At 43.9% G+C, this 144,179-nt stretch overlaps 1 protein-coding gene and 1 long non-coding RNA gene across 2 annotated transcripts; one reads left to right on the top strand and one right to left on the bottom strand.

Annotated features, from left to right (window-relative positions):
• The first annotated feature begins 49,710 nt into the window (after nt 1-49,710).
• On the top strand, nt 49,711-117,464 carry LOC143930304 (neurotrypsin-like). The gene is made up of 16 exons (XM_077454539.1): nt 49,711-50,013; nt 73,439-73,484; nt 79,334-79,576; nt 81,246-81,384; nt 85,094-85,266; nt 85,409-85,556; nt 90,784-90,962; nt 95,774-95,915; nt 96,154-96,359; nt 96,744-96,885; nt 100,267-100,466; nt 104,186-104,264; nt 107,571-107,693; nt 110,528-110,805; nt 113,056-113,318; nt 117,329-117,464. The coding sequence occupies exons 1-16, from the start codon at nt 49,942-49,944 to the stop codon at nt 117,392-117,394; spliced, it is 2,499 nt and encodes an 832-aa protein (XP_077310665.1). The 5' UTR covers nt 49,711-49,941; the 3' UTR covers nt 117,395-117,464.
• Nucleotides 117,465-138,106: 20,642 nt separating this feature from the next.
• LOC143929880 (uncharacterized) lies at nt 138,107-138,583 on the bottom strand. Its single transcript, XR_013262620.1, has 2 exons — nt 138,497-138,583; nt 138,107-138,399 (listed from the first exon to the last, which is right to left on the bottom strand). It is a non-coding gene; the product is annotated as an uncharacterized LOC143929880 (long non-coding RNA).
• Nucleotides 138,584-144,179: the final 5,596 nt, after the last annotated feature.

Here is a 144,179-nt window from a genome sequence, read left to right as displayed (position 1 = left end):
ACAAGACTCCCCCTGCTGGCCAGAAGAGAGGTCGCAAAGGTAACAAGGGAAAAAGGTTGAGAAGGGAAGATTCTCCCTCTTCCCCTGTGAGAGAACAGGTGAAACAGGCAAGGTCACTCTCATCTAACAGAGCCATGATGGAATCACCTCAGCTAGCTTCTGCGGGCATATCAAATGAGGTACCAGCATCTGGGCAGCCTGTTAGCGTGGACCATAACTCTGGTGAGAGAAATGATTTGAATTTATTAGAACTGGGTAAAGTAGTTGGTTCTTTAGCCAATGTACTTGCAAAAATGGGTGAGCCTATTAATATTGGGAATGTATGGAGTGGCGGTGGGGGAAGTGGTTTGAATGTACCATTTAATGATGTTTTTTCACAGAATAACCCCGCCACTGCAGTGAGTATTAACCCTTTGTGTAAGAATGTTTCTATTGATGAGTTACCTGTTAAGAATATTGTTAATTCATCTATACCTGTTTCTGTCTCTGATACTACTATACCTTTACCTATTAAAACTATGGTTTCTGAATCCTGTCTTAAAGAAGCCCTACCTTGTGAATTATCTCCCCTGGGATATCATTTATCCACAGCAGTTAAAGAAAAAATTTGGCGGGGAGAATTCATAGACATTTTGTCATTGCTCCCGTCATCTAAAGAATTTTTGTTTAAATCTGAAAAAAGAATGGATGACAGGTCTGAAGAAGATAGGAGGAGGGCAATTCCCCGGACTTTTCAGAACTGGCTTCAGGCTTTTTGTATTTTTGCTTCTGTCATGGGTGAACATTTTCCTGATAAATGCTCAGGTTTGTTTCAACACCTTGATATAGTTGCGGAAGCTTACCGCCACTTTGGTGCCATTGCATGGTTTAGTTATGATGAGAGCTTCAGACAGAAGCTTTCAGTTCACCCATCTCTCCGCTGGGGGGTTAAGGATGTGGGTCTGTGGCTGAATTTGATGCTGCCGCAAAGACCTCAATATACACAGAGGCCCCCAATTCCAAATGTTCAGTCAACTTTTCGTAAAGGAGTGTGCTTTGGATACAACGATTCACAATGCAGGTTCTTATCAAACTGCAGATATAAACATGAGTGTTCGTTTTGCGCAGGTACCCATCCAGCAGCCCGCTGTTTCAAAAAATCAGCTAATGCATCTCAATCGAGGGACAATATTTCAAAAGGCATCGACGCCAGTGAAGTTGTCAAAAATGCAGTTCTGACTAGATCATTATCCAGACCACAATATGGCGGACCTTCTTTATGAAGGTTTTAAGTTTGGTTTTTTAGTCCCTGCTTTTATTGGTGAAGGTTGTATTACAATTAAGAATTTAAGCTCAGTTATTGCACGCCCAGATATAGTCAAAGAAAACATTTAGAAAGAACTGCAAGAAGGCAGAATTGCTGGACCTTTTCCTTATCCCCCCTTTTTAAACTTTCGCTTATCTCCTTTGGGCTTAGTCCCAAAGAAGGAACCAGGCTCCTTTCGGTTGATCCATCATTTATCTTTTCCGCATGGGAATTCTTTAAATGATGAGATAGCGGAATTTGAGTCTACAGTGTCTTATGCTTCTTTTGATGATGCTCTTTGTCTTCTAAGACAGTTTGGCAAAGCAGCGTATATGGCAAAATCGGATATAAAATCTGCATTTCGACTTTTGCCAGTCAATCCTATAGGCTTTAATTCATTGGGTTTCCACTTTGAAGATCAATTTTACTTTGATAAGTGCTTACCAATGGGTTTTTCTAAGTCCTGCAGTTATTTTGAGGCATTTTCTACCTTTTTGAAGTGGGTATTGTCACAAAATGCCCCTCAGGGTGGAGTTATTCATTATTTAGATGATTTTTTATTTATAGGCCCTGCAGAGGTTCCAGTTTGTTATGATATGTTGAATTGTTTTTTCAACATGTGCGAGTCGTTTGGAATTCCCTTAGCACATGAGAAAACAGTGGGTCCGGTGACGGTGATTGAATTCTTGGGCATCACAATTGATTCAGTTGCAATGGAATTTCGACTGCCAAAGGAAAAAATTATCAAAATGAGATTAATGATTAAAAATTTTTTGTCGAAAAGAAAAGTCTTGTTACGGGAGGTTCAGTCTTTGTTGGGTCTTTTTGCTTTTGCATCTAGAGTAATCCCAGTAGCCAGAGTTTTTTCTCGTAGATTTGCTCTGGCTACTCGGGGTCTTAAAAACCCCTTTTCTCATGTTAATATTACTCGACCCATTAAGGAGGATTTGAAAGTATGGGACCAATTTTTGATCAATTTTAATGGATGCGCAGTGTGGCAGAGCGAATTCATTGAAGATTTTGATATTCGCCTGTTTACCGATGCATCCGGTTCTGTCGGTTTTGGTGCCTTCTTGAATGGCCATTGGTGTGCTAAGGAATGGCCTAATTCTTGGAGGTCTCCAGATATTATCCGGAATTTAGTATTATTAGAATTGTTTCCAGTAGTGGTGGCTATTTCTATTTGGAAAGAATTCTTCAGAAATAAAAGAGTCATACTGCATAAGGATAATAAAGGAGTATTATTTGCAGTAAATTGTTTGTTGTCAAAGTCAGAATTTGTGATAAAATTGCTCCGTTTCTTGGTTTTGCAATGCATGACGTTTAACATTTGGCTGAAAGCAAAGCATGTTCCAGGTATTACGAATGAGATCGCTGATTCATTATCTCGTTCGCAGTTCCAAAGGTTTCGGGAACTCGCTCCAGAGGCGGATCAAGAAGGTTTCCCTTGCCCAGATTTTCTCTGGGGCCTGATTTGGAATTAATTGAAGAAAATATAAGGAATTCCATCGCTCCCAAAACTTGGGAAGAATACTCACAAGCCTGGTTTAAGTGGTGTCATTTCTGTGCAGAGTATCATTTTTCGGCTGATACAGTTAGTGTGAATATGGCTTTATGTTTTGTTTCTTCCCTGATTCGAGCTAAGCTTAGCCCTGCTTCAGTTAGCAAAATCTTAGCAGGGGCCTCATTCTTTTTAAAATTATCGGGACAGCCCGCTCTCAATTCCTTTTTTCCAGTTAAGCAAATGCTGAAAGGATTTAGAAGATCCTCTCCAGCTGTTGACAGTAGACGTCCTATTTCCTCAGATTTACTGATAAAATTGATGTCTTCCCTGGAATCAGTTTGTTTTTCCCATTTCGAGACTTCGCTGTTTAGAGCAGCGTTTGTCATTGCATTTTTTGGGGCTCTTAGGTTGGGGGAATTCACGGCACCTAATAAATTTTCTTCTTCCTTTTTGGTTTTCTCAGACATCTCTGTTTCAGAAGATTCGATTAGGATTTTTCTCAGAAGATCTAAGATGGATCAATTAGGCAAGGGTCGCTGTTTAACTCTTTATAGAGCCCCTTTTCAGATAATATGTCCTATCTTTAGAGTTTCTCAATATCTTTCTGTTCGACCCCAATTTTTAGGCTCATTTATTATTCATGATAATCTATCTCCATTAACAAGATTTCAGTTCTCGTCTGTCCTGTCTTCTTGCCTTAAGCAGCTTAATCTATCTGGTTTCCAATTTTCCTCACATTCTTTTAGAATTGGGGCTGCTACAGAGGCAAGCTTGCTTGGATTTTCTAAGGATGGTTTAAAGCAATTGGGGCATTGGGATAGTGATAGATTTAAACTGTATGTTCGTCCTGATCTTATCAATGTTTAATCTTTCCTTAGGTCCTTCCAAGCGTGTAATTTGTATAATAGGACATTCCTTTATATTTTGGGCCAAAAGGAGAGCTTCCATCAAGAATGGCAGAACCAATTTGGGTTTGGATGAGAGACGTTTTCAGGTTTTGTGGTGGGGAATAAGGGGGCTGAGATGGACGAATTTAAAAGATCAATTAATTCATCTGTTAGGTCAGTGGCCTTCTCCTGATGTGATTATAGTTCATGCCGGGGGTAATGACCTAGGCAAAATAAAAACTTGGGATCTTATTTGTGAGATGAAGAGAGATTTATCTGCCTTTAAGTTACTATTTCCTTCCACAGTTATAATTTTTTATGAAATGGTCCCAAGACTGATTTGGTCAGATGTAAGCAATCTTCACTATTTAGACAAAATTAGGAAACGGGTGAATAGAACTATACGCAATTTGGTTCTTTCACAGGGCGGTTTTTCCTATCTTAGACCTTGAGGGTTTCCTGCCTGGTCTATATGGATTTGATTTGGTGCATCTTTCTGAAGTTGGTCTAGATATATTTCTTTTAGGTTTACAGAATATGGTTGAGCAGGCCACGGCATTTTGGGGGCTTCAGCCACTCAGTTTGTGAGTGGCTTTCAGCGGTTGTGGTTTGTCATCCAGTTTAGTTCTGGATGGACTACGTGAGATTAATAAATTAAATTATTTATGGTTATGAATTTTAAGTTTAAGATTTTGTTATGAGTGATTATTGTTATGTTGGGTAACCCCTTAATAAATGCCGTGGCCATTTTATGCCAAAAATGAAGATTGTTTGTGTCTCTTTATTTTATGTTTTATGTATAGCTATTTTAGTCCTTTGTGCTGTCCCATGAATGAGCCTCTAGCGCTTATGCGGGGCTCCATGGGACAGTACATAGGGCGATAGACAGAATGTTCCCCCCCTCTCTCCCTCACCTTTTAGGTTGCCCCAGGTGAAGTGAAATGTGTAGCAGCATAGCAACAGGTCCTGATTGGCTAAATTGGGCGGGATTGAGCCGGGCTGTGTCTATATAAGCCAGCAGCTTTCCCGCTCGTTTCACAGCCTGAGGAGACCCTGCTGAGGACAGACCCTGCGCTGCTCCCACCCTCCCTCCCTGAAATGTACACAGTAGTTTGAATTTGTCATGGCATTTTTTAGTGGGGTTTGTCATCCAGTTTAGTTCTGGATGGACTACGTGAGATTAATAAATTAAATTATTTATGGTTATGAATTTTAAGTTTAAGATTTTGTTATGAGTGATTATTGTTATGTTGGGTAACCCCTTAATAAATGCCGTGGCCATTTTATGCCAAAAATGAAGATTGCTTGTGTCTCTTTATTTTATGTTTTATGTATAGCTATTTTAGTCCTTTGTGCTGTCCCATGAATTGTCGGCTCCCGTAACAGAGAACACTCATTGAAAGTCATTGATAAAAAAATAAATAAATAAAAAAGCGTGGGTTTCCCCCAAATTCAATTACCAGGCCCTTCAGGTCTGGTATGGATATTAAGAGGAACCTAGCGTCAAATTAAAAAAAATTGATGTGGGGGCCCCCCTAAAAATCCATACCAGACCCTTTATCCGAGCACGCAACCTGGCAGGCCGCAGGAAAAGGACAAGGGAGCGCCCCCCCTCCTCAACCGTACCAGGCCACATGCCCTCAACATTGGGAGGATGCTTTGGGGTCCCCCCCAAAGCACCATGTCCCCATGTTTATGGGGACAAGGGCCTCATCCCCACAACCCTGGCCGGTGCTTATGGGGGTCTGCGGGCAGGGGGGCTTATCAGAATCTGGAAGACCCCTTTAACAAGGGGACCCCCAGATTCCGCCCCCCCCCATTTGAAATGGTAAGGTGGTACAAAAGTACCCCTACCATTTCCCATAGAAAGTGTAAAAAATTGTTAAATAAGACAAACACACTTTTGAAAAAGTCCTTTATTAAAAAATTTAAAAAGATTCCAGCGGTGGTAATCCACTCTTGCTATCCAGCGACAGATGATCATCTCTCCGGGGTCCAGCGATGGCTGATCTGATCCAGCGCAGCGAATCCATCCATCTTCTGTCTTCTGAAGAGACACTGCGAGATCCCGGCAACCTGACGTTTGATATATGCAGAGAGCAGGGCCACCTGACCCCGCCCCCCTCTGACGCGATTGGGGAAGCCGGGCTTCCCCAAATGATGTATTTAATTATTATTAAAATAACTGCTCCCGAAAAAACGACTGTTTTTAAAACTTTTTTTGCATTGATTCATGTCCCCTGGGGCAGGACCCAGGTCCCCAGACACTTTTTAGGACAGTAACTTGCATATTAGCCTTTAAAATTAGCACTTTAGAATCTTTTCTCTCTGTCAAATCTTTTCTCTCTGTCGAATACTTTCTCTATATAATCTTGGACTAATAGAGGTAAGGTTAGGCACATTGGACCACAGGTTCAATAGACACAGATTGTTATTGTCAGAGTCACGTCGAATCTCTTATTCTATATCGAACTGTTGTAGTGAAGAAAACGAAAATAAAGCATTTATTTATGTCGGATCTTTAGTTTTTCAGATTCTGCACTTTCGTTATCGTTTGTCAAAACAAAAACAAAAATACCTGAAATTCGGACAAAAATGCATTCGGACGAAAATGAATGCACATGTCTATTATCTAATGTTTTACAGGGTCTCACGAAGGCACTGTTCGAACCCTTGGATGAGGCTTCATTGAAAAGTTTAGTTCTCAAAACAATCTTCTTAGTAGCCATTACGTCGGCAAGAAGAGTCAGCGAACTGCAGGCCTTAGCAGTTTCGGAACCTTTTCTCAAAGTTTTTCCCAATAGAGTGGTTCTTCACACAGACCCAGGTTTCCTACCCAAAGTCTCCTCGAACTTCCACCGTTCTCAGGAAATTGTGCTGCCTACGTTTTCTTCGACTCTGGCCAATGAGGGTGAAGAAGCATTCCATACCCTGGATGTGAGGAGGTGTCTGCTTCAATATCTCTCCGTCATCAGGGAATTTAGAAAGTCCAATGCCCTGTTTGTGATCTTTACGGGTTCTCGTAAAGGTGAGAAAGCTTCTAAGAGCACTCTGGGCAGGTGGCTCAGATGGGCAATCTCGGAAGCCTATGAAGCCAAGGGAGAAATGCCACCTTCAGGGGTTGTCGCCCACTCTACTATATCGACAGCAGTTTCCTGGGCCGAAAGGGCCGGTGCTATGCCTGATAAAATCTGCAAGGCGGCCACCTGGTCAAGCTACTCAACTTTTCTTCAGCACTACAGGCTGGACTTGCTGTCAGCTGCAGATCAAGCCTTCGGTAGGAAGGTGCTGCAGGCAGTAGTCCCACCCTAGGGTAAGTTTCTCGGCTATCCTCTCCAGGGTTGTCCTGAAAGGCGATTTGAGAAAAACTTAGTTAGACTTACCAGTGACGGTATTTCTAAGAGCCTTTCAGGACAACCGCTATTTACCTCCCTTTATAACTTAGAAGTGTTTAAGTGTCTATCATGGTTGTGTGTGGTTCCTGTGCTCTTGTTTTCCAGAATGTCGGAGGCCACAATAACTGAAGCCATGGTAGAAGAGGAGGGATTTAAAGATCAGCAGGTGTTTCCTGAAGAAAGGGGCGGAGCTGCGCTGTCTCCAAGGTTGTCCTGAAAGGCTCTTAGAAATACCGTCACCGGTAAGTCTAACTAAGTTTTTTGGTGTGAGAATTAGGGAAAATAGGGTTACCTATTTTTCAAACTAAAAGTAAATCTTCGTGCATAATTGTTAGAAATCATTGTCAGAAATCATCAGTGGGAGCAAACAATAAAAGGAAATTAATTCATCTACCATTGACCATGCCATGCATTGCTAACTGGCTCACTAGCACACATAATTACTTCTATGTATTTTTTTTTTTTTTTTTTACATTTCTTGCTTGTGATTTAACTTTTGAATTGTCTCAATAATCCATTAGCAACTGTATTAAATGAAAAGCAACTGTGCAAAAATAGATGCATGATATTACAAATTGAAGTGGAAAACCATTTCCACAATAGAGTCACAGCCACATTTTTCTCTGTTAAAATGACCTTTATTGTCCAAAGAATGAACAGAAATTTGTTATTTTGAATTTTACTCTAGGTTAAAGAATTTGCCTGAAATATAGCCATTCTGCAAAGGTTAAATGTCATCAGCTTCATAAGTATGAGTCATTCTTAGTCGTCTGCTGCAGAAAGAAAATCTGAAATCCTTTGCTTAACACTTAATTCAATCCCCTAAAAATCACAAAAGAGGGCTACTGTTTTAGTAATTCAGATTCCAAGAGGTTTAAACAGATGCCTGTTTTGATTGCAATTTTTAATATTTTAATCAAGTTAAAATCATTTCAATGACTCATCAATTAAGTATGTTAGGAGAAGTGGCTGTAGGTCCAGACAGTTCATTTGTCTTCACTTTATAGAACAGAGCTTTTTTCATTGAAGTTGCAGCTGTTGCAGTTTTCTTGCGTTATTAAGTGGTCTTGCAAAGCAAGACCACTTAATGTTATCTCACATATATATTATTAAGCATAGCAAGAGCACTTACTGTTATCTCACATATATATTATTATTATTATTATTATTATTAAGTGTTCTTGCATAGCAAGACCACTTAATGTTATCTCACATATATATTATTATTATTATTATTATTATTATTAAGTGTTCTTGCATAGCAAGACCACTTAATGTTACCTCACATATATATTATTATAGCCAAATTTACCACCCTAACTCCTCCCACAGCTTTTACACTACATACACAGTAGGGATGAGCTTCGTGTTCGAGTCGAACATACGTTCGACTCGAACATCGGCTGTTCGCCCGTTCAGCGAATTCCAAACGTTATGGGCCGTTCGCGCCAAATTCGTGTGGTGCTCACGGCCCACAATGCACTGCGCCATCGCAGTGCATTGATGGCTTATGATTGGCCAAGCATGCACTGTGACCCCCCATGCTTGGCCAATCACAGCGCCGGCAGCGAGGACAGCCATGATTGGCCACAGGCAGGATGCCTGTGGCCAATCATAGCTCAGGCTGTGTAGTACACACCCCGCACTATATAAGGCCGCCAGCGCGGCGGCCTTGTGTAGTGTGTTGACGTCTGTAGGAGTTAGTGGGTGTTCTGTGTACCTTCAACACAGTATACACCGATCGGCCGGTTTTGCGTTCTTGCTCTTCTGTAGTGGTTGTTGTCTGCGTGCCCTGACCACAGTATACACCGCTATATCCACCTATATAGCTAGCTATATTTCTCTTTTTTAATAGAGTTTGCAGTCAGTTGTAGGAGATTGTGCGTGCTGTCTGCGTGCTCTGAACCCAGTATACACCGCTATATCCATCTATATAGCTAGCTATCTTGCTCGTTTTAAATAGAGCTTGCAGTCAGTTGTAGGAGATTGTGCGTACTGTCTGCGTGCTCTGAACCCAGTATACACCGCTATATCCACCTATATAGCTAACTATCTTGCTCTTTTTAAATAGAGCTTGCAGTCAGTTGTAGGAGATTGTGTGTGCTGTCTGCGTGCTCTGAACCCAGTATAAACCGCTATATCCATCTATATAGCTAGCTATCTTGCTCATTTTAAATAGAGCTTGCAGTCAGTTGTAGGAGATTGTGCGTGCTGTCTGCGTGTTCTGAACCCAGTATACACCGCTATATCCATCTATATAGCTAGCTATCTTGCTCGTTTTAAATAGAGCTTGCAGTCAGTGGTAGGAGATTGTGCGTGCTGTCTGCGTGCTCTGAACCCAGTATACACCGCTATATCCATCTATATAGCTAGCTATCTTGCTCATTTTAAATAGAGCTTGCAGTCAGTTGTAGGAGATTGTGCGTGCTGTCTGCGTGCTCTGAACCCAGTATACACCGTTATATCCACCTACATAGCTCTTAAGCCAGAAATGGTGGTTTGCGACAATGGCACCAACCTCCTCTCCGCCCTCCGACAGGGACAACTGACCCATGTGCCCTGTGTGGCTCACGACCTTAACCTGGTGGTGCAGCGGTTCTTGGGTAGGTACCCGGGCTTACAGGATGTCCAGAAACAGGCCAGGAAAGTCTGTGTGCATTTCCGCCGATCATTTAATGCCTGTGCTCAGCTGGCTGAGCTCCAAAAGGAGTTGAACCTGCCCAAAAACCGCCTTATATGTGACATGCCCACCAGGTGGAACTCAACGTTGGCCATGCTGCAGCGGCTGCACACGCAGCAGAGGGCCATCAATGAGTACCTGTGCGACTACGGCACCAGGACAGGGTCAGGGGAGCTCGGTTTTTTCTCACCACGCCAGTGGGGCATGATCAGGGATGCATGCACTGTCCTGTCACCATTTGAGGAGGCCACAAGGATGGTGAGCAGTGACAGTGCATGCATCAGTGACACTGTACCTCTTGTCCACCTCTTGGAGCATACGCTGCATGGAATAATGGACAGGGCACTTGAGGCAGAACAGAGGCAGGAAGAGGAGGACTTCCTTGCCTCTCAAGGCCCCCTTTATCCAGACAGTGTTCCTGCTGTGCCACCCATCACACAGGAAGAGGATGAGGAGGAGGAGGAGGATGATTGTGTCAGCATGGAGTTGGAGGCTGGCACTCAGCATCAGCAGCAGCAGCAGTCTTGTAGGGATGATTTACAGTCCCAAGAAACCCGTGGACTTGTACGTGGCTGGGAGGAGGTAGCTGTGGATCATGTTGTCCTTAGTGACCCAGAGGACTCCGGACCGAATGCCTCAGCTAACCTACGCTACATGGCCTCCCTGATCCTGCAAAGCCTGCGGAAGGATCCTCGTATTCTTCGGATCAAGGAGAGGGACCATTACTGGCTGGCCACTCTCCTTGATCCACAGTACAATGGTAAGGTTGCCGACCTTATCTTGCCGTCGCAGAGGAAGCAGAGGATGAGACATCTCTGGGAGGCCTTGCAGAAAGGTCTGTGCGGTGGAGAAGGTGGCCATCTGACCGATGCTTTCAGACAATTTTTTAGTCCGCTGCCCCAAGGTATGATCGGTTCCAGCAACCATCGCCAGCGTCTGATTTACATGGTGCAGGAATACCTAGGGTCAAGGTCAGACTTGGACACCTTTCCCACCGAAAATCCTCTGGCTTACTGGGTCTTGAGGATGGATCACTGGCCAGAGCTTGCACAGTATGCAATTGAGCTACTGGCCTGTCCTGCATCCAGCGTTCTTTCGGAACGCACCTTCAGTGCTGCTGGTGGCTTTGTTACCGATCACAGGGTGCGCCTGTCCACTTACTCAGTTGATCGACTGACCTTCATCAAGATAAATCAGTCTTGGATCACCCACTGCTACCAAGCACCTGAAGCTGATGTAACCAAATAATTTTTTTAGAAATATCACATCCCTTCAAGACTGCCTATGCTGATGCTGAGTGACTGTCCTGTTATGTTGATTGTCTATCCTCTTCCTCCTCCGCTGATATGTTGGAAGAACATTTTTGGTTCTGGGTGATGCCACCAGCCCAATTTTTCTGCCCCTGTTTAACAGGGACGTTTAATTAAAATTTTTGATGCAATGCTTTGCAGCAGGGCTCATTCCTGCACTACAACTAGAGTATATGGGAGAGGTTGCAGTGTCGTGGCACCAGCACCAGTGCCTAAGGCCCAATTTTTCTGCCCCTGTTTAACAGGGGCGTTTAATTACAATTTTTGATGCAGTGCTTTGCAGCAGGGCTCATTCCTGCACTACAACTAGAGTATATGGGAGAGGTTGCAGTGTCGTGGCACCAGCACCAGTGCCTAAGGCCCAATTTTTCTGCCCCTGTTTAACAGGGGCATTTAATTACAATTTTTGATGCAATGCTTTGCAGCAGGGCTCATTCCTACACTACAACTAGAGTATATGGGAGAGGTTGCAGTGTCGTGGCACCAGCACCAGTGCCTAAGGCCCAATTTTTCTGCCCCTGTTTAACGGGCGTTTAATTACAATTTTTGATGCAATGCTTTGCAGCAGGGCTCATTCCTGCACTACAACTAGAGTATATGGGAGAGGTTGCAGTGTCATGGCACCAGCACCAGTGCCTAAGGCCCAATTTTTCTGCCCCTGTTTAACAGGGGCGTTTAATTACAATTTTTGATGCAATGCTTTGCAATAGGGCTCATTCCTGCACTACAACTAGAGTATATGGGAGAGGTTGCAGTGTCGTGGCACCAGTGCCAGCAGCCCAATTTTTCAGCCCCTGTTTAACAGGGGCATGTAATTACAATTCTTGATATAATATTTCACAGGAGGGCCCGTTCCTGTGCCCACCCAGAGTAACTGCGTTGTGGCACCAGCAGCACAACCACCAAAGGTCAATTTTTCTACCACTGTTCAACAATGGCATGTAATTACAATTTTTGATATAATCGTTCACAGCAGGGCGCTCCAGCGCCCACCAAGAGTCACTTTGAGGGCTTACAATGTTGTGGCAAAACCAACACCCTGTTCCGCCATTTCTGCAGAGCATATAGGGCAGGCCCCTACTTTCAAACATCCAACTTACAAACATCTCCTACTTGCAAACGGAAGGAGACAACAGCAAGTGAGATGAAAAAAGACGGACGGCAAAACAAATTATACAGGGGTGATAACCCTTCCCTATGTTTTCCAAAAAGCTTAAAAATAGATTTTTTGACTGGAACTACACTTTAAAAATGTACCAGCTGAAAATTACAAACAGATTCTACTTAACACAACAAACCTACACAGTCCCTGTCTTGTTTGCACCGCCTGTATACTGCTGTTCTGAGTATATAGGGCCTGGGGGCCACACGTATTTTCTTTTTTTAATATGGGTACGGGGGTTCCCCTTAATATCCGTACAAGACCCAAAGGGGCTGGTAATGGGCAGGGAGGGCTACCCATGCCATTTTTCTCAATGATTTTCAACCATATTGCAGGAACCAGATATAACATTAAAACCACAAGCAGTTTTAAATGACGTTATTTCCGTTAAATGGCATTTTGTGCAGGGACTGTTCTAAACACGGGAAACACATGGCACTTCACAGGCATACTATAGACACCCCCCAGGCACGATATTTAACCACTTTCAGACCGGACCATTTTGCTGGTAAATGACCAGAGGTCTTTTTACACTTTGGCACTGCGCTGCTTTAACTGGTAATTGCGCGGTCATGCAATGTTGTACCCAAACAAAATTTGCGTCCTTTTCTTCCCACAAATAGAGCTTTCTTTTGATGGTATTTGATTGCCTCTGCGATTTTTATTTTTTGCGATATAAACGTAAAAAGACCGCAAATTTTGAAAAAAAATGATATTTTCTACTTTTTGTTATTAGAAAAATCCAATAAACTCAATTTTAGTCATACATTTAGGCCAAAATGTATTCAGCCACATGTCTTTGGTAAAAAAAAAGTCAATAATTGTATATTTATTGGTTTGCGCAAAAGTTGTCACATCTACAAACTAAGGTACGTTTTCTGGAATTTACGCAGCTTTTAGTTTACGACTGCCTATCTCATTTCTTGAGGTGCTAAAATGGCAGGGCAGTACAAAACCCCCCCAAATGACCCCATTTTGGAAAGTAGACCCCCTAAGGAAATTGATAAGAGGCATGTTGAGCCCATTGAATATTTTATTTTTTTGCCTCAAGCGATTGAATAATGACAAAAAAAAAATTTTTTTTTTTTTTTTTACACAAAGTTGTCACTAAATGATATATTGCTCACACATACTATGGGCGTATGTGAAATGACACCCCAAAATAAATTCTGCTGCTTCTCCTGAGTATGGGGATACCACATATGTGGGACTTTTTGGGAGCCTAGCCGCGTACGGGGCCCCGAAAACCAAGCACCGCCTTCAGGCTTTCTAAGGGCGTAAATTTTTGAGTTCACTTCTCACTACCTATTACAGTTTTGAAGGCCATAAAATGCCAAGATGGCACAAAACCCCCACAAATGACCCCATTTTAGAAAGTAGACACCCCAAGCTATTTGCTGAGAGGCATGTTGAGTTCATGGAATATTTTATATTTTGCCACAAGTTGCGGGAAAATTACAAACTTTTTTTTTTTTTTTTTTTTTTAACAAAGTTGTCACTTAATGATATATTGCTCATGCATGCCATGGGCGTATGTGAAATGACACCCCAAAATAAATTCTGCTGCTTCTCCTGAGTATGGGGATACCACATATGTGGGACTTTTTGGGAGCCTAGCCGCGTACGGGGCCCCGAAAACCAAGCACCGCCTTCAGGCTTTCTAAGGGCGTAAATTTTTGAGTTCACTTCTCACTACCTATTACAGTTTTGAAGGCCATAAAATGCCAAGATGGCACAAAACCCCCACAAATGACCCCATTTTAGAAAGTAGACACCCCAAGCTATTTGCTGAGAGGCATGTTGAGTTCATGGAATATTTTATATTTTGCCACAAGTTGCGGGAAAATTACAAACTTTTTTTTTTTTTTTTTTTTTTAACAAAGTTGTCACTTAATGATATATTGCTCATGCATGCCATGGGCATATGTGAAATGACACCCCAAAATAAATTCTGCTGCTTCTCCTGAGTACGGGGATACCACATATGTGGGACTTTTTGGGAGCCTAGCCGCGTACGGGGCCCCGAAAACCAAGCACCGCCTTCAGGCTTTCTAAGGGCGTAAATTTTTGAGTTCACTTCTCACTACCTATTACAGTTTTGAAGGCCATAAAATGCCAAGATGGCACAAAACCCCCACAAATGACCCCATTTTAGAAAGTAGACACCCCAAGCTATTTGCTGAGAGGCATGTTGAGTCCATGGAATATTTTATATTTTGCCACAAGTTGCGGGAAAATTACAAACTTTTTTTTTTTTTTTCACAAAGTTGTCACTAAATGATATATTGCTCACGCATGCCATGGGCATATGTGAAATGACACCCCAAAATAAATTCTGCTGCTTCTCCTGAGTACGGGGATACCACATATGTGGGACTTTTTGGGAGCCAAGCCGCGTACGGGGCCCCGAAAACCAAGCACCGCCTTCAGGCTTTCTAAGGGCGTTACAGTTTTGAAGGCCATAAAATGCCAAGATGGCACAAACCCCCCCCAAATGACCCCATTTTGGAAAGTAGACACCCCTAAATTTAGGGGTACACTAGTGAGACTAGGTAATAAATGAAGGGTGCCCTGAAACTATAAAAAAATAACTAACCAACCAGCGTCACCTGTAACAGTTATATGGTGATCACTGGTGAAAGGGTTAACTAGGGGGCAATTAGGGGGCTTTATGCGGTAGTATATGGGGGTCCCTGGCGCTATAAAAAGCTGCAGCGAACCTAAATACCTACCTGCCTAACTAGCGTCACCTGTGACACTAATACAGCGATCAGAAAAACGATCGCTTATTAGGCTGGGTTCACACTGGAGCGATGCGGGAACGCCACGAATGCGCGGCGGGTTCCCGCATCGCATGCCTCCCGGCGGCAGTTCACACTGCCCTATGCGAACTGCTGGGAGTGTCAGTGAAATGTTACTGACACCCCCAGATCAGTTCGCATATCGCAGTGCGATCTGCAAACTCGGATCGCATGGTGTGAACACCCATGCGATCCGATTCTGCTGCGGGCCAAAAAAAGGGTCCCGTGCGAATTTGCGGCGGGTGCGGCGAATGGCTGAACTCGAATCGCACAGAGATCGGATGTGATTTGCACTGCAGTGCGGTGCGAATCACATCCGTTCTCATAAACCGCTGCAATGTGAACCCAGCCTTAGTGACACTGGCGACGGGGGGTGATCACGGGGTTAAACCTTTATTGGGGGGGTTAGGGGGGTACCTTAGAACTAAAGGGGGCTAACCCTAACTGCCCTAACAGTTATTAGTCACAAATGACACCCGCCGGATGATCAGGGGGTTAAACCTTTATTAGGTAATAAATGGTGGGTGCCCTGAAACTATAAAAAAATAACTAACCAACCAGCGTCACCTGTAACAGTTATATGGTGATCACTGGTGAAAGGGTTAACTAGGGGGCAATCAGGGGGCTTTATGCGGTAGTATATGGGGGTCCCTGGCGCTATAAAAAGCTGCGGCGAACCTAAATACCTACCTGCCTAACTAGCGTCACCTGTGACACTAATACGGCGATCAGAAAAATGATCGCTTATTAGGCTGGGTTCACACTGGAGCAATGCGGAAACGCCCCGAATCCGCGGCGGGTTCCCGCATCGCATGCCTCCCGGCGGCAGTTCACACTGCCCTATGCGAACTGCTGGGAGTGTCAGTGAAATGTTACTGACACCCCCAGATCAGTTCGGATATCGCAGTGCGATCTGCAAACTCGGATCGCATGGTGTGAACACCCATGTGATCCGATTCTGCTGCGGGCCAAAAAAAGGGTCCCGTGCGAATTTGCGGCGGGTGCGGCGGGTGCGGCGAATGGCTGAACTCGAATCGCACAGAGATCGGATGTGATTTGCACTGCAGTGCGGTGCGAATCACATTCGTTCTCATAAACCGCTGCAATGTGAACCCAGCCTTAGTGACACTGGCGACGGGGGGTGATCACGGGGTTAAACCTTTATTGGGGGGGTTAGGGGGGTACATTAGAACTAAAGGGGGCTAACTCTAACTGCCCTAACAGTTATTACAGTCACAAATGACACCAATGCAAAAAAAAAAAAATGACATTGGTGTCACTGTGACTGGGGGGCAGGGGTAATTGGGGGGGTGATCGGGGGGTAAAGGGGGGGTGTGAGTGTGCCTGGCATTTTCTACTGTGTGTGTAGAGTGTTGGTGCAACTCACCGATCCGCTCTCCTCCGTGTCGGAACGAAAAATACCGACACGGAGGAGAGAATACATCACTTCCTCTCCTGTGTTTACATTACAGGAGAGGAAGTGATGTCACCGGGGATTTCTATTCGTCGGGAGCGATCGCGAGGGGGTGGCCATGAATGAATGGCCGCCCCCTCGTCCCGGATCGCTCCCGGATGAAAACCGACCGCCGCAGGCACCGGGCGGGGGCCCGATCGGGCCCCCGACCCGCGGGAGGCAAGGGACGTACATGTATGTCCTTATGCCTGCCCGTGCCATTCTACCGACGTACATCGGCGTGCGGCGGTCGGCAACTGGTTAAAGGAATATTTCACTTTTTTTTTCACTTTAATCGTCATTAAAATCAGTGCTCCCGCCAAAAACGGCCATTTTTAAAAACATTTTAGGCATTGACCCATGTCCCCTGGGGCAGGAGCCAGTTCCCAAACCCTTTTTAGGACAGTATCTTGCATATTAGCCGTTATCCCTAATAACGCTCATCCCTAATACACAGTAATATACCAAAATGTGTGGACATGATCAGCCAAAACAGTATGTCCACAACGTGTTCAGCCAAATAATTTATGACCACCCCATCAGCCAAAACTTTATGACCACCCCATGACAAAAAAAAATTAAAAAAATGTCTTGCTATTGCTATTACTTTGTGGAACGTTTCGCCAAATGGTTCATGAAATATCGTAATTTTTGCGGCAAAATTTGTCCCATAGGAATGAATGGCGAAATGTTTAAAACTAGAAAGATGACAAAAGTGGACAACCCCATGATCAGCCAAAACGTTATATCCACCCCATGATCAGCCAAATAATTTATGACCACCCCATGATCAGCCAAAACATTATGACAACCCATGATCAGCCAAAACATTATGACCACCCCACGATCAGCCAAAACATTATGACCACAACATGATCAGCCAAAATATGACCACCGCATGAAAAAAAATGTATAATAAAAAAAATGTTGGAAAAATGTTTTTTGAAAAAAAAGAAAAAAAATCATTTTTGAAAAAAAAAATCATTTTTGAAAAAAAAAATTTTTAAAAATATATTTTTTGAAAAAAAAATACATTTTTGAAAAAAAAAATACATTTTTGAAAAAAAAAAATACATTTTTGAAAAAAAATAAAAACATTTTTGAAAAAAAAAAAATTTGAAGAAAAAAACATTTTTGAAAAAAAAATCTTTTGGGAAAAAAAATTGTTAAAAAAAATCAATTTTGAAAAAAAAAAAAAATAATTTTTGAAAAAAAAAAAATTATTTTTGAAAAAAACATCATAAAAAAAATATATATAAAAAAAAAACGTTCAGCTCTTTCAGCTAATGAAGGGGCTACTACAACTTTTTTACTACTATTTATACTTTTGAAAATATTAAGCTTTTTAACACTTTTCACGGTTACTCCAGCCACTCCAACCACACAACAGTTACTCAAGCCACTCTACCCAGTTACTCCGCCCACTCCAGTATGTGGCGGCAAGAACACTCCTCACATAAATTTCCCCAGAAATTGTAGCTTTTCTAGTTTTGTACAGTATTATCTTAGTTATTAATCGTTTATATTGCAGTATTAAAGTTGTGCTTTGGATGGAAAATACAGCTAAATGCGCAGCTGAAATACTATTATATACAGTATCTCACAAAAGTGAGTACACCCCTCACATCTTTGTAAATATTTTATTATATCTTTTCAAGTGACAACACTGAAGAAATTGCACTTTGCTACAATGTAAAGTAGTGAGTGTACAGCTTGTATAACAGTGTAAATTTGCTGACCCCGGGGGGCGTGTCCAAGATGGCCACTTGATCGATCGGTCGCATATATGGGAGCTCTGCTGGCACTGTTTTAAAATTCTGCTTCTCCTGGGCACTGAGAACAGAGCAGCAGAGGAGCCTACACCCAGGGGAGACACAGTTCATCCATGGCAGCTGTGGGTAAGGGAAAGAGGCTCCAATTCCCACAGACAGAGGAGGTGAGAACCCCACCCCCCCACACATGTGGAGCGCCATGTTGAGAGGCAATCCAACATGGCGTCTCAGACAGAACTTCCAGAGCCTCATGAGCCAGCAGTGATGTAAGTAACTGAGTTAAAATAAACAGAGTTACGTAACGCAGTTACTTTAGAGGGTAAAGAGATTAACTAACTGATTACTCTTCCCCTAATGGTAACTCAGGTCATTACTTGGGCGGCGTTACCTCAATTATATCTACTGCCCGGGTTCCGCAGTGGGGAGGGGGGCTTTTGCCCGCTGAGCTGAGAAGAGGCTGAGACTCAGAGAGACTGTCTGGACCGCCCCATCCCGCCCCCCTTTTCCAGAGAGAGAATGTAGGGAGACGGGGCGGACACTGAAAAATGAAGTCAGCTGACCAGCTGACACCAGTTGAGTGAAGGGGAGGGTCTTTCTCTCTCCCCGCGAAGAAAGGCATCCCTGGAGGCATTCAAGTGCAATCGATCCATCCAAGTCCTCCACCGCCTCTGCTTCTTACTGATCCCATCCCTACCCTCCCACCATCACTTCTACAACAGAGGTGATGGGGGGATACGGTAGGGATGAGATCAGTGGTGTGGGGGATGGGATCAGTAAGAGGCAGAGGTGGTGATGGTGGGAGAGGATGGAACCACCACTGCTGCCACCCCCCCAAGTACCACGCTGCCTGCCAACCCTCCCAAGTACACAACTGCTGCCACCCCCCAAAGTACCACTGCTGCCACCCCCCAAGTACACCACCACTGCCACCCACCCAAGTACCACCGCTGCCACCCCCCCAAGTACACCACCACCACTGCCACCCCTCAAGTACCACCTCTGCCACCCCCTCAAGTACCATCGCTGCCACCCCCTCAAGTACCACTGCTGCCACCCCCTCAAGTACCACCACTGCCACCCCCTCAAGTACCACCATCGCCACCCCCTCAAGTACCACCGCTGCCACCCCCTCAAGTACCACCGCTGCCACCACCGTGGTGGTACCCCCTCAAGTACCACCACCGCCACCCCTTCAAGTACAACCGCCGCCACCCCCCTTAACATTTGGGTTCAAATAAATACCAAATGTTCTAAAATACTGTATATAGTGTTTTTATTCTTGAATCAGTTAATATAAACATCTTTGATATTAAAGATGTTATAGAAAGTAATTGCATTATAGAATATTTAAAAAAAGTCACAGTTACTTTGCTGAGTAACTAATTACTTTTCCATTGTAGTAATTGAGTTACTAACGCAATTACATTTTGGGAGAAGTAATTTGTAACTTAACTAATTACTTTTTTAAAGTAAGATGACCAACACTGGGAGCCAGCTGTCTCCCTTCACCCCAGCTTTGTTGCAGAGATAATGTCAGCGTTAGCTGTGTGTCAGGCCACACTCACAGCTAAAATAGAGGAGGTGCAGCTTGATATCGGGGTGATGAGACAGGATGGGGACAAGCTCAGATTCCGTGTCTCTGAGATGGAGCAGCGAATCAGCCGCACAGAAGATACGATCGCTGAGCACTCTTCGGCGCTCCGCAACCTACAAAGAGGAAGGTACTGGAGTACAAGGCGGACAACGTGGAGAACCGCAACAGGAGAAACAACCGGCTTGGCTGAAGGAGCGGAGGGTGCTAGTCCGGCTGTGTTTGTAGAGGAGTTACTGCGCAGCCTGCTGCCTAATTCACAATTCCCACCCTACTTTACGGTGAAGAGAGCACATCATGTGCCCCAAAAACGATTATCCCAGGGGGCCCCACCACACAACTTCATCCTACGGCTTTTGAACTTCCATGACAGAGATGAGGTACTTCGTGCTTTTAGGATACAGGGAGAAGTTCGGTACCAAAACGGCAAGCTGCTTACGTTCCATGACTTCTCTATTGAAATGCAAAAGCTCAGAAAGTCCTTTGACTGCGAACCCGCAATATTAGATATAGTGTTCTGTTTCCTGCTCGCCTGAGGATTCAAGACGGAGAATCGGTTTGTTTCTTCACCTCTCATAGTGAGGCCTCGGCCTGGATAGACACCCTGCCACCCCACTGCTGACTGACATGGAGGTGAGATATACTACCTCCAGCTCCTTTTACTTGATCATTGACTGCCTTGTATTGCGTGGCTCTCCCTCCCCCCTTTTTTTTTCTTTTTCTGCTCCTACATCTGAGGATGATAGCGGTTGTTGGGGGCGGCCCACCTTGTCTGCCATTGCTGTACCAGGAACACACAAGGTTTGTACCTGTTTAAGATTTGTGCCCCTGCATGCAGGAGTTTTCTCAGAAGCATATTATGCAATATACCCCTTTACTTGGAAGAATGTATCTCTGAGTCATGGTGACTCCAGGATCCCCTGTTTATGTTAACACCTAACTGAGACTTCCACAGGGTTTTTCCCAGGAGGATTATAAAATTTTCTTTTTGATAACTGACCCTACACAGACATCAACATATGCTGTTTGAGTACCAGCATCTCAAAGACTCTGAAGTTGCTCTCTTTAGTTTACGACACATCTGGTTCACATCCCCCTAGGGTTGTCCTAATTTACTGGTTGTTCAGGGTTCATGCTCTCCATGATTATGGTGGGGATGCAGAGAGGGGGGTGGGCTTGGTTGCCCCCCAAAGAATGGGGAGGGTTGGGAAAATGTATTTGTTCTTTAATTGTTGTTAGTTATTATACAGTCAGTGTGGTGCTTGCTGCCTTATTTCTTTATGTAAGCCTTGAAATACGGATTTGTTTATTACAATCGTTGATGTATGGTTTCTCCCGTGGGGTACATTTGCCGACCGGCGTCTTTATTATGCCGCAGGCGACCTGTGTGACCTGGATCCAAGTGCTGTTCTTTATACATGTTTACAAATGTCCCAATTTAAAATACGCTCATGGAATGTCCACGGCCGTGAAGAGGTCCCTGGTATTTAAATTTCTTCAAAAATATAAGCCACATGTCTGCATACTGCAAGATACGCATCTTCAGGGTTTTCAAAATCAATGGGCTCCGGAAACTCTGGGTTAGTGAACATTTCCATACGACCTATTCCAATTACTCCCTTGGAGTGAATATTTTAATATGGATAGCCCGTCTTTTCAAGTACTGGAGGTGCGCACTGACCCAGATGGGAGGTATGTTGTCCTGCACGCTAGCATATATGACAGAAAAATGGTTTTGGTGGGATTGTACTTGCTCCCTCCAGCTTCAGTTAGTATACTAAATGACATAATGAACATGGTTTTACATTACAATACACCAGCTATATTTCTGTTGGGGGACTTTAACATGGTTCCTTGCTCAGACCTGGATAGACTACAGGGGACACCACGAGGTACCTCGGCATTGAAGCAGTGGGCCTCTACTTTTGTCTTGCATCCAGAGGCAGGAGAGTACATGTGCCACTTTGCTTACTTTAAATCCCAATCATGAATAGACCTGGCCTTTGCCTCCTCTGACAGCCTTTGTTGGGTTACCTAAGGGAGTGTGCTCCCGTGATGGGTGTCAGACCATGCCCCCCTTAGCTTAACCCTCTCCCTGTCACCCTCGCCTGCAACTAGGCTGTGGCATCTGTCTATGTTTTGGGCAACGGACGACTGGATGCAAGAACCCATCATGGAATCTGTGTGTAACTATTGGTCAGTGAATGGGGATACTGAATCTCCTATTGTACAGTGGGACTCCTTTAAAGCATGGGTCAGAAGATCATATATATCTTGCATTGCGACGCTTCAGAGGGAGGGCTTTCACTCGTTGGAATTTCTGGAGGCTGAGGCGGCGGGGTTGGAGGCAGACTATGTCTCTTCTCCAACTCCGGACAGGTATCGGGTGTGGCAGAGGACCCTGAGACAACTGTCTTTTCTCCGTGTAGAGAATACGAAAAAGACCCTCTTTTACTCCCAACAAAAAATATTCGAGCGTGGTGGGAAGAATGGCAGGTTGCTGCCATGGTTGGCAAAAAGCCAAAAACCCACAACACATATTGCTAGTGTCAGGGATGCAGATGGACATTTACTGGTTGCCCCGGACCTTATCAATCAGCTTTTTTGCAATTTTTCCAGGGGGCTGTACGAGTCCACAGTAGAGTATTCAACCAATGAGTTGACTGCCTTCTTGGACCTCGTCAAGTTTCCGGTGCTGGATGAGGAGGACAGGGAATGCTTAGAGGCAGATATTTCCTTAGAGGAGATACAGTTGGCCATTGGGAACCTACTGGCAGGTAAAACCCCAGGTCCGGACGGACTACCAGCTGAGTTTTACATTAACTTTGCCAAAATTGTAGCCCCCAAGCTAAAGAACCTATCCTCAGACCTGTTGTCGTTAGATGCTCTCCCTGACTCTATGGAAGAAGCGCTCATAGTGTTAATTCTCAAACCTGGCAAAGATGAGCAAGACTGTGCCTCGTACAGGCCCATTTCATTGTTGAATGTGGATGCAAAGATCCTGGCAAAAGTGCTAGCTCTTCACCTATCCACTGTCATTTAAGATCTGATACATGATGATCAAACGGAATTCATGTCGGGCAAGGGAACGGACATCAACTTGAGACAGCTTTTCTTAAGCCTTTCTATGACAAGAGTCATCACATCATTGGACACTGAGAAGGCGTTCGACTTGGTAGAGAGGGTGTATCTGTGGGAAGTACTGGAGAGATATGGTTTTAGCCCCAAATACATCCGCTGGCTTAGGATGCTCTATAGAGCACCCAGGGCTAGGGTTCGCACATGTTTGCTGTGGAACCACTAGAAATTATAGTTAGGGAATCATCTGCAGTTAAGGGCCTGAGAGTGGGACAACAAGAGAAAATATCCTTATATGCGGACGATGCCTTATTGTAGCAGAATGACACTGGTCCGTTGCTATCAGCGGCCTTAAAACTTTTTGACATGTTCGGTACTTTTTCAGGAACTTGGATTAATTGGTCCAAATCTCTCCTTTTCCTATAGACGATGGTGTGGCCCAGGTGGCCCTGTCCTTCCCACTACAGTGGGTTGGGGAATTTAGATACCCTGGGATGCAAGTCACCAGACGGATGTAGGATTTTTTTTGACTGGAACTTCCAACCACTTCTGAATTCGCTTAAGACATGCTGTTTGTCCTGGTCTGGGTTCCCAGTGAATTTGATAGGCCGAATTAACTTGGTCAAAATTATGCTTATTGCACACTTTAACTACATTTTTTGCAACTGGTATAGAAAATATACTCGTCTCCTTCATCTGGAATGGAGCCTCCCCTTGTGTGGCAAAAAACACTCTTTATCTCCCACCCAGACTGGGTGTGCTGGCGTTGCCAAACTTCAGGGTCTGTTTTTGGGTGGCGATGCTGGTGTCTGTATGCTGGTGGTTCCAGGGCTCTAGGGCTAATGCGACCATATGTCTAGAAGTGGCTTTTTTGGGATCTTTATTGGATCTCCGTAATGTAATCTATCGGGGACCATGGGCATATCAGTTCTTGCCAGGACCTACAACACACACTACATGGCGGGACTGGAGCGCAGCCACACATCGCTTCGTGGCTCCTGGCCAGCTGTCCCCTGCTCAACCCCTTTGGGGCAGCCTGGGCTCCCACACTTTTGTACCATTCCAGATCCGTAGCTATGGGCAAGATACAAGGTTAAAATTCTTGGCAACAGGCACCCTCCTGAATTTCGCACCTGAGTTTCTCACTATTAACCCAGACGTTCGGACTGGCCGGCTGGATGCTGTTTCCATACTTCCAGGTCCGGCATGCCACTAATGCTCAATTCCCCAGATCTTCCCAAGGGTAACTCCATTGAGGAGCTGTTGACACCAGGAGATCTTGCTTGCCTCTATACAAAATGACCTATTCTAATAGGGGTTGCCATTGGAAGTTTGAGAAGGTCTAGGCTCCTTGGACTTTAACCTGAGCATATATTGTATATTATATATGATTAAGGGTAGAGGGTTATCGGACCTCTACAGCATTGATGTCTCAAATAAATTGTTATACTATGTGCCGTGTCCTACACTTAGAAACCACTAATCTTGTTATGCTGTGAGACTTGGTGGACTCTACACACTCTTACAATTTCAAATCCAGTGTAATATTCAATGCATATGGTAAGATGATATACTGACCTGTCGAGCTATATACATCTGTAATCTGTATTTTGTTTTCTTACTTTTTTCTCAATAAAGCACCACTGTTTGTTTAAAAAAAAATAATTGCTGTCCCCTCAAAATAATTCAACACACAGCCATTAATGTCTACACCACTGGCAACAAAAGTGAGTACACCCCTAAGTTAAAATGTCCAAATTGGGCCCAAAGTATCAATATTTCGTGTGACCACCATTATTTTCCAGCACTCTTGGGCATGAGTTTCACAGGTTGCCACTGGAGTCTTCTTTCACTCCTCCATGATGACATCATGGAGCTGGTGGAGGTTAGAGACCTTGCGCTCCTCCACCTTCCATTTGAGGATGCCCCACAGATGCTCAATAGAGTTTAGGTCTGGAGACATGCTTGGCCAGTCCTTTACCCTCAGCTTCTTTAGCAAGGCAGTGGTCGTCTTGGAGGTGTGTTTGGGGTGTTATCATGTAGGAATACTGCCCTGCCGCTCAGTCTCCAAAGGGAGGATCATGCTCTGCTTCAGTATGTCACAGTATATGTTGGCATTCATGGTTCCCTCAATGAACTGTAGCTCCCCAGTGCCAGCAGCACTCGTGCAGTAACAGACCATGACACTCCCACCACCATGCTTGACTGTAGGCAAGACACACTTGTCTTTGTACTCCGCACCTGGTTGCTGCCACACACGCTTGATACCATCTGAACCAAATAAGTTTATCTTGGTTTCATGAGATCACAGGACATGGTTTCAGTAATCCATGTCCTTAGTCTGCTTGTCTTCAGCAAACAGTTTTCAGGCTTTCTTTGCATTATCTTTAGAAGAGACTTCCTTCTGGGATGACAGCCATGCAGACCAATTTGATGCAGCGTGCGGCTTATGGTCTGAGCACTGACAGGCTGATCCCCCACCTCTTCAACCTCTGCAGCAATGCTGGCAGCACTCATAAATCTATTTCCCAAAGACTACCTCTGGATTTAATGCTGAGCATGTGCACATAACTGCTTTGGTTGACCATGGTGAGGCCTATTCTAAGTGGAATCTATCCTGTTAAACCGCTGTATGATCTTGGCCACTGTGCTGCAGCTCAGTTTTTGGGGTCTTGGCAATCTTCTTATAGCCTAGGCCATCTTTATGTAGAGCAACAATTCTTTTTTTCTTTCTCATACATCACGGGACACAGAGACTCAGTAATTACTGATGGGTTATAGGGTATCACTAGGTGATTGAACACTGGCACACCCTAGACAGGAAGTTCAATCCCCCATATAACCCCTCCCCTTACTGGAGGTACCTCCGTTTTTTCACCAGTGTCTTAGGTGTTGGCCACAAGTAAAGTCGTGCTGTGCTGAGCTCCGCTGGAACATTCCTTACTGGGGCCAGCTATGCAACCGGATCCATTCAGAGTGTCTTTTCCAGGCCGAATTGGATGGTACCCGAGCGTCGTGTCCGAGGAAACAAGGTTTTACCTGTAACGCTTCTCTTTTTAGAGAGCTGGACCCTGGGACCCAGTATTTTTTTCAGCCATATTCCTGACAGGGTGCCTTACAGGCCCAAAACTGCAGAACCCCCTATTCAAGGGGGCCCTAGTCTCTGCAGGTTTTTTCCTAACGGAGCCCACCGTGAGAGGTGAAGATTGGGTCTGTTATTTAAACCCTGCAGCTGGATAAGGTAAAGGAGACTCCTCAAGAGTATTTCTAATTCTAGTAGGTTTTCTCCTTTAAGAGAAAGGGAAAGCGTATGCTATGCTTAAAGTCACCACCGGGGGCTGCCAAAAGCACATACCTTTCATGTCTGTTCTGTCTGCTTGGTGTCCACGCTCTGTGCTCCTCCAGCCATGCTCCAGGAAGGATGAAGGTAAGGGGGTTTTTTCCTTTTGGGAATCTCCCTCTACGGATTAGGGTGCTGAGGCAAGCCTGGGCAGAGAGCGATAGCATACCGCACCACCCGCCGCCGTTTGCCGCTGCCATTACAGCGGCTTCACGTCCACCGCCCTTCCCTCTCCTCTGTCCCAGCCTCCCCTCCATGCTTGTCAGTAGGAATTAGAGCCTCAGCTCGCACGGGAAACGCTCGTTTTTAAAAAAACGAACAGGGGGCGGAAGTGGTCGGAGGAGGGGGGGGCGGAGCGTTAGGCCACACAGGCTTTAAAGTGTACTCTTTTTCAGGTGCACACAGCCTATGGAGGGACACAGAGCAGACGGGCACATGTGAGGGTGGAGGACACAGGCATTCCCAGGCAGCATTTACTGAGGCACCAGACTGAGTCTTGGTAGCAGCGGCAGTTGCTGAACTACAGTGCTCAGCAGTCAGTGCATTTTTTTGTGGTACCTCTAGCTTTTGTTGCTTTGTACTATGGGTAGAAGAGGTACAAGTACCCCAAAGAATAGGGGCTCAAAGGGGACCCCTTCAGTCTCAGGGACCCCCCGCAGCACCTCCCCCCCTGCAGGACCCGGGGTAGGTTGGCCAGGGAGAGCCTCGGGGTCAGGGGCTGCAACTGCTTCTGACACTTCAGCCCCTGTATACATTACACAGGAGGTTTTTTCCTCAACCATAAATGGTTTAGAGGAAAGATTAGTGGCCTTAATCGCGTCTTCACTTAGTGGAAGAAAACGCACTAGGTCCCCCTCTGTCACCATGGACCCTCAGAGGGGGGAACTCTGGGATAAAGGAGAGGAATCCACCTCAGAGTATCGGGAGGAGACTGATGATTCCACTTCTGAGGAATCTTGTGGAGAAGGGCCCTCTTCAGCCTCTCAGGATGAGAAGATGTTCGTGCAAATTCTTGCTGGATTGGTCCGCTCCACATTTAAGTTACCCGTACCTGATTCAGTTAAAGAACCCACTTCTTCTTTGGGTGCACTGAAGCCTCCTCAAACTGCACATGCATTTCCTGTTCATGGTTTACTGGAAAAGCTTATCTATTCTGAGTGCGATCACCCAGATAAACATTTTTTCTTCCTAAAAAGTTTTCTACTGTCAGAGAGTTGCCCGTAGCGGACGTGTCACTGGGCGCGCTGCGGGGCGTCGGTGTGTGCTGGTGCGCACTGGCGCCAATCGGCCTACTTAAGTGTTCCCCCGTGGTGTGCTCGGTGCTGTCCGATCTGCAGCTTCCTGTGCCCTGTTACCTGTGACTTTGCTTGTGTTCCTGAACCTCTGTTTACCCGGCTCGTCCCTTGACCTCGCATCTGCCTGCTCCTTTGTACCACGCTGCCCACCTGTTGCCAACCCTGCTTGTGACCCGGACTCGAACTTGCTTATCCCTTTTCTGCACTATCTGCCTGCTGTCATCTGTGCCTGTGGCTGGACCTGCTCACCACCTTCTGCTTGCATCTGCTCCTGCATCCAGCTGTGAGAGTCTGTCTACCTGTCTGAACCCTGCCGTCAGATCCCTCCTTCAGCATCTAACCCGCCAGGCTCTCATACCCGTCTGCGCTCCCGTGCCTCCTGTCCATCCTATCAGGGGCCGTGAACCAGACCCGTAAGGGAGACCTTCCCCTGCTATTTCGGGCTCACCTGTCAGGTACGTGGGTCTGACAGTATCGGACAGCCATGTCTGAGCCCGAGCAGGGAGCCTCCCCCATGGAGGAATTGTGCAGACACCTGGCGGGTCTCACTCAAGCCGTGAAGAGTCTGCAAGAAGGCTACACCAGACTGGAAGGCCAAATCCAGGTACTGTCATCTCCTGCACACCAACCAGGAGCTTCCGCTGCCGGACCAGCACCAGCACTCTCCGTAGTAATGCTGCCTCCCGAACCCAGGGTACCAACTCCAGAGAGATTCTCTGGTAACCGCAGTAGGTTCCGGTCCTTCCGCAATGCTTGCGAGCTTTACAACCTCGCACCTTCTCCCTGGAAGCGACTAAAGTGGGCTTCGTGATTTCTCTTCTGTCTGGTGAACCCCAGTCCTGGGCCCATCGTCTCCTAGAGCAGAAGTCGCCCTCTCTTGACAGTCTGGATACCTTTTTCGCCACTATGTCCCAGCTCTATGAGGATCCCCAGCTGAGAGCAACTGCGGAGGCTGCCTTGCATGCCCTACAGCAGGGGCGCAGGGCGGTAGAGAACTATGTGGTGGACTTTAGACGTTGGAGTTCTGATACAGAATGGAATGATGCCGCCCTGCGCTACCAGTTCCGCATGGGTTTGTCTGATTCACTCAAGGACGAACTGGCACGAGTCGGTGTCCCTCAGTCTCTGGAAGAGCTCATCAACCTCTCCATCCAAATTGATAGACGCCTTAGGGAACGTCGTTCTGAGAGGTCCTCCAGCCAGTTTCGGCCTACGTGGGTCCTCCCCAAGGTTCCTAGTGCTTCCAGCTTTTCTCGGCCGACCACCCTAGCTCCTCCGGCTCCGGGACCTGAACCCCCTGAACCCATGCGGCTGGGTCTCATCCGTCCATCCCTCACTCTGGAGGAACGGCAACGTCGAAGAGCCAGTAACCTGTGTATGTACTGTGGGGAACCAGGTCACTACGTGAGATCTTGTCCTAACAAGACACGTAGGTCTCTTCCGATTCCTTTCAAGCATGCTCCTAATCTGCCTAAGTCTACTTCTCACCTTGCTCTCTCTGTCGTTCTACAGCTTCCCGACAAGGATATCCCAGTTCCAGTCATAATTGATTCCAGAGCCTGTAGTTGTTTTATTGCCAATCACCGCATTCCCCTCCGTCCGAAGTCCCAGAGCCTTGCGGTGCACCTTGCCGATGGCTCCATCCTAAGTTCTGGTCCTGTCACCCAGGAAACCATCCCCTTGCTGGCCACCATGGGTCCTAACCATCGTGAACTCCTTTGTTTGGACGCCATCTCTTCCCCTCTTTTTCCCATTATCTTGGGAATGCCCTGGCTACAAGCCCACAACCCCAACATCGACTGGGCCACAGGGAGGGTCGAGTTTCTTTCCGGCTACTGCCAACAGCACTGCTTTCTTGAAGTCCCTTCCATGTCCACTCAGCTTCTCACTCTGGACTCTGATCCTGAGTCACCTCAAGCAATTCCTGAGCCCTATCTGGATTTTGCGGATGTGTTTAGCAAGAAAGGAGCAGAAACCTTACCCCCGCACAGATCTTACGACTGCCCGATAGAGCTTCTACCCGGAACTGAGGTCCCTTTTGGAAGAATTTTTCCGTTAACTGAGCAAGAGCTGGAAACTCTGAAGGGCTATTTGGATGAAAACCTCAAGAAAGGCTTCATTCGCCCATCTACTTCCCCAGCTGGGGCCGGCATCTTTTTCGTTGAAAAAAAAGACCACTCTCTTCGACCTTGTATTGATTATCGGGAGCTAAATAAAATTACCATCAAAAATCGCTACCCGCTACCCTTAGTGCCTGAACTCTTCCAAAGACTGGGATCCGCTGTTGTGTTCACTAAGTTAGACCTCCGCGGTGCCTACAACTTGATCCGCATTCGTGAGGGGGACGAGTGGAAGACTGCCTTCAGTACGTGATTCGGGCACTTCGAATACCTTGTTATGCCCTTTGGTCTGTGTAATGCACCCGCCACTTTCCAACACTTTATAAACGACGTCTTCCGTGACCTGTTAGATTTATATGTTATCGTTTACCTGGATGACATCCTAATCTTCTCTTCCTTAGTCTCTGACCATCGCAGGCACGTCCGAAATGTGTTGACCCATCTTAGGCATCATAGACTTCACGCCAAGTTGGAAAAGTGCGAATTTGAGCTCCAAAGCATACAGTTCCTTGGCCTGGTTATCTCTGTTGATGGTATCAAGATGGATCCTCGGAAAGTGTCCGCTATTCTGGATTGGCCCGCTCCTACCGATAAAAAGGGTGTCCAGCGTTTTATTGGCTTTGCCAATTTTTATCGGAAGTTCATTAGGGGCTTCTCTGCTATAATCGCCCCCATCACTGACTTAACCAAGCAAGGAAACCATTTCTGTTGGTCCCCTAAGGCCCAAGTTGCTTTCCAGAAACTGAAGGAACTTTTTACTTCTGCTTCCATCCTAAAGCACCCGGATCCTGCCCTGCCTTTTGTCCTTGAGGTGGACGCTTCGGAAATCGCGGTAGGGGCTGTACTCTCCCAGCGACAAGGTGCCAAGGCCCTTCTCTTCCCTGTGGCCTTTTACTCTCGCAAGCTCTCCGCAGCGGAGAGAAATTACGATGTGGGGGACCGGGAACTACTGGCTATAAAGGCAGCTTTGGAGGAGTGGCGTTACTTACTGGAGGGTGCTGCACATCCAATCCTGGTCTATACTGACCATAAGAATCTGGAGTATCTGAGAACGTCTAAGAGATTGAAACCACGGCAGGCGAGGTGGGCACTGTTCTTCTCCAGATTCCACTTCCACATCACGTACAGACCCGGCTCCAAGAACATCAAGCCAGATGCCCTCTCCCGCATGTTTCATAACTCCCAGGATACCTTGCTTCCAGATACCATCCTCCCTGCTGGAAATTTTTTGCTTCTTCAGGGGGACCTCCTGTCCCGGATTAGACAAGCTTCTGTGGGGTGGTCCCCGCCGGTTGAGAATGTTGTGAGGTCACAAGATGGCATGTTCCGGTACAGGGACAAAATTCTAGTCCCGGATGATGTGAGGATGGCTGTTCTGGAGCTCTGCCACGACCACAAACTTGCCGGCCACTTTGGCACTTTGAAGACGGCGGACTTGGTACAGCGTGCATTCTGGTGGCCGCAGCTAAGTAGTGATTGCAAGAAGTACGTAGAGTCCTGCACCACCTGTGCCCGGAACAAGACTAGCTGGACAAGATCCTGGGGTCTACTAAGACCCTTGCCAGTTCCAGAAAGACCTTGGAAGATGATTTAAATGGATTTCATCGTGGAGTTGCCCCTGGCGGAAGGTTTCTCTACCATCTTTGTGGTGGTCGACAGACTGTCTAAGATGGCCCATTTTCTGCCCATGAAAGGCACACCTTCGGCCCTTGAAACTGCAAAGGTGTTCATTAAAGAAGTGGTGAGGTTGCATGGAGTTCCCTCAAGCATTGTATCCGACCGGGGTGTGCAATTTACCTCCAAGTTTTGGAAGGCTCTGTGCAGTTCCCTTGAGATTGAGTTGGCTTTTTCTTCTGCCTATCATCCCCAGACGAATGGGCAGACGGAGAGGACTAATCAGACCTTGGAACAATACCTCCGCTGTTTCTCTGCCTTCTCACAAGACGACTGGGTCTCTCTTCTGCCTCTAGCCGAATTTGCCTATAATAACTCATTGCATTCTGCTATCAAACAGATGCCTTTCTTCGCAAATTATGGTTACCATCCATCCTTCTTGTCCGGTTCGGTTCCTGAGTGTGCCATTCCTGCAGTTTCAGAGACAATTGACTTTTTCATGACCAACAACAAATTGCTACAGGAGGCTATGGCCAAGACCCAGGATTATAACAAGAGGATGTTTGATAGGAAGAAGCGAGGAGAACTCATCCTTGTACCGGGCAATCAGGTCTGGCTTTCTACGGCTAATCTGAAGATGGCCTGTCCCTCAAGGAAGCTGGGTCCTAAGTTTTTGGGTCCCTTTGCAGTCAGGAGGAAAATTAACGATGTTACTTATGAGTTGGACTTACCCAGTTCCCTAAAGATTCATCCAGTCTTCCATGTATCTTTGTTAAAACCTGTTACTCTTAATCCTTTCACTGTCCGTAACTCGGGCTGTCATCTGTGCCTGTGGCTGGACCTGCGCACCACCTTCTGCTTGCATCTGCTCCTGCATCCAGCTGTGAGAGTCTGTCTACCTGTCTGAACCCTGCCGTCGGATCCCTCCTTCAGCATCTAACCCGCCAGGCTCTCATACCCATCTGCGCTCCCGTGCCTCCTGTCCATCCTATCAGGGGCCGTGAACCAGACCCGTAAGGGAGACCTTCCCCTGCTATTTCAGGCTCACCTGTCAGGTACGTGGGTCTGACATCTACACTTTATCCTATGGAGAAAAAATGTACTAAGATGTGGGGTATACCAGCGGTTGACGCCGCCATATCCTCGGTAAATAAAAGCCTGACTTTTCCTGTTGACAAAGCTCAGATGCTTAGGGATCCAACTGATAAAATATTGGAATTCCTATTAAAAAACATTTTCGCCTTGGCATGTCCCTAGCTCAACCTGCAGTGGCAGCAATTGGTGTCTGTCAATATTTGAGAGACCGTGTTAAACAGGTGCTTAAGCACCTTGTGTTTTGCTGTTGATGCTATCAGAGATTATATCCTTCAGACCTCTCGCCTTATGCTTGGGTTGGTACATATGCGTAGAATCTTATGGTTGAAAGATTGGTCAGCAGAATCACCATGTAAGAAACTCCTGGCGGGATTTTTCTTTCGTGGTGCAAGACTGTTTGGAGAGGATTTGGGCAATTATATCCAAAGGATCTCTAGTGGGAAAAGCATCCTTTTATCAGTCAAGAAAAGGAGTAAATGTCCCTCCTTTAAACAGGCTTTCTCCAGTGCCAGGGTCATCAGCCTCCAGGCAGTCACAACAGCCTCCTCCGTCAGGCTCAAAGGTTAAAACTCAGAGTCAACCCCAGGGACAAAAGAAGTAGGGTAGAAGGTCTTCAAAACAAAACACTAATGCCCCGTACACACGAGCGGACTTTTCGACATCAAAGGTCCGATGGAACGATTCCGGCGGACTATTCGATCGTGTGTGGGCTGCAGCGGACTTTTGATTTGCAAAAATCCTACAGACTTTAGAAATGGAACATGTTTCAAATTTTTCCACCGGAACTCCGCCGGATCCAGTTCCTATCGAAAGATCCGCTCGTCTGTATGCTAGTCCGACGGACAAACAGCGACGCTAGGGCAGCTATTGGCTACTGGCTATGAACTTCCTTATTCTAGTCCGGTCGTACGTCATCACGTTCGAATCCGTCGGACTTTGGTGTGACTGTGTGTGGCCAAGTCCGTTCATTCGGAAAGTCCGTTAGAACTCTGTCAGAACTCCGTCGAAAGTCTGTCAGACCTAGTCCCTCGAAAAGTCCGGTCGTGGGTACACGGCATAAGACCTCCTTATGAAGGGGCACCGCCGCTCACTCGAGTGGGGGGAAGACTACTAAACTTCTCAGGACTCTGGCAGGAGGAATTTCTGGACAAATGGGTGGTCTCCACAATAATTCTAGGTTACAAACTAGAATTCCCAGAATTCCCTTCTCCTCAATTCCTCAGATCAAATGTACCCAGAGAAAAAGAAGTCTCTCTTTCTAGCGTTGGAGCGACTATTGTCGCAAAAAGTTATCATGGTGTTCCCACGTAAGAGCAGGGAATGGGGTTTTATTCAAACCTTTTCATGGTACCAAAGCCAAACAGAGATGTCAGACCCATTCTAGATCTCAAAGATCTAAACCAATTTCAAAAGATACGGTACTTTCGCATGGAATCCTTCCGATCGGTTGTCTCCATCCGTCAATAGACATCAAGGATGCGTACCTGCATGTACCATTTTCCCTGCTCATCAAAAATACCTGCGTTTCTAAAAATGCCACTTTCAGTTTGTTGCTCTGCCTTTCGGGCTAGCTACTGCACCTCGGGTATTTACAAAGATCTTGGCCCCTCCTCTGGCCAGATTAAGGGACCAAGGTATAACGATAATAGCATACCTAGACTGGCTTGGTGTCAGTGGGAGGAATAGTGCTCCAAGAGCTGGATAAAGGCAAGCAAAGGGCCGTATCCAGCCCCCGGACCACAGCTTGGAGGCCACTGCTTAAGAGCCAGGAGTCTTTATTACTTACTTCTCTTGAGTTTTTTCTTCCTGGACCACCTTCCTGCTATTTTGAGCAAAGTGACACTGATTGCTCAATGAATAGTCTGGGGCCAAAAAGCCAACTTTGGTTGTGGTATTGCTTGATTATAAAATAATTATGCCATCTGCCTGGCTGTGCAATGTGGTAGATGTTTGCAATTCACAAGATCTGATGAACAGAATTGTAAATTTGTAAGTGAAAACTGTATACAGTATTTTTTTAAACTGTATTTTTAGCAGTTTGCCTGGACTTGCACTTTAGAATGCCTTTTAAATGAACCAAGGACTGTTTTGTTTGGGTTAAGGGTCAATGATGTTTGTAACTCTGTACGTACATTTGTTATATAGTGCCTAAAGGCATAGTTCACCTTTTGCAAAATGTAATAAATGCACCCAAATTAATAAAATGTGCATTTAATCATTTTCTGTATTGAAACCTGCAGAGCATTGCAATCAGCTCTGCAACCATGATTAGTGCATTAGGGGGTGCAATGCACAGAGTCCTACATTGTTTACATCCTAGCCCCAGGGTCACATGGAGATTTGTTTATTACAAGTATCGTAATGTCCCCGTATTTGTGCTCCATTGCGATCTGTAAGTCCTTCTGCGGTGTAGATTGGATCTCTGTGAATGGTTGACATGGCTGTGTGGGCTACACTCAATGAAATTAAATACAGATAACTACAGGCAGAAGCATCCCACAATTCAGGTAAGTGGAGGGGTGGTCTGAGAACAAGGGTTTGGAAAATGTGACTAAGTAATTAATAGCCCTGTAGTTGAGGTCAAGTATTATAAGCTTCCTTTGGCAATGTCCTCCCCCAACTACTATTTTTCCTCATGACAGAAAATGCCCTAAAGTCAGTAGAGCTAATAAATCTGCCAGAATAGCAGTAGGAAAGGTCATCAGAGAAACTTCTACACATCTGTATCACTAAAGTAATGAATAACTTGTAAATCTGGCTTAATAATCCACATCTATGTTAAAATTAACACTTTTAGGCACATGATCTCTTAAATATCCACATGGCACAGCTACAGTATAACTTGTCAATGCCTGGATTCATAATCCTCTAAACATAAAATAATAGATTTAGGAGCAGCTATCACTTTTACTATATCTATACATATTACCTGACTCACTAGATCCCAGTATGAAAAGACCACTCTTATAAACAGAGCCAAGGATAAATCCAAGGAAAAAACCAAGCTTACTTACCGACCATCCCACAGACAACCGAATCAACCTGTCAAACAGTATGCGTTAAAAACAAAGGTTTAGTCTGCACGCATTTGCCTCCACTGTGGGGTCACTCATTAGTTAGTGATAGGTACTAAAGATACCAGGGTGCCTTGGCAAGGCTCTGTAACTTATGCATGCATTTGCAAATGCGTGCAGACTAAACCAGTTTTTAATGCGTACTTTTAGACAGGTTGATTTGGTTGTCTGTGGGTTGGTAAGTAAGTAAGCTTGTTTTTTCCCTTGGATTTATCCTTGGCCCTGTTTATATTGTATGTGCCCTCCAATGCTACTTACTGCAATGGCCAGCTATAGGTGGGGGCTGTGGTCACCTTTTTTGTACCACTCTTATATATAATGTATACCGTTAAGCTTAATGCCATAAATAAAGTAAGCTTTGGCAGCCAATAAGCATCTTTTTTTTTCATTTCAATTCTTTTATTGGTTTTAATGCAACAAAACAGCAGGTGCTAAATGTGAAAAGGTCCCTAAACCAATGTTACAGTAATTAGGCAATCAATAAAAAGGAAGTACAGTGTAGACAGCGGGATACCATTTTTCATATAGAGGTACTGTGAGTATTAAGTGGCAAACAGTACCTGGACCACAAAACATATGGAATTGGAGAAAATAACGTTGACTTCGTACCAACTAACAGTTTATAGAAGAAATGTGTAAAGAATGAAAGGTGGATGCAGACCACTATACGGGCCTGGAGGGTGGGTGAAGCCATACAGGCGCTTCTAGCTAACACCCTCTCTCCACACACTCCCCTGTGGCTCAATTCCACCCTTCCACATTTTTTCACTGTCCCGGACCCATAGGCTTGGGCCAAATTGAAAGTTCTTAAACTAGAACACATTGTAGTCAACTCTGACTTGGCCCCTTTTCCTGTTCTCCAGTCAAAATGTAACATACCCGGTCATTACTAATTTAGGTACCTACAGGTTTCTCATGCCTTCAGATGTAAAATTATACACCATCCAGATGCCACAAGATTTTGAATATGCACTCTCCATTGTGTTGGCAAGGTAATGGGTACAAGGGCACAGGGAGCTGCAGATCGGAGAGGGCACTGAGCACACTGCGGGGAACACCTAAATAGGCCGATTGGCGCCAAGCGCCATGTGCGCACGCCCCTGTGCATGCCCGCACATTAGCGCGCACAGGCGAGCGCCCAATCGCACGTCCGTATCGGGCATTTACCTGACAGTGCCCCCTCCTCCATCCGGTCCAATCTATCAGCGCGAGTACTCTTAAAGGCACTTAGAAGTTCCCAGGAGTTGTCTTCCGATCCGTACCCCCTCCACTTGATTAAATACTGGATTTTTCCTACTGTCCAGTATTGCTTCCACCTCAAATTTCTCTTTGTCGATGATTACGGGTTTAGGTGGACCAGTATTTCAGCCGTTAAGAGGATTGGGGGTAACGGGTTTGAACAGGGATACGTGGAAGACTGGGTGAATCTTCAGCGAGGGTAAGTTGAGCTCGTAATTCACATCATTAATCTTCCTCTTGACCGAAAAGGGGCCCAAGAACTTAGGACCTAGTTTTCTTGAAGGGCAAGCCAACTTTAGGTTAGCCGTAGAGAGACAAACTTGGTTGCCAGGTACTAGGACGAGTTCTCCCCGCTTCTTCCTGTCAAACATCCTCTTGTATTCCTGAGTTTTGGCCATAGTCTCTTGTAGCAATTTGTTGTTAGTCAGGAAGAAGTCCATTGTTTCGAACACTGCGGGAATAGCACACTCAGGTACAGAACCAGGCAGGAAGGATGGCTGGTAACTGTAATTTGCAAAGAATGGTGTCTGCTTAATAGCAGAATGCAATGAGTTGTTGTAGGCAAACTCGGCAATAGGCAGGAGAGAGACCCAGTCGTCTTGTGAGAAGGCAGAGAAGTAGCGGAGGTACTGTTCCAAAGTTTGATTAGTTCTCTCCGTCTGCCCATTTGTCTGGGGGTGATAGGCAGACGAGAAAGTCAACTCAATTTCAAGGGAACCACAGAGAGCCTTCCAAAATCTGGAGGTAAATTGAACACCTCATCGGATACGATGCTCGATGGCACCCCATGCAACCTCACTACCTCTTTGATGAACACCTTTACTGTTTCCATGGCCGAATGTGTGCCCTTCATAGGCAGGAAGTAGGCCATTTTAGACAACCTTTCGACCACCAAGAAAATGGTAGAGAAGCCTTCTGCCTGAGGCAGCTCCATGATGAAGTCCATTGATATCATCTTCCAGGGTCTTTCTGGGACAGGTAAGGGCCTTAGTAAGTCCCAGGTTCTTGCCCGGTTAGTCTTGCTCCGGGCACAGGTAGTGCAAGACTGTCAGGTCACCTTGAGGCGAGGTGACAGATGCACACCATAGGGATCAGGAGTGCACCGCAAGGTTGTGGACCCTAAGGCTGACTGCTGCGGATGGGAGACAGATCCCACCGAGGTTAGAGCGAAAGATTCCCTGGGGCGCGGAGTCTAAGCCCTTGTACACATGGTCAGAGAATCCATCGGAATGTGTCCTATCGGACCGTGTTGTCGGATAATCCGACTGTGTGTGGTATGCATCGGACTGATTCCATTGGAATATCCGTCGGACCAAGTTTTCCAACATGTTGGAAATATTTTCCGACCAACTGGTCTGATCGGACATACTCGGATCATGTGTAGCCTACTCCGACGGACAAGGTGCCATGCATGCTCACATTAAAATTCCGACACGGAAGCGCTCGTTCTGGTAAAACTACTGCTCATAAGCGATATAGGACATTCGTCACGCTGCAATGTTAAAAATTCTTTCATCAAGCGCATTCTCTTGTTCTTTACAACGCTGCAAGAACGAACTTCTTTTGATGCTCATAGTCACACACACTTCTCCCGAATGTATTTCATTACTCTTTTTTAACCATTTCAGCAATATAATTTTAGTTTGCGTCACATCTACACAATTTTAGATTTGGTTTATTCTTTTTTGGATGCTTTTTTATTTTTAATTCCTAAAAATCTCCTTTAAAGACAGTTTGCTCATTTCTCCTTTTTTTGGGGTGTTTTTTGTGTGTAAACTTACCACAACATTATTTTATTTTTTATCTTTGGTTTTTCTTTTTTAATCTACAGGATGTTGTTTAGTGTTGGTACCCCTTGTTATTCATTTCACTTTGTATTTTTGAAATGTACCTGCCTGCTCACAAATAAACTGGCCTTTTGGAAGGAAAACACATTACACAAGTATTTCATCAAACAAAAAAAAACCTTTATTTTGGTCGCTATAAAATAAAAATAGGAACGCAGCACTGGAGAAACTTCTTACTTTGGTGCAGCCTTTGGCCCCCAGGGCAGACATGAACAAATTAGAATAGAAAAAATTGGTGGCCTGAGGAGTAGATATCTCAGGGAGAGAAGTCTGGTCCCGAAGTCCTAGAGAACAGGAAATTCAGATGCCATTTCTGTCCTCAGGATGTGGATCTTCAAGAGGCTGCATCTTCTGGCAGACCAGACTGAACCCAGGCCATCACTCTCTCGTCTTCCTTGGGCACTTCCCACCAGGCATCCTTCCAGGCTGTGGCTCGGCTCCTGTAGTTGGGGAAGGAGGAGAAGGTGGGCATTGGTCGACCTCCTGGCTGCCACTTGCCACAGCCTCCCCCCGACTGAGGTCTTCCTGTGTATGAAAAGGGGACATAGTTTTAGTTTTTTGATCATCAATCACACCATTTTGTGCTCCTGGCTTTTGATAATTGAATGTTACCAAATAGAACAGATTATCATTCTGAGACCAGCATTTTTCTTTCCCGTCCCAATCATTTTTGGTCACTACTGTCTATTGAGATGTAAACCACTTTGAGAAATCACAACTTACTGATAAATAAGAACATCTAGTTAACATCATTAAATGTAACACAAGAAATATGTTCAACAATGCAATACCTGTCTCAAGCTGGGCCCCACCACATGTTGCTGCCTGGAAGGCCCAGGTTGAACATCAGAAGCCTCAGCTGGGGGTGAAGGATGCCTTGAAGGAAGACTGGAGAGTGGTGGCCTGAGTGGTGGCCTGGGTACCCCTTGGTCTACCAGAAAATGCAGCCTGTCAAAGTGAACCATCCTGGGGTAATAAACGGCATCTGTATCTCCTGCTCTCAAGGACTCCAGGTGCTTCTTTCTCTCCCTGAGATATGTAATCCGCATGGCCCCAATTTTCCTATTCAGATAGTCCATGTCTGCCGTGGGGACCATGATCCGCACCAAAGAAAGCAGTTTCTCCAGTGCTGCGTTCCTCTTTGTTCTGTCTGCATAAAACTCGTTGTGGAACTGCCACAGGCAGGGCATCTCCATGTAGAGTTCTAGGAATAGCCCCATAAAATTTTCATTTTGGAAAGGATCCATATTGTCTGCAAGACATAACACAAGACAAACCCTCAAATACTAATAATGCCATTAAAAACCCTCCTAATATTGTCCCAACATCGGCCTAGATAGAAGCAGTCTAGTCTAGTGAAGCACCAAGTTAAAAATTTTACCTTTGTTTCCACGTTCGTCATATCCGCGCCTCACTCTCTTCCCAGATCGTACGGATGATACACGCGTGTTGCGTTTTATATACAGTGCGCATGCGCGAAACTCCGCCCGCCCCTGACGTTCTTTCCAGACTATTCCCCGCCCCTTCACTGCTGGCGCAGTGGGGAGAGCACATGGCGGAGAGAACACAGGTGCGCACTAATAATAGTTCCACTAACGAGGAGGAGGGTGAGGAAAGCCCGGAGCCTGAAACGTCCCGATCCAGGAAGACAAGATTTAAGGCCTCAAATATGTTTTTTGGAGAGATGTTGGAGATGGTCGACATATTGAACAGGACCGACTATGATGGGAAGTATGGACCTTACCCAAACCCAAATATCAGAAAGGCCAAGATCATGAATAAAGTTGTGAAGAGTCTTCATAAGAATTTTGGGGTACACCGATCCAAGGATCAACTGAGAAAACGCTGGTCAGACCTAAAATTGAGGGAGCACGAGCAGTACATAAGGATCAAGCGTGTTCTTAAAAAAAGTAAGTAGTTGTCGTGTGTTCATATGATTATTCTTGCTTGCATACTGCTCCATGTGCTTTGATTTCACGTTGTGCATTTTAAAATGGCCACTTTCAAGTTCATGGTTTCATTCGTTCTTAAGAAACATCGTTCTGCAGGGAAGTATTCCAGCTTAACAAAGTGTACCCAATAATGTTCTCACCTTGTAACTCAGCCCAAAAACACAATTGTACAACACTTCCAAGCAATGTTTCAGATTCCTATTTCTGCCCTCTGTGTGCTAATTATTCTTTGTTTACATTCTCATAGGGTAGAGAAGACTGGACAAGTATGAGGACACCAGGGACCACACCCCTCCCAAAGAAGGCCAACTTCCAAAAGCAGAAACAGAGGAGCAGAAGCAGGAGGAGGAAGGAGAGATCATGGAGGTTGGACAAATTGTCACCACAACAGGTGAGTGTCGGAGAACACAGCTTCCGGTAAACTCAGCAATGTATATCACCATATTTTTATTACATGGTGTGTTTGTTTGCTTTGTTTTGTAGGTAATGTGGAAGAAGATTCCCGTTTTACCAGTGAAAGTGCCCAGATCTTGATCGGGGAGATAATGGGGTGCAATCGTGATTTGGAAATTATCCAACAAAACATCAATGATGTAAAAAATAAAATGAAGAACATCATTGATGTTTTGGGGAGAGTGTGAAACAACAAAAACTAGATAGGGTTTTATTTTTGCTATTTTAAAAACAAAATCTTGTATTTATCGAAATTCTAAATTTGGAAGATGCACAGAGTGTGTAAACATGTGCTATCTCCCATCATGGGGGATCAATGTACATGTTTTGTGGAAAGTGTCTGAGATGAAGGGGTTGCAGCCCCAAAGCATGTACATTGATCCCCCATGATGGGAGATAGCACATGTTGACACACTGTGTGCATCTTCCAAATTTGGATTTTTCAGGGGTCACACCCCATGTGATGAAGGCAATATCAGCCCAGTTTGTACATACTCAGGTCTGATATTGTCTTCACTTTTCAAAGTTGAACTTTGTAAGTGTTCTGTATTTTACGGTTTGATACATGCCTGTTTACACAAAAACAACAAGGAAACAAAATTCTGATTAAACTCTAGTTGGATACACAAAATCTCTTGGTTTGTTGTAAAAACCTTTTCGAAACGCACATGTGAATGTGCTTGTATTAAAAAGTTTAATTCTCAACAATGTGTGGCTTCCTTTTTCATTGCGCATAAAATGTATTTGTAGTCAAATTTTAGTTTGTGCTGAGAAGGAGTGTGATTTACTAAAGGTAACTCCACCTTGCACTCCAAATGCAGTTTCAGGTGTACTTTTGCAGTGCACTTGTAGTGCATAGTGGATGTGCCTTTAGTAAAAAACACCCACAGTGATGTGTAAATTTGGACAATCATGCCATTTTCCTGCCATGGTGCTGAAAATGAGCACGATTTTGATCAGTAATTCACTACATACATTAGTTACAAAAAGAAGGTGTGTGTGTAGCAGACCCACAACATAATAACATTATCTGAAGAAGAGACTGTCCCCTCATCTCGCTCTGAACTTGGGTTTGCACAGTTGGTGAAAAAGGCACAACTTAAAAAAAACTGGCAAAGTGGGAGGCCACAGTCTGCCATTCCTGTGGAGTTGAAGGATAATGTGTAGTGAAACAAGTACAAAAATTAGTAATTTGACAAATCAACATTGCAAGCAGATTAGACACCCACATTTATGGTCAAAATTAGTATAACATTTTGGGAACTGAGTATTTAAAGCCTAAAGTATAAGGTCCCCTTATGAGAGTCATCACCCCCCATCCCCCCCCCCCCCCATATGATGGGCCCTTGCTAAAAAATGAGGGGGGATGTTTAGGACAGGTAACCCTCTCCACTTGTTGAGAGCTGAATGCCAAAATAATGTGTGATACTTTGTGAAGCCCCTCCTTACTTACACTATTGGCAGCCCACGGGACAGGTAAGAAGTGTCATAATAACAAAATGGAAGCACATTTTGACATTCTGCTATTACATAGCAAGAAAATGTATGTGTTAAAAAAATAAAAATAGCATTTGAAAGTATTGAGGCAGGCCCTTACACTACATGCTTTGGTGAATTCGTCCATAAATGTGATCATGAAAAAGGTAGGTATAGTGTGTATTGGGTTTGGTCAAGTCATCAGATAAAGGATTGCTATCAGCTGAGCTAGCAGTTGGGGAGAGGGGGGTTACTAATGAGTTTGGCACAACCCCAAAAATAAAAAAAAGGTCACTTTGCATGAATTGAAGCACACACATCACATTTGTAGACATTTTAGGTGGTGTTTAGGGGAAAGCAATACTATGGAGCTGACAAAAACATTTTTAAGTGACTAGACTATAGTTTTATGGGCCAAGAAGAGCATGGTGGGGAAGTTAGTGAGGCAAATCTGCATGAGGACAAAGGGGCAGAGCATATGAATTAGAGCATATTGCAATGATGGTAATTAGGGAAGGAGGAAAGAAATGCAAGACATTAGCAATCATGAAATACATAGAATGTGATGTTTAAGGATAAAACTTAGCTTCATATAGTCCTTCTGCAGGACCTGAATGATGGCAGAACAGGTCTCTGGAATAATGATCCCCAGAGCCTGGGGGGAGATGCCTGTAGAGAACTTGAGGTCCTGAAGACTTCTCCCTGTCGCCAAGTAGCGCAACGTGGCGATGAGCCTCTGCTCCGGAGTGATGGCTTGCCACATGCAGGTATCCTGCCTGGTGATATAAGGGGTCAGCAAAGCCAGCAGATGGTGAAAAACGGGGTCCGTCATCCGGAGATAATTCCTGAAATGATCAGAATTATTCTCGCGGATCTCACGGAGCAAAGGCATGTGCGAGAACTGGTGACGCTGGCGCAACCAATTCTTGGTCCACAAACGCCTCCCCTCCCTGTTCATGGACCGGGCTTGTGTCAAAGTAAGAACCCCAACATGAAGCCCCTGCACAGCACATACTGTACGACGAGTACGTAGAGGAAACATGGTTTGAAAACGGTCGGCTGGTCAGAACGGACACCAGAAAGCACCGATAAACAGCAAGGCCTGAAAGAACGACCTGAATAGCAGAAGCAAGCAGACAATAAAAAATGCCTTTCAAAGCGTACTATACCTAGATATAGTCCACAGTGAGAAACAAATACTTAATGACTGCACACACTGATTATCAGATACGCAAAGACAAGCAGAAACCGAAGAGCAGTAGCGATCTAAATCACTAATGTGAAAAGCGCGATTCGTCTCTCCCCAAACTTCTACTAACACGAGATCAGCAGAAGGAGCCCAAAGGGTGCCAGACGTGGTGCTGAACTTCCCTTTTCTAGTCCCGCCGTACATGGCTTACGTCACCACATTCTTGGCAACCGCAAAATCCGACAACTGGGTCCGACCGTGTGTATGCAACAGTTTCGGACACAGTCCGTCGGACAAAATCCGACGGATTTGGTTGGCAGAATGTCCGACCGTGTGTACAAGGGCTAAGAGCCAGCAGGTGTTCACCAGAGCCTCTAGTGGTGAGGATGGACTTGGCTGCAACTGGCTCCAGGTCACGACCCCCAGGGTCCCCCAGCTCGCACCCACAGTAGGCAACAGGAGAATAGGGATAGTGAGGGATAAAGCCAAGGTCGGGGCCACAAGCAGACAGGAATAGTCAGGGACACACCAAAGTCGGTAACGGAACAACAGAAGAGCACACGGCAAGTAACAGGAAGCTAAACACACAAAGGAATACACAATGGTTGATCAGCAGGGTTGGCCTGCAGTGCACAGGTTAATATAGAGTTCTCTGATAGGAGCTAGGGTGGAGTCATGCCAGAGGATGGATTACAAAAGCAGTCAGGTGAGGGTCGGCTGGTCTCTAGAGATGAACACATGGAAACAGGTAAGCAGACAAACTCTATTGCATAACCATGACAAAGACTCCACATAGTTCTTACAATCATTTGTCAGCTGAGGCTACCAGAATGCACGCTGCTCTAACTCCGCCGTTTTCAGAGTGTCGAAGTGTCTGGCCAACTTGTGGTCGTGGCAGAGTTCCAGAATTGCCACCCTCAAATTCTCTGGGACCACAATTTTGTCCTTGTACCAGAACACACCATCCAGCGACCTTACATCGTTTTCAACCGATGGGGTCCATCCCACAGAGGCTTGCTTAATTCGAGACAGGAGGTGCCCCTGGAGTAACAAGAAATTTACAGCAGGAAGGATGGTGTCTGGGGGTAAAGATTCTTCAGCATCATGGAACATATGGGAAAGAGCATCCAGTTTGATGTTTTTGGAGCCAGGTCTGTAGGTTATGTGGAACTGAAATCTGGAGAAAAACAGGGCCCATCTTGCCTGCCTTGGTTTCAGTCTCTTCGCTGTTCTCAGATACTCTAGGTTCTTGTGGTCGGTATAGACCAGGATTGGATGTGCAGCACCCTCTAGCAAGTAATGCCAGTCCTCCAAGGCTGCCTTGATGGCCAGTAGTTCCCGGTCTCCCACATCGTAATTTTTCTCTGATGTGCAGAGCTGCGTGAGAAGAAGGCCACTAGATAGAGGAGGGCCTTGGCACTTTGCCACTGGGAGAGCACAGCTCCCACTGCAATCTCCGACGCGTCTACCTCAAGGACAAAGGGCAGCGCAGGGTCTGGGTGCTTCAGGATGGAAGCGGAGGTAAACAGCTCTTTCAGTTTTTCGATGGCGGCTTGGGCCTTAGGGGACCAACAGAAACGATTCCCCTGCTTGGTGAGTTCAGTGATGGGGGCAATTATCGCAGAGAAGCCCCTAATGAATTTCCGATAAAAATTGCCGAATCCAATAAAACGCTGAACTCCCTTTTTATCATTTGGAGCGGGCCAGTCCAGAATGGTGGACATCTTTTGGGGGTCCATTTTGATACCATCAACGGAAATGATCAGGCCAATAAACTGTATGCATTGGAGCTCAAATTCACACTTCTCCAGCTTGGCATTAAGTCCGTGCTGCCTAAGTCGAGTTAACACATTTCGGATGTGCCTGCAATGGTCAGTGACTGACGAGGAAAAGAGTAGGATATCATCCTGGTATACTATGACGTACAAGTCCAGAAGTTCACGGAAGATATAATTTCCGAAGTGTCGGAACGTTGCGGGTGCATTGCATAGACCGAAAGGCATGACGAGATATGCCCAAATCGAGTACGGAAAGCTGTTTTCCACTTGTGCCCCTCTCGAATATGGATCAAATTGTAGGCACCACTGAGGTTTAACTTGGTGAAGATGACAGCGGATCCCAGCCTTTGGAAGAGTTTGGGTACAAGAGGCAACGGGTAGCGATTCTTGATTGTTATCTTATTTAGCTCCCGATAGTCAATACAGGACAATAGAGAGTGGTCCTTTTTCTCAATAAAAAAGATACCAGCCCCGACGGAGAGATAGACGGGCGAATAAAGCCTTTCTTGAGGTTTTCATCTATATAAACTTTTAGGGTTTCCAGCTCTTGCTCTGTTAATGGGAAAATTCTCCCGAAGGGAACTTCAGTTCCTGGCAGAAGCTCTATCGGGCAGTCGTGGGGTCTATGTGGGGGTAAAGTCTCTGCCCCTTTCTTGCTGAATACATCCAGGAAATCCCGATAGGGTGGAGGAATCGCCTGTTGCAATTCGGGGTCAGTGTCCAGGCAAAGGAGCTGAGTAGGTTTTGTAGGGACTTCATGCAAGCAGTGCTGCTGACAATATCCGGAAAGGAACTTGATTTCCCCAGTGGCCCAATTGATGTTAGGATTGTGGGCCTGTCACCAAGGCATTCCCAGAATAATGGGAAAAAGAGGTGATGATATTGCGTCCAGGCATAAGACTTCTTGATGATTAGAGCCCATGGTGGCCAGTAAGGGGACGGTTTCCCGACTGACAGGGCCAGAACTGAGGATGGAGCCATCAGCAAGGTGTACAGCAAGGCTCTGAGGTTTTGGACGGAGGGGAATGCGATGGATAGCAGAAAAAGTTAGATCAATAAAACAACTGCAGGCACCGGAGTCAATTATGACTGGAACTGATATATCCTTGTCGGGAAGCTGTAGGATGACAGAGAGAGCAAGGTGAGAAGCAGATTTAGGCAAGGTAGATGCATGCTTGGGAGGAATTGGAAAAGACTTACGTGTCTTTTTGGGACAAGATCTCATGTAGTGCCCGGGTTCACCGCAATACATGCATAGATTACGGACTCTTTGGCGTTGCTGTTCTTCCGGAGTGAGGGATGGGCGGATGAGACCCAGCTGCATAGGTTCGGGGGTGTCGAGGACCAGAGGGGCAAGAGAGGTCGGCCGAAAAGAGCCGGTTGCTATAGGGACCTTGGGAAGGACCCATTGGCTGGGGGACTTCTCAGAACGAAGTTCCCTGTGGCATCGGTCAATTTGGATAGGGAGATTGATAAGCTCTTCCAGGGACGGGGGAATACCGACCCGTGCCAGCTCACCCTTGAGCGAATTGGATAATCCCATGCAGAATTGGTAACGCAGAGCAGCGTCGTTCCATTCGGTATCGGAACTCCAACGCCTGAAATCCACCACATAATCTTCAACTGCCCTGCGCCCCTGCTGCAAGTTGTGTAAGGCGGCCTCAGCGGTTGCTTTTAACTGGGGATCCTCATATAGCTGGGACATGGCAGCAAAGAAGGTATCCAGATTATCAAGGGAGGTCGACTTCTGCTCCATGAGGCGGTGGGCCCAGGTCTGTGGTTCTCCGGACAAGAGCGAAATTACAAAGCCCACTTTAGTCGCTTCCAATGAGAAGGTGTATGGTTGCAAGGCAAAGTAGAGCTCGCAAGCATTGCAGAATGACCGGTATTTACTATGATCTCCAGAAAATCTCTCGGGGGTAGGTACCCTGGGCTCAGGAATTAGTATTACTACAGAGGGTGCTGATACTGGTCCGGCAACACCTTGTTGGTGTGTGGGAGAGGATAGAACCTGGATTTGACCTTCCAATCTGATGTAGCCTTCTTGAAGGCTCTTCACGGCTTGTGTGAGACCCGACCAGGTGTCTGCACAGTTCCTCCATGGGGGAGGCTCCCTGCTCGGGCTTGGTCATGGCTGTCTGATACTGTCAGACTTCACGTACCTGACTGATGAGCCCGAGATAGCAGGGGAAGGCCTCCCGTATGTGTCTGGTTCGCGGCCCCTAGTAATATGGACAGGAGGCACGGGAGCACAGATTGGTATGAGAGCCTGGCGGGTTGTTGAAGGAGAAGAGGCCCAAGGGCTTGATGCAGATGGGTCGGTGGTCTCCGCAGCATCCGGTGATCCGCAGAACCAGTGTCCCCATTGGAAGATTTCCCCTGTTACTTTTCTGGGGACAACCCAAACTTTGGGATTTTTTTTTACTCTTACTTTCAATGACAATAGTAAACAGCACAAACAGGATGGGTAAATCTCCCTAACAGGAGGGTCACAGACAGAAATACATACCTAATAGGTGTTCTAAACGATCTCCATTCTGTCCAAAAAAAAAGTTCTATTGATTGTAAGTAGCATCTACATTTTTTTACATTTTTTACAGGCTGTGGTGCCTTGAGATTTTGCGTACTTTTCAAGGAGCGGTGACTGAAAAAAGTTTGAGAACTGCTGTTATTTAACAAACTGATTCCTAGGTGGGTGTATTGCCTCAAACTCGCTGGCTGCAAATTGTAAATACTACATTTAATTTTGCATTATTGATATATGATTCCTATATAGGATATTTGGCGAAACAAAAAACAACTCCTTGTTCCTGCCCTGATGAACACTGCGATAGAGTAAAAGCCACTACTAACCAAATGCCATAGAAAGAGGATCTATTATTTTAAATAAAGGTACTTAGTTCTCATCTAATTTTACTAGGCAAACACCCCAGTAACAATGAAACAGAGGAATGTTTTTACAGTTCTGTGGAAGAAGAAATGCCGTCACGCCTAGTTACATTTTAGTTAATTCATTTAGTTTTATCCTTGTGCATTGATTGATTTTTATTATGAATGAACAATTACATTTTCATAGCAAGCTTTCAGAGGTTTGGTACCCCATTCTTCTCAGTCCAAGCAAAAAGAATAAAATAAGAATAAAATAAATCAGCAAAGGCAACAATCTTATCCCTGTGCGGGTTGCTGAGAACTTTGTACCCTGTCACGGCATAATGTGAGTGCAATTTTAAACCACCTACTAAGAAAACAATCCTATAAATCCTACTCGCAATGTCAGCTGTTACAATTTATGAATGGATGACATGGAGTCAGATGATTTAGAATGAAAATCACAACAGTGAGATGCGGACCAGGTCATGATGTATGGAGGAGGCTGAACTTAAGAAGCCTGTGAATAGACAAATTGCACCTAACAGCAGACATTGTTTCCAAGCTTAACAATACTCGCTCTTATCGTCTCTCCTTTTTTGCTTGTATACTAAAATACTTTGTTGTCCCCATAGCAAGCCAGGTCAATTGGAATAAATGGTTTAATTTCCTTTCTTTATGTCTTATGCCCCTTATACACGATCCGTAAATCGGACGACAGATCATCCGTTTTTTGGTTTTTTTTGCATGCTAGTCGTATATCGAAGCTGAAGAGTTTACTAAAGTAACGAATATTCTCATACAACAGAATTAAAAAATCGGAAGCGGTTTCATATCTTGTAGTGTATTTGTATTGTATTTTCAGACGACAACTGTACTGGTTATACCAAAATCGTACGATCTGATATTGTGCAATAACATTTTTTGTGTTTGTCCATTCGGATAATATCGGATGAACTGTCGTGATCGGCTCTCGAAAGCTCTGTACTAAAGTTCTGATTATCGTACGATTGCGTCGAAAGCAGTATTTTTTGTCAGATTTTCGGATTGTGTGTACCAGCCATTAGACAGAGATGTATATGAACAATGCAGTATTAATGAAAAAGGAGCAGAGTGTTTTCTTTTATATCAGCCCAGCTGTAAATGAATGGCATCATGGAATGTGAAACGTCCCATGTCAGAGATAATTAAAATTGTCAAAGACATGCATTTGCCAGGCTGTGTGGTATGGGACTGTCGGAAAATACAATGACAAAACAGCTGTATCTATAATTTGATATAGTAGCACATAGCTTTACTAAGTATATGGATTGTCATTAGTTCACTAATCCTTACTGATTGGGACTCTTGTAAAAGAAGAGGGTGGAGAAGACAGATTGGAATACAAGGGTGGGTCAGAAGAAAGAGGTGGTTGCCTAAGAACTATAGTAGCTGTGTGGGTGGAACTGAGATCCTGGTACACTCTCACACACTCTGCTAGCCTGCACTTGCATATCACCTCTCTGGATAATGCTTCCAACTCTCTGCAAGGACCAGCATTGACTAAAGGCACTAATTGTACAGGATCCCCCCCCCCCCATCAAACAGCAGCCGAAGAATAGGGGGTGCTGCAGGACTTCAATGAAGAGAAGACAAGGGGAAGTGTCAAAAGAGAAATCAGCTGCATCCCATTGCTGAGCAACAATGAAACCTCTGCACTTGCATGGAGTGCTCATCCTCCTTGTGTGCAGCTGTTGTATGTTCGGAGATTTCCAGGTGAGAATCCATGACACAGCTCTGTTTCTTATTAATAAGTCACAGGATGTTTAGTATTTATCAGTGTCAGACTTTGCTCTGCTAATCACCATACTGCTTATCCAAGACTGTATACCCTATTTGCTTTTGTAAATAATATAGTAAAAAAACAAACAGTAGGTTTTTTGATTTCTTTACAAGACACAGAAAATCATGAATCAAGATTCTGCTGCAGCAGTATGCTCTTGGGTTTTTGATCTGATGTGGTAGTCAGCAACACTGCAGTAGCAGCAGAGCTATATGAGTGGAAAGGCCGTTAAATATACATTTAGACTAGTATAGACACTCAACCTGGGCAAACTATATATATCTATATTGAGAACATCAAAGAGAGATCCTAAGAGTGGAGCACAATGATGATGGTATAATAGAAATAAAATAAGTAGAGCCAGTACACATACACAGCTGTTTAATACACATTTAAAAATTCAGATTTTTTTTTTTTTGCTTGTTCTTTGCTCAGGGCATCATTAGGAGCACATTTGTCATTGACGGAGATGAACAGGCCCAGGGTTGGGTTAGCTATGGAATCTGAAAATTTCTCAGTCTTGTCATTCCAATTCTTTTATCTCTCTGTCTTTCCATGTAATGCACTAGGCTAAATGAATATTGCACTCCCAGTGTATATACTATACATGCATGGTCATTCTTTTAGAACAACCTTGAAAAGAAAAAAAAGATATATGTCCAAAAAGAAATACGGGCTTGGCTAAATGGGTGTGGTTTTTCCTTTATATGGGTATTAGTAAGAAATTCGGTAGTGTGATTTATCTGTCCTGAATGTTTGAATGAAAGATGTAGAGAGATATGATAATGTAAAATCAATCAAATAATTTTATTGCATGCAATTTTCTTTTTAAATTAAAAGCAAATTAATTGCAAAATTAGATGGAAGGGCCCTACCTTCCACCACCTTTTAAATAACCACAGAACCCTGCTTCCTTATCCTGCTTTTGTTTCAGGCTGTTTTAAGAGTAAAGACATGCTGCATGTTATGCCGCGTACACACAACCGGACTTTCCGGCAGACTAGGTCCAACGGGATGAGTGCGTCAGACAATCCGAACATGTGTGGGCTAGTCCAACCATTTTTTTATAAAAAAAAATCCGACTGACCTAGAAATAGAACATGTTTCAAATCTTTCCGACAGACTAAAAATCTGGAAAACCGTTTGTCTGTGTGCTAGTCCGAATGGACTTTCGAATGGACTTAGTCCGTTCTTGTGTGGCCAAGTCCGTTCGTTCCGAAAGTTCGTTGGGAAGACCGTCGGACCTAGTCCGTTGAAAAGTCCGGTCGTGTGTACGCGGCATTAAAGTTGACTAGGGGGTAAAGCAAGGATCTGGTTAAGTGACTGCCAATGCACACATAGGCATTCCAAGCGTATTAGAATATAAGCGTTTAGAGGCTGAAAAAAAACCCATCATTTGCGCTTTCCGGAGAGGAGCTTTTAAGCAGAAAAATGCTTAATGACCATAAAAGCTTGTAAACGTGCCTAATATTCAGGCCAGTGGAATGAGTAAGTGCCCAAATGCTTAACATGCCTAAGTGCATCTAAATGCACCTAAACGTATGTTCAAAATGCGGCTTTGGGTGTATTTTTTTAATCTGCTTTTTTTTGTGCCAGGAGCAAAGTAGTCCAAGGTAGGAAAAAAGCATGCTGTGCGCATGAGGCCTTTAAAAATGAACTGGCAAAGGAATCTTTTATGTTTCTTTTCTCCTTTTTTTCCACTTTAAAGCTTACCACAGTACTAGATTTCAGCCATAGTTTGTGCTGCCATGATACAAACAAGATACAAGCATTGTAATTTAAGCAAATTGTATCAAAGCACATAAGTATAGAACATGTTAGTAATGTGAAATGTAAGCTGTATGAGGGTTATTGGTACTCACAAGCTGTTTCCACTAAAATCAAGCATCATAAGAGAAGATTTCATGAAAACAAGAATAGTATTATTAGGGTCACCATGAATGGGTAATGAGATATGCCAATTGTATTCATTACGGGTACTTGTATAGCACCGTTAATTTATGCGGTACTTCTATAAGATACATTCACATCAGTCCCTGCCCTTAAAGAGCTTACAATTTAAGGTCCCTTACTCACATTCATACAAATACGCATACTAAGGCCAATTTAGACAGGAGCCAATTAACCTACCAGCATGTCTTTGGAGCATAGGAGGAAACCGGAGTATCCGGAGGAATCCCACACAGGCAGAACATTGTTGGGATTTGAACCGTCAACCCTAGTGCTGCTAGGTGGAAGTGCTACTGTGCTGCCCTTTTTTTAAATAAAGCGATCAATTCAAATTTCACCTTCAGCCAAAGACTGTTAAGCCCCATACACACTATCAGTTTTTCTGCTGAGTTTTTCCTTCAGATTTACCAAAACCACATAATATGAGGTCAAACCTTAGGAGTTTTAATGTGTATGCAATCAGGCAGGCCCTTGTACTACATGGTTTTGGTAAATCTGAAGACAAAAATCAGCAGAAAATATGACAGTGTGTATGGGGCTTTAGAGATTTCTCACCCTCTGGAAAATCTGCTCACCTTTTACAGGCATTGGTCAGGACATGTCTCATATATGAAGCAAAAGTTAAAGCAATGCTCAAGTCAGTTGCATTGTTTTTGAAAATCATTCAGGCTAATAGACAGGTAGCCCTTTTATGGTACTCTATGATCATTTTAAGAACAAATTATGTTTCCATGTCTTAAAAGCTTACCAAGAAAGTCTAATTGAAAAACAAGAAGTTGCCCATAAGGACCAACCATATTTAAACTTTTATTGACTGGAAAATGAGGCAAAGAATGTGATCAGTCAATTACTATGGTTAACTTCTCACTTTTCTTTTATATGTAGCTCCCTAAATCTCCATATAAATGGTGCCTATGTAATGGACATAAAGGCTTGCTTTTAAACAAGGATGATTTTTTCTTATTCAATGGAAGGACATGCAAAGGGTATTCAACTATGCAGTTCATTAGTGACTTTCCACAGATTAAAGTGGAAGTAAACCCATCGATTTAAACAGTTAAAAAAAAAAAGGCATGCCAGGAATGCTAACTGCACATTGGCTGTGCTCTCAGCCAAACTGTCAAACCATCCAATGGCTGGTGTCATAACGAATCACATGTGCAGCACCATAGTAGTTGAAGATTAAACCGAGGCAAAGATGGCAGCTTCCTTGGCTGAAAACGATAGGGGAGTTTACTTCCACTTTAAGAGAGCAGAATAGGCTACATATCTGACTATTTAAAACATGCTATATCCCCTGTTAGTCACTGGTTTTACGGGTTGTTATATTTATAGCGTTCCTTGTGTAATCTAAACATGTACAAATCGAACCTTGACTGGCGTAACTTGTGCCTGGATTTCTATTTTGCTCTGTCTCCAGTCCAAGGTTAGTGTACACAGTGTTTATAGACATAACTGTAGCATACCTCACATAGAGGAAAGAAAGTACATGATAACGGATGAGGACGTTTAGTTTACAGAGAAAAAAAAGGGTGTACTAGAATGACCCTACTCTCTAATGGCAGACTTTGCATCTTACAGGAAGGCCAGCGTTGTTATTTCTGACTTTAGAGGATCGTAAAAAAACTGAGGTGGAAGTAACTGCACTCTGTTACACCGAGCAGAAGGTTGTCATTTGGCTCTTTTCTATCAAGCTTTCAAAGTTTAAATCTTCCCAAAGTGGAAGACCATGGACACTCGTTATTTTCCCAATCTCTCAAGCACATTGCTTGAGGTCGAAGCTCTGTCAGCTGCTAAAGCCATTGTAAAACCAAGTAAGGGGCTATCACTCCTGCTTTTTTTGTGTTTTCTAATCTAGATTAAATAAAGAATTTAGCAGGAAAAGTGTCTGATGTTGACCCATAAATTAAATGGCCAATTTATATAGACTCTGACTCTGGTGTTAGAATTACCAAAGGGTCTCTGCAGGATACATTTTTGACCCCTCAGTTGCCAGCCAGCACCCATCTGACCCACATCTAGTATAAATGTGTCCCAAGACACAAAGGGTCCTTGTGCAGCTGCACAGTCTGCAAACATGGTATGTACAGCCCTGAATCCATTACTTTATGAGCCTGAAGATCAAGTTTGAATACGTAATTTTTTTGAGCCAGGTTTAAATACATATTTTTTTTGAGCAAAGTTTGAATACATATATTTTTGAGCCAAGTGTCATTTTTAGTCTTAAAAAAGTTTTTTGCTTTCCTACATGAATTTAAGGTTCCCCTTGGTACACTTAGACATGTATGCCTGGGGAAAGGAAAATACTGGGGTGCTGTTGGCACAAGAAATACAAGCAGACACTGCATTGCCTACCCCTTACACTTTCCACTTGCTAAGCTCAAGTATACAGTGAGTTAGCAGTTACTTGCCACAAAAGAATTTTGACTGAGTGCCTGCTACTTACAAGGTAATGGGAGGATGACAATCTACTGCTGATCAAGAAGACTATTCACTTTTGGGGAAAAAAAAGCATTGAGGTTCAATATTATACAACAGGGGTCTCTTCGGCTGATAGTTGTTCACCTAGCTCAATTGAGTATAAATTAGAGAAACATACATAGTTTTTTTTTTTTTTAGCTAATTACCTGTTTTGGTAGCCTTTTGGTATTTTTTACCACAATCCTCTTTGGAGCCATGTGCATTCCTCTGTTTTATCTGTTCTTGCAAGCCAGCTTATAAAATTATCAGCCACAAGGGAATCTATGTATACAGAAAATAATTATTATTTTTAGTGCCTTACTATCTCAAGACTTTTCCTTGTCTGACAGGTATTGCAATGATTTTGTACCATTAACCCATTTTGTTTTAAAACGAAACTAAACTCACCAACCTAATGCTTTTCCAAAACAATTACATCCCAAGGCATGCCATCAATGATAACTGTCATAGTTGCTTCTTGTGCTCTCAACTAAATTGTAAAACCATAAAATGGTGGGTGTCATAATTGATCGAACAGCACCATGGCAACTGCATACCAAACAGAGGGTAAGATGGCAGCTTCCTTGGCTGTAAAGGATAAAATGGAAAATTGTATCAAATACCATAATTTTGCTTTCCTGACGCCAAACCATGGCAGCACACTAGTGACAGAGCTCCGTCTCTTGACCACTCCCACAGGATCAGGGAATAGCATAAATAAAGGCGCAGTTAGCTGCCACCCCATTCTTTGTAACAAGCCGTATATCAAAACGTAATGTACAAGGGTGGGTCCATATGCTGCCACGGTTTGGACATCAGGAAAGGAAAATCATTAAGTGTTTTATACAATTTTCCATTTTCCTGATGCCAACATGGCAGCATACTATTGATAAATAACTAGCTGACAGGGTGGGTACTGCTTAATCAATGTTAGTTTATTTACAATGTAAGAGAAGATTGGATTGTTCTTCAGAAGATAGGGTGCCCGGATCTACTCTATAATGCATTAGAAAGGTATTTTGCGATAAAATGAAGCTGTTCTGCAGATAGTCTCCATAGACACATTTGAAAGGGCCACCTATGAGGCTGCCCTGGTAGAGTGTGCAGTCACAGTTGCAGAGAGTTCACACCCTCTTGCCCCATACGCTCTGCGAATAAGCTTGGCGATCCACCTCACCAAGGTCCTTGAGGTAGCCTCCTTTACTTTGTATTTTCCTGCTGGAATTTGGTACCCTTCCATTCGCCACCTGAACCTCTGATTTGTCTTGAGTTGGCTGAATCCTCCATTGGGAGGGTAACATTTTTGGCCAGCCTGACCACTGTTGCAACCACCACTGGAGGGGAGTCAAGTGAGGCTATATCTGCCTCCTGCAGGGCATATAACGTATGCAGTCGGTTGAAAGAGAACCTTTTTTCAGGGTTCTGCCACTCATACCTAATACCCTTAATCTCCTCCATGAAAGGAAAAAAGGATTGGCATTTTTGGAGGAACGAAAAATAGGTTTTAGTCTACTTGGAGGCCTCCTCCTCCTCCCATGTAATGGCCTCTTTGATTGCCTGGATATATGGTTCCACCAGGGAAAAGCTAAACCTGAGCTGTTCCGGATCACTGCTGGCTTCCGCCTGCTGCATCGACTCTGCAGAGATAGTGCTGAAATGAGGAGCACTACCTGCTGAAGTCCCTGGTTGATCCTCTACCAGGGCTTCCTGACTAGCGCCACTAACGGGCTATCTGGCTGGGATAATGGACGTGACTTCGCAGATGGAGTCTCGCACCGCCTTCTTCAGTAAGGTTGACACTTGTGCAGTCTCCTGCTTTCTATCCACTGCACACTCTTCTAGCCAGCCCTTGCACACTAGCTGGTCATTGGGGCTGCTCCACAGGCCCAGCAGGTATTTTCATTAGGGTGCTGGTATTGCTCAGTAGAAGAGAAGGCGTGCCATCTCTTTTTTTTTTTTTCCCTTTGGAATGGGAGCAGTGCCTGCCCTCTCCTGAGGAATCTTTTTCTTCTCTGGCTCGAGATCTTCGAGAGCGTGCGGGGCTGAAAACAAATCAAAGCAAACCGCAATAAGAAGGCACTCCATTGTTTTTTTGTTGCAAAAACTTGAAAATGTACCCAAACCGGTGGTCCCCTACCTAATCTTTGAGGGTATTGTATAAGCGGTGACTCACTCAAGCTAGTTGGGACAGCCAGCTGAAACGGGAAAGGTGGGATGAGAAGACAATTATTTAGGAAGTATTTTTGGGGTAAGGGAAAACAAACGTGCTCCATAAAAAAAGTAAAGAGAAGGTCAGCCCCCACCCCCAACAACTTTTTTTTTTTTTTTTAAAGGTGTAGTACCTGTAGTACAACAGCGGGGGGAGCGCAAACACCAAATGCCCGTAGGCAAGGATCTCAGCAGGGAACTCTACTTGACAGAAGAGGCTATGTGTCTGCCCGCCATTCAAGGCAACACAGGCCTATTAATAGAGCAGAGGGCCGGCAGAGAACCTCCTGAACAACCACAACATACAGGAATATACAATGTAATACTGACATATAATCACACACATAGGTGTCTTTTTTCAACCTCACCTACAATGTAACTTTGGGAAGGCCCGCCTTCTGCCTTCTGTCTGAATGGCGCGAACACAGGGGTCAGCTCCTGGGACCAAAGAAGGGAGAGAAAGAGAAAAAAGAAGTAAGAAAAACATGAACAAAGGAAAGGGACAGCAACAGCAACCCAGCAACCAAATGACACAGATAAAAAAAAAAAAAAAAATGAATACTTAGCAATAGGGGCCCCCCCTCACACACCTCTGCCCACAGTAACTTAATAATTGTGAGCTTTCATTCCTAGTGGGGAAACACTGCAGGGGCCCCCATCAAGACGCGCAGAAGTGACTCCTTAGGCTATAGTGAATTTAGCAGCCTGAGCCTGGGACCTCCTACTGGGAGAGGCTCAACCCAGCCGGATTCTGCACGGAGGCAGAGGTGGGGACATAACATTGCTTACTTCATCACTGGTGTATGAGGAAAAAAAGAAGAATGGGGTGGTGGCTAACCCTAACACCTTTTATTTATGCTATTCACTAGTCCGGAGGGAGTGGTCTAGAGGCGGAGCTCTATCACTAGTGTTCTGCCATGTTGGCGTCAGGTTTAGTTCCACTTTAAATAATTGTTAGGTCCTCGACCCCAGATTATCCTCCATTGTATGCAAGTTGCATAGGTCAGTCTCAAGTATACCTGAGCAGCTTTGCACTAACATACTTATTTGTAAACTAAGGATAGTAGCACTAAAAGCTATATTGGTACAAATGTGACTGTGATCTGTGAGGTGTAGCCATGTAAATATTTGAATCCATTTTTTTTCAGTTTGTGGCATAAGGATACCAAAATTGTATGCTGGCAGTAGTGCAATATCACTGTCCACACCCAATGAAGTGTGAATGGGCTCTACATGGTCCATCTTGATTTCTTAATTTAGCACCAGTGTTTATAAATTCCATTTCTAACACCATGGTTTCCAGACAGCAATATCTGGGGCAAGAACTAGAAAGCATTCCTTTTATTCAGTTCAATGTGTTGCAGCAACACACATCCCATAATGCATGAAACAGTCTGGTGGTTGAAGTGCCATTAATTTCAAACAGTACTGTCACACACTGGACTTGGTTTTGTGCCCTACATTTATTTTAAAGGCACCCCATTAGCATTATCTGCCTAATAATTAAGAATGGCACCACAACGCGGGTCCCGTTAACTCGATGTCCGCCCGGTGCCCGCAATCATCTCACAAAGCAAAAGTATGAGGAGATGCCTTTGTAAACAAGGCATTTCCCCATCCCGCCTAGTGACATGACAGATCACTGCTCCCTGTCATCGAGAGCAATGATTGCTGTCATGTGAGTAGTAGCCCACCCCCCCCCCCCCCCAGTTAGACGCAATCCCTAGGACACAGTTAACCCCTTGACTGCCCCCTAGTGTTAACCTCTTCCCTGCTTGTGACATTTTTACAGTAATCAGTGCATTGTTATAGCACTGATCGCTGTATAAATGACAGTGGTCTCAAAATAGTGTCAAAAGTGTCTGATGTGTCCACCATAATGTCGCACTCATGATAAAAAACGCAGATCGGCGCAATTACTAATAAAACATTTTTTCTATAATAAAAATACCATAAAACTATCCCCTATTTTGTAGACGCTATAACTTTTGTGCAAACCAATCACTATACACTTATTGCGATTTTGTTTTATTTTTTTATCAAAAATATGTAGAAGAATACATATCGGCCTAAACTGAGGAAAAAATTAGTTTTTTTTAATATATGTTTTGGGATATTTATTATAGTAAAAAGTTAAAAATGTTGCTTTTTTTTTTCAAAATTGTCACTCCTTCTTTTGTTTATAGCACAAAAAATAAAGACTGCAGAGGTGATCAAATACCACAAAAGAAAGCTCTATTTATGTGGAAAAAAGGATGTCAATTTTGTTTAGGTGCAACGTCGCATGACTGCGCAATTGTCAGTTAAATCGACGCAGTGCCGAATCACAAAAAGTGCTCTGGTCAGGAAGGGGGTAAATCCTTCTGGGGCTGAAGTGGTTAAAGTGTATTTATATCATTATATTTATTATTCATGATAATCCCTCAGTTTCTGATCTAGGGACAATGTTTTACTAGACAGGAAGTAAGGGAAAATCAACAACTGGGAAACAGATATTCCCCTATGTAATTTTTTTTTATTTTTTGCTTTTCGCATTTTGCAGATTTGCACTATTGATTGGTTTGCGCAAAAATTATAGAATCTACAAAATAGGGGATAGTTTTATGGCATTTTTATTAATAATTTTTTTTCACTAGTAATGGCAGCGATCTGAGATTTTTTTATTGTGACTTGCGACATTATGGCGGACAGATCGGACACTTTTGGTGCTATTTTGGGACCACTGACATTTATACAGATTAAAAAATGCACTGGTTACTGTGTAAATGTGACTGGCAGCGAAGGGGTTAACCAGTAGGGGGCGCTGCAGGGGTTAAGTGTGTCCTAGGGATTTATGCTAACTGTAGGGGGGATGGGCTACATGTGACACAATACTGATCACTGCTCCCGATCACAGGGAGCGTGATCAGTGTCCTGTCACTAGGAAGAATGGGGGAATGCTTGTTTACATCAGCATTTCCCGGTTCTTCCTCTCTGTGAGATGATCACGGGTATCCCCATGGACATTGCGTCAGCGGGACCCGCTATCACACTGGCGGGCGCGCGCACCCACAATGCCACGTCTTAAACGGCAACGTACAGGGGCGTTAATATGCCTGTATGTGCCCTTCTGCCGACATATATCGGTGTGAGCCAGTCGGCAAGGGGTTAAGGAATCTCTACATCACATCCTCCAGTGGCTACACATATACTGTAAAGTGCATCTTCACTTTAGGCTGGGTTCACACTAGTGCGAATTGAATGCAGGGGTTTGTTCACAGCTTCCTTTTGGAGCTGGTTCACATAGATCCGCGGCGGCTCCGGTGCAAATTTGCACTGGGTCCTGTGCGGTCTGTTTCAGGTCCAAATTCAGCCAAAAATTTGGGTTGAAATCAGACCTGAAATGATGAATGGGGATGCACCAGACCCCTGCTGGAAGCCGCATGTGGCATAGATGTGAACCCAGCCTTAGGCTTTATTTATCTCATAGCTGACAGAAATGCTAGGCTAGGTCTTTAAGGCCCAGAACAGAAAAAAAATTATATTCCTGTGAAGAGGATATCTGCACACAGGTTATCCCTAATGAAACCACTGGAAGTGAACCTGGTACCAGTATACAATCAACAGAAACTGTACTTTTCATCTGCAGCTATTTTTCACTTTTTGTAATAAATGTTGTCACCTGTGCCAAAAAACCTCCCAACAGAGTTGCAGAGGAAAACATTGCAGGTCCACAGACAGGCCCGCAGTCAGTTGCCAGCAGCATTTTATACGCAGCAGCTTGTTTGCCTGCAGCACGCTGTTCCCTGAGCTGTGTCCAAACTGTAACCCCAGAACTGCTGGACTGATTAGCCTTTTCCCCTAATGGGCACCTGTATATTGCATATCAGGCTACCAGTCATTTAGCATACTGTGCAACAACTTTCTGTGTGTTTTAACCCTAGTGCCTGCAGTCCTGGACAGTTGGCTGACGGTTTTGCAAAGGTCTGGAACATATTTTCCTTAAAGTAAACCTTCCCGTTCAGAAATATGGAGGCTGCCATTGCTTACCTGCTTGAAAAATGCTAGTTGTCCAGCTGAAGTGCTGGTCTAGTACATTGAGCCAGTGGGGTTGAAGGTAAATAGGGGTTGAAGACTAAGTGCTTTAAAAAAAAAGGGTGCGAACGTTACGCCGCTCTGCAACTTCCAGGCCCTCCCTTCACCATTGCTGACTCTCCCTGCTGATCCAATATTATCGGAGCCCACGCTCGTGCAGGAAAAACTATTTTTTTAAGAAGAAAGGGCCATAGACGACGGGGCGGGGCTTAGCACGGCGTTGGTGTCCTCCGATGTCCAGCGCAGGAAGGGGTGTTTTAAAAGGCACCATTGTTGCTGTTGCAAGCTGCAGAGGGACACAAGAGCAAAGGTGGCATGCAAAAGGTTTTTGGGGCATTCCTTTTGTCACATTTACTACTGCATCAGGCTGAGCATTAATAGCAGCAGCAGAGCTGGACTAATGTTCAAGCAGTGGATTCATTCCTTCTGGTATTACCTCTGCTGTGTGCATCGGGCTATGGTCGGAAGGGGGGGTTAAAAACACCTCAAAAAAGGGCTCTAGAAGGACTATAGTCACACGGCAGCCTCGAACCATCTCAAAAAAAGATGGCATCCTCCCCTGAGAGTAATATGGCTGGTCAGAGTGAGCCATCAGGAGGGGCAAGTGTTGCAGCTACTCTTAACACTGCAGCCCCTGTGTATATTACTAAGGAGGTTTTTTCTTCAACCATTTTAAGTTTGGAGCAAAAAATGTATGCTTTAATAGCATCTCAGAGTGGGACTAAGCGTAGCAGATCTCTGTCCATTGTTCAGGACGCTCATGCTGAGGAACAAGGGGCGAGAGATGACAAATTTCTCTCAAAGGACCAGGAATGGGCTGATGTCTCTTCTTCTGAAGAACCTAATATGGAAGGATCAGGTTCGCAGGAAAGGTTGTTGGTACAATCTCTCACTGCATTGGTCCGCACCACATTTTTACTGCCAATAAAGCAGTGAGTTGATGAGCCCACTTCTGGTTTGGGTTCACTAAACCCTGCCCAATCTGTTCATGCTTTTCCTATCTATCCATGGCTAAAAAAAGCTTATGTATTCTGAGTGGGAGCACCCAGATAAACAGTTTTTCCCTCCAAAAATGTTTCAATACTTTATCCTATGGAGGAAGAGTTACCGTATATACTCGAGTATAGGCCGACCCGAATATAAGCCGAGGCCCCCAATTTACCCCCAAAAAAACTGGCAAACTTATTGACTCGTGTATAAGCCGAGGGTGAGACATGCCTGTCCATCCCTGTGTGTGTGTCCGTCCATCCCTGTGTGTCCGTCCATCCCTGTGTGTCCGTCCATCCATCCCTGTGTGTGTGTGTGTCCATCCATCCATCCATCCCTGTGTGTGTGTGTCTCCATCCATCCATCCATCCATCCCTGTGTGTGTGTGTCTCCATCCATCCATCCCTGTGTGTGTGTGTCTCCATCCATCCATCCATCCCTGTGTGTGTGTGTATCCATCCATCCCTGTGTGTGTGTGTGTCTCCATCCATCCGTGTGTGTGTGTGTGTGTGTGTGTGTGTGTGTCCAGCCTACCTGTGTCCCGAGCCTTTGTCCCGAGCCTCCGTCCCGTGCCTTGCCTCCTTGCCTCCGTCCCGTGCCGTGCCTTGCCTCCGTCCCGTGTCGTGCCTTGCCTTGCCTCCGTCCCGTCCCGTCCCGTGCCGTGCCTTGCCTTGCCTCCGTCCCGTGCCCTCTTCGTCGGCGCCTCGGCGGCCATTGTAAAATTCAAAAGCCGCGCCTCCGCCTTCGCCTGTGATAGGCGGAACACTGAATTTCCCAGCAGCCTGTGTTCCGCCTATCACGGACATCGTATCATCCTCGTCCGTAGTACGAGGATGATACGATGTCCGTGATAGGCGGAACACAGGCTGCTGGGAAATTCAGTGTTCCGCCTATCACAGGCGAAGGCGGAGCCGGAGGCGCGGCTTTTGAATTATAGAATGGCCGCTGTCTGTCTGCTCGACACGCTGATCGAGCGGGCAGACAGCGATGACTCGAGTATAAGCCGAGGGGGGCACTTTCAGCCTCAAAAAAGAGGCTGAAAATCTCGGCTTATACTCGAGTATATACGGTATATAAGAAATGGGGAATCCCAGAAATTGACAGTGCTATATCCTCTGTAAACAAAAACCTGACTTGTCCAGCAGACAATGGCAGCGATCGGAGTATCACAGTCCTTAAAGGACCAGTTTATAGAGGTACTCAAGGTTATTCCTGATCAGCAGGCCCAGGATTTGCCCGGGATATCAGAAACGTGTTTTCCAGTAGACGCTATGAAAGATTCTATTCTCCAGGCCTCATGGCTCATGCTAGGGCTGGTACATGTGCATAGAATCCTATGGTTGAAAAATTGGTCAGCCGAAGCACCATGCAAAAGGCTCTTGGTCAGTTTAGCATTTCATGGAGAACGATTATTTGGAGACGATCTAGATAAGTATATCCAAATAATTTCTAATGGGAAAAGTTCAATTTTACCTGTTAAGAAGAAGTTTGAGCATTTTTCTTTTAAACGTGCTTCTTGTCCAGTGCCAGGGGCATCAGCCTCCAGGCAGTCATGACGGCCTCCACCGTCAGGGTCAGTCCCAGGGACAAAAGAAGACCTGGGAAAGGAAACCCACAAAACAAAATATCAAAGCCTCCTTATGAAGGGGCGCCCCTGGTCGCTCGAGTGGGGGGAAGGCTTCCACAGTTTTCAGGGGTCTGACAAGAACAGTGTCAAGACAGATGGGTGGCTTCCTCAATTTCTCTAGGTTACAAACTAGAGTTCCGAGAGTTCCCATATACTCGTTTTCTCAGATCAAACATTCCAGTTCCCATATACTCGTTTTCTCAGATCAAACATTCCTAGAGATCCGGTGAAAAAGAAGTCTCTCTTTCTAGCTTTGGATCATCTTTTGTCTCAAAGAGTGATATTGGTGGTCCCCTTGGAAGAGCAAGGATTAGGGTTTTATTCAAGAATTTCTACGCTTTGAGGTAGAAAATCTTAATTTTCAGTTTGTAGCTTTGACTTTCGGTCTAGCTACTGCACCTCAAGTGTTTACAAAGTTCCTGGGTCCTCCTTTAGCCAGGTTAAGGGCTCAAGGTATAACGATACTAGCCTACTTAGACTATCTACTCTTGATAGATCAGTCGGTAACCCGCTTAAACCAAAGTTTGGTCACAGCAGTCAGCTACCTAGAATACCTACTGTAGGTTGGATTCTCAACCTAGAGAAATCCTCCTTAAAACCATCAAGGATATTGCAGTACTTGGGGCTGATCAGAGATACAGTTCAGAAGAAGGTGTTTTTGCCCCAGGAAAGGATCGGTTCTATAAAGGAACTTATTCAGTTGGTCAAAACAAAGAAGAATCCTTCTATTCAACTTTGCATGAAGTTATTGGGAAAGATGGTGGCTTCTTTCGAGGTCGTTCCTTATGCGCAATTTCGATCAAGACTGCTGCAAAACAGTATTCTGTCAACCTGGAACAAGAAGGTCCAAGCTCTGGACTTTCTAATGCGTTTATCCCCCAAAGTGCGCCAGAGCCTCAATTGGTGGTTAAGATCCAGCAATCTTCAAAAAGGAAAATTGTTTCTACAAGTCACCTGGAAGGTGGGGACAACATATTCCAGCCTTCTGGGTTGGGGAGCAGTCCTGGAAGAAGCATCTGTCCAAGGGAAAGGGTCCAAATCAGAGAGGACCTTTCCCATCAATATTCTAGAGATTCGGGCAGTACGCCTGGCCCTAGAGTCTGGGACCCTCAGACTACGGAATTGTCTTGTCAGGATCCAATTGGACAATGCCACAGCGGTGTCCTATATCAATCACCAAGGGGGCACGAGAAGTCGTGCGGCCCAGAGAGTGGTGAATCATATTCTATCTTGGGCAGAAAATAACATTGGCAGGCAGACAACTTGAGTCACCAACAATTGTTCCCGGGAGAATGGTCTCTTCACCCCGACATCTTTCTGTCAATATGTCAAAGATGGGGAGTTCCGGACATGGATCTGTTTGCATCCAGGTTCAACAACAAGATTGACAACTTTGTGTCAAGGACAAGGGATCCGTTGGCATACGGAACAGATGCCTTGGTTTTTCCATGGGATCAGTTTTCACTGATCTATGCGTTCCCTCCTGTTCTGCTGCTTCGTCGCAGGATCAAGCAAGAAGGAAAGGAGGTAATTCTTGTGGCCCCAGCATGGCCCAGGAGATCTTGGTTTGCTGAGATCATAAATATGGCGGTAGGAGACCCTTGAACCCTACCACTGGGGCCAGACCTTCTCTCGCAGGGTCCGGTATTCCATCCTACCTTACAAACACTAAATTTAACGATTTGGCTATTGAGACCCACATTCTAAAAGATGGTGTGCTGTCAGCTTCAGTAGTTTCTGCTTTGGTTAATGCTAGGAAGCTGGCCTCCAGAGTAATATACTATAGAGTCTGGAAGGCATATATCTGCTGGTGTGAATCCAGGGGTTGGCACCCCAGGAAATATGTCATAGGTAGGATCCTTGAATTCCTACAGATGGGATTAGAAATGAAGCTGGCCTTGAGTACTATCAAAGGCCCGGTGTCAGCCGTATCAGTGTTTTTTCAATGACCACTTGCTTCACAGTCTCTGGTTTATAACTTTATTCAGGGGGTAACACGGATTAATCCTCCAGTTAGGCCACCCCTGGACCCTTGGGACTTAAATTTAGTCCTGTCGGCATTACAAAAACAGCCTTTTGAGCCAATACGAGATATTCCCTTAATCCTTTTGACAACAAGAAAACCATTTTCTTTTTTGCCATATCTTCTGCAAGAAGAGTATCAGCTCCTATACACACGGTCGGAGATTTTGCCAACCAAATCCGTCAGATTTTGCCCGTCAGATTTAGTCCGACGGATTGTGTCCGAAACTGTTGCATACACACGGTCGGGCCAAGTTGGCGAAAAATCCGATCTTTCAGAACGTGATGACGTAATTTAGTTACGATGGGACTACATTCAGGCTAGTAGCTAATAGCTTTGATGTAGGAATTTGATCTGAGTGTGTGTGGCACTTAGTCCGATGAAAATGCTCTACACATGATCGGATTAGGTCCGTCCGGCCCAGTTGGTCGGGAAATATTTCCAACATGTTGGAAAATTGGGTTGGACGGAGATCCGGACGGAATCAGTCCGATGCATACCACACACAGTCGGATTATCTGATGACACGGTCCGATAAGACTCATTCCGACAGATTCTCCGACCGTGTGTACAAGGGCTCAGAGTTGGCTGCTCTTTCTTGTAAAGTGCCATATTTGATTATTCATAAAGATAAGGTTGTATTGCGGCCTCATCCTAAATTCCTTCCAACGGTAGTGTCAGGTTTTCATTTAAACCAGGTGTAGCACTACCCCCCGAAGGAGCTGCTGGTTAGATTTGGGCTTACCGTTACCTCCTGGTTTCCTCATTGTACGTCTAGGGGTTCCCGTGGTAGATAGCCCAGTAACTTGGAGACTGACAACAGATCCACTTGAATGGATTTTATTTGAAAAAAACGTAAACAATGAAACAGTCTCTTGAATTGGGATCAGAGGGTTGCAAAGGAAAGCTCAGGTACTCTTAGTGTCAAAGTCAAATTTGCTAAAGAACTTGCTTACTTTGACTGCATCTAGAGAATAGCCATTCGCAACTGGATGATCACTCAGGTTGAACAGTCCTTCTTTCACAAGGCCTAGCAGCCAACAAGGTGCTTACTTTAGAACAAGTCTCCGCCACAGACGTTGTAGAATACGCAGGAAAACTAAGCTTGAAACACTTGTAGGATACCTGGATCTTTCAGCCAGCTTGGTGATATCCACAAGACTGGGTTCTCTCGGTTACTTCAGACCTTCCAGGCTCTTGCTAAGAAACCCACCGCATGTGGTGTTCTTCTGAAGAGTCCTCTGCTGGAATGCTTGAAGTCACTGGGTCTCTCCCGAACCGGAGACAGCACCCAACTACCTCAGAATCCTTCTTTTAGTTTCCCTGCCTCAGGCTAGCCAGCCCCGAGACATCAAATTCAGGTGGATTCACACGCCAGGCCATAGCCCTCCTGGGGGCTGGTCAGGAGGACCAGGACCATGAAGTCAGTACATCATTCTGGACCGGAACCCAGAACCACGTGACCTCTGCATCTTAAGTACCCTCTCCCAGAAAGCACAGAGAGAACGCCACTCCCACTGGGTGGGCCCTGAGAGAGAGTAACTTAAGCACCTAACCAGACCATAGTTCCAAGCCTGCCAGAAGAGACAGTGCCCCCTGTGGCCAGGCTGAACATCTCACGGTCCAGTCAGACTGATGCTAAAGTCTAATTTAGACAATTGTACCCAAACCAAACTGCAGTTTAGGCAAACTTTAACTTTGGAAAAACCGCATAGCGCGTGCTCTTCAGGAGCCGCCGCTACACAGGATATTATTCTGCCTTAATTTTTTTCCAGAACCTCAATCTGTGGAAGAGAGGTTACTACATTCTCTTGATGTGGTGAGAGCGGTCAAGGTCTATTTGAAAGTGACCACTCAGATTCGTAAAACAGATGTTTTGTTTGTGTTGCCAGACAGTCCTAAAAGAGGACAGGCAGCGTCAAAATCTAGTATTTCTAAATGGATTTGTCAAATGATTGTTCAAGCTTTTGGTTTAAAGAGGAAAATTCTTCCTTTTTATATTAAAGAACACTCCACCAGAGCTGTTAGTGCTTCTGGGGCAGTGCATCACCAGGGCTCCATGGCTCAGATCTGCAAGGCCGCAACTTGGTCTTCAGTCCATACATTTACCAGATTCTATCAAGTAGACGTAAAAGGTCATGAGGATATCTCCTTTGGGCGCAGTGTACTGCAGGCTGCAGTGTAGGTCCTCTTGTCTCTTTGTGCCCTACTATTGTTGTGTCTCCCTCCCTTCAGTTGGCATTGCTATGGGACATCCCACATAGTAACTACCATGGCTTTGTGTTCCGTGATGTACTTCAAAGAAAAGGATTTTACAGGTAAGTTGTTATAAAAATCCTATTATTCACATTGAAAGGGAAGTTTCACTTTGCAAAGGTATGTTCTTCAGAGCTTAGCGCCTTGAGGGAAAGCACCTCTGACTTCTATCATCCAATTAGTGCAAGCAAAACTGTTTTTTTCCCTTGTATGTGATTGGGTATTTTTTGCAAGTGTAATCTCACCACATGCACTAAGCGCTATAGAAAGTTCCCTTGCAAAATCAACAACTTATTTGCTTTTAGTAAATTAACCCCACTGACCCAGAACAAGCATGCCTAGAAAGTCAAAGGGAAGTTCTTATCTGTATATTAGTTCTTGGTCAAAGTAGTGAAGCAAGACAGCCAGGCAACCATCATTTACCATACAGGAAGTCAGCAATGGTAGCCTTCATGCTCCCTTTAAAGCTTAACTTCGGGAAAAGTAAAAATACTCCTTTGCAGTGGGCTGCACCCACACTGCAAGGGTTAAATCTCATTTAGGTTTAGAGGTACAAGAAAAGCAGTTTTAGTTACCTCGCTCTTTGCTTATGCAGACACCTCCATGCTATAAGACAGGTCCTCACATCCCCAGCAGTCAGAGGCCCTCTGATATATTTATGTCCAATGGAAAGCCCATAGCCTGACATTGGGTGTGAGGATCCTGAGGAACAGTCCACTGCTGGCATTTAGGGTAATTCCAACAGCTGTGTAAGTGGAGAACTGCTTTTCTTATTCCCCCTAGGGCTAGGCCTAAAGGAGCACTTAACACTTGCAGTGTAGAGGCAGCCCCACTGCAAGAGAGCATTTTTATTTTCTTTAGAGTTGGGCTTTAAACACATGGGTTTTATATTGTTGCAGTGTTGAGCCTTGGAGGGCAGAGGGAATCAGACAAATCTAATGCAGCCAGGTGGTAGACTACAGAAACATTATCCTCTTTACATTCTGTTTTACTTTCGCTTTCTATTGTTCTGCTGGATGTGTGTTGCACTATCCCCTCCAGTCAGCAGGGGGTGAGCTAAAGCCAGGAAAGCCCATGGACATCTATTCAGAATGCTGAAGTTCATGAGAATTGAAGTCCGGGACAGCAGCCATAGAATGAGACTCATGGACCCTTTACACTACAATTCTCAGAATATACCAAAGCAGAGCAGGAGTGTTAGAATAACTTTTAATGGACTGCGCAAACAATGTCTTCCTCTTGGCACCGAGGGACCTCCCTGTGTGCCCACATATTGGCAGGTCAGTCCAGCAGGGACAAGAGCTTGAGGCCTGAGAGTGGAGACACCTGGCATAGAGTCACATGGGCCACAGCATCACATCTGCACCATTGCTGCAGGGAGACCGGAGCATCCTCTCAACCTCTTCTTCCCACTGCTGATCACGAGAGGCATTCTGTGGAGAGGCAGTGGGGACCCCCTTTCACAGCAACAGTTCACAGCTGCACCAAAGGGACTGGTGAGAGGGCTGTTAATTGTTGACATTGCTTGCAGGGACTAAGCCACTAGAGGCAAGTCATTGATCATACTGTACTTATACTGCACCCACACCACACCTATAGTGCACCTATACTGATACTGAGTGCTGCTTTACCAAGAATGTTGTTAAGTGTACCAACACTTCCTAATAGGCCCAACTATAGCTGACCCCCCCCCCCCCCCCCTCCACTAAGCCATCCTACTAGCCCCTGTCTGTTATTTATTTAGTGAGTACCTCTGCCAGTGAGTATAGGCCTAGCATAGTTACTAGTAAGGCATCTTGGCCGTATTCTCTCCCGAACGCAGTTAGTTAGGCTACATTATGGTACATTGCTGCCCTCCGCTGACCTTGTTACTGTTTACATTGATGTGGCGCAAGGTGTCATCTTATATCTAGTGCTACTGATTTAATTTATGTCAAATTGTTTCCTTACTATTGCCAGTATACTTCTATGCTTTCTTTTGCTACTATCTATATTGTGTGACAATACATTAAGACTTGCCTTTACCAATTTGTTTAGTGCCTGTTTCTTGATATAGTACCATTATTGGGTATCTGGCATTTCCTTCCATGATTTTCTGTGACAATGCATGCTTTGTGTATTCAGTGTCAGAGGGGCTTAAGTTCTTTAACAGGTCAAGGCAAAGAATGAAGAACCCATTCTATCCAGTGGCTCCTGTGGGGGTAGCGCAACACTAATGCAGGCCATACACGGTCGAATTTCGAACGAATTTTCTTTTCAAAATCAGAAAATTCGTTTTTTTTGTGATCCGATGATGCCACCATTGATTTTCGAAATTCGGCCGACCAAGCCTTCAATTTCACCTCATGTTGCTACAGAAAAGAATTTTCTTGGCTGGGAATCTTCTTTTCTCTCCGTACATTTTCTTTTATCTCCGTACATTTTCTTTTATCTCCGTACATTTTCTTACGTTTCTCGCACGATTCTCCCATCATTGATCAGAAAATCGTTCGTTTTTCTAAAAATTTCCAACATGTCCGATTCCTCAAATTTTATTTCCGCACGAAAATCGGCTGTTGCTGCAGCCCACTAATGGTGCGAAATTCATACGAAAATTCTTAGATACGATTTTCGAAAGAAAATTCTTTCGAAATTCGAACCGTGTATGGCCGGCATAATAGTAAACATCTCCCATAATGTGGAAGATTTACCAAGACTGATACACAGAATCTGACGCAGCTGTGCATAGTAGCCAATCAGTGTCCAGGTTTTATTGTCAAAGGTTAATTGAACAAGCTGGAGTTAGAAGCTGATTGGTTACTTTGCACAGCTGCACCAGATACTGTGTGTTTGAGTTTTAGTAACCCCCCCCCAGTGTGTCTCATTGTGCCTGTGTTGCATTGCCTTGCAGTGGATGGATGGATATTACACAACTGATAAAACAGCAGTATTGTGGTTTTAGCCCATACTACTTTACACCAGGGTAGGCTGTGGTTTCAGGATCTTTAAGCTAAATATTGAATGCATTTTTATTCTGTAGCCACAAGTAACATCGATTTGATATGCTAATATACGTTTGGGTTCCATTCATTTCTGCAGGCTGTGATTGTTAAAGGAAACCTGTACTGCAAAACATAGGCTGCCTTAATGATGAATATGTTTGCCTCCTGCTGTCTCTGACTCCCTTGCCTCCCAAGTCACTCATCTGGGACAAGCATGATCAAAAAGCCAGAACACTACTTTTACATCAGTAGTTTAGAAGCTGTTCAACCTACTGATTCATCATGGCAGCCATCCACTACCATTTCCAGGAGGAGAGTTCAGCTCAGCAAATGACAACTTCCATTCTACCCCAGTCGAAAGTTTTTTTAACCACTTCAATACTGGGCACTTACACACCTTCCTGCCCAGACCAATTTTCAGCTTTCAGCGCTGTTGCACTTTGAATGACAATTGGTCATACAACACTGTACCCAAACAAAATTTTTATCATTTTTTTTCCCCACAAATAGAGCTTTCTTTTGGTGGTATTTGATCACCTCTGGGATTTCTATTTTTTGTTAAACTAATTAAAAAAATGTTTTTATTTAGTTTTAGTTACAAAACTTTGTAAATAAGTACGTTTTCTCCTTCACTGATGGGCACAGATGGGGCTGCACTGACGGGCACTGATAAGGCGGCACTGATGGGCACCAATGAGGTGGCACTGATGAGGTGGCACTGATGGTTGGCACTAATATGCGGCACTGATGGTACACATAGGTGGCATTGATGGGCACTGATAGGTGGCGCAGATGGGCACTGATAAGCGGCATGGATGGGCACTGATAGGCGGTGCAGATGGGCACTGATTTGTCGCACGGATGGGCACTGATAGAGACACTGATGTACACTTATTGATGGTACAGATGGATGCCAATCAGTGCCAAACATTGACTGCCAATCAGTGATACCCATTGTGAGCACTGATTGGCATCCATTGTGGGCACTGATTGGCATCCCTGGTGGTCTAGGATGGCATACCTGGTGGTGGGCATCCCTGGATGTCTGGTGGTCCCCTGTCAGAGGAGCAGCCGATCGACTCTCCTCTACTCGCGTCTGACAGACGTGAGTGAACAAAAGCCGATCACTGGCTCTTCCTGTTTACATTGTGATCAGCCATGATTGGACACGGCTGATCACGTGGTAAAGAGTGGTCAAAGACTCTTTACATAGATCAGAGTTGCACTGTGTCAGACTGACACATCGCAACAACGTCGCCACGATGCGTGCCCCCAGGGGCACACAAAGGCTTGATATCCTGCTGGACGTCATATGACACTCGGTCAGGATATTGAAATCACTTTGCTGACGTCATATCGCTATATGGCGGGCGGCAAGTGGTTAAAGAAACTGCTAGAGAAAAAAGAAACCCTGAAGGTTTATTGTTCAGAAAACTAGAGGTAACTGCTCATACCTGCAGCAGCTTCCAAGATCTGGTGGCTAATATCAGAACTTCCCTTCTCCTGCATATTGGCCTATATATCACTATATTGTGTTGCCTCACTGGCCATAAGGAATGTACAGGAGAACGAAAGGAGCAGGCAAGCAGCACTATTAGCAAAAAAAAAATTCCCTGATAGAAAAGCTGATCAAAATCTGATCAAACACTTGATAACCTGATTGTACAATCTCCTTAAGATCTACTAATAACTTTTTTTTGCATGACTGCTTGCAAATTAATTTGGGTGGTTTAGTGACATCACGTGACACAGTTTTGATAAATCTAAAGGAGATTGTAACATCCATTTAAAGTGGAGCTATGTTCACCTTCTCTCCAGCGCTGCGGTCTCCTGGAGCTCCCTGCCAGCTGCCGTCATCTTTGACCGGATCATCTTCTGGATACCGATTGGCAGCCATTTTCATTGGTGCGGCCGTTAGAGCTGGGCGATTTTTTCCTGAAAAAAAAAAATTGCAGATTTGCAAAAAAAAATAAAAAAAACGTAATTCACGATCTGAACCGAGTTTTTTTTTTTTTTTTTTTTCTTTGATGGACACCGCGCCGCTCCTGAGGAGCTGCAGGCAGGAGTTTTTTTAGGCAAGGCCGCAGCTTCGGCCTAGACGCGGCTTCTGGCCTCATGGATTAGGCTGAATTCGCGGCCTATTCAGCGGCGTCCGGCCTCAGCGGACTAGGCCGAAGCCACAGCCTCGCCTAAAAACTCATGCCCGCAGCACCTCAGGACCGGCACGGTGGTGAAAAAAGAAAAATCGAAAGAAATCGATTTGCTTATATTTTGAATCGATTTGACCTCTCAACTCGATTTAAATCAATTTTTTCCCCAGCCCTAGCGTTCGTGATAATGTCTCTCCTGTGCGCGAGAGTTCATTCATCCTGACATTGCCAAAATTTGTACAATGAACAACTTGTGTACAGGGCATACAGGCAGGTAATGGAACCTTAGTGCAGTAGAGACATAGCGGTTTATTTACTAAAGCCTGAAAGTGCAAAATCAGGTTTACTTCTACATAGACACCAGCTTCCAGGTTTTATTACCAAAGCTTAATTGAACAAGCTGAGGTTAGAAGTTAGAAAATAAACCCCATAGTATGGTACTTCTGCAATTTAATCCTGCCTGTTTGCCAAATGTTGACTTCTTAACTAAAGTTCCACTTTAATAAGACTTTGCAGATCAATGTGGTTTGCAGGAAGTCACTGAACCATGTAAACTAAATTGCTGCAGTTTCACAAAGTTAATATGTGCAGAAATAGTAACTCTCTTTTACTAGCTTCTATTTTCTGTTTGCAAATTCCTAGGATATCGTAAATTCCCTGCAAGCACAGAAGCACCTGCTAAAAACAGGTAAGGACTTGACTGAACCCTGCATCACTACTAAGGCTACAATTTCACAACTCTCCTTATCTAAGAAGATTGAAACAGCTGTGTTACACATAGCCATACAAGCTGAACGCCAGTCAAAAATAAACACCCTTTAACCCAGTTGAGTATTCAATAAAAATTATTCACGGTGTTCTTTGTATAGAACTAGTTTTCCTGAATATGCCTAAGCTCCTCTAGTCCCTTGCACTTCAAGACTCGAAGGCTTGAAGAGGGAAAGACAGCAGTCTGGGACAATTAGACTTGGTTACATTGTGTGGTACTGTCATTTTACTTTTGTTAATATTCATAAGGCTGGATTCACACCTATGCATTTTTAGTGCTTTTTGCATTTTGCAGATTTGTACTACAGTCTCAGTTCCCGTTAGCAGCAGTGTCCTGCAAGACTTTGAAGTATGCGAGCTGTGTGACAGGTGCTACACCAGCAGCTGCCGACACAGCTCGCAATAGTAAGTGGCGCACACCTGACCATTCAGGCATGGTCAGTAGGGTGCCCCATGACAGCTTCCGCTTCGATCTACCTGTCAATCACAGATAGCTGACGGGTAGATCAGGTCTAGCTGATGGGTATGTCAGCTATTCTGCTCACAGGACATGCAGGGAGAGAGGTGAGTTGATGGAGGAACATCAGTTTGGTGTGGTAAGCTGAGCACAATACCTGGCAAAGCTTAATGCCAGGAGAGAAGTTTATGTGGAAATATGTGAAGGGTTGGAATAGCAGCGAGTGTGTGTTGGAGCCCTACAGAGTTTGCAGCCCCCCAAGCTAACATACATCTCCTAAGCAGGAACACATCACTATCTCCCTAAGCATTCTGTCCAGATAATGTTCAGTTATGACCTTTCCATTTAACCCTGTGTTATCCAAACTCTGTTCAATGAAAAGTGTAAACTCACCACATAAACACTCTATATACAAAATAACATTCCCCAATAAAGATCAGAACATGATGTTCACATTTGCATGGAAGCACAATTGAATGAATGCTGATTATTCAGAGAATTACCGTATTTATGTTTATTGAGGATTGCGTTTTTTTTAATGTACTAACAGTTAAGCTTCATACACACAATCCGAAAATTAAATGAAAAATGCCACTTTTGAAGTGTTCGCGCATATGCGCATATCTTTTTTTTTTTCATGGGGGAGTGGATCTTGGGTGGGAGTTCCCACACTTTTTCCCCCAGGACTTGACCCCTGCCTACATTGGAGAAAAGTAATGTCACCAGGATACCTTTAGGGCTCATTCTCATGTGTGGCAGCCCTTGCCACCCTTCTGACAAGTTTTTTCCAGTGGATTTCTTTTTAGAGGGTGGCTGAGAGGCGATTTGTTACTTTTACACTGCCTGTTTTAGCCATAAAAAGGCCTAACCATTGGTTGCGCTGCGCTCTCATTAACTTTAATCGATTTCTTTGACAGGGGTATTGCTCATCTACTATTCATTGGAGAAAGTTGAAACTGTCAGCTTGTGTAGTGAATAATTGCATCTTGAGAAAATGTATTTTATTCACAAAAACACAAGCTGGCAATAGCAAATAGTGGTAACTATACTTGTCTGAGACAGCCTGGTCTAATGGTTGGCTTGTGTTTTTAGATTGTGTTTTTGTGAATGAAAGTCCCTTTCTGCAGCTGCAATCATTCACCACACAAGCTGACAGTTTCAACTTTCTCCAATGAATTGCAGGCTGGGGTGTAAACTTAGGAGAGGAGATGAGGAGACACAATATTGCACAATGGAGAGGGGGCAGGACTCAGTGATGGCTGTAATTACCCCCATGGGAGTGCCCATATTTTTAGGCTTCATGGGGGTGGAGCTACAGCCAGCAAGTCCAAAACAAAGATTTATTTTATTTAACTTCTACAGTTCAATCTTTAATGAGGACATTTTGTGATAGATCGTCTTTTAAGTGAAGCTGTACTTTGTCCGTGCAGAGCAAAGAAACCACTTTTGTAGCACCCTCTAGTGCAGGAGTCTCAAACTGGTGGCCCTTCAGCTGTTACAGAACTACAATTCCCATGAGGCATTGCAAGGCTGACAGTTACAAGCATGACTCCCATAGGTATAGGCATGATGGGACTTGTAGTTCTGCAAAAGCTGGAGGGCCACCAGATTGAGATCCCTGCTCTAGTGTGTGCTAGAGGTAGGAAGGTAGGATTTTTTTGTTTTTTTTTAGTGTAGGGTTAGTATAGGTAAATCTAGTTGGCTCAGGACTAAGCCTGAGCTGTGAATCTGGGTCAGGGTTCAGTGAGTCAGGGCTGGGTGACTCATCCTGACAGCTCCTCTGGTGCCCCCCCCCCCCCTGGTCTAGGAAGGTTTTCAAAACTTCTAGAGCTAGTGGGTGGAGGTTAGGAGGGGCTGCCTGAAATATTTATGAGGGCCTTGGCCAATCCTCAGTAAAGAGCTGGAAGGGGGCAAGGCTTACCTCATAAATAGGCATGAGCCATGCCAACAGGGGGAGTCAGGTGGGAGATGGAGATTTAGTGCTGAGGAGGCTGTCGGTGGCCCCCGGGTACTCCCTAGTCGGGGGGTGACCTTGGGCTGGGGCTCGGGTGCTTGAAGGATCCTGCCACAACACACGGAGGAAGCTTTTCCTGGAGATAGGGGAGCAAGAGAGGACAGTATGAGTAAAGCAGCACTACTTGGGGACTTACAAGGGGGTGACTGACACATGTAGACAGTTCTCCCTATAGACAGTGAAGTGCCAAGTCTTCATTTCTTCCCTGGGAGATCTCTTGCACAGTCAGCCAGGTGGGCTGGTGTCAGTCAGTCTGGAGGACTGTGGAGGAAAGTTAGCCTGGTGGGATAGTGAAAGGGACAGCTGCAGCCAGGTGGGTTGGCAGTGCCTGAAGAGGTGGTACTGGGACCAGTAGCCACAGGAGGGAAAGTATAAACTAATCACTTTACTCTGCTACACAACAAGGGGCTTCAAGTTCCTGCCTGCAAAGGGCCATTGCTGAAACTGACTGTGCCTGTCAGATCCACTTACAGTCATCTAACTGGAGTCAGCAAGCAAGTGAAGTGCAGGAGAAGCATCAAGGAGACTGTATATAGGAAGATGTCCCTGAGTTGTTGCTATGGTTATGGGCATCCCATAACCTCTCATCCCTATCCAAGTTATTAACCCTCAATAAATGAAACAAAACAAAATCACAGACTGTTCTCTGTCTCTGGAGTGCCTGTGAAAATTAGTTGTGGCTTGCTGTGTAGGATGGGGGATCCCAGTTCATCTGTGGCTCTTAAGGAGGTGGGCTACACTTAACTCATACTTTCATGGTCCATTCAACTGTCAGGTGTGAAGAGAGGAAGCCTTGTGTAAGCTCTGTGTGACTTAATTGACTGCCTGAATACTGAATGATCAATCAGTAAGCAACATCTCTGTCATGTGGAGTCAGTCGTATGCCCCTAGCATCTGGCACTGGTGAGGTCATCAGTTAAGTGAACTCTGCAGGAGGCAACTTACAGGTTAATTTGAAGTAAATATGTCATGAGAGAAATACAAGGCTGCCATTGCTGACCATAGTACTTCCTAAGTCACGGGTCCGAATATAGTTCAGGAAAGTCAGGAGTTCTTTTCTGCATTCTTGATCTTGGCCCTTATAGAGAATTGAAACAATATGGAGACTAATGTTGCTAATCCCTGTTTGAACATGGTTGTTGCCTAGCTATATCTGGTTTTACTTCTTTAAAAGCTGACCTGAATAATAATGTAAATCAGGAAAATTGGAATCCTTAATACTTTTATTGTCTTTTTTTTTTTTTTTTTTTAAATATATAAAGTTCTAAAGCCATTGCATCAACATGACAGCCAGGGAACTAGTATTTTCAGCAAATGGCAGCCTCTTTGTTTCTCCCATGACAGGTCTTCTTCACTTTACTTAATTATATAGTACCAATATTTGCTAAACCAGAAAATGCTGGAATACCAAGCATTATTAGTGGATTTCAGAACATCTCCCCTTATGTTATGGCGATGAGAGGGTGATCTATAGTCCAATGGAGTGGGGTGAGCTGACAACATAGCCTCGGATTGCAGTGCAGCAGATACAGCACTGTCAGCTCACTACAGGAAGTTAGGAGCTCAGAGGATTTCCGGCAGGATTAACAGGTATTTTTCTGTACTTGCAAGCATCTCCACAACATGGAGAAATGTACATGTTGAAAATGTGTACTGCATGTAAGATATGAAAAACTCAGCCACTCTCCAAACTTAGCTCCTCTGGCTGTATATATAGATTGTCAGCAAAGTGACTTCATACAACATGATTTCTCCTGAAAACCAATCTGTCCTTCTATAGGAGTACTGCAGTTTCTACCACAGCCCTTCCACAGTATTCCATGGATTTAGACTGTGGCAATATTTTACTGTACATAACTTACCTTAACTTACATTTACAAATCAGCCTTTGCTGGGAATGACTATGAAACACTTGTTTTTTCACTTAAAGGAGACGTACAGCCAAAGCTCATTGAGCTGGACTTCTCCTGTGGATGACCTGAGTGCAGTTCGTTCTGCACTCCTGTGACCCATTTTCAGCAGACGTCACAGAGCCTGCCCAGGCTCTGGAAAGATCACGACCATATAGTCGGGATCTGCCTACATGCCTGGACCAGCGAGTCGCTGAGAGCCTGAGTCGGCCGCTCCCATGGAGGGGGCAGAGCAGACAGTGATGACTGACAGTCACCAGCTCTCTGCTCAGAGAGCCCTGAGAACTGAACGATTGGCTGTGTTTAATGCTGCATCCACCTAGGTAAGTATGATTCTAAAATAAAGAACATTCTAATACTTCTCTTTTAAGGTTACAAACCAGATTAATAGGAAGTCTCTTTTCTTCAAAAGTGGATCTTGGTACCATTACTTGGACTTCTGATGACTTGTTCATGGCACACTTAATTACCCAAACCCTTTTCTCTGCCACACTGTTCTACAGAGCATTTTATACCTAAGTATTCACACAGCACAGAAGCTATACAGATCTTTCTGAGAGTCCACAACACAATCCTAATGCCTCATACACACGACTGGACTTTCCGGCAGACTAGGTCCGACGGAATCAGTCCGTTGCACAATCCAATCGTGTGTGGGCTAATCTGATCGTTTTTTATTTAAAAAATCCGGCGGACCTAGAAATAGAACATATTTCAAATCTGTCCGACGGACTCAATTCCTATTGGGAAAACCGTTCGTCTGTATGCTGGTCTGACGGACCAAATATGACGCAAGTGAAGCTATTGGCTACTGGCTATTAAACGTCCTTTTTTAGTCCCGTCTTACGTCATCAGGTTCAAAACGAACGGACTTTCGAATGGACTTAGTCCGTTCCTGTGTGGGCAAGTCCATTCATTCGAAAGGTCCGTCTGAACTCCGTGGAAAGTCCGTCGGGAAGACCATCGGATCTAGTTTCCTAGTCTGCCTGGAAAGTTCGGTTGTGTGTACATGGCACAAGAGGATATCTTTCTCCTCCTTTACAGGGCTTCACTATACTATACATATGACTGCTCCACAGCTCTCTCTTTTCAGACCTTAAAACCTCTCTCTATTCTCAACATCTTATGCCCAAGCCTTGACTCCTTTTCCAAAGAAACTTGCAAAACACAGCTTCAGGGTATCCCTCCCAGACACAACCGCTGCATGTCTCTAGCTAAAGGGGACCAATGACCCCATAATCATTTAATTGCTTAATTTTTCAATTATTAACTGTTCTTGCCATTTGGCATTATTATTAATCTCTGTGATTTATAAATTAACAAAATGAATCCCCTGTAATGTCTTTACAGATTGGTAAAAAAATAAAAATAATTCTTGCTGTTTGCAGGTTACAATCTCTGCTCTGATGGTGTAGCTTCGCTGGGACACTACAATGGCACAATTTCTGTGACAGAGTCTGGTGCAGACTGTCTGAACTGGTCTGAGTTTCCTGATTACATGCAGCAGTACCCTAGCCGAGGATTGGGGAACCATAACTACTGCAGGAACCCTGAAGGAGGAAGGACACCATGGTGTTTTTATCGGCAACCCTCAGGGATTATAAGCTGGGCACATTGTGACTGCAGCCATGGTACTGGATATCTGAAATATATGCATTCTAGGATAGCTGATGAGAAGTATCTATATAGAGAGAGACCAGAGTATGCAAGGCTGAAATTTATATTTGCACATTTTTTATGGGACATATTGTATGCTATTTTTTAAAGAAAGGCTTTATTACATGTCATCCTAACCCTGGCATGATCCATTATTTTCAGTTGAAGAAAGCAAAAAAAAAAAACGTTCTTCATATTGTTAAAAAATCTTTTCAAGATTTTGTCTTTTGTCCACTTTTTTCACCAATCTGTCTACTATTCTCTATTTTTTTTAAACTGTAAAGTTGTTCTTTGGTGCTACACAATCAAACATAAACCTAGGCTGGCCATACATTATCCAATTTTCTTGTAAAAATGTTTTCCTTTAGCTTTACCAAAACCATATAATATGAGGTCAAACCTAAACACTTTTAATTTTTATAGTAGCTCATTGCACTATATAGTTGAAGGTAAATCTTAAGGCCCATACACACATTCAGACTTTTTGACAACAAACATGCAAATTAGCTGTTTTAAGGCAACATCCGACCGCGTGTACGCTCCATCGGACAAACTTTTTTTCTGTTTTCATCGGACTTTTGTTGGCTGTGCGAAGAGACAAACTTTCCGGCAACAAAAGTCCGATGGAGCAAAGACCGACCGTGTGTACAGAAAACCATAGAACTTTTGTACAAAGTACAAACACGCATGCTCAGAACCAACGCAAAAGATCACACAACAATATAGAAGTTGACCAATGATGATGGTAAAGAGCAGAAAAACCATGTGATTTGGTGAAAGTTGGCTGAAAAAGTCCTGCCGTGTGTATGCAATACAAGTTCATGGCCGAAGCCCTTTGTACAAAAATCCACGGGAAAGTTTGTACAAAGTCTGTTCATGTGTATGAGGCTTTAAGGCCCATACACACAATTGGACTTTTTGACAACAAACATGCAAATTAGCTGTTTTAAGGCAACATCCGACCGTGTATACACTCCATCGGACAAACTTTTTTCGGTTTTCATCAGACTTTTGTTGGCTGTGCGAACAGACAAACTTTCCGGCAACAAAAGTCCGATGAAGCAAAGTCTGATCGTGTGTACAGAAAACCATAGAACTTTTGTACAAAGTACAAACACGCATGCTCAGAACCAACGCAAAAGATCACACAACAATACAGAAGTTGACCAATGATGGCGGTAAACAGCAGAAAAACCATGTGATTTGGTGAAAGTTGGCTGAAAAAGTCCTTCCGTGTGTATGCAATACACGTTCACAGCCGAAGCCCTTTGTACAAAAATCCACGGGAAAGTTTGTACAAAGTCCGATTGTGTGTATGAGGCTTATGAGTGCTTCGATACATATTCCTTTTACCAAATTGCAGCTGAGGATACATTTTTAGGGGGTACATGGGAAGTTTCTACATTTCTATGTAAATGGAAAGGAAATTGAATAAGAAAATTCTATAATATATGGATAGCTTAAAAGAAAACTAGATATGACTTTTGCAGCATTTGACTGATTTATTGTAATGACCCTGACACCAGTGTGATATCTGAGACTACCAAGCCTAAGCAGACAGAACACTTTATCTGACAAAATGTATATTTTGCTTGAAATATGTTTAGACTACAAACTGACAAACTGCTAAATTATTCCTACTAGGTGCCATTCGCCTGTCGGGGGAACATCCTAATAAGAGTGGTGGAGTACAGCTGTATTTACATGGGGTTTGGGGATCAGTATGTGCAGACCATTGGACCGATTGGGATGCAAGTGTGGTGTGCAGACAGCTTGGAATCAGGTTAGTCGGAGCTAATTCTGATACAAGTGGTGTTAGGTACTGTGCTGTAACAACCAAGATTAATGTGATAAGTCATTATCAATACATTAGAGGTTCTGTGATTCGTTAAATACTTAACATATACTGCTATTAATATGATATTTCAAACATTACATTCCCCTTCAGAAGTATTTATTTGCCCCATTCAGGGCAATGTTGAAATGGATTTAGTGTTGTAAAATAACCCTTTTCCAACTGAGCCCACTCATTCAGGGTGTCTAAAAAATAAATGTGCAAAGTTTAAAGTTTGTTTTGTTTAGAAAGTAGATCCAGAGACCTTAAAGCAGCCTGCCCCTGACCGTTAAACATGTCCCAGTGTTTATGCACAGATGCTGCACCTCAGCTCTGCAACTTCCTTCCTGCAGCTCCCTAACTGCTCTGGCTTCCACCTCTGTCCTAGTTGAAGACCTCCTGACTCCTAGACAATGACCTTCCCTGTCTGATGGGGCCCTGAGCTCTAACTCTGGCTCTAAAATGAAGGCAGCCACTGGTTTAGACATTAATGGCTGTGTGTTGAGTTATTTTGAGGGGACAGTAAATTTACACTATTATACAAGCTGTACAATCACTACTTTACATTGTAGCAAAGTGTCATTTCTTAAATGTTATCACATGAAAAGATATAATAAAATATTTACAAAAGTGTGAGGGGTGTACTCACTTTTGTGAGATGCTCTTTATATGTGATCCTGTACTTCTGGGTAGCAGGCGTGATTATACACCTCTGACTTGTTGTCCCCTGGCACCCGGCAATCATTCAGTACAGAGGCAGAACGGCAGTGGTCCTATGTGAACAAGGCAGATTGCCGTATTGTCAGTAGGGAAAGCATGGATCCTGTGTCCCCAAAGCAGGGACAAGGATCCATGTCTTCCCCTAGTAAAAGCACCTCCCACACTGTACAAAAACACAGGCTAGGCACACAGTTAACCCTTTGATCGCCAATGTTAACGCCTTCTCTGCCAGTGTCATTAGTACAGTGACAGTGCATCGTTTTATCACTGATCACTGTGTTAGTGTCACTGGTTCCCAAAAAAGTGTCAGTGTTCAATTTTTCCACCACAATATCGCAGTCCCACTATAAGTCGCTGATCACCACCAAAAAACCCCCCAAAAAAACCAAACAAATTCCATAAATATAACCCATAGTTTGTAAATGCTATAACAAACCAATCAATATACGCTTATTGAGATTTTTTTTAAATATGTACATATTGGCCTAAATTTATGAAGAAATTAGATTTTTTACATTTTGTTATTTGAAAAGTTTTATAGCAGAGAGTAAAAAAAAAAATTCAGAATTGTCAGCCTTTTTTTGTTAATAACCAAAAAATAAAAAACACAGGTGATCAAATAACACCAAAAAAAAGCTCTATTTTTGGGGAAAAAATGACATAAATTTACAGTACAGTGTCGCACGACCGTGCAAGTGTCAGTTAAAGTAGCGCAGTGCCGCATCACAAAAAATAGCCTGGTCAACGATGGGTAAATCTTCCAGAGCTGAAGTGGTTAAAGAAAATTTGTCACAAACCCACAACATTAACATTTTCCATATAATAAAAATGTATAAGCAAAGGTTGCCTTCCATTAGTAGGTAGAAGTACATCTTGGCTTTACATAAATATGGAGTTGGGCCATCCTACCTATTTGTTCTTTAATGTGATGTGTAGCCTTGTAGACTAATAGGCTAGTCTTGGTTTGCATTCAAGGGTGGCATAAAGCTCAAGTTCTGCTGCAAAAGTTATGATTTTGATATATGATTACATATAACTTCAGCTGCCTCTGTGAAATAACTGATAATTTTGATATGTGGTTTTCACTGAGGGTAACCTCTGCTTACACATTTTTAGCACAAATTCAGCTTGAATATCCCAGCTTTATGACAGCTTTATTTTAATCTAAAAAAGTCTGATTCAGGCTAGATGATATAAAATCTCAGTTATGTATGTTCTTGGTAAATGAACTGCTAATTGTTGTAATTACACTGAGCAAAATTATAAACACAACACTTTTGTGTTTGCCCCTATTTATCATGAGCTGAACTCAACGATCTACGGCATTTTTCTATGTACACAAAAGGCCTATTTCTCTCAAATATTGTTGACAAATCTGCCTAAAGTGTGTTAGTGAGCACTTCTCCTTTGCCGAGATAATCCATCCACCTCACAGGTGTGGCATATCAAGATGCTGATTAAACAGCATGATTATTGCACAGGTGTGCCTTAGGCTGGCCACAATAAAAGGCCACTCTAAAATGTACAGTTTTACTGTATTTGGGGTCGAGGAGGTCTGAAAACCAGTCAGTATCTGGTGTGACCACCATTTGCCTCATGCAGTGCAGCACATCTCCTTCGCATAGAGTTGATCAGGTTGTTGATTGTGGCCTGTGGAATGTTGGCCCATTCTTCTTCAATGGCTGTTTGAAGTTGCTGGATATTGTCAGGAACTGAAGCACGCTGTCATATACGCCAATCCAGAGCATCCAAAACACGCTCAATGGGTGACATGTCCGGTGAGTATGCTGGCAATGCAAGAACTGGGATGTTTTCAGCTTCCTGGAATTGTGTACAGATCCTTGCAACATGGGGCCTTGTATTATCATGCTGCAACAGGAGGTGATGGTAGTGGATGAATGGAACAACAATGGGCCTCAGGATCTTGTCATGGTATCTCTGTGTATTTAAAATGGCATCAATAAAATGCACCTGTGTTTGTTGTCCATAGCATACGCCTGCCCATAACATAACCCCACCGCCACCATGGGCCACTCAATCCACAACATTGACATCAGCATACCACTCACCCACACAAGGCCATACACGCTGTCTGCCATCTGACCTGTACATTGAAAACTGGGATTCATCCATGAAGAGAACACCTCTCCAAAGTGCCAGATGCAATTGAATGTGAGCATTTGCCCATTCAAGTCAGGTATGATGACGAACTGCAGTCAGGTCGAGACCCCAATGAGGACAACGAGCATGCAGATGAACTTTTCTGAGAAGGTTGCTGACAATTTGTGCAGAAATTCTTTGGTTATGCAAACCGATTGTTACAGCAGGTGTCTGGGTGGCTGGTCTCAGACGATCTTGGAGGTGAAGATGCTGGATGAGGAGGTCCTGGGCTGGTGTGGTTACACATGGTCTGCGGTTGTGGGGCTGGTTGGGTGTACTGCCAAATTCTTTGAAACACCTTTGGAGATGGCTTATGGTATAGAAATGAACATTCAATTCAAGGGCAACAGCTCTGGTGGACATTCCTGCAGTCAGCATGCCAATTGCACACTCCCTCAAAACTTGCGACATCTGTGGTATTATTGTACTGTGTGATAAAACTGCACCGTTTATTGTGGCCAGCCTAAGGCACACCTGTGCAATAATCACGCTGTCTAATCAGCATCTGGATATGCCACATCTGTGAAGTGGATGGATTATCCTGGCAAAGGAGAAGTGCTCACTAACACAGATTTAGAAAGATTTGTGAACAATATTTAAGAGAAATGCTCTCAAAAAAGAAAAGCCTTTTGTTTACATAGAAAAAGTTGTAGATCTTGCGTTCAGCTCATGATAAATATGAGCAAACACAAAAGTGTTGCGTTGATAATTTTGCTCAGTGTATGTATTTTCTATCCATAATGTTAAATGTACATATTCATTTTTATTTTGTCATCAGTGAAATTGGCATAGGCAGAAAGATCTCAGACTATGGATTGTGGAATACCCCTGTACATCTAAAGTCTGCTAATTGTCGAGGGGATGAAAATGCCTTACTACACTGTAGTTACAGCCAGGGCAAGGACTGCAGACAAGGGATGGTAGCCGCAGTTACATGCTCTCCTCCTCAAGGTAATTCTTTAATGCTAGCTTATAATCATAGTCAACCTGCTGGTATTCATATGACTATGTAAAAGCATTTGACCAAAACAGCATTCTAGTCTCAGAAACCTTCCCACTCATAAACTTTTATTTTTCCTTCTCTGAAGAGCAGGTTTAAAGCCGCCCCTCCGATTGGTGGGAGGAAAGGACCACTTTGAGGGGCGTGTTGAAGTGTTTTTCGGCAGCCGGTGGGGAACAATCTGTGATGATCGGTGGGATGAAAAAGATGCTGAAGTTATCTGCCGGCAGCTGGGATTTAAGTAAGTCCCACCATTTTCTGCTAGACATAGGATCACTATTTATAGAATCAGTAAACCTACAAGATAAAGTTACTTTAATTTATAAAAAAGCAACTATTTTTTCTAAGTTTCATTATGTATCCAGAATATGAGTTATTTAAAATAATGTAACAGTTTTACAGGGCCTTTTGCTTTGTGTTAGCTGACATGTGAAGAAAAAGTTACCTTTCAAGACTGCTGAGTATGTTGTGTTTTTTTTTTTTATATGAATCAATGAGCAGTGACGGCATCAGGAGGGTGCTTGGGTCTGCTGACCATACAATACTTACACAATCAACTTTAGATTTACCAAAACTATGTAATATGAGCACTTGCCTAAGCTTAACCAATCCATTTATATTCAGCCAGTCATCTGAACCGTGACTGCTCTTACAAAGTCATATGACTGGATTTGGCTGCTCTTAAAGGGACAAATATCATCAACTATACCTAAGAAAACACAAGCTACAGTAAACTGGGGTTTGGAATTTGTGATTTAGAATGCTGTTTATTTAATTTAGCTTTGTTGCCATATGTTTGGGTTTATTGCATCTCTAACCTTCCCTCCTAAAATGTATTCTGAAATAAAATTACAAAGCGACTGGCAACCAAATTATTAACCCCACCATACATCAAAGATCCAGCCCTGCAGGTAGATGCATTACACACAGGAGAGTAAATACTGGGGCATTCAAAGACTTCTCACAAATGCATCCATATTTTTTCACTGACACTTGTCACAAGAAATACATGGAGTCTTTCTCTTCCTACAAACATTATTTTTTTGCATTAAATGTCATATCTCATGGGCATCATTGTTTTTTTTAGATCCCTTTCTTGTGCTCTTGAATAAATGGCCTGCACACATTCATAGGAGCCAAACACCAGAAAAGCTCTAGACCAGGGGTGTCTAACCTGTGGCTCATGGGCTGCATGCGGACCAGGGGGGCTATAAATGTGGCCCAACACAAATTCATAAACTTACTTACAAATGTTGATTTTTTGGGGTGGGAATTTTTTGTAAAAAATGCATTTACACTTAGCGAACACATGCCACCAAAGAAAAATTTGACAGTATCTACTGGAATTTTATAAGTTGTATCTTCCCTAAGAAAAAAATCCCACTCTTCACAATCGCAACTTATTCATGTCAATGGTTTTTCAGGCAGAACCTACCGTATATACTCGAGTATAAGCCGAGATTTTCAGCCTCTTTTTTGAGGCTGAAAGTGCCCCCCTCGGCTTATACTCGAGTCATCGCCGTCTGACTGCTCGATCAGCGTATCGAGCAGACAGACGGCGGACATACTACAATTCGAAAGCCGCGCCTCCGCCTCCGATAGGCGGAACACTGAATTTCCCAGCAGCCTGTGTTCCGCCTATCACGGACATCGTCTCATCCTCGTCCGTAGTACGAGGATGAGACGATGTCCGTGATAGGCGGAACACAGGCTGCTGGGAAATTCAGTGTTCCGCCTATCACAGGCGAAGGCGGAGGCGCGGCTTTTGAATTTTAGAATGGCCGCCGAGGCGCCGACGAAGAGCGGCGATCCTGGCAAGGCACGGGACGGAGGCAAGGCAAGGCACGGGACGGGACGGAGGCAAGGCACGACACGGGACGGAGGCAAGGAGGCAAGGCACGGCACGGGACGGAGGCAAGGAGGCAAGGCACGGCACGGGACGGAGGCAAGGAGGCAAGGCACGGGACGGAGGCTCGGGACACAGGCTCGGGACACAGGTAGGCTGGACACACACACACACACACACACACACACACACACACACACACACATGGACACACACACACAGGGATGGATGGATGGAGACACACACACACAGGGATGGATGGATGGATGGAGACACACACACACAGGGATGGATGGATGGATGGAGACACACACACACAGGGATGGATGGATGGATGGAGACACACACACACAGGGATGGATGGATGGATGGAGACACACACACACAGGGATGGATGGATGGATGGACACACACACACACAGGGATGGATGGATGGATGGACACACACACACACAGGGATGGATGGATGGATGGACACACACACACACAGGGATGGACGGACACACAGGGATGGACGGACACACAGGGACGGACACACACAGGGATGGACAGGCATGTCTCACCCTCGGCTTATACACGAGTCAATAAGTTTGCCAGTTTTTTTGGGGGTAAATTGGGGGCCTCGGCTTATATTCGGGTCGGCCTATACTCGAGTATATACGGTATATTTGTGAGCAACTATTTTCAAGGATGAAGCACACAAATGCAAAATTGGAACCAAAATATCTGATGAGCACCTTGGGAATTCATTGAGAATTGCTGCTCTATTCATGGAACCAGTTATTGATGTATTAGTTTATCAAAAAACATTGTCAAATATCCCACTAGTTTTGTGTTGCCCTCCCTTACTTTTATCATAAAATTTTTTTACAAAAAAAAAAAAAGAAAGTTTTATTACTCAGATAGGTACATTATCTATATATAAGTGATTGTTAACTTGTGATCTGCCTGACTTTTTCTGCTCAGTCTGCTTAGTGTATTTTATGTGTGGCCCAAGACAGTATGGCCCAGGAAAGTCAAAAGGTTGGACATCCCTGTTCTAGACTGTGCCTCACTGATGCCAAAAAACAGTATTACACAAACTATGATTCATGAGAAGATTGAAACTACTTTAGCAAATATGATTACTAAATATAACAAGGTAACTATAAGTAGATAAATATCTACCACCAGGCTTTGATAGCACTCTACGTGAACCTTAAAGATCTATTCTCCCATACCAAAACAAGCTGAGGCTACACCACTAAACATTCAGATTAGGTTTTTCCTTACCATACTCACCACTCTCCACTGTGCCAAAGCTCCTAAAGATATTCTTGAATGTGGATTCCAAAAGATTCCAAACGGGCAAATAATTCAATGGTTCTTCTAATTTAACCACTACAATACAGGGCACTTTCACCCCCTTCCTTCCCAGCCCAATTTTCAGCTTTCAGCGCTCTAGCGCTTTCAGTGACAATTGCGCGGTCATGCTACACTGTACCCAAATGAAATTTTTATCATTTTGTTCGCACAAATAGAGCTTTATTTTGGTGTTATTTATTCACGACTCCGTTTTTTTTTTTTTTTGCGATATAAGCGCAAAAATAGCGGAAATTTGGAAAAAAACAATATTTTCTTTTTTCTATTTGAAAAGAAATCCAATAAAATCTAATTTTGTCATAAATTTAAGCCAAAATGTGTTCTGCTACATGTTTTTGGTAAAAAAAATTCAGTTAAGTGTATAATAATTGGTTTGTGTGATCTCAGACATATGTACGCAAATGATCATGTACATATGTGTGCAGGTGATCACGTACATATGTGTGCAGATAATCATTGGGACATGTGATTTTAGTGGGACATATGTGGGGGACATGTTTTTATTATTAGGGACATGTGTTTTTATTATTTGGGGACATGTATGTTTTGGGGACATGTGTGTTTTGGGGACATATGTGGGGACTGTGTTTGTACTGTGTGGTGTGTTGTGTGTTTACACTACACTGATGATCAGTGAGTAAAAAGCTGTAAAAAGCAGCCCATACTCACTGATCATCAGCCGGCTGCAGCGTTCTGCTCTCCTCTCCTCAGCGGTGACTTCCGTGTGAGGAGAGGAGAGCCGATTGCCTAGCAACCGGCTGTTTGTTTACATCACATGACGGCCGTGATTGGACACGGCCGTCATGTGATCAGGAGGGCCAATCACAGAGCCCTCCTGCCGATCTGAGATGTGCCGTGTCCGAGTGACACGGGCGCATCGGGATCGCGCCGCTGTGCGGGCGCGCGTGATCCCGCTACTCCTGAAGGACGTTCCTGAACGTCCTATCAGGAGTAGACGGCTCCCACCCGGCCGTATATATGCATTGGCCGGGTGGGAAGTGGTTAAGCTCCAAAGTGTCTCTGTAGTCTTTATTTCTAGCTACTTTGACTATTTTGTGGGGAACATACTGCAAGCTGTTAGTTTACTGTTATATATTCTGTAAATTGGACCTTTTTTTTTTAATCTGGCCATGATGTTAATTATGGTTTTCTATGTAGCTTGTGTATTAACACACATTTCTACCATTGATCCCTGCAATGACCACTGAACATTTGTACAACTATGAGTTTTTTACTTTTTCAAACACTCATTTTCTGAACAGATCTCACACTGGAACATTTCCATATACTTCTTTTGCAATATTTTGTTCTTCCAAGTCCTTGTTTGCCTTTGAGCCATATACACTTAATAAGCAGTGTTCCATTCTGTTGTAACTTATTAGAAGCTGCACTGTTTTTGGCAAGCATTATAATGCTTGCCAATTGATTTCATAGTAAAATGGCAAGAAAAAAAAATACATCTATTTTATCCTGTTTTACCAAATGTTATTGCTTGCTTCATATATCATTATGTATGGCAGGGTTAGGCAACCTTAGAGGGGTGGAGATCTACCTGAACAACATGGAGGAAATCAAAGATCACTGGGCACAGTGTCGCCTCCTCACACCTGATTTAAATGTCTATCTGCAGGACTACCATGTCGCAAATGTGTGCATTGCATGGCAATCATGGGTTTAAATCAGGTGTTGAAAAGGCAATATATTGCTTCCTCACAACCTAGCAACTCATCGTATTTCAGAGGAGCAGCACTTGTAAAGTTAGGGGGTGGTAAAACAGCATGATATAATAGAAATATATGGCTAAATGCAGGAAAGCTGCAGGTACACTGCACTGCACCCACAGTCTGAGTAAACCACAACACATCAGTGTGACAGCAGCCCTATACTATTGTGCCCAGTGTATTGCATCACACTGACCTGAAGATCTATTCTTTCCTGCTGCTGGCAGCTCTCTGGAGACCGCTAGCCGGGATAAGAGGCGGAGTGCAGTTGGTATTACTCAACATGGGACAGGAGCCAGCACTACAGAGGATGCATGCATCTCTTGCTCCTTTTACAGCTGTAACTTTACAAGTATTCCCTCTGCATTGTACTCTGTTTGATGCTCTGGGATGGAGGATCAGCAAGCCCAGACCAAGATCTACCAGTACCTGTACGTGATCTACTGGTAGATCATGATCTACAGGATGCTGACTCCCTATGTAGGGCAAGAGATTTTATTAATGTACAGTATGTTTTTCATAATATATATATATTACAGGGGAAAGGCAAAAGCCTGGGTGTGGGCACACTATGGACAAGGCTCTGGTCCTATATTACTTGACGAAGTGGAGTGTCTAGGAAATGAAACCTCATTAGACCTTTGTAAGAAGAATGAGTGGGAACATCACAACTGTGACCATATTGAAGATGCTGGAGTTTCCTGTAACCCATATGTAGGTAGGTTGAGATTTAAAGAAAAGTTTGATGCTTCAGTTTTTTGTTTTGTTTTGTTTTTTAGGTGTGACTGCACCTTTGATGCAATAACACTTCATTGTAGCTTCCGCTACCTACAGCCCCAGACCACTGAGTAAAGACTATTCACAGAAAGGAGTGCGTAGGCACAGGCATGGCATTGACAATAGACTGTGTAGCCTTGTTGGCAGATTTGGGAAAGATGAATGAAAAAACTGGCATGAGGGCAGAGGGCGGGGATAACAGTGGGAGAATCTACAATGTAAATGTAACTGCACTACGCCTACCTGCATGAAGCTTCAGTCTTTTATCCAGATGTTACTTCAGCATACCAGCAAACCCTAATACCTTTTGCTGCAATCTGGTGAGTCTAGAACCCCTGTCATCTATTTGTAATGCAGGCTCCTACAGCAGGCTCCTTGCTGAATCTCAAGCTTTGATCTATAAAAACATCAGTTTTAAAGAGTTTCTCACAACCACCAGAAAAAAAAAATCTGCATTGGAACTATGAACGTGATTGATGATAAATGAAGCAGAGAGAGAGGGGATGTAACAAAGTGAAGCCTTCTAGGCACATTTGTGAGGAGATATTTGGAACCTGGATGTAAAAAACTCAAAATAGGGTAAACTTAGTAGACTTTTTACCTTGTCAAGATTAGCAGTTTACAGATTTTTAATTGTTACCTAAAATTGCTGTTCCATATTTCCCATCTCCCCCCCCCCCCCCCCACACTATACCCAGGGCTCTCCCATTCCTGCCACCATTTTGTCATCCCTAGTATTTGCAATCAGCAAATTACACTTTCTCCACCTTTTCCCAAAGCTGGCCATACTGTTTTTTTTGTCCAGCCAGCTAGCATTTGCTGCTGTAAGAATACAATGATTAACTGTACCTGCTGATCAACAGAAAATGTTTCAACTTTAGACCCCTTTCACACTGGAGGCGTATTTCAGGCGCTACACTGCTAAAAATAGCGCCTGAAATAAGCCTCAGCTGCACTCGAGGTTTCACACTGGAGTGCTGCGCTGTCAGGGTGTCACAAAAAGTCCTGCCAGCAGCTTCTTTGCAGCTGTGTAGGAGTGGTGAATACACCGCTCCTCCACTGCTCCTGCCCATTGAAAAGAATGGGGCAGCGCTGCCATACCGCTGGCAAAGTGCCACCACAGCGGCGTTTTGCAGGAGGATTTGACCCCTTTGCGGCCGCTAGTGGGGGGTTAAAACTGCCCCTCTAGTGGGCGAATAGCAGCGCTAAAACGATGGTAAAGTGGCGTTAAAAATAGCGCTGTTTTACTTCTGATGCCTGGGTGGGCTCAGTGTGAAAGGGGTCTAAGAAACAATTCCGTCGAGTAGGGTTGACCAGGAGCCCACGCACTGTTTGAAATCTAGCCAGTCCAGCAGGAACCAGCTAAGTTTTCATCAGTGTATGGCCAGCTTTAGGCGAACCATACTCGGACAGATTTCTCTTCTTAAAAAAAAATAAAAAATAAACCTGCAGGAGCTAACAATCAAATGAAGGAAAAGAGGCAGCGCTACCAGCATACAAATTGTAGTTTATTAGAAATCCTTTAAAAACAAGGACACATCTTGCACAAACACCTCCTGTGGCTTCAGCAAACGCCTTTCACACACCTGTGCTTAGTCAATGCAATGGTTGCGGACCAAGGCTGGCAACCGGCAATTGTTACAGCGGGAGAGATCTCATACTACACCTATAGTACACCTATAGTGGTGCAATCTTTGTGATATACAACAGCTTCAACTCTTCTGGGAAGGCTGTGCGCAAGGTTTAGGAGTGTGTCTATGGGAATTGTTGACCATTCTTCCAGAAGTGCATTTGTGAGTTCAGGTACTGATGTGGGCCAAGAAGGCCTGCCTTGCAGTTTCCGCTCTAATTCATCCCAAAGGTGTTCTATTGGGTTGAGGTCAGGCCAGTCAAGTTCCTCCACCCCAAACTCTCTCATCCATGTCTTTATGGACCTTGTTTGTGCACTGGTGTGCAGTCATGTTGGAACAAGAAGGGGTCATCCCCAAATTGTTCCCACAAAGTTGGGAGCATGAAATTGTCCAAATGTCTTGGTATGCTGACGTCTTAAAAGTTTCCTTCACTGGATCTAAGGGGCCAAGCCCAAACCCGGAAAAACAACCCCACACGATAATCCCCCCTCCTCCAAATTATTTAGACCACCTTTGGGATGAATTAGAGTGGAGACTGCGAGCCAGGCCTTCTCGTCCAACATCAGTGCCTGACTTCACAAATGTGCTTCTGGAAGAATGGTAAAACATTCACATAGACACACTCCACACACTTGCGCTAGTTAAAGCGGAGTTCCACCCAAAAGTGGAAACAGCTTATCTGTCTCCCCTTCCTCCGGTTCCACATTTGGCACCTTTTGGGGGGGGGGGGGGGGTGGTTACCTATTTTTGACAGGTACCTGTCCCCACTTCCATTGGGCCTCCCTGTGATGAAGTTTGGCCCCCTACTCCTTCCCCAAAACTGGGCCAGTTAGAGAGCACATCGTGCTTCGCGCATGCGCAGTAGGGAACCCACTGTAAAGCTGCAAGGCTTCACTGCCAGCTTCCCTTACAGGCTATTACGGCGGCAGCACCTGAGAGCCAATGGAAACATCAGCTGGGGTGCCGACATCGCTGGATTCCAGGACAGTTAAGTGTCCTATTATTAACAGTCATCAGCTACAGTATGTGACTGTAGCCAGGGCTGCTGTTAGAAATCACGGGGCCCCATACAGCCTACACTAATATTATTATTAGCGGACACAAACATAACAGAGAACCTGCATAAATGAGCCCTTTTATAATAGAACAGGGAGGGGAAAGCAAAAACAGGAACAATGCCCTGTGTCTCTCCCTGCAGCAGCTAAAAGCTGGTGGGAGGGAGAGAAACCAGCTTTTATCTGCTGCAGAGAGCCACACAGGGCATCTTTCTGTAATTGCTCCTCGTATTGACAACACTGATTCCTCTTGCTGTTCGGGCCCCTCTGTGTGCCGGGGCCCCCTACAGGAGGACTGGTGGTCCCCCCCTATCAGCAGCCCTGACTGTAGCTGCTGACTTTTCATGTTTTTTTTGCACAGGGGGCAGAACGCCGCTTAAAGTAGTAAATTCTGTACATCAGAACAAAAAGATGATCAACTGAGAAGCAAAGAGGGGCAAAGGGATTTGGTTTTAAAAGAGGGAGCTATGGAAACTGCACACAAAGATCTGTATTATAATAGAGCAGGCATGTCCAAAGTCCGGCCCGAGGGCCAATCATGGCCCGCAGTCCGGTTTTGAACGGCCCATCTGGCTATCTAACCAGCCTCTCTCAACCAGAGTGCCACAGGATCAGAGCTGTCAGATGAGCCTGATCCCCTGCCGACACTGTGAGAAGCTCTGTCAGTTACTAAAGTGAAAGTCAAGTGCAGAGGAGTGTGCTGTGTTCTCTGCTTCCCCCTACAGTGCAGTACCCGGCTAAATGAGGAAGCTGGAAAGGTACAGTACTATGCTACAAGCTAAATTAGTGATAAAAGGGCTTTATTCATGTGACTGTGTGTGTGTGTGTGTGTGTGTGTGTGTGTGTGTGCATGTGTGTCTTTATGTATGTGTATGCATGTATGTGTGTGCATGTCTGTATGTATGTGTATGCATGTCCATGTGTCTGTATGTATGTCTGTATGTATGTGTATGTGTCTGTATGTATGTGTCTGTATGCATGTGTCTGTATGTGTGTGTGCTTGTGTCTGTATGTATGTGTATGCATGTGTCTGTATGTGTGAATTTGTATGTGTGTATGTGTCTGTGTGTATGTTACTTTTAATCTGGACCCCCCCCCCCCCCCCCCACCATTCTTGTACCATCAGAACTGCTTTTGTAGGGCTTGTGTGTGATAGCAACCAGGATTGCTGCTCCTCTGAAAAGCAATCCATACACAGATCGCTTTTCAGAGGAATTTGAGAGGCTGTAAAGAGGCATTATGTAGCCTCCTCATTACCTGTTTTAAGCCTGTAAATACAGCATCACTATACCGCAACTGTGCAATCCACACAGTTGCGGGGTAGTTGAAGTGCAGGCCCATTCACCCTGGGTATACCTCCAGCTGCAGCCACTGCATGTGTATACCCCCAGCTGCTCCCTCTGCAGCTAAAGGGGGAGAAGTTGGGGGTGGTAAAAACAGCTTAACTATGGTTTTACTGCCCCTCCAACCTGACATGGTTCAATGGGCTTACCTACCCACAAAAATGCAAGGAAAGAAGTCCCCAAGCTTTTTTTTTTTTTTAAATTGCACTACACCAAAAGCACCCCACGTTGTGCAATGTGTGGGGTACCATTAAGAATTAACGATACCCCTAAAGAGCAGAGCATTCGTCTGTGTGTCAGGAACAAGCGCGAAAAAGGAAAGAGAATTCTTGCTGGGCTGTGTATTCGTTTTTGCTTGGACGGACACACTCAGACCGAATTTTAATGGTTCAAAGAATGTCAGGCAATATGGTCGGCCCACAGGCACGTTCACTTCATCAAATCTGGCCCTCTTTGAACAAAGTTTGGACACCCCTAGAGAGGCACTGGATCTGCATGGTGAAAATACAGTGTCATTTACTGTAATGGCACAGATCTACACTGATGGGCCATAACTTTCTAACCACTGACAGGTTAAGTGAATCACATTGATTATCTTGTTACCATATATAATGCGTATTGTGAGCAGTTTGACATGCACTTAAATGATCTAATCTAGCACACGTTTTTTGGTTATAATATATATTTATGTAACTACATTTTTTTTTTTATTTTTTTTTTTAGACGGTGCACTGAGATTGACTGGAGGGAAAGGACCTAGTGAAGGAAGGTTGGAAGTATTTTATAAGGGAGACTGGGGTACAGTGTGTGATGATGGATGGACTGAACTCAATGCCCAGGTGGTCTGCAGGCAGCTTGGTTACAGGTACTTATTACATGTCATCAATAATACAGCTGTAGAGGCATTAAAGCTTAGCAAATATATACCGTACTGTATAATACAGTGCATATGTGCAACAGGTATGGGTGCATGTTTGTGTGTATAATATATACTGTAAATATAAATTGTCATATGTTTGCTAAAGAATGGGGAAGAGTATAATAATATTTCTTGCACACCCAGCAATGAAATCTTTTATTCTAATATGTTATTTGCCCTGCAGTGGTCCTTCTAGCTTGGCATCAAAGTTGGAGTATGGAGCTGGAGAAGGGCTGATCCTTTTGGATGATGTGTCTTGCACAGGCAAAGAGCGCTCTCTAGTGGACTGTACGCGTAGTAGCTGGGGCCAGCACGACTGTTCCCACTCTGAGGATGTGGGCGTACAATGCTCCAATGACACCAACGACATCATTGAAATATTGCCAACAGGTAGTAATCTACTTAAATTATCAAAGAGATCAAAGTTTAATTATTTTGGATAAAATAGACTTGAAAAATCTATTTATGCAAGGGCCTCTATGTTTTGTATCTTTACTAATTCATCAAGCTCTGTACTTGTTGAATTACTACTTTCACATATCTCATTCTGACTTACATTTCTGCATTTTTGATAAATCTCACTGCAAAGCTTCCAAAAGATCAATGATCAACATGGCAAATCATAATTGCATACCATCTTGATATCACATCTATCTATCTATCTATCTATCATTCCTGTATAAATTATCTATCTATTGTCTTTATCCATCCAATAACTTTATTTCATTTCAGACCGGTAGTCAATGGATCTCTTAATATTATTAATGGTTTCAGGGCCTCCAATTCGTTTGATGGATGGGGAGAGCACCAAGGAAGGCAGAGTGGAGATATTCCTCAATGGAGATTGGGGCAGTGTGTGTGATGATGGCTGGACAGACAAGGATGCGGTGGTAGTCTGCCGGCAGCTTGGCCACAGGTGATTGGCTTGTTGTGAACCATTTAGGGTGAAAACTAGACCCTTCAGGAAATGTGATGTTGCTGTAGATTAAGGTATAGCAGAATTTTCTTTTTCAGAAATCTCACAGCCTTGCCATAGTAGTCATGAGGACAGAAAGTTAAAATGTCCCTAAAAGAGACATTGATAGTAACAAAACAACATGGACTAAAAGCTCTAACTTTTCCCTAATTAAAAAATGGTTGGATTTTAATTTTAAATGTCAGCTCTGTTTATTTTTTTAATAAGATCTCTAATACAATTACCCTATATTTAATGACATCATTTACTTGTATTTTTATTTATTTAATACTTTCCTTTCCTTATCTAGTTTAATATTATATAATTTAACAGCATGTACAATGTTATTTAGTGGTTTTATCTGACAATGACAAAAAACATAATACCAGAAGTGTATAGGCAATATATAGGGCTCTGGAAGACGCAGAATATTTTTCTTAGTTTACTGGCATTTAAAACCTAACCATCTGACATGAGTTTGCATGGGGGCATATGAAACATCTGTGCAGACACATCATTCCTCTCAATGCCAGAAAACCACAACTGTGCTGATAGATGCACAATATATACAGTATGTGTCTGCAATCTGCATTTTCTTGTAATGATAAACATAGACAAAAAATATACTATATAATATAAGAAATCAGAAAAATATACTGTGTTCTTCATAATAAACAAGAAACTAGAAATATAGGTGTAAAGGTTTGTCAGTCACCATGACGCAAGCAGTATTAAAATAACAAATATATATATTTATGATCCGTAAAAAAAAAACACACAGGCTCATCTATTTCAATGTGACCTGTGCTATCCTTGTATTTTCTTATTTCTCCCGCCAGCAGTGTCTATGTACTTTTGCTTCTTCCAATAAAAATGTAATGACAAATAAAAAAAACACACACACACAGATGTATAAAATACTATGGTGCTAATTTACTAAAGACAATTTTCCATCAGCTTAGTGAATGAGGTGAAGCTTTGCTGACTTCCATCATCCAATCATGTGCAAGAAAACATACTTTTTTTTTTTTTTGGTTTTCTTCCTCGGATGTGAGTGGGTATTCTTTGCAAAGTGTCACTAAGCTCTGGGGGAAATTCCCTTGCAAAGTGAAGCTTCCGTTGCAAAGTGAACAGGGTAATTTGCCTTTAGTAGGTCAACCGCCAAAAAAAAAAAAAGGCCGCAGATGGACTCTGGTGGCAAGAAAGCGCCCTGAGGCGATTCAGTTCGCATAGATAGCGCTATACAAGTCACTCACTCAACCCATATATTTCTTCAATTAACATGTGACCGCCATGGTGACTGACAAAACTTTACACCAACATTTCTACATCTAGTTTCTTATTGTACAGCCCCCTTTAAACTTACCAAAGCTATTTACTGTCATACTTCTGTCATGCATAATGGTTGTTGGCATATGATGTTCCCTAAGTCTTTTTATTTTGTGTAAAGAAAATATACCGTGCTGAGGTCCAAAGTAAAAACGACAGCAGCCAGCACAGCAAAGGAGAAATTTGTGTTTTAGAAAAATGGAAAAGTATATGCAGCGCTAATCAGGTTAAGAATAAATGTATTGCTACAAAATAACTTGAATAATAAATCCAGTGTAAACCAAATAGTGTACAATCAATGTATCTTATATAATCCGTGTGTCCGTGTTAGATGTTGAATACAAACATATATAGACAATATCATAAATGATATATATCCTCATATTATCACACACTTATGTGAGCATAGGTTTAAAAAATGATAGCCTTCATCCATCATATATTATGTGAAAATGGAAAAAAATAAATAAATAAAAGCAATAGTGCAAAAAATTCCATCTGAAATGGGAAAAAACAAATATTTAGTTAAGCTTATGCCTAGTGGGTCCACACAGGTGGGAGGTGTATATACCCCAATAGGGATGTAATCTTCACACCACTTCCTCCTTGCTATTGTAAGGAATGATCAGCTTCCACCATATAATACAAGGCGACTGTATAGAACTTACAACATCAAAGTGAAGGTGGGCACCGTCTTCTCTATACCACTCAATCAGTGTATCCAAAAAGAGATATAATAGCTCCGCTTAGTGTAAAACCTTAAGATGAAAACATTTATTTAAAAAATTCATAACACTCACATTTCCATGGATAAAAAAGTGCTTATAAAATAAAAATAGTTGTACAGCTTGTAGAACGCAATGGCATCAACCAGCCTCGAACCAACGCGTTTCATCTTACACAGACCTCATTTGGGGTATGAGGCTGTCATGGTCCTTGCTTTTTTTTAAAAAGAATATGACCCCCAAAATAGGTTGGTGCGCTGTTTTGGGGGTCATATTCTTTATAAAAGTTTTTGGGACTGCTATATTGAATATTTGTTTTTTCACATTTGAGCTGGACTTTTTTGCACTATTGTTTTTTTTTATTTTTTTCATTTTCACATAATATATTATGGATGAAGGCTATCCTTTTTCAAACCTATGATCACGTAAGGTTGTAATAATTTGAGGATATATATCGTTTATGATATTGTCTATATATGTTTGTATTCAACATGTAACATGGACACGCGGATTATATAAGATACATTGCTTGTACACCGTTTGGTTTACACTGGACCTATTATTCAAGTTACTTTGTAGCAATACATTTATTCTTAACCTGATTAGCGCTGCACATACTTTTCTACTCCTTTTGTTTTGTACATGTCCATAAAATGGTATGACTTGGCTAAAGGGTTGTAAACCCCATCCAACTCTAGTTCATGTACTATTGGCTAATCTACAGCAAAAATAACAGGATTTGAGCTTGGCAAGTGACAAGAGTGTAATGTAAAAAAAATGACATAAAATGCCTATAAACAGTAATTCACACATCTCGGTTAACCCATAGCATTACACTGAGAGTGCATTTACAATTTGCCTACATCGCCTCTTTATGTGGAATATCTGAAGCTCGCTATAGGACAGGACCGCTTGTTGGATTGCTCCCTGCTGTGGAGTCGCCTCTATAATTGGAAGCCACAGATGGTGTATGTTTGTTTTAGTACACTGTGGGGTTGATTTACTAAAACTGGTGCATCTCTGCATATAAACCAATCAGCTTCCAGGTTTTTTGTCAAAGCATAATTGAACAAGCTGAAGTTAGAATTTGGCTACCACGCACAGCTAGTAAATCAACCCCAGTGGTATTGTTGCATCATGTGGTAGACAGAGCAACTGATGTACAATGTAGTCAATGACACAGTTGTTTCAAGGACAAAAGGAGCTAAAATATATATATATATATATATATATATATATATATATATATATATATATATATATATATATATATCTTTTTTTTATTTAGGGGTCCTGCCAAAGCCAGGACAATGGCTTACTTTGGGGAAGGACAAGGTCCTATTCACCTGGATAATGTAGACTGCAATGGCACAGAGAACACCCTGGCAGAATGCAGGAAGCAGGACAGTGGGATCCACAACTGTTGGCACAGCGAGGATGCTGGCGTTATATGCGATTATGCAGAGAAGAAAAGCATTGGACTGAAAGGTATAGAATTTGTCATTATATTACTGAGATCCATAGGACAAGTGCCATACATTCTGTGGTTAATGTCTGCAACTAGCTCAAATTCCTAGAACTGATCTGTATTAAAGCGGAGTTCCAGGCTTTTTATGTTTATTAAAAGTCAGCAGCTACAAAAAGCGTAGCTGCTGACTTTTAATAAACAGACACTTACCTGTTCCACGGTCCAGCGATGCGGCCGAAAGGGGCTTTGCTCCTCTCCCCCCTCCTCTCTGCCGACACCTCCATTGCCACTCTGGGCACCCGGGCACCCGCGGCACATGCGTGAGTCGTGCTGCGCTCCCAAAATGGACATGCGATCTCCTGGGACCTGTCACGTATCCCAGGAGATCGCCTAGAGGGAGGGGCCGCCTAAGGCGAAAGGAGGAGATGCCTTGGCGGTCCCTGGGTGGAAGGAGGAAGTTGGACAGGAAGCCCCCTCCTAACAAAGCCCCCACTTCCCCCCAAAAAAATGACATGCAAAATGTGGCATGTAAGGGGGCAAGGAGTGCTTAAAGCGGAAGTTCCACTTTTGGGTGGAACTCCGCTTTAAGTGAAGACTAGAAAACTCAATCCCTGAAATTCATAAAGACTGACGCAGAGAGATTTTGGTAAAGTGTCTCTCGTGCATTGTAAAAAAGTGAGTACATCCCTCACATTTTTGTAAATATTTTATTCTTTTCATGTGACAACACTGAAGAAATTACACTTTGCTACAATGTAAAGTAGTGAGTGTACAGCTTGTATAACATCCCGACTGACTCTGGAACCGTGGCAGGATGGTCGCCCCAGAGTGTAACAGCAGCCCCTCTTGTCCTGTCTGTACTTCCTCGTGGTGGACTGACCTTTCTCCCAGGCAGCCTCTGCTGTGTCAATCCCCTGGGCTTTGTAGTTCTCTGTCCCATACAAGGCTATGGGGCCATACTGGTTGGGAAATACATGTAGGGATCAGCGGAGCAGCTCGAAGGGATCCGCCCCATGTAAAAGGGGAAGAAAAAGGAACTTGACCACAAGAACTAAGGTACATGAGACCTGTGCCCATCAATGCAGCCTGGTCAGTGCCCATCAGCGCAGTCTCACCAGTGCCCATCAGCGCAGTCTCACCAGTGCCCATCAGCGCAGTCTCACCAGTGCCCATCAGCACAGTCTCACCAGTGCCCATCAGCACAGTCTCACCAGTGCCCATCAGCGCAGCCTCGCTATTGCTCATCAATGCAGCCTCATCAGTGATCATCTGCTCAGCCTCACCAATGCCGATCAATGCAGCCTCACCAGTGCCCATCAATTCAGCTTCATTAGTGCCCATCAGTGCAACCTTACCTGTGCCCATCAATGCAGCCTGGACAGTGCCCATCAATGCAGCCTCATCAATGCCCATCGGCACAGCCTTGCCAGTGCACATCGACGCAGCCTTGCCAGTGCCCATCAGCTCAGCCTCACAAATACCCATCAATGCAGCCTCACTAGTGTCCATCAATGCAGCCTGATCGGTACCCATCAATATAGCCTTATCTGTGCTTATCAGCACAACCTTTGCCAGTGTCCATCAGTGCAGCCTTGCCAGTGCCCATCAGTGCAGCCTTCCCAATGCCCATCAGCACAACCTTGCCAGTGCCCATCAGTGCAGCCTCTGCCAGTGCCCATCAGCACAACCTCGCCAGTGCCCACCAGCACAGCCTCGCCAGTGCCCATCAGTGCAGCCTTGTCGGTGCCCATCAGCTCAGCTTCTCCAATGGTCATCAGATGCAGCCTCGCCAGTGCCCATCAGCGCTGCCTTGCCACTATCCCATGAGTACCCCCGCCTTGCCAGTGCCCATCAATGCCGCCTTGCCAGTGTCCATCAGCTCAGCCTTACTAATGCCCATCAATACATCCTCACCAGTGCCCATCAGTGCAGCCTCACCAGTGCCCATCAGCGCAGCCTTGCCAGTGCCCATCAGCTCAGCCTCACCAGTGCCCACCAGCTCAGCCTTGCCAGTGCATGCCATGGAGAGAGGAGAGCCGCTGCCTGCCAGTTTACACAGCGGGGATCTTCCACTTCCCGCTGTTTGGGTGATATTTGGAGACATATTTGGAGATGTAGCTTGGGCCAGAGTTGTGAATGGCTTTGTAAGATGTTGTTAGTATTTTGAATATAATTCGCTGGGCAATCGGAAGCCAGTGTAGAGATTGGTGGAGAGGGGTGGCAGACACTGAGCGGCAGACACTGAGCGGCTGGTAAGGTAGAAAAGTCTGGCAGCAGCATTCATGATAGGCTAAAAAGGTGATAGCCTATGGAGAGGTAGGCCTATGAGAAGGAAGTTTCAATAGTCAAGGCAAGAGATAACAAGAAAGTGAATGAGTAGCTCTGTAGTTTCAGTAGTTAAAAAGGGGTGAATTTTACCCACATTCTGGTTCCACTGGATCGATTTCCATTTCGTGCAGGAATACTGATGTCATGTCATGGCATAATCTGAAATTATTACTGGGACTTGATCAGATATCCATACCCAGATAGCAAGGATAACTTTCCACAAATTTGTGGCAGTGTTGAATTGTAAGTGTGTTAACTTACTGCACATTTTCACTGGCAAGTTGAACACTTGCAGAGCACTTGAAGTACAAATTCTAGTTGACACTTTTCTAATTTGTAGCAAATTTGCATGGTAAGTCTATAGCAAGAGCAAAGTTGCAGTGGTGAGTCTACAGTAAGAGCTCTGCAAGTCTATAGCATGAAAAATCAGCCACACTGACCCCTGTAGTGGGATGGCTATTGCATAACATAACTGAACCAGAACTTTCAGCAGACTTGCAGAATGTTTGCAAAGAAAGTCACTCTGGAGTCATGCAATGCAGACTTGCTGCAATTGTGCAACAAACTAGTAAAGCCTGGTAAGTCTAGCAATAGCTTAGCAAGTCATTTTCAAATTTGCAGCACAATTGCTTGCTATCTGGATAGGAATTTTTGATCTATAATGCATATTAGCTGATTGGCCCTGAGGTGAGGGAGGATGAGAGAGCATTCTACCTCATGCCCTGTGGACAACACAGTCTCATTTAGCTTGGAGAAGGTAGGGGGAAGAAGGAGGGAGGAGCAGGGGAGTGCCTTGCCATACTAGACTATGGGGCTGCGTGTTTATTGATGCAAACAATGTAGGAAGACACAACTCTAGTACCTGCATCAGTGGCGGCCCATAATGTGGGGTGCCGGGTGCAAGGATTCCATGTTTTTTTTTTTTGAAGCACGTGATTTTTTGAAGCACGTGATTAGAGAAAGAGGTGACCGACTGACCCATCTGGGGGAGGTGGCTGTGTGTTCATAGTCATTCATTTTTCATTTGTGTGTTCATTGCCGCTCCCCAAAAAAATATATCACCAGCTGCCACTGACCTTCATTAAATGTGACTCTATAGTACACTGCAAGAGAACCTGGAACCTGGAGTAGCGGTCATGGCACCAGCTTATACTTTATTTTAAACAGTGAAGTCCCAATAACATAACTTATCAAAATGTAACATCATCTAAAAAAATGTGTACAAGTTCTACCTAGACAGAGTTGGAATATTTTACTTTGTATTAACATGCTATACTGTATGTATATATATATACAGTATATCGATAAAATAATTTTTTTATTTCTTTTCTTGATATAGCACAATTGTATTATTATTATTTTAATTTTTTTGATATTGCACTATTATAAGTCTCACGTTATTATCAATTAGATGCAGAATCTGCCCTGTGTGGTATTAGTCTGGTGACTCGACGAAAGAAGAGAATTGTTGGTGGAACCAAATCAGTCAGGTATGTATGAAAGTAATGTACCTGATTATATTATTTGTTAAAGGATAAGGAAATACCACTCTCTGACTCCTCTTGACATCCCTGTCTACTGCCAAAGCGTCTGTGTATAAAATCAGTACATGTTAATGTTAAATTACTTCTGCCCGGCACACAGTTTGTTCGGGATTAGCACCAAACATGGTAAAATGTGAGGAGACAGTAAGATGCTGGCAAAATGAAGATGTGCCAATGGAGTATCATTTTAATTGAAAACATAACACTTCTCAACATATTTGTATTACAGTATAATATATAAAGGGTTCTTTTATTGCCCAAAAGAATGATAAATTTAGCTTTGGACATTGCACAGTTGTTTTCAGTTGTCTTGACGTGATGTGTACTGTATGTCTTCTCTCCTTTTATGGACTGGATTCTAGCAGCTCAGAAGCAAAAAATTCAAGTGTACCAACAGACTTAAAGCAACAGTTTCCTTTGCCAATGTTTACAGGAACCTCTGCCAAGTATAAGCTTATAATTACATTTCTGGTGCATAATCAGTCCTGTCTCCAATGTTACTCTCCCTATTGAGCATCACTATCTTGCCTTTTACCCAGCACAGAGTAGGTGAAGCCAGGCTGCTCTTCCTCTGGTAGCCATATATTACTGTTCTTTGCATATGTCAGTGGCCACCGGAAGTGGTTAAAGATGGAGATGACGGCACAGCTATTGACTTATGACATAGTAAAGTCAACATATGCATACTGTTAACACTCTAATGCCCTGTACATGCTATAGGATTTTCCCACAACAAAATCCATGTTTTTTTTCCGACGGATGTTGGCTCAAACTTGTCTTGCACAGTGGCGTAGCGTGGGTTGTCAGCACCCGGGGCAATGCAAGTAATTTGCGCCCCCTGACCTGTGGACTTTTAGCAGTTCCTTCCAATACAATAGTACTGACCTACCTGATTCCTATACTGACCACTACGCTAACCTACTATACTATACTGTCCACTACACTAACCACTATACTGTGCTGACCACTATACTACACACTACACTGACCACTGTACACTATATTGTCCATTATACTATACTGTCCACTACACTACAGTACACTACACTGACCACTATACTGCACACTACACTACAGTACACTACACTGACCACTATACTGCACACTACACTAAACTGACCACTATACTATCCACTACGCTGACCACGATACTGTCCTGCCTATGGTAACACTCTCTCTCTCTCTCTCTCTCTGCCTCTGTCTCTCACTCTCTACCTCTGTCTCTCTCTCTGCCCCTCTCTCTCTCTGCCCCTCTCTCTCTCTGCGTCTCTCTCTCTGTGTCTCTCTTTCTGCCCCTCTCTCTGTCTCTCTCTCTGTCTCTCTCTCTGTCTCTCTCTCTGCCCCTCTCTCTGCCCCTCTCTCTCTCTGCCCCTCTCTCTCTGCCCCTCTCTCTCTGTGCCTCTCTCTCTCTCTCTGTCTCTCTTTCTGCCCCTCTCTCTCTGTCTCTCTCTCTGCCCCTCTCTCTCTGTCTCTCTCTCTCTGTCCCTCTCTCTCTCTGTCTCTCTCTCTCTGTCCCTCTCTCTCTCTGTCTCTCTCTCTCTCTGCCCCCCCTCTCTCTCTCTCTCTCTCTCTCTCTCTGTCTCTCTCTCTTTCTCTGCCCCTCTCTCTTTCTCTGCCCCTCTCTCTCTCTGCCCCTCTCTCTGCCCCTCTCTCTGCCCCTCTCTCTCTGCCCCTCTCTCTCTATGTCTGTCTCTCTCTCTCTATGTCTGTCTCTCTCTCTCTATGTCTGTCTCTCTCTCTCTATGTCTCTCTCTCTCTCTGCCCCTCTCTCTCTCTCTCTCTCTGTCTCTGTCTCTCTCTCTTGCTCTCTTCTATCGCTCTCTGCCACTCTCTGCCTCTCCCCCGTTCCGTGTTCATGTTCCTCCTCACCTGTTTGTTCTGCATGGGTCTGAAGGAGGGGGAGGAGGAGGAGAAGACGGCGGCAGTTTTTCATTATTGTTCTGGCCGCCATTTACAGTGTCCGGCACACTGTGATTGGGCGTATGGGGGTCACGTGCAGAGGTGGGACTTCAGCCCCACGCCGCACATGACACCCATACCTCCAATCACAGGGCGCTGGACACTGTACATGGCGGCCTGAGCGTCGGGGACACAGGAAATTAAATTTAGGAGGAGGCAGCCAGTAGTGACACTACTGGCATGAAATTACACCCCCCTAAATGTCGCGCCCAGAGCCACGGCACCCTCGCACCCCCCACGCTATGCCACTGGTCTTGCATACACACGGTCACACAAAGTTGGTCGGAAATTCCGAACGTCAAGAACGTGGTGGCGTACAACACATACGATGAGCGGAGAAAAATTAAGTTCAATAGCCAGTGCTGCTCTTCTGCTTGATTCCGAGCATGCGTGGAACTTTGTGCGTCGGAATTGTGTACACATGATCGGAATTTCCGACAACAGATTTTGTTCACGGAAAATTTGAGAACCAGCTCTCAAATTTTGTGTTACGGAAATTCCGATGGAAAATGTCCGATGGAGCCTACACACGGTTGGAATTTACGACAACAAGCTATCAAACATTTTCCATCGGAAAATCCTATCGTGTGTACGGGGAATTACTGTTGTGAGTTGCCACTCTGTTGTTTAATAAAGCCAGTAATTTTATGCTACACTTAGAAGGCGCTGCCTCTCTCTCTTCTCATTTGTAACAAACGTTTAACATACGGTATTTGGATGCTGTTAATTTTCCAAAAAAAAAACAGTTGACAGGTTTTAGGATGTAGTATATTGGGTAAACCTAGGACCATGGAAGGAGTCAACTTCTGACCAGAATGTTTGGACTATAGGACAAGACCAAAAGCAATGCATGAGGTCAGCAGAGCCCCCACAGCCCCTAAAATAATCAGCTGTTGGCATAAGCCCATCTTATACAACCGAACAGGTGTGAGATGACTATGATTAAATATATTCAATTGGATTATTCTATCCCTAGAAGAGATCACAGAGTTTTTATAAGCAGTACCAAACTCAGACCAGTCAGAATCAGTAAGCTGTATATCTAGAGAGGACCAGCAGGCTTGGGCAGTAGCGAATCTGGGGTTAGAGTCTGCCATCAGAGTGGAGTAATATTCAAAGATCAACTTAATGGAATTGTTTTAGTATTAATATTTGCCTCCATTAATGTTTTAGTGGGTTAGGTGCGTGAGTATAGCGCACCCCTGCTGTTGTTTCTCTATTAGTATTAATATAACTTACAATAAAAAGGGCAGGAGAGTCATTTGATATTTTTGTTGTGATTTCTTCCTATAGGGGGGTTTGGCCATGGCAAGCTTCTCTTAGACTTAAAGGATTTCACACAGAAACTCGTTTACTATGTGGAGCAACACTGATCAGCAGTTGCTGGGCCTTAACAGCTGCTCACTGCTTTAAAAGGTTAGTAGAAAGCAGGAGACCCACAGATGCAACACAAAATATACCATCAACCTCGGCACTCCAGCTGTGGTGAAACTACAAATCCCATCATGCCTCTGCCTCTAGGAGTCATGCCTGTGATTGTCAGGGTCATACAATGTCTCATGGCACTTGTAGTTTCAAAACAGCTGGAGGGCCGAGGTTGCCTACCCCGAATCTAATACAAAGGCAAGTACTTCTGATACAAAATCCTCTGATGTTTCTCTGATTTAAGAACAGCCTGCATTTGTTTCACACAGTTCAAAAGCAAAAGGATACTCTTCCAAATGGGAACTTTATGAGTGGCCCATATTGAAATGTTAAACAACAGGATTACCAGTTATCTTAAATAACTTCTAAATTACTTGACATGTCCTCTAGCACTCAACCACAGGAAAACCACAAGTGCCTGCCGAGAAACCACCATTAGATTTTTGGTTTTGTTCTTCAAGGTTCCCCATCTATGAATAGTTTTAGAATTGGCCTCCAAACACACCTGTCCAGCCTCATTTAGGTCTGTGGATAAATTCACTCCTCCATAGCTGAAAAATTAGCACAGTTGTACAAGGGCTTGAGGGCCCAAATGAAAAAGCATTATGCATATTTTATGTTGTGTTTTAAAGCTGTGTATTCGCTTGCTGAGTGTTTTCCCTAAAAATCTGAAGTCTTGTACACTAAAATATGTGAAATATGTAAATACGCTTTAATAAATATGAATTTATCCATCCCTTTCTTTTTTTAATTTTGCTAGTCTTTTTCACTTTCCATGGTTTATGGAGTGCAGATCTAATGTGTATTAGCAACCTCTCCATACGTAGTACAGCAATGAGGCCCCAATGTGGAATGTAAAGGATATTATGATGCACAGTACTACGGAATACCTCACAGCACCTCCTGAAGGACACATTTTTGGCAAATGCTACAACCATTAGATGGCCAGTCTAGGTCCCATTATGGTAGCCTTGTGTTTAAAGGAATCAAAGGTTAATTTTGTAATTAGTAGATGGCGTTTAGTCGTTTATTGGATGAAAAGTTAGAAGATGATCACAGAGCTTACTGCATTTGACTGTTGCGGGTCGTAATAATAATACCAAAGTACTTGATTAAAATGGTTTAATACAGTATATACAGTGCCTTGAAAAAGTATTCATACCCCTTAACATTTTCCACATTTTGTCATGTTACAACCAAAAAAGTAAATGTATTTTATTGGAATTTTATGTGATAGACCAACACAAAGTGGCACGTAATTGTTAAGTGGAAGGAAAATGATAAATGCCTTTCACAATTTTTTTTTTACAAATAAATATTTGAAAAGTGTGGTGTGCATTTGTATTCAGCCCCCTTTACTCTGATACCCCTAACTAAAACCTAGTGGATGTCAGGTCACCAGGCCAGGTGACAGATGCACCCCGTTAGGGTCAGGAGTGCACCTCTGAGGTGGTGGACCTTACAGCTGACTGCTGTGGATGGTTCAAAGGCAGGTACTCTGGAGCACCAACATGGATCGCATGGGAGCTAGAGCATGAAATTTCCCAGGGTGCGGAATCTAAGAGCCACCTGGTGTTCACCAGGGCCCCTGATGGTGGGGATGGACTTTGCTGCAGTCTGGCTCCAGGTCGCAGCCCCCAGGGTCCCACAGCTCACACTCACGGTAGACTACTAGAGGATAGAAAGGAAGCAGCAGACCGGGACAACAAGGATGGTCAGGAGATAAGCCAAAAGGTTAGGGCAACAAACAGATAGGGATAGTCACAGAATGCACCAGGTCAGGATATGAAGCAGATGAGAACAGTAAAGAACAAGTCAAGGTCGGTGTATATATTATATCTTGTGGAGGATCTGACTATAGTGTCTATAATGGGTATCTAGATCACAAGATACCCGTTATAGACAAGCAGATACTTCCCTTGTTCGATAAAACACCCTCAGCTTACTGATTGGGCAGTGAAGGAGCAGAAATAATCTGATAAGCAAGTTCAGTGTGTTAGACTGACAGCATAGTGCCCTGTAGCACTGTCGTACTGTCTGATTGGCTCTATCCTGGCACATTCTTTTCTGAAAATCAGGTGTGCATTGCAGGGGATTACAGGAAGGACAAATTTAAAGTTGAACTCCAGGAATCTTGAAAGTTTTCCCTTGCAGAAGGGTTGGGCCTCCCCAATGCTCCAGTGGCCTAAGGTCAATATGTCATCAACATAGATGTAGAGCACCAGGATATAGTTTACTACTCTTCCCTCCACTAAACCAGCAGTTAACATTTGCTGTGAAGGCTCAAAATTATCAGATTTCCCGGAGTTGGGCATTAACTTAAGTACTAATACTAATTGCATATAATGATATCTAATGAATATTTAACTGCATCTTTTGATGTGTTATGTCTATCTGGAGTTCATTTTAAATCAATTAAAATGTAACATTTTTATTTAAAGAACAGCACAAGCCAGAAAACTGGATACATTTGTAAATATGCTCTATTAACACACATTTTAAGAGACACGGTTACTTTGCCCATTCAGGACTATCTGTCAATACCTTCTGATAGCCCACCCCCAGCAATATATACTGACGAAAAAGGCAACCTCTAGGCCTAGAGTAATTACATCATCCACCCAAGTAAGCTCTGATACCATCGGAAACCAGAGTGTACTCAAGGTGGACTCTTGCATCAGGAAAATGGGAACGAGGTGACTTGATGTACGGGAGCTTAAGATCATAGAACACTTTCTGACTAGCTATGTTTATCAGACACACAGTCAATGAAGGTATATGTGTATTCTGTTATGGGTTTCATGATTTCTTTGTTAATCCCTCAGGTTTGGAGAGAAGCCACAGAGATATTCTCTCAGAGTAGGCGATTACCATACTGGTGTCGAGGATGACTTTGAAAGAGAACTGCCTGTACAGAGGATTGCTGTACACAAGAAATATCATTCTGGCAGCAATGACAATGATATTGCATTGGTGAGAGTGCAGGGAAAGGAACACCAATGTCTGGCCTTCAGTGAACATGTGCTGCCCATCTGTCTGCCAGAGAGGAAGGAGAAGGCAGCTTATCAGAAGACATGCTTTATCTCTGGATGGGGGGACACAGGTAAATGTGTCTTAATGTCAAAGCAAAACTTCAATTAACCACTTCAGCCCCGGAAGGATTTACCCCCTTCCTGACCAGAGCGTCTTTTGCGATTCTGCACTCCCAAACAAAATTGGCGTCCTTTTTTCCCACAAGTATTTGATCACATCTGCGTTTTTTATTTTTTGTGCTATAAACAAAAAAAGAGCGAAAATTTGGAAAAAAATTCATTATTTTTTACTTTTTGCTATAATAAATATCCCCCAAAAATATATATACATTTTTTTTCTTTCAGTTTAGGCTGATACGTATTCTTCTACATATTTTTGGTAAAAAAAAAACACAATAAGCATTTATTGATTGCTTTGCACAGAAGTTATAGTGTCTACAAAATAGGGGATAGTTTTATGGCATTTTTATAAAAATTTTTTTTTACTAATAATGGCGGAGATCAGCGATTTTTATCGTGACTGCGACATTATGGCAGACACATTGGACAATTTTGACGCATTTTTGAGACCATTGGCATTAATACAGCGATCGATACTATAAAATTGCATTTATTACTGTAAAAATGTCACTGGCAGTGAAGAGGTTAACCACTAGGTGGCAGTGTAGGGGTTAAGTGTTCCTAGGGGTGTGTTTCTAACTGTATGGGGGCGTGGCTGTGTGTGACACCACACTGATCGCTGCTCCCAATGACAGGGAGCAGACGAGCAGTTTGCTGTTACTAGGAAGAACGGGGAGATGCTGTTTACATTGGCATCCCCCCATTCTTGATCTCCGTGACACAATTGTGGGTATCCCCGCAGCGATCAAGTCCGCGGGACCAGCGACCATAGTCAAGAGCCCTTGGCAGGCGTGCGTGCGCGGAGGGAAATTCAAAGTAATGTACGGGTACATTAATTTGCCCAGCCATGCCATTCTGCCAACGTATATGTGCAGGAGCCAGTCAGGAACCGGTTAAGCAACTGAACACACAGGTGAAATACATAAACTGATTTATCTGCTATTATATTTTTAGTCTTAAGCCAAGTACACACGATCGGAATCCTGATCCGCTCGTGTGGCTATCCTGATCACATCATGGCCGTGTCCAATCACAGCCGTCATGTGATGTAAACAGAGAGTTGGTTGCTAGGCGCTCGGCTCTCCTTGCCTCACACAGAAGTTGTTGGTGAGGAGAGGAGAGCGGATCACTGCAGTTGGCTGGTGATTAGTGAGCATGAGCTGTTTTTTTACAGCTTTTTAAACACTGATCACTAGTGTAAAACACACATGTAAAACATGTACACATTGTAAAACACACATGTCCCCAAAACATGTGCCCACACACATGTTCCCACATAGTAAAATCACCTGCCCCCACAGATTTAACAGTAAAATCACATGTCCCAATGATTATCTGCACACGTATGTCCGTGATCACCTGCGCACATCTGTACATGATCATCTGCGTACATATGTCCGTGATCACACAAACCAATTATTATACAGTTAACAGAATTTTTTTTACCAAAGACATGTAGCAGAATACATTTTGGCTTAAATTTTTCACAACATTTTATTTTATTGGATGTCTTTTAAAATAGAAAGAAGAAAATAATATAGTTTTTTTTCCACATTTCCGCTCTTTTTTCGCTCATATCGCAAAAGAAACGAAAAACATACAAACAACGGAGTCGTGAATAAATACCACCAAAAAAAAGCTCTATTTGTGCGAACAAAATTATAAAAATTTAATTTGGGTACAGCGTAGCATGACTGCGCAATTGCCATTGAAAATGCGAGAGCACTGAAAGCTGAAAATTGGTCTGGGAAGGAAGGAGGTGAAAGTGCCCAGTATTGATGTGGGTAAAGGGTAAACGGATATTGCAGTTTTTGATTGATGCTAGTGAGTCCTTCCATTTGATACCATTTGATTTAGTTTATGACACTATCGGTAAGATATCTGCACTTATGTTTCTTGATCTGAATACCTACTGTAGCCTCTATGTTATGATGTTATGTTCTGTAGAATACAGTGGGAGTAGTTGCAACACAAAAAGGTTAGACGGGGGCACTCAAAATCTTCCAGAAGGATAGCCTGGACAGTCAGAAATTTTGGCAGGGAGTATCCAAAAAATAAATAAACTCAGGACTGACTCAACCTTTAATTCTAGATAAACTTTCCCATTCGCATTTCATTTTGCATTTCACAGATGTTGCCTAAATAACTTTGTTGTTTTATATCTTTTCAGCCTAACCAGATTTGTAATTTTCTTACCACAGGAACAGCCTACTCCAAGACGCTTCTTCAAGGTGCCATTCCAATACTTCCCAAGGAGTCCTGTGTTTTACGCTACAAGGGAAAATTTACAAATCGTATGATCTGTGCTGGAGATCTATCCGAAGACAATCGAGTAGACAGCTGCCAGGGGGACAGTGGAGGCCCACTCATGTGCCAAAACTCAAATGGTCATTGGGTCATTGTAGGGATAACATCCTGGGGTTATGGGTGTGGACGAAAGGGCTATCCTGGGGTGTACACAAAGGTAAGCAGGTTCACTCCCTGGATCAGAAGGGTTACAAAACTGAAATGAATAAAGGACACTTTTTATTTATTGTGATCAGTGCAATCCATGTTAGATACTCAGAAATTCATCATGAGTCTCATCATACAGCAATACTTGTCCGCAACATGCCTTAAATTTCATTTGTGGGTCTTTACTATGTAAAAAGACAAAGCTGTGAAATGTCTTCCATGTTGTGCCTATGTTGTAAGAATGTATGACTTCTGTTTTTGCTTTATGATCGAACAAATTAGTACATGAACTGTTCAGTAAACAGACAAACACTATTCTAGGGTCTTTCAGGTCAGTGGACATTTCATGTGCCACAAAAAGCAGGCGGTGCCAGAGCATTGTCTTTAGCTGTTTGATGTACTAGGTGGAACACTTTTTTTTTTTTTAAGTTATAAATGTGAACAAACCTAAGATTTTACCTCTGCCCTAACATTTAGCTATGCTTAAAGTGATTGTAAAGGGAACAAATTGTTTTTAAAGAAACACGTCATATTTACCTGCTCTGCGCAATGGTTTTGCACAAAGCAGCCTCAATCCTCATCGTCCCCCATTGGCACTCTTGGCTCCTCCCCCCTGCTTAGTGTCTCAATAGTGGGCCGCTTGCTATTGGGGGAACTCATGTTGGCTCTATCCTGAGCTGCACTGTTTGTGTCCATTGACACACATAGAGTGGCTTGGCCATGCCCCCTACTTATTGTCTCCTGCTCCTGCCTCTGAACCAGTGGGGAGAGAGCAGTCATGCAGCTCTCGGGCACAGTGCTGGATTGAGATCAGACTCAGGTAAGTATAAGGGGGCCGGGGGGGTTGGTCATTTACCCTAATGCATTGAATGAAAAAAAGATTCTGCCTTTAGAACCACTTTAACCCAAACATGTTACAAGCTCTACGACTACTTAGGATTGTCATATGGCTTTCTGAAATAAAAAAGTAAACAAGCTATATGTACATCCGTCAAGTTTACTCTTTATATGTTAAAAATTGATATGGCTCCCAATTAGTTAATGCCACGTGTCCAGGCAGTATTTATTACAACCCTGAACAGGGCATTAGTACATGAACGTAAATTTATACATATTTTTTATTTTACAGATTAGGAATGCAGTCCAATTACTGTGTTCAAAATACTTTAGATTGGTTTTTGTTTTCTCTGATTATGAATTTATATGCTTTACTCACTCCCTTTCCCCAAGATCACCTTTAGCCCAAGTTGAAATACTGAGCCCTTATCCTAAGAGTACAGTTTGTCTCAGTACTACCTTCTGATAAACAATGTAGCTTGTCACTGGTACAGAGCTTGTGTAACATTTGAACAAGGCCGTGTAATGTTTTTGCATTGTAATTTAAAGTGTTACTAAACCCAGGACCCTGCATTCACTATATCTGGTCTCTCACAGTGCACCGAACACAGAAATGCAATTTATGTAGATATAAACTGCTAAATACTGTCACGTACCTAGTTGGTGAGCCTGACCTGCAGAGGAAGGCCTCTTGTACAGCTCTGGCTTGAGGGCCACTGATGGTAAGACAGTAACCACTAGAGCATGGTGAGGTAAAAGGGCCTATGATCAGTCCAGTGGTCTGCGCTGGTAGTAGACAATTATTCATGGAAGGGAAACCAGGAGCACCTGACAACAGGCAGATGAGGCAGCGGGCAGATGTAACAGCAGGACGGCTGGATGCAGGCAGACTGGTTCAGGGCTTGGCTGGGGACAGACTGTGGATCCACAGCAGGAGGCAGGAGCCTGAAGATGACGAGCTGTGGCGGGCTGGAAGAGGTGGAAGCAGGGTCAGACGAGCCGAGTCAGTAACGGGCGTGCAGATCAGGCATAGATGGCAGACGGAATAATAGTCAGGTCACAAGCAATATCAGTGACTTAGGAACGATCAAACAGGAGCAGCAGGCAGAAGCAGAATTCAGGGTCAGGGCAGGTAGCAGACAGGAATAGTCAGGAACAAGCTGGGGCAAGATCAGAGGTCAAACACAGGAATCAGGAACACACACAAAATGCTGTAGACCAAACAGAAATTAGCCAGTGCAGAAGTTCTGTTTAACCACTTGACCACTGGGCACTTAAACCCCCTTCCTAACGAGACCAATTTTCAGATTTTGGTGCTCTCACAATTTGAATGACAATTACTCAGTCATGCAACACTGTACCTAGATTACATTTTTGTCCTTTTTTTCACACAAATAGAGCTTTCTATTGGTGGTATCTAATCACTGCTGGGTTTTTTTTATTTTTTGCGCTATAAATCAAAAAAGACAGAAAATTCAGTAAAAAAATAAAAATAAATCTTTGTTCCTGTTAAAATGTATTGCAGAGTATTGGCAGAGTATTGGCGAGTATTGGCAGTGGACGCCCTCCCAGAAAAACACAACCTCACTGTAGCCGTCTTTTGGCTCTGGGCCGGTCACTAAGTGGTTAAATAGGTAATTTGGCACCAAGATTGGTGACAGGTATGCGTTCGGGTTCCCAAACGCATAGTCTGTGCACATCTGCTTGGCCCGGTCTTGGCCAGCGCATACGCATAAGTGTATGCCTTGAAACTGCATTTGCATTGTGCTAAAGCCTCTCCTGACAAATACCTTTTCTCATCAGCAGTATATAGCAGTCTTGCGACTTCTATCAGTGCCAGCCGAGCACTGGGTAAAGTTTGTAGGAGGAGTTTTCATTCTCCTCTGACTGTCCTAAGAGGCTGCAGGACACCTGACCCTCTGTCTGGACAGTGCTGATTGGCCCTATGCCGAACACATGCACCCTCCCAAAAAAAAAAGACCTCTTGCAATACACACTAAACTGAGCATGTGCAGAGTGCACCCAAGGCTCTGTACTACCAGGAGATGGATTGGGGACTGTGGAATAAAGGGAGGATCAAAGAAGGCAGGATCAAACAGCCTTTTTACACAATGTGCATTATTAACCCCTTAGTGAATAAAATATGCATGATTTACTGTATAAACAGATTCAGTTTATTATGGGTTTAGTAACACTTTAAACCTGAACTGCACTAGGAGGGTCAATTGTTTGTTCGGGTTGCATGGATAAAGGTATATCACTTACCTTACTCTTGGCTCTGCAAGGCTTCCTCAATCTATATGACTGGTCCCCTGCAGCGTCCCCTCTAAGCAGCTTTGGGCCATGATTGTATGCTTGCCTCCTCATGTACAAATTAAAGTTAATAGCCCTGAACTGTGCGTGATAAAACAGAGGGTTCGCTCAATGTCTGGAGCTTGCTATCAGCTCTAGAGCCTTCCAGAGCCAGGAGTAGGGTAAATAATGCATCTTATCAATGCACTCCTAAACTAAAGGAGCATTTTACCCCCCAATGCAGGGAGAGGCTTACCGCAAGCATAGAGTTTGTCTCATTCCAGGAGTTCAACTTTAAGCTTTGATAATAGTTATTCATTTTTGTATTTCTCTTCTAAGTACTTAAAGATGGGACGTGAATCAATAGACCACCTGGGTAAATCATAAGTTGTTGCCAACATCCCTAATAGATAGACACAAACAAAAGTACCCCCCGGTACTAATGGGACTTCAAAGGCAACTAGTAAAGACACAAAGTAGTATAAAATGTCAAAATGTAATGATACAAAGATAAAAGGTGTATACATCATCAATAAAAGCACAAATAAACAAAAACAGGTCACTATGCTGACTGTTGTTGCATTTGTGGTCTTGTCTTCCATGTACCCAACGCATTTCAGGAGAGCGTAGGTCCCTTCATCAGGGGCGTATGTGCATATAAGGTCACAAAAGATATTACATTCTAAAAGAGAGCATTAACATTGATCAGAACATTTGACAGAGAAAGAAATGCTCTCTCAATTCTGACACAGTAATAATCAGCTTTTTACTTTATGATTGATTCTCTGCTGATCATTCTGTTGGTATGTTTATATCTTTTCTCATTACTCCCAATGTATAGCTTTTCTTTCTCCATTATATGTTCTGATCAATGTCAATGCTCTCTTTTAGAATGTAATATCTTTTGTGATCTTATATGCACATACGACCCTGATGAAGGGACCTACGCTGTCCTGAAACGCATTGGTGACATGGAAGACAAGACCACAAATGCAACAACAGTCAGCATAGTGACCTGTTTTTTCTTTATTTGTGCTTTTATTGGTGATGTATACACCTTTTATCTTTGTATCATAAAATTTTGACTTTTATACTTCTCTGTGTCCTTACTAGTTGCCTTTAAAGTCCCATTAGTACCGGGGGGGGGGGGGGGGGTACTTTTGTTTGTGTCTAAAGATGGGACATGGGGTAAACTCTGCTTGTCAGTTCCTAAAAAGAGAGTGTGGTACTATGGAAGAGCAAACTTCAGTGGGCATTATATTACCACAATAACATTTCCTTGTTTTTAAAATATGAAATGACAGTGAGAGTGAAAATTTAGGCTCACGTCTGCAAAGAAACCGATTAGCGTCCAGGTTTTATTGCCAAAGCTTAATTGAACAAGCTGAGGCTAGAGGCTGATTGGTTTCTATGCAGAAGTGAGCCTGATTTTTCAGTCTCTAGCTTTAGTAAATAAACCTCATTGTGTCTTGATACCAAATGGAACTAACTATTGTGAATCTCTTAATGTGACAAAAATCTCATAACCAAAGTTGCTAGAAATGTCACTGTATTATTTTTTATCATAAAAACTGTGTTTATTTCTCTTCTATTAAATAAGGCATTTCTGCATGCCTCATCAAAAACCTTTTTATTTATGAGCTTGATTGGGGTTCCCTGAGGACAGCTGATTTTAAGAATGGTTCTATTGAAATGACAAAATGTGGGCTCAGAAAATACCAGGGTTACAGTAGGCTTACACAGCTGAGTATGAAGTCATCTTGACCTCATTTGAGGCAGTCAAGTACTGTATGTCATTAACCATAAATACTTGAGATGACAAAATGATGGGACCGTATCTATAAAGCAAAAGCAATTAATAATCTGGGGGTCCTGGAGCCACAGGGAGTAAGAAATACCATTAATGTATACCCTTTATAAAGATATAGGGGCTGATTTACGAACGGTTTGCGTCATGATTTGCGGCGCACGCCAGTGTGCAACGGCCGTTTTTGTATTCACAAAACATTTGCGCCTGTAACACAATTCCCCATTTATTATAGTATGCTCGGCGCATGGGAGGAGGTGATCAGTGCGCCAATATAGACATGGCGCATGGCATCTTCAACTCAAAATTTAAAGAAGCTTGATGTGGCAATATTATGGGGGTAATGTGGGTGATGTGAGGAAGTATAGTTATAACTGTCCAAGTAACAAATATGCCCAAAATAGAATGATAAAGTAACTTTTTCTGAACAAGCCTGCTGCGCCTGCAAGTATACTTAGAAATGCGTGAGGTCAGTTTATGCACTGCGCATGCGCAAGCGGCATTTAGGCATGTTCAGATGCTTTGGTTCACTATGCCTGTTCTGCCAAAAAGTGTCCCCCCATCATATAGTGTCCACCCTGTACCGCGCAGGTGCAGCGCCTAAATTGACCAATTCTCTGAAGATGAACTGCGCCTGCGCACTGAGTCCATGTTGAAGTGGAGCTACAGTAGCACTTAGTAAGAGGGCCCCTCGTGGGCTCGCTTCACTTGCCACGCTTCGGGCACGGCCTCACTTCGCTCGGCTATTTTTTATTCTAACTCTATGTACACTTGGATGGTGGGGCTTGAACCTGGACTCAGTGCGCATGCGCCGTTCATCTTCTGAGACTTTCGGTGTCTCCTTGTCCTCCATACTGCGCAAGCGCAGTACAGGGCAGACACTATTCGACAGGGGACAGTACTCGATAAATCACTGGCAAAATCTTAGTAAATGTCAAGCAATGTAAATGCATTTGCAGAGGTTGAACGGGCGCAGCTCTCAACTTGACTTTTTTTTATTTTTATGCTGGTTCACTTTTATGAGTTTTTTTAAGGATATTTGCACACTGTTAGCATTAGGGATGAGCCGGCAATACACATAAAAGTTCATTGTTAAAAACAGCATTAAGAAAAAAAAAAGCAAAATTAAGAAAAAATAAAGAAAAAAAATGCATGGGGGTCCCCCTCAAAATCCATACCAGGCCATTCAGGTTTGGTATGGATTTTAAGGGGAACCCTGTGCCAAAATGTTAAAAAAATGGCGTGGGGGTCCCCCTCAAAATCCATACCAGACCATTATCCGAGCATGCAACCTGGCGGGCCACAGAAAAAGAGGGGAGGACGAGAGAGCGCCCCCCCCCTCCTGAACCGTACCAGGCCACATGCCCTCAACATTGGGAGGGTGCATTGGGGGTACCCCCCCAAAGCACCTTGTCCCCATGCTGATGGGGAAAATGGCCTCATCCCAAAACCTTTGCCCTTGTCGTTGTGGGGGTCTGTGGCAGGGGGCTTATCGGAACCTGGAAGCCCCCTTTAACAAGGTGACCCCAGATCCCGCCCCCCTGTGTGAAATGGTTTAGGGGGTACAAAGGTACCCCTACCATTTCACAAAAAAATGTTAAAAATGACAAGAGACCTTTTGACAATTCCTTTATTAAAAGTCTTCTTCTTTCACACTGGCACAAGTGATTGGTACTGCAATTGTAGTCTAGTATTTACTTCTTCTAGCCCGATAACAGAAGATGCATATTAACCTGGGGCTGTGATTTAAACAATGCAGGAGCCTATGCATTGCCATGGTCCCCAGGAGCCTGTGCATTGCCATGGTTGCCAGTAGCCTTTGCATGGTGGTTGCCATGCTCTTCAAGCTTCTGTGCAAAATTATAAAAAATGCCCCTTGCTTTATTTTATTAATGTGGATGCATTTATTAAACTTTGGCAAAAGGTGGACTATGTTTTTGAGACATCATATGCCTTCAAAATTCACAACAGCTATTTTCTATGGAGATCAGCTCTTGACTGTCTTCCAGCCCTCTGTGATGTAAACACACAGCATTTTTTTCTAAGCTATTGGAAGCCAACATAACCTGAACTCAGAGCCTGAGACTACTGCTGGATCTTCAAACTAAGGCCCTCCAGCTGTTGCGGAAATACACTTCCCATGAGGCATTGTAAAAAGTCTGACATTCACAGACATGACTAGGCATGATGGGAATTGTAGTTCCCGAACGAATGGAGTGCCATCATTCGAGGAACCCAGCTCTATAGTATCCCCTCCTAGTCTCCTCGTAGCTTCATAAAAGGTTAAGTGGATAGATAAAGGGAGTGGTGAAGGAGCTGGGCTAGCACAGAGAATATTTTGACTCTGCCAGAAGAGGAACATGCTGGGATGGAGATCGCTGTGCAAGCCAATTGACTTTTACTTGAGCTGTCAAATCTTCTAGCAAGTTCAAAGGCACATTGCAAGTAAATAAGTTATTTATGGAAAGAGAAAGAAAAAACACTACAAGTGAGCATTTAAAATGCTTGATTTTCTTATGCCTTTTACCTGCAATTCTATGGTTTGGTAATAGAGTCTCTTTAATGTAGATTGTTTCTACACATTTAGGGCATAATAACAAGGTCGATGAGGAACACTTGCCTACTTTTCATGCTTTGCCCTCCTGGACCTCCACCCCATCCCACCACCAATTTGCTTTGTAGTTGCAAACTAACATTGTAGTATATATATAGGCATCATGACACACCCCATGTGAGAAATGCCCAAGCCAGGCAGTTGGCCATGCAGACAGTATTGTGTGATGGAGGGGAGAATCACCAAATCTTCCATACCTAGAAGTGCAAGGTTTCTCTCTGGCAGGTAAACAGGGTAGCAAGGGAGAAAGTGGAAGGTAAGTATAGGCCCCTTACCCTTCCCTGCTGTAAACCAAACCTATTACTTTGCCCTGAGCAGGCCATGGACAGGTTTACTTTAAGCAGACACCATATACACTTAAACACATCCAGTTTCCATTAACTGATGATTGTAAAATCTCTTTAAAAAAAAAAGAAGTTACAAACATGTTATGTTTATGTGCTCTGTGCAATAGTTTTGTACAGAACAGCCCCAATCCTCCACTTCCGGTGATCCTGGCTCCTCCCTCCGACTGAGTCACTTACTATGGAGGCACTCGTGAGGGCTCAATCCCGAGCTGCACTATGTGCGGCTATTAACACACACAGTGCTGCTCAGCCCCACTCCCTCGTTATTGAATTTAATTGACAGCAACCGGAGCCAATGGCTCCCGCTACTCTTACTGAGTTCAGTGAGGAGAGAGAGAGCAGTGTCGCTGCTCTTGGAAACAGCGGCGGATGGAAATTCTGGCTCAGGTTAGTATTTAGGGAGGCAGGGGAGTAGCTGTACCTAAAAAGTTTTTTTACCTTACTGCAGAGAATGCACTAATGTAAAAAAAAACCTTTAGCCTTAACAAACACTTTAATGCTTTGAATTTTGTAAATATTAACTTGAATTTATAGCTTACTTGTACAGAGCTGCAAAACAAATGTATATTAAGGATTGTCATGTTTTCTTATCACATAGTGGATCAACTGCAAGCTCATGTCTGCTAAATAAGTGCAATTATGTCATTTTTTTAAGAGGATCTCATGCTCATGCAATTAAAGATATCAGAAACTTCCTAAAGTCTTTTGTGTTTTTTTAAATAAAAGCCCTCCATACGTTATATTGGATGCAGAGCGGACCTAACAAGAGCCCAAGAGTAGTCCTATCGATGGACGCTGAAAAGACATTCGATAGAGTAAACTGGACATCTATGATAGAGGTGTTAAGGGGAATAGGTCTGGGGGAGCGGATGATGGGGTGGATCACAGCACTTTATGCAGGACCGAAGGTAAGAGTAAAAGTAAATGGAGTCCTGTCAGGGGGGATTTGAAATAAGGAACAGTACAAGGCAGGGCTGTCCATTGTCCCCCATACTATTTGTATTAGTGCTAGAACCATTCCTATGTAGAATAAGGGAAAACAAGGAGATAAAGGGAATAAGAATTGGAACGAAAGAATATAAAGTCTCAGCATATGCTGATGACTTAGCGTTTTTTCTATCAAACCCCCAAGAATCTTTAAAAGAAGTGATAAAGGAGGTGAAGAGATATGGAGGAATATCAAATTTTAAAATCAATATAGAAAAATCAATATTATTACCTATTCATGTACCATCATCACTAGCTATAGATATACAAAAAAGTTATAATTTGTATGGAATAAGAGGTCCTTGCCATACTTTGGAGTGCATATTTCAGCAGATGCAAAAGTACTGTATGAACAAAATTATAACCCTTTATTAGTCAAAATAGAAGAGGACCTGCAGAGATGGAAAGGACAGACATTAACATTGTTTGGGAGAGTAAATACCCTCAAAATGAATATAATACCTAGATTACTATTTATGCTGTATACAGTACCCATCCCGCTTCCCCAGAAATTCTTTAAAAAGGTCCGTAAAGTGTTTATATCCTTTATATGGAAAAATTGAAGAGCAAGAATAGCCCATAAAATCCTATGTAAAAAGTAAAGGAGGGGGGGGATTACCAGATGTAGTGCAATATTACAGAGCGATGACGCTGGTCCGAATATTAAATTGGTGCCACGATTCCAATAATAAAATATGGGTGACAATGGAGAAAGACATGGCAGGAAGAGATCTAGCGGGAGCACCATGGATACTGGTCAACGACATCTCCCCTAACACAGAATACACTGGCAGTATGGGATAGAATTAATAAAACAGGTAAATATGCTACAAGCATATCCCCTCTGGCACCCTTGGGAGGGTATCCATCGCTCACGGCCCACAATGCACTGCGTCATCGCAGTGCATTGCTGGCTCATGATTGGCCAAGCATGCACTGTGACCCCGCATGCTTGGCCAATCACAGCGCCAGCAGCGAGGAGAGCCATGATTGGCCACAGGCAGGATGCCTGTGGCCAATCATAGCTCAGGCTGTGTAGTACATGCCCCACACTATAGAAGGCCGCCAGCGCGGCAGCCTTGTGTAGTGTGTTGGCGTCTGAAGCAGTTAGTGGGTGTTCTGTGTACCTTCAACACAGTATACACCGATCGTTATCGGCCAATTTTCGATCTTGCTCTTCTGTAGTGGTTGTTGTCTGCGTGCCCTGACCGCAGTATACACCGCTATATTCACCTCACCTATATAGCTAGTGATCTATCTTTTATAATAGAGCTTGCAGTCAGTAGTGTTAGGAGCTTGTGCGTGCTGTCTGCGTGCTCTGTACCCAGTACACACCGCTATATCCACCTACATAGCTCTTCTCTATTTGGGCCCACTTGCCATCTGCAGGAGTTATTGGAAGTTGTGTGTGCCTCCAGCACAGCACAGTATACATCTGTATATACCCCTTTATCTCTGGTGTTCTATAATAAAGGCATCTGCAGGAGTTAGTGGGTGTTTGGTGCCTCCAGCACAATATACACCTGTATCTACCCTTTATTGCTGTTCTCTAATAGAGCCATCTGCAGGGCTTAGTGGGTGTTGTGTGACTCCATTACAGTATACCCCTTTATCTCTGGTGTTCTATAATAAAGGCATCTGCAGGAGTTAGTGGGTGTTGTGTGCCTCCAGCACAATATACACTACCCAACTGCTGTTTTACCCAACTCCCTTCAGGCCATTACCATGTCTGGAAGGCCAGCAAGGAGAGGCAGACAGGCGCGAGCCGATAAAAGAGGGCAAGCAGGCTCTGTGTCTAGAGACAACAGTGCTGGTCGTGGACGCGGTGCATTGTCATCAGCACGTGGCCATGGGACACACTTGTCCTTCTTTTCGGCAGCTGGACATGTTGAACCGTAACATGCCAACTACTTGGTAGAGTGGATGACCAAGCCCTCTTCATCCTCCTCATCCTCTCTCACCCAGTCTCAGGGTACTAGCAAAGCAGCTGCCAACGCATCGTCTTCCCTCCTCTCAATGTCATCATCAGTGACTCTTTCCCTAGACCCACCACGTCCCCCTGAGGAGTCTCCTGAACTCTTTGAGCACAGTGTTGGGTACATGCTCCAGGAGGATGCCCAGTGTTTTGTAGGCTCTGATGATGACACTCAGCTAGAGGAAGGCAGTAGCGTGAATGCAGAGAGAGGGGATGCTCAAGAAGGACAGCAATCTGGCAGTCATGTTGCACAAGCTGCAGCATATTGTCAGGTTTGCTACAGCGATGAAGAGGGAGGGGATGATGAGGGCACTGACTCCACGTGGGTGCCTGGTAGGAGAGAGGAGGAGGAGGAGGAGGCACATGTCCAACGAGGCAGGATGCCCTCTGGGGGCCAGCTTAGGGGCAGCACACCGACTGAATCACACCGCAGAGCTCCACCTGTGCAGGGCGCTGCCTCTGCGCGTTATTCTAAAAGTTCTTTGGTGTGGGCCTTTTTTGAGACGAGTGCATCAGATCGCACCGCTGCTATTTGCAACATATGTCTCAAGTGTATCTTGCGTGCCCAAAACATCAGCCGCTTGGGCACCACATGCTTGACCAGACATATGTTGACCTGCCATGCAGCTCGTTGGCAAGCGTACCTCAAAGACCCACACCAAAGAACAAAGAGGACCTCTCCTTGCTCATCATCAGCTGGCATCTCCAACCCCCCTAGACCTTCAGTCCTCTCTGAAACCTGCTCTGAGAGGAATGAAGGTGTAGAATTAGGTGTGTCACAGCCAAGTGCTTCCGGGCACTCTGCTAGCAGTACATCCACGTCCGATTATAGCAGGCAAATGTCCCTGCCCCAGCTGCTGGACCGGCAAAAGAAGTTCACTCCCAGCCATCCACATGCCCAGCAGTTGAATGCTAGCTTGGCTAAATTGCTAGCACTTCAACTGCTGCCTTTTCAGTTGGTAGACTCGGCCCCCTTCCGTGAGTTTTTACAATGTGCGGTTCCTCAGTGGCAGGTCCCCAAACGCCACTTTTTCTCACGGAAGGCGATTACGGCTCTCTACCGGCATGTGGAAGGCAATGTCCTTGCCTCGCTGGACAGGGCGGTCAGCGGTAAGGTGCATATTACCGCTGACTCATGGTCCAGCAGGCATGGACAGGGACGTTACCTGTCTTTCACGGCCCATTGGGTCACTCATCTGGCAGCTGGGAAGGATGCAGGACAAGGTGCAGTAGTGTTGGAGGTTGTTCCGCCACCACGCCTCCAAAATGCTACTATTGGTTGTGACACACCTCTCTCCTCCACCCCCTCCTCTTCTTCTTCCTCCATGGCCTCTTCCAGTGCTCTGTCCTCAGAACCAGCGGTGCTCCGTAGGCGTTCCAGGGGCTACGCAAGTACGCAGGCAAAAAGATGCCATGCCGTGCTTGCGTGGTTTGTTTGGGGGACAGGAGCCACACTGGGGCGGATGTTTTGTTAGCTCTGCAGGGGCAGGCCGAGAGGTGGTTGATGCCACGCCAGCTTAAGCCAGGAATGGTGGTTTGCGACAATGGCACCAACCTCCTCTCCGCCCTCCGACAGGGACAACTGACCCATGTGCCCTGTGTAGCTCACGTCCTTAACCTGGTGGTGCAGCGGTTCTTGGGCAGGTACCCCGGCTTACAGGATGTCCTGAAGCAGGCCAGGAAAGTCTGTGTGCACTTCCGCCAATCATTTAATGCCTGTGCTCGGCTGGCTGAGCTCCAAAAGGAGTTGAACCTGCCCAAGAACCGCCTTATATGTGACATGCCCACCAGGTGGAACTCAACGTTGGCCATGCTGCAGCGGCTGCACATGCAGCAGAGGGCCATCAATGAGTACCTGTGCGACTACGGCACCAGGACAGGGTCAGGGGAGCTCGGTTTTTTCTCACCACGCCAGTGGGGCATGATCAGGGATGCATGCACTGTCCTGTCACCGTTTGAGGAGGCCACAAGGATGGTGAGCAGTGACAGTGCATGCATCAGTGACACTGTACCTCTTGTCCACCTCTTGGAGCATACGCTGCGTGGAATAATGGACAGGGCACTTGAGGCAGAACAGAGGCAGGAAGAGGAGGACTTCCTTGCCTCTCAAGGCCCCCTTTATCCAGACAGTGTTCCTGCTGTGCCATCCATCACACAGGAAGAGGATAAGGAGGAGGAAGAAGAGGAGGAGGATGATTGTGTCAGCATGGAGGTGGAGGCTGGCACTCAGCATCAGCAGCAGCAGTCTTGTAGGGATGATTTACAGTCCCAAGAAACACGTGGACTTGTACGTGGCTGGGAGGAGGTAGCTGCAGATCATGTTGCCCTTAGTGACCCAGAGGACTCCGGACCGAATGCCTCAGCTAACCTACGCTGCATGGCCTCCCTGATCCTGCAATCCTCGTATTCTTCGGATCAAGGAGAGGGATCATTACTGGCTGGCCACTCTCCTTGATCCACGGTACAAGGGTAAGGTTTCCGACCTTATCTTGCCATCGCAGAGGGAGCAGAGGATGAGACATCTCCGGGAGGCCTTGCAGAAAGGTCTGTGCAACGCGTTCCCAGAGACTGGGAGGTTACAAACTCCTGGTCCTGGACAACGTGTTGCTGGGGCATCGTCAGAAGGAGCGGTGGAGAAGGTGGCCGTCTGACTGATGCTTTTAGACAATTTTTTAGTCCGCAGCCCCAAGGTATGATCGGTTCCAGCAACCATCGCCAGCGTCTGATTTACATGGTGCAGGAATACCTAGGGGCAAGGTCAGACTTGGACACCTTTCCCACCGAAAATCCTCTGGCTTACTGGGTCTTGAGGATGGATCACTGGCCAGAGCTTGCACAGTATGCAATTGAGCTACTGGCCTGTCCTGCATCCAGCGTTCTTTCGGAACGCACCTTCAGTGCTGCTGGTGGCTTTGTTACCGATCACAGGGTGCGCCTGTCCACTGAATCAGTTGATCGACTGACCTTCATCAAGATGAATCAGTCTTGGATCACCCACAGCTACCAAGCACCTGAAGCTGATGTAACCGAATATTTTTTTTTTGAAATATCACATCCCTTCAAGACTGCCTATGCTGATGCTGAGTGACTGTCCTGTTATGTTGATTGTCTATCCTCTTCCTCCTCCGCTGATATGTTGGAAGAACATTTCTGATTCTGGGTGATGCCATCAGCCCAATTTTTCTGCCCCTGTTTAACAGGGGCGTTTAATTACAATTTTTGATGCAATGCTTTGCAGCAGGGCTAATTCCTGCAATAAAAATAGAGTATATGGGAGAGGTTGCAGTGTCGTGGCACCAGCACCAGTGCCTAAGGCCCAATTTTTCTGCCCCTGTTTAACAGGGGCGTTTAATTACAATTTTTGATGCAATGCTTTGCAGCAGGGATAATTCCTGCAATAAAACTAGAGTATATGGGAAAGGTTGCAGTGTCGTGGCACCAGCACCAGTGCCTAAGGCCCAATTTTTCTGCCCCTGTTTAACAGGGGCGTTTAATTACAATTTTTGATGCAATGCTTTGCAGCAGGGATAATTCCTGCAATAAAACTAGAGTATATGGGAAAGGTTGCAGTGTCTTGGCACCAGCACCAGTGCCTAAGGCCCAATTTTTCTGCCCCTGTTTAACAGGGACATGTAATTACAATTCTTGATATAATATTTCACAGGAGGGCCCGTTCCTGTGCCCACCCAGAGTAACTGTGAGGACTTATAGTGTTGTGGCACCAGCACCACAACCACCAAAGGTCAATTTTTCTACCACTGTTCAACAATGGCATGTAATTACAATTCTTGATATAATCGTTCACAGCAGGGCGCTCCAGCGCCCACCAAGAGTCACTTTGAGGGCTTACAATGTTGTGGCAAAACCAACACCTTGTTCCGCCATTTCTGCAGAGCATATAGGGCAGGCCCCTACTTTCAAACATCCAACTTACAAACATCTCCTACTTGCAAACGGAAGGAAACAACAGCAAGTGAGATGAAAAAAGATGGACGACAAAACAAATTATACAGGGGTGATAACCCTTCCCTATGTTTTCCAAAAAGCTTAAAAATAGTTTTTTTGACTGGAGCTACACTTTAAAAATGTACCAGTTGAAAATTACAAACAGATTCAACTTAACACAACAAACCTACACAGTCCCTGTCTTGTTTGCACCGCCTGTATACTGCTGTTCTGAGTATATAGGGCCTGGGGGCCACACGCATTTCCTTTTTTTAATATGGGTACGGGGTTCCCCTTAATATGCGTACAAGACCCAAAGGGGCTGGTAATGGGCAGGGAGGGCTACCCATGCCATTTTTCTCAATGATTTTCAACCATATTGCAGGAACTAGATATAACATTAAAACCGCAAGCAGTTTTAAATTATGTTATTTCCGTTTAATGTAATTTTGTGCATGGACTGTTCTAAACACAGGAAACACGTGGCACTTCACAGGCATACTACAGACACCCCTCAGGCACCATATTTAAAGGAATATTTCACTTTTTTTTTCACTTTAATTGTCATTAAAATCAGTGCTCCCGCCAAAACGGCCATTTTTAAAAACATTTTAGGCATTGACCCATGTCCCCTGGGGCAGGAGCCAGGTCCCCAAACCCTTTTTAGGACAGTATCTTGCATATTAGCCGTTAAAATTTACTAAATGCAGCGAAGAAGTTAATACCTAGAAAATGGAAACTGGCTATAAGCCCAACATTAGGAGAATGGAAAAAAGAGGTAGATGGAATCAGAGAGGCGGAAAGATGGATCTACAGAACTAGAAATAAACAGGATAAATTTGAGAAAATATGGGAAGATTGGGGGAAATATGCTCAAGAGATAGAAAGAGAAATCATTGCAAAACAAAGGAATAGAGTTTAAAGAGAAATCTGAAAGTAAAAGAAAGGAAGGAAGAACCACAGCATGCTTTTTTTTTTTTTTTTTTTAAATTGTAATATATTTTGGTAATAATAGATAATATAAAGTAGTATTACATGACATGGGATGGTGACAGGGGATGGCTCCACCGACAATTAAAGTACGAATTAAAAGATATTTTATCAGCCCTGATGAGGGGGGGGGGAGAGAGAAGGAAATTATTATAAGAAAAGTAAAGAAGTGTTTTTATTTTATTTTATTAATATTTTTTTAAAAATTTTTTATTATTCTTCTCCTTGAACACGTACTTATAAGACTACAAAGAAAGACACGAGCACAGAAGGCACAATTAAAGAAGAATATAAATGGGGAGGGGAAGGAAGTATTTTTGAATATTTATACATTATAAGTAAGACACAAGCACAGATAACACAATAAGAAGAGAGTTTTTCTTTTTTTTTTTTTGTGTGGGAATATTTATTATAAGTAAGACACGAGCACAGATTACACAATTAAAAGAAAGTTCCTGTTTTTTTTGTTTTTTTTGTTGAATATTTATTATAAGTATGAGCACAGATAACACAATTAACCTCCCTAGCGGTATGATTATTTCGGATTTTAGGTGCTAAAAGCGGTACAATTATTTTCCATGAAAATTTGGCGTTTTATTTTGTAGTCCTGTAATTCTTAGGAATAACTCTCTTAAATCTGTCCAAACCAGAGTCTAGCAGACATCCCAGGTATGATAAAGTTTGAAAAATGAAATCATAAATTATAATATAATAAATAATTATAAATAATTGTACCAAATAATAATATAACAATAATAAAAATTATTCAATAATGTAATCAAATCAAAAACACAGAAATTTGCTGAGTTGCAGAACTGTCACTGTCATTACTTTTCAGTATTTGATGACGGATCTCCCCACAAATCGCTATCCCTCAATTCTGCGAGTGATTACAATTTATTATCGCTATTTTCTAGCTGGTCTAAAACCATTTTTGATGTAAAGGGACAGTTCTGGTTGCTATGGGCAATCTCCAGTTTCCAGGCATAAAGAACAGTTTTTATTATATAAAACTGCATGCAGGACACTGGGCAGACCACTAGGGACAAAGGGGAGGTGAAATATTTACATACAGCAATGTAATCTGTAAGATTACATTATACTGTATGTATAGTGTGTGTTTCACTTTTTGAATTTGGCGCCGATCTCCATCCCTGTGTGTCGCAACGCTCGCAGGGCACGGAGATCGACTCCGTGATAGATCGAGCAAGACACGGCTCGCTCGTACAGCAGGGGGACATCGCTGGATCCGAGGGAGAAGGTAAGTAAATGTCCTCCTGGATCCAGCGATGCGGTCCCGAGTCTGGCTCGGGGTTACCGTTTTTGGTATAAAAATTCCACAACGAGCCAGACTCGGGAATACCGTCAGGGGGGTTAAAGAGAAGAGAGATATATTTTATTCTTTTATATTTTTTATTAAAGGGGTTGTAAAGGTTTGTTTTTTATTTTCTACATAGGTTCCTCTAAGCTAGTGCATTGTTGGTTCACTTACCTTTTCCTTCGATTTCCCTTCTAAATGTTTTTTTTCTTTGTCTGAAAATCTCACTTCCTGTTTCTCCTCAGTAAACTTCTCACCATTATCCGAGCTGGTGTTTAGTCAGCCAGAACAGCTTACTGAACAGCTTACTGAGGAGGAACAGGAAGTGAGAAATTCAGACAAAGAAAACAAAGAAAAAAAACATTTATAAGGGAAATCGAAGGAAAAGGTAAGTGAACCAACAATGCACTAGCTTAAAGGAACCTATTTAGAAAATAAAAAACGAACCTTTACAACCCCTTTAAGTTTTTTTTTTGTTTTTTGTTTTTTCTCTCTCTCATCCTTTCCCTCCCACCGATTTCCATCTCTGATAACCCATGGAAAAGGCAGAGTTAGGGAGTGTTGAAGGAGCCAACCTCTAGAACCAATATATGGGGGGGGGGGGGGGGAGAGGATATTATTATCTTTCCTCTGTCTCTCCTTGTAATGTGAATACAAATGAAAATTGTAATAATTAAGAAAACGTTTAATAAAGTTTGAATTATAAAGAAAAAAAAAATGTTTCAATGTTTAACCGCTTCAGCCCTGGAAGATTCTTCCCCCTTCCTGACCAGAGCACTTTTTGCGAATTGGCACTGCGTCACTTTGGTTGTGCGATGTTGCATCCAAACGAAATTGGCGCCCTTTTTTTCCCACAAATATAGCTTTCTTTTGGTGGTATTTGATCACCTCTACGGTTTTTATTTTTTGCGCTATAAACAAAAAAAGAGCAACAATTTTGAAAAAAATGCATTATTTTTTACTTTTTGCTATAATAAATATCCCGCAAAAATATATAAAAAAAATATTTTTTTCCTCAGTTTAGGCCGCTACATATTCTTCTACATATTTTTGGAAAATAAATTGCAATAAACGTATATTGATTGGTTTGCACAAAAGTTATATAGCATCTACAAAATAGGGGATAGATTTATATAATTTTTTTTTTTTACTAGTAATGGTGGTGATCTGCGATTTTTATTGTGACTGCGACATTATGGTGGACACGTCGGACAAATTTGACAAATTTTTGGGTCCATTGGCATTAATTCAGCGATCAGTGCGATTAAAAATGCATTGATTACTGTAAAAATGTCACTGGCAGTGAAGGAGTTAACACTAGGGGGCAGTGAAGGGGTTAAGTGTGTCCTAGTTTGTGTTCTAACTGAAGGGGAATGGGGACTGTGCAGGGAAGATAACAGATTGCTGTTCATACTCTATATGAACAGACGATCTGTCACTTCTCCCCTCAGAGAACTGGAAACTGTGAGTTTACACACACAGTTCCGGGTTCTCCGTGTCTCAGCGGTGATCGCAGGAGCCCGGCGATGATCAAGACCACCGGGCACTTGCATCGGTTCAGTGGCCACAGGGCGAAGCGATGTTACATAACGTTTTTTTGCCCAGCCATATCATTCTGGCGCACAGCGACGGCTGGTCGGCATGTGGTTAAACAGTATCTAAAACCAAAACAACAGTTCCTAGATATGATGGCTGCATTGGTTTTCTGTTTTCGCTTTACTTTCATCTGCTGATCCTTCCAGTAACACATTTCTTATGGTGACAACGCTTATTTACTGCACTGTATCTATGAAAGAGCGGAGATGTCAGCCTAGACTTCTTTTCTGATATGGGCTACAAACATCTTCCTCTCTCTACATTCCCATTACATACGGGGGAGTCGTTATGTATCTCATATAAGATAGCTGGGGGGGCTGACACCAACACCTATGAAGGGAAGTCAATATTTTACCCTCTGACACCTTTGAAGGAAGGTTGTTATTGTACCCACTGACTCCATTGAAGGAAGGTTGTTATTGTGCCCACTGACACTAATAAAGGGAGGTTAATATTTTACCCTCTGACACCAATGAAGGAGGGGTATTTTTGTACCCAATGACAACGATGAAGAGGGGGTAATATTGTACCTAATGACACTAATGAACAGGGAGGGGAGTTATTAATACACGACTGACACTACAGACACACTGCCACTGCCAGCAGGGAAGGAGATTAATATAGCAATGTCACTGATACCAATAAAGGGGGGAGGGGTATTTTTGATGTCATTGTCACTGACTCTAATAAAGGAGGGGTTGAATGTTAAATATTGTACCCACTGATACCAGTCAACTATGAGATGAGGCATCCACTGTTGGGTGAAGTGATCTGGTTATGTTGCGAGATCTGTAAGGTCCACCCCCTTTTCCTCCTCCATGCCCTTCTCTGCTGAATTGTCTTATGAACCACATGTACCCCCTAAGCGTTCAATAGAAAAAAAGAAAAAAGGTCTGGTGTCACATGAAAACCACCTCCATATGGAACAAAAAACAGGAAATCGCCCCGGGACTTTAAATGAGGTGAATGCGGTTAGCAAACAATTGACAGAGTAAATGCAGTTTTAAAATGTATTAAAATTGTCATGCAAACATAAACATGAATCATAGCCAAGCCACTGAAATTATACATACAGTAAAAAATTTCATTACACGTATCATGGTATAAAATGTAAATTGCAAAGTATACAGGCAGAAAAAATTATCCCAATGCGTTTTGCAAGACCATGCTCGCCTTATCAGGGGTAGATGCGTGTGTAGTATATCTGTAGGGGGTATAATGAACCAAATAAGTATCAACACAGAGATGGTATTGTGACAATTAGTCAAGAGGGTCCAAAACGCATTGGCCCTATACTCACCATGGCCTGGATCAGACTACCAAATACTGAATACCCAGAGGCAGGGCCGGATTAAGAGTATCATAGGCCGCACCTGAGGATTTTGATGGGCCTTTTCATGGAAATAAATAAAATGACATTTTTTTTTTTTGTTAAAGTAAATTAAATATTTTAAACAAACCACTCATTCACACTGTATGTGCAAGAGAACTCATGTGAATGAGCCCTTAATTTTTTAAATTATTTATTAAATTTTTTAATTATTTTCTTCATTTTATATTATTTGTTGGAGTTTTTTTTATTTTTTTTATTTTTTTCCCACAATAATTTTTTGGGAGAATGGAGCAGTGGAAGGTGTCAGTACTGCATACACATGGGGTCTCAGAGCTGGGGGAATCTAATGGACAGTCTGGGGTGATCAGTATGGGGGAGGTGCAATTACAAGCACCGATCTCCCTCTAGAGGAGGTGGAGTGGCTTTCAGCTGCTTCATGGAGAGCCATAGATGGAGGCTGTCATGGTGATGGTGCTTGTGATTGCCCACCACACCGATCACCCCCGACTTTCAGATTCCCACTTCTGCAGAAGGTACAAGGATGCAGCATGCAGTGCAGTATTCAAATAGTCAGTCTGTCCCTGCTGGGCCTATATTAACCACTTGCTTACTGGGCACTTAAACACCCTTCCTGCCCAGACCAATTTTCAGCTTTCGGTGCTCTCACATTTTGAATGACAATTACTCAGTCATGCAACACTGTACCCAAATTAATTTTTTGTCCTTTTTTTCCCACAAATAGAGCTTTCTTTTGGTGGTATTTGATCACCTCTGGGGTTTTTATTTTTTGCGCTATAAATTAAAAAAGACCAACAATTTTGAAAAAAAAACACATATTTCTTTGTTTCTGTGACAGAATTATGCAAATTATAAATTTTTCTTCATAAATTTTGGCCACAATTTATACTGCTACATATCTTTGGTAAAAATAACCCAAATTAGTGGATATTATTTGGTCTTTGTGAAAGTTAGAGAGTCTACAAGCTGTGGTGCGAATCGCACAAAATTGATCACATCTGATGTACTGGTGGCCTATCTCGCTTCTTGTGACCCGAACAGGTCAGGAAAGTACAAATACCCCCAAAATGACCCCTTTTTGGAAAGTAGACATTCCAAGGTATTTAGTAAGAGGTATAGTGAGCTTTTTGATGTTGTCATTTTTTTCCCACAATTCTTTGCAAAATTAAGATTTTTCATTTTTTTTTTCCACAAAATTGTCATTGTAATAGGTTATTTCTCTCACATGGCATGTGTATACCACAAATGACACCCCCAAAAAATTCTGCTACTCCTCCTGAGTATTACAATACCACATGTGTGGGACTTTTTCACAGCCTGGTCACATAGAGAGGCCCAACATGCAGGGAGCGCCATCATGTGTTCTAGGAACATAAATTACACATCTAACTTGTTGACTATTTATTACACTTTTGAAGCACCAGGCAATCGTGGCAATGATGACACTTATAAGTGGCACTGATGACACGTGGCACTGATGACAGATGGCACTAATATGTGGCACTGATGACAGATGGCACTAATATGTGGCACTGATGACACGTGGCACTTATACGTGGCACTGACACGTGGCACTAATACGTGGCACTGAAGACACGTGGCACTAATATGTGGCACTGATGACAGATGGCACTAATACGTGGCACTAATACGTGCCACCGATGACAGATGGCACTAATACATGGCACTGATGACACGTGACACTGATGAAAGATGGCACTGATAAGTGGCATTGATGACACGTGACACTGACAACAGATGGCACGTGACACTGACAGGTGGCACTGATGACAAATGGCACTGATACGTGGCACTGATGACAGATGGCACTAATATGTGGCACTGATGACAGATGGCACTATGTGGCACTGATGACACGTGGCACTGATGACAGATGGCACTTATACGTGGCACTGATGACAGATGGCACTGGGGACAAATGGCACTGACAACAGGTGGCACTGGGGGCAGGTGGCACTGGGGGCAGGTAGCACTGGGGGCAGGTAGCACTGGGGTGGATGGCACTGGGGCGGATGGCACTGGGGTGGATGGCACTGGGGCAGGATGGCACTGGGGCAGGATGGCACTGGGGGAGGATGGCACTTTTTTTTTCACTTTTTTTTTTTTAAATCAAATCAAATCAAAGCAGAACGGCTGCCGCTGCAGCCGTTCATCTCTCCCCTCTCACACTCTGTCTGTGTGAGGAGGGAGAGTGGCGCTGAGAGATGATCTCATATGTTTACATATGAGATCATCTCCCATTGGACACGCCGATCACGCTGTAAACGGCCGCTGTGATTGGCCGTTTACAGCGATCTGTGTTTGCCTGTCCCCGGAGGACACGGCAAACACAGAACTTCCCCGATGCGCGCCCGCGGCGGCGCGCATTGCGGAAGTAAACATTAGGACGTCCAGGGACGGCTACCCGGACGAAAGCGCCTGCTCTACGGCCGTCATTCGGCTATAGGGCGGGCGCTGGGTGGTTAAGGTAGGGGCCTGGAGCTACAGCTCCAATAGCCCCTACATTAATCTGGCCCTGCCCAGAGGCAGCAGTAATGAGCTTCCGGCTCATGAGCTGAGGAGACAGAGGAAAAACCAACACAACAGAGCACAAACGGGGGGAAGACATGGCCAGGATGGGGGTGTTTGTCACCAAAGATCTCCCAATATCCATTAATAATGTCAAATGAAACATAAATGCATATGTATTAGACTTGTGCACAACTAAAAAATTCGTTTAGTTCTGTTTCGTTTCTTTCCGTTCCCGTTGATTCGTAGTCATTCGTAATTTCGTAAAACGAGATTTTCGTGTTCGGACTAATTCGTATTTTCGCAAGTAACGTTTTTCGTTGAATCGGAATGAGTCGGCCGTATATTTAGTTGTTTTATAATTCGTACTTTCGGTAGAGAACGTTGTTTTTCGTTGATTCTGGACACAACTCCTACTTTCGTAACTTTTTTTTTTGTTTGTTGATTCGTAATTTTCAGTCTCTTACAATGGCGCTGCCTAACGTTGATTCGTAGTTATTCGTAATTTCGTAAAACGGGATGCTCGGACTAATTCTTATTTTCGCAAGTAAGGTTTTTAGTTGAATCGGAATGAGTCGTATTTCTGAAGGCCTTATATTTAGTTGATTTATAATTCGTACTTTTGGTAGAGTACGTTGTTTTTCCGTTGATTCTGGACACAACTCCTACTTTTTCTTTTGTTTGTTGATTCGTAATTTTCAGTCTCTTACAATGGCCCTGCCTAACGTGCTTCGAATGGATTCGTAAATTCATTACTTTTTTTTTTTTTGTTTGTTGATTTGTAATTTTACGTGTCTCTCACACAATGGCGCTGTCTAACGTGCTTCGAATGGATTCGTACATTCGTAACCTTTTCTGTTCATTGACGTTTATTCGTAAATTTACACGTCTGACAAGACTGACAGTGGCGCTGCGGTGCTGCGTGCTTCGAATGGATTCGTACTTTTCTAATACATCACAGTTATTCGTAACTATTCGAAATCTCGTTTTTTTTTACTTTCGTTTTTGACATGTGGCTATAGTCTCCGCCCCTGTATGCCATTTTGAGAGGTTGTATAGTGGTGTGGTGAGGAAGGAGCAGAGAGCAGAGCAGAGAGCAGAGCAGAGAGCAGAGCAGAGAGTTTTGTGTTTGTTTTTGTGTGTTTTGGTGAAATTAGAATGTCTGGGAGTGAGAATGGACGTGTGAGACTTGTGAGTGAGAATGTTGGTGTTGGTATGAGAGTTGTTGGTGTGAGTGAGAGTGGAGGGGAGCGGAGGAGTGGAGGAGAGGACTCAGGGGAAGGGAGGAGTGTAGTGGAGGAGAGGCATAGAGGGGAGAGGAGGAGTGTAGGGGAGGGGGGGCGTGGAGGGGAGTGGAGGAGTGGAGGAGAGGACTCAGGGGAGAGGAGGAGTGTAGTGGAGGAGAAGCATGGAGGGGAGAGGAGGAGTGTAGGGGAGGGGGGGCGTGGAGGGGAGTGGAGGAGTGGAGGGGACTCAGGGGAGAGGAGGAGTGTAGCGGAGGAGAGGCATGGAGGGGAGAGGAGGAGTGTAGGGGAGGAGGGGCGTGGAGGGGCGTGGAGGGGAGCGGAGGCGTGGAAGGGAGAGGAGTGGAGGTGAGAGGAGGATCAGTGGGGGGTTGAGGAGAGAAGAGGAGGCGTGGAGGGAAGAGGAGGGGAGAGGAGGTGTGGAGGGGAGAGTAGAGAAAAGGAAGCGTAGAGGGGAGAGGAGGCAGGGAGGGGAGAGGAGGATTGGAGGAGAGGAGAGGCGTGAAGGGGAGAGGAAGAGTGGAGGTGAACGGAGGAGTGGAGTGGAGCCAAGGCATAGAAGAGAGCATGCCCATGGAGGTGGAGTGGAGCGGGTGCATGTCCAAAAAAAGAGGCAAGTGTCCACCCCTACATCAGAAGAGATTTCTGACGCCGACCTGCAGCATCACCAGCGAACTAAGAGACAGGGAAGATCAAGGGGGCCCGTATTTACCCCAGAGGAGAATTCTACATTGGTTGCTGCAGTGAACAGAGACAAACTGAGACTCTTCAGCCTAAATGTCTCAACGTCGGCGAAGAGAGCAGCCTGGGAACGAGTCCGGGACTCAGTGAATGCAGTCTCCAAGGTTCGCAGGGCCACCTCTGGTGTCAGGCACAGGTAATTATTCAAATATTATATCACTCTTAGAACACACCACATATATGTGAAAAATACACAATATAGTCAATATATAGTCAATAAACTGATTTGAACGTAACACAAATATTTATTTGGCACAGACACAGAAAAGTAACATGTAAAATAAAAATAATATTGTTGTAACGTGTATTAACTATACTGTATCTTATTTTTTTCATTTGCAGGTTTTATGATTGTCGGGCGTCAGTTAATAAAAAGATAGAGAAGCATCTTCTGGCCCAGTCTACTGGAGGAAAGGCTGTGGTCTTCAGACAGTGGGAGGCAGAGCTGAGAGATGGCCTGCTTGCAGACGAGGATGTCCCTGGAGTCAGCAGAAAGGGTCCAGCCGAGCATCAGAGAGCTGGTGAGTAAAATAAAATATATCATTATATATTGCAGTTATATGTTGTTTCCAGCTCACTATTTTTTTTTTTTATGACTACGCATGTAAGACTTACGTTTTACTTTACATTCATGTTTTGCAGATCGAGCAACGTCATCTGTGGAAGGATCAGCTCCAAGTTCCTGCCCTCAATATTCTGGCAATGGTGAGTACCTAACATAAACACAAAGCAAACATAATAATAAATAAACATAATAACAAACATCTATTTAACATTTAAAGCAGACATCACTAAATGGCGGACTGTGGGCTAAATGCATACCGAGACACTGTGCCAACCGCCACAGTCCAGCCATTTATGTGCCGTTCTGCACACCGAGCCAGAGACACAGCGGGAGACACAGCAGCTCTGAATATTGGGCAAGAACGGAGCTTTTCAAGATAACTTTCCAAGTTAACCAGCAGGCGATTGGTTGCTAGCAACCAATCACCTGCTGGTTAACTTCAGCACCTCCCGCTCCTACCCACTATTCAGTGCTGCTGTGTCTCCCACTGTGTCTCCAACTCTGTGAGACCAAATAAGGTAGCAAGGGGCAGAGCTGTGGAGGCTGTATTCTGACAGGGGCAGAGCTGGGAGGTTAAGATGGGAAACTGGCAGAGATGCAGGAGGCTGTGTAATGTGAAGGGAGCCAGAGTTGCAGGGGGCTGTGATGTGAAGGAGGGCAATGGACAAAGCTGTGGGGAGGTGCTATGAAGGTGGCGGAGAAGATTAAGATACCATTGTGAACGGAGGTTCAGAACACTACTGTAAACTGTGATGTGAAGGGGGATTGTGATATGCCAGGGGACTGAGGAAACTGATGTAAGAATGGGATTAAGAAATAAAAGAGGAGGGGCTGTCAAAGCACAATTTAGCAATGATTTTTCCTCTTATCTGGGACTTGCTCCTTTTTGTTATGAAGTCAGATTTATGACATCTGGCTTCTGCTGTGCTCCCGAAGCCGGGTGACAATCCTCTGCCGTCCATTCTCTGGCTGAGAGATTAGCTGATTGTTCTCAGCCAATAAATGTCACACTGTGCAAGGGAATAAAAAAAAAAAATTAAAGCCCAAATAAGTCCTGTAGCATACCACTTCCCACAAAACAATGTATCTGTACAGCGCTTTGAGGAAGTGGTTGTACCGGGGTGATAAGCAGCTGCAGCCGTCACCCCGGTACCTCTTTTTAGATCTGGTGGTTGGCTTTGCTATAACAACCGATGCGGCTCCGAAGCTGCTCAGCTGTCATCATAAGGAGTGGGAGAGGATACGACAAGCCCCCCACCTGCCGCTTTCCACCACTTCGCCCGGGTCTCCAGTCCGAAGCGACCAGCCGGCACGTCCGCCGGCATGCCAGAGTCGCAAACAAAGCCAGAATCGGCTTCAATCGAGTCTCCAATGTAGTAACTCAGAAGTTACGTACTCGTTTACATGGCTGCCAATGGCACCGATATGAAAAAATCCACAGTATTCAAATATGCAGATTTTTGCTTTTTGAATACTTGTACATGCAAAGGAGGGATTTGGGGAATGGGATTTTTTTAAAGTACAACTGGAAAAACAAAATAAATAAGAACAAAATAAATTATTTGAAAGTGCCCATAATGGTGTTCAAATCACACTTGTGAGGCATTGCCACATTGAGACAAATAATTATAGCAAAAGATCTCTTCTGTAACGCTAAACTGGTAATCGTAAAACAAAAATCCCATGCTCACCTATAGTGATTTTCTAAGTACCATAGTTTCTTGCCATTCCAAGAGCGTTTGCAATTTTAAACCATAACATGTTCGATATCTATTTACTTTGAGTAACATCGTCTATCACAATATCCCAAAAAATTGGGTTAAATAAATTTACTGTAAATTTTTTTTTAATTCTGTAAATTTTTCCCAAAAAATTGCTTTTGAAAGGCCACTGTGCAAATACACACACACATATATATATATATATATATATAATGATTTTAAATTGTAAACAATAACTGACAGAAATAGGCTTGGTCCAGAAGTGGTTACCTTAACTCTTTTTTATTCTATCTTTAACAGAAAGCCTGAGCCATATCCCGGACCCTCCAGCATCAGCTTCTGTCAGGAAGCAGCGGCACATTACTCCTCAACGTAAGTAGAATACGCAAGCAGCCAATATAAAGAAACAGGACACGAGGCACCATCATCATCCACACGTTACAAACAAGCATTATAAAACACATAAAAAGCTATTTAACAACCACAGATTATTTTTTTGTAATAAAAAGTGGTTACCTTAACTCTTTTATTCTATCTTTAACAGAAAGCCTGAGCCATATCCCGGACCCTCCAGCATCAGCTTCTGTCAGGAAGCAGCGGCACATTACTCCTCAACGTAAGTAGAATACGCAAGCTGCCAATATAAAGAAACAGGACACGAGGCACCATCATCATCCACACGTTACAAACAAGCATTATAAAACACATAAAAAGCTATTTAACAACCATCCATTTTTAAGTTCATACACACACACCTCAAACTAGGGGTCGACCGATTATTGGTGGCCACTTTTTTGTAATAATCGTTATCGTTGACAAACTTACCAATATAGTGCTTCGAGGTGTTGTACTGGGGTGATGCCTGCAGCGGCAGACATCACCCGGTACCGTTTTTTAACAACCGATATGGCTAAGCAGCCGCTTGTCTGTTATTACAAACAGCCGGAGGGGATGTCCTCCCCAGAAGTGCAGTCGCTGTAAATCTGAGGAGAAACTCTGAAATGAGGTGGAGCTCTGCTGATTTTATCATCCAATCGTGTACAAGCAAACATTTTGTTTTTTTATTTTCCTTGCATGTCCCCCTCAGATCTACAGTGCACTTGTAGTGGCAAGTGTATTTTCCTTTAGTAAATAGACCCCACTGTTTGTATTGTAACCTATAATTGTTTATTCTATTACTACAATATTTGGAAATGCATCTGATCTTAGTATCCGACCGCCACTACAATCGGCCACCAGTAACTAGGGTGGAACTTATAAAAGAGTAGCAAAAATAAAATATTTGCTATATAATGAAAAGAAAAACAAACATATGTTTCTTTAAAGCATTTGTTAACCTAAAAAAACCAAACCTGTTCCCTTAACAACTTAAGGAAGGACCACATGCCGCAGTTATACGTCGGCTGTTTGAAGAGGACCACCATTGTTATGGCAGCAGATAGCTGCCATAACCCCGGTATCTTCTTCAGCGGGCTGTCCTCTTTCAGATAAAAGTGGTCACTTCGGCAGACTTGCCGCGAGTTCACTTTTATCAGGGGCATGAGAGGCCCACCACGCTCCAGTCGCCTCTGCCGCTTACCAGTAGCAGTGGAGACGATCAGGTCCACTTCTGCCCTCCAGTCTTAAAGGGGCTTTTTTGGGGGGGGGGGGGGGAATATGACAATTCTTTTTATATACATTTTTTTTGGCACTTTAGTGTAAATATGAGATCTGAGGTCTTTTTGACCCCAGATTTCACATTATAGAGGACCTTTCATTCTTTTTTTCTATTACATGGGATGTTTGTTTACATTCCTTGTAATAGGAATATATGTGACACAAAATATATTTATTTTTTAAAGGACAGTGTCAAAATAAAAAATTAAAAGTAAAATAAATATTTTTATTCTAATGTCTAGAAATCTATTTCTTTGAATGCTATCATCAACATTGGCTATCTCGTCTATTTCAGATCAACAAGACCAGTCAGAGGGGACAGCACAATGCAGCCTGCCTTGCTCACCTGTCCTTATTTGCGAGGGCATTGAGCTCCAGAATGAGCCAGAGCTTACCCCTGTGATTCCCCAGACTCCTGTCTTCTCCCCATGGCCAGAGGAGGCCACGGGCCATGTTTCCCGCATCCTGCCACCATCTGATGCTGCCCCTGGTGTGCCTCTACAGGAGCAGCCACAGCTGTTGCCCCCTCGTACCCAGATGGCATCTACTGCTGTACCACCTGGACCAGCAACTGTCCCCGATGCAGTGCATCAGAGGCTCCTCAGAGAACTTCAGAGTCTGGCAAGTGACAATAGAAGGATGTCACGGGACATCAGGAGGTTAACCCGGAGCATTCAACTTGCAGCCAGGCAACAGACTGACCATATGGAGATTATGTTGGCCCGAGTAAACCAACAGCAGAACCAGGCAATGGAGCATTTGAGACTCTCTTTGATGGAAGCAATTTCCAGGCACAATGCTCCATTGCCTGGGAGCTCGTCTGCTAGCTCGTCTGCTAGTACTCAGAGCAGCAGAGAACCCTCTCCTTCGGAAATCTGAGGGCTAGTTCTTCCTCTGTTCCAGGACCCAAGGCAGCTCAGCTCACCTTTTTGTTAATAGTTGTATATATGTATACGTGTTAATATACATGTTTTTTTTTCTACAATTGTTTGTGCAAATTATTTTTGCCTAATAAAAGCATACTTTAGTGCTTATATATTGATTATTATGTGACATTGTACACTTTATTACATAGCTGGTTGCTTAATAAAAACTCACATGCTATCACACATGGTAATCAACGTAAACAGTTAAAAGAACATCTTTGCCAGTTGTCACCGACAACTTCATTTAGGTTTAGCTAGGTATTATACTGCCTCGCTGACCTTAGTATTCTCTTTCTTTTTCCGCATCATTATATGTTGTAGTTCAAAGTTGCAGTAACAGAAATGGAAATAGTATTAGTCGTGATGACTAATACTATTTCCATTTCTGTTACTGAAACTTTGGACTACAACATATAATGACCTGGAAAAGTGTTCGAGTCTTTATTTTATGTTTGAAAGGAACATGCATCACTTGAGATTCCCTCCACGTATGGATACCGGTATTGGATACGAGTAATCTTTTATCTGTACTCGTCAATACCAAATACCATTACCTGCGTCCAGGTGCCACGAGGGAGCTTGGCGCCGGCTTCCCTGCCAATCAAGAATCCGGGAGGCCTGGCTTTCTGATAAGCTGTGAAGCCGGCATCACACTCTCTAACAGCACCTGGATGCACCTGAATGGTCTTTGGTATTGGAGACAAGTACAGATAAAAAATTACGCGTATCCAATACTGCTATCGTGCATCCCTACATACAAGTTTGCCATTATTCATACATCCTAAAAGATGTGTATGAAAAAAAAAAAAAAAAAGATGTGTATGGTTAATACATACCACTTGCATGTGTCTGTCATGATGAAGCCTCATCCACTCATTCCAGTGGTACTTTCACTAAATTGGCAAATAAAACAAGAGTTACATAAATGAATGGAAATCAATGATAGATAGGGGAGTAAGTGGGCAGATGAGCAGGTACTGACCTATTTCTGACTCACGGCAACGCAATTGCAGTCTTTCCTTCCTTGTCGTGGGTGATGACTTTCCAGAGTGCCAACTTACAAGTGCCATGTTGCCAACACTGTGGCCTGGAGATTACATGAATATCTTGGTGGACGGGATATATTAGCAGCAAAATCGCCTTGCCATCATGTAGGTGCCATCAGAGGGTGAACAAAAACAAAACATTTTGGTGGTAGGAGTATAGGAGAATCGTAGTACCATTGTAGGCCTTCATTTTCCTGTGTCTGTATGTATATTAACAGCAGACTCAGTATCACCATTATTTCCACCACCAGTACTACAAGTATAAGCAAGCAGCCTGGCTGGCAAGCTGCATAACAAAACAACAACAGATTTAACTTAAAAATACAAATAATGGTTTATCTAACTGCTTACTAGGAGAAAATCCAATGGTATTGTGTTTAAAGT

Source organism: Lithobates pipiens, unplaced genomic scaffold (assembly GCF_037356315.1).
Source record: "Lithobates pipiens isolate NorthernLeopardFrog02 unplaced genomic scaffold, aLitPip1_a1.2 Scaffold_25, whole genome shotgun sequence".
In the NCBI taxonomy this organism is placed as follows: Eukaryota; Metazoa; Chordata; class Amphibia; order Anura; family Ranidae; genus Lithobates; species Lithobates pipiens.
The sequence above is the reverse complement of the archived record's forward strand: the minus strand, read 5'-3'. Positions and strand labels throughout refer to the sequence as shown.

Coding starts and splice junctions, on each gene's coding strand:
- LOC143930304 (XM_077454539.1), top strand. CDS start 49,942: ATGAAACCTCTGCACTTGCATGGAGTGCTCATCCTCCTTGTGTGCAGC. Junction 85,557..90,783: donor TGCCGGCAGCTGGGATTTAA/GTAAGTCCCACC, acceptor TATATATTACAG/GGGAAAGGCAAAAGCCTGGG. Junction 113,319..117,328: donor ATCCTGGGGTGTACACAAAG/GTAAGCAGGTTC, acceptor GCTCTCTTTTAG/AATGTAATATCTTTTGTGAT.